This window comes from Colias philodice, chromosome 7 (genome assembly GCF_061535455.1).
Source record: "Colias philodice isolate Cphi_HAF_F1 chromosome 7, ilColPhil1 Martin Lab GWU primary, whole genome shotgun sequence".
NCBI lineage: Eukaryota > Metazoa > Arthropoda > Insecta > Lepidoptera > Pieridae > Colias > Colias philodice.
This window is the reverse complement of record NC_143092.1, coordinates 1,004,733-1,126,702: the sequence shown is the minus strand read 5'-3', so window position 1 is coordinate 1,126,702 and position 121,970 is coordinate 1,004,733. Positions and strand designations below refer to the sequence as shown.

Sequence of the window (121,970 nt, the reverse complement as noted above, 5' to 3'; positions counted from 1 at the left end):
TTAATAAGTTATCGATATTACAAAGCACGTCACTATTTCGACTCTATTCGGTTCATGCAATTATATGACGCACGGCAATTGTATGATAATAGTGATGTCCTTTTTTGAAATTATGGCTATCATACGTCATACTATTCTCTCCCCTAATTAGATTGTAGTCCCTATTACAACGGGATAAGGGTCATTTTTAAGCGACTTTGAACTGCGATATGAATCAAAACTTCAATTGTTTTTTTAATTATCCGCCGCGTGAAAGCATGTACCTACTATGGTTTTGGGCTAAATATAAATGAAACAGATGTCAGTACAAATGTCTATTTATACATATACATATTTATTCTTGATGCAAATTATTTAAAATGGATAAGTAGGTAGTATTATTTTGAAGATGTCCTATCAAGGGAGGTTATACCAGAAGGCTATATCATGAGTCATGACGCGTAATAAAGAATGATAGGATAGATTGAAGGATCAGGAGAAAATAAAGATCTACTAGTCATTTAATTCACATCAAAATCGGTATAAACACACCATTAAATAACCCACACACTTTAAAATAATATTTATTTAAATTAAATAACATTTGATACACCAATCTTACTCATTACAAACATCCATCATTTAAAGTACTTGGTAAATACTGATTTATCTACTTAATTAGATACACATATATTTAAAATATAGGAAAAGATACTGTGAATTCGAAAAATAGTTTCGATTTTTAGCTTTGGTTAGGTTACAGTTAATGGAGTTACAAAATGCATTTTTATAAACAAATAACAGTTATACATACAATTTTTATCATGGAATTATGTACTTCCTTCAAATATATAAATATTTAAGATGTAATACATACAATATATAAGAGCTAGCGCGCACGAGCAACTTTGTCTCCGCAACTATTTTGTCTCTCCCATAAATTGTATGGGGAGTTGCGTCGCTACGTGCGCGCACTTTCATACTAGCCATAGGTGGGAGAGACAAAATAGTTGCGGAGACAAAGTTGCTCGTGCGCGCTAGCTATTATGTGTTTTGTTGAACACATTTACAGGAATAGCTTTTTTAACTACATAATATTATTATATTTTATTTATTACATATAAACTGGCTTTCTAGTGTCACTAAATAAAATGAAAACATAATAATATGTATAAGTAAAAATATTTGACTGAAAAACAGTCATGGCGGCTAATCTTAACAGACTAGACAATACAAAACAATAAGATGAAATTTTCATAAATTATTTAACTTACACATTGACTTTTTATGTATATTTATTTATTTTATAATAATTTATTATATAGGCATGTAAATACAGGGAAAAATGCGCTCTACTTTCATGAACGGTTATAGTACCTAAAGTAACGGGCAGTTAGAAATAAAAAAATTAAAACGCATTTTATTATACATATTATAAACAGTCGTCTTGACTTCTTTCAATTTCTTGTAATAATTCAGTGACTATGAAACTATTTTAAATTTTTAAATAATATACTTAAAAATTCGATCACGAGGCTGGTTTCAAACCCGCGTATTTCGCCAATTCAACCAAATTCCTTTCAACGACGTGACCAATTTTTATGTTTTTTTTGCGGATATTCTTTAGATCAGAGAAGAGTAAAGTACCTATATTTATTAATTTCGCTAAGTATTAACAGAACAACGTTTACCAAGTCAATAACAATGCATTTAAACCTTCTGTAAATTCGAGATTTAACATTCTCCCACAAACATGGCTGAATAAGAAAATACGTTGTAAATCCAGGGAATTCGCAACTGCATTTCTTTATTCACAAAGTCTTGATCTTTCTCTATTTCAACGAACCAAGCTTGTATGATTATTTGCAAAACACACACGAATCAAATTGAAACGTTGTAAATTTTCTTTTATGTAAAATATGTAACGTGTATTTAGACTTGTATATTTTTTATTGTAAATAAAAATATTTAAAACAATATAAATTATTAGATAAGTATGTACTTTTGTGGTCATAAATACATATCAATGTTTTGATAGTTTTGGTTTAAATACATGTTCATATTCCTCCAATAAAAACAGTTCACGGATTATAAAAACGATATTCACCCTTTTGAAAATAAGTTTTGATGTCAATGTCAGTTTTTTTTTATTTCCGATGAAAGTAGATAATTACTGTTTACATTTCAATGCATACATATAATAAATTTAACCACATTTATATTATGTTTAAGTTAACCCAAAACACCGAAGAAAAAGTTGGCAAAAGAAGTCTACAAGAGATCAAATCCAAGTATCTATAACATTCATATATTTACATGTAAGCGTATTTTCATACTAATCAACCGCACATTAACACATTTATTATTAAGAATAGCTATTTTTATAACTCATACTGAACTCATATCAATTTTTAATAGTTATTTTAGTTGTTTTTATTAATTTTAATTTTACACGGAGTAAATTGAAAGTACGAGTAAGTTAAATAAATTGAATAAAAAATGGAAATAAATTATTACAAATAATGCAAATACATTGACACTGATATATTTAATAAAGTTAACATTTATAATTAAAGTAATCGTTAAAATGTATATAATTACACCAGCAGTCCATATTATAATCATATACTTATTTATGTATCATTGAAAATATTTAAACAGTATCACATCAAACATTTTAATACATTACTAATCTACATTAAATAAATACACATTAAACGATTAAAATGCTTTTATAAATAAGTTTTATACTTTAATTTACTTGCTTATTATTAATAAATATTATGTCCCAATTTATTACTTAAAGAAACTAAAACATGATTTTTTATAAAAACAGCTCTATGTGAAATTATGATAGAGAATAGAGGAGAATAAAAGAAAAAAAATCATACAATTTTATAGTTTGAAATGTTCTTCATGAAACAATTGTAACTAATTGGTATAGGAATAATTATATGATGACTAATTAAATAACCTAAATTTTTTTTTTAATTCAAAAAACAGTTTTACACAACAACATCTTTAAGAAAGCGCTTTACATAAATTATTTCATTATTGGACAAATAAGTTACCTATTTTTTAAATAATGGACATATAGGACACCTAACGTTTTATTGAAATAATAAAAATAAAGTTTGGAAAATCCAAAAGTGCACGACTCATAATGCTCATTTAATTATGAAATATAAAAAAAAAAAAACTTATTGTAGTTTTCGTTTTTTATTAATTGCAATTAAACGACACTGAATTAATTAATCATTCGCATTCAGTGACCTACAATCGTCGATAAGAATATTTTATAAAAAAATTTAACTCAAATGATGGATTTTTTCACAAGTTATAGTGTTTTTAGGTTTCACACATGACGGACAGGAAAATTTTTTGACCTATTTCGGTGTTTTTTTCCAATTCTATTGAAGTAAATCAATTTTTAAAAAGTATGGGATTAATCTCCATTAAATTATCTCGACAATAGTATGCAAAATATCTTGATTCCGTGAACTAACAAGGCTATAATAATAAGAATAGCTGCAAAAATGAGGCGAAAAAATTTTTCGATCGTAAAGCACTCTCTGATGCTTCGCATCATGAGTCGTGCAATAATGCTACACTCTAGAACTTTTTCAGGAAAACATCGCGAAAAGCAAAGCATACAATTCCTTACCTACTATAATATATAGATACACACTAACTTTATACAAATTAATTACACATATTAGTCGCGGCACGTAAGTCTAGCCTTCAATGTTTGACGGCAAGTTCGCCTTTATTTCGTTCAAATAAATAAATAAATAAATCAATAAATATTAATTATAGGACATTATTACACAAATCGACCTAGTCCCACAGTAAGCTCAATTAAGGCTTGTGTTGTGGGTACTAGGCGACGATAAATATAATATAATATTTAATAAATACATATATAAATAAATAAATAGATAAATAGATACCCTCCACTTCAAGATGATGCGCTAAACTTACAAGATGAGCGCTAAACTTACGTGCCGATAGCTATACATCGACACCAAGAAACTATAATTATTCAACATTAATATTCATGAATATACAGAGTGTGAAACCAATCTTTATGTACCTATCCTAACTCCTAAGCTAATACTTTTGCTTACCTTTTTGAGTTTTCAGAGCTCCATTGAATAATGTTGAATCAAATTTGCAATACGCAAGCATATCCTTTTTGATCCTGTTCGATTTGGCTATTATTTGAGCAATACATATATTAGTATTTTCATAGTTTATATATAAATATAAGTTAGTATATTTTAGGTACATTTAAAAATACTTGTGACACGATAATTTAACAAATAAAACTTAATATACATAGTGTGACATGACTCCAATGATTCCAACTGCGAACGATATGGCTCCACGAAGAATAGTATAAAAGTCGAAAGCGTACCATAATTTTACAAATACACACTGTTTTCTAAATTGACATCTGTACACGTATTCTAAAAATACGAGATATATTTTTGCCAGTTCACGAGGGTTTAGCTGCGTTCTCGTAGCCATCAACTAGGGTCTGTAAGATGAATTTTATGGTTATTTTGTATATGTTTTCCACGTTTGGTGTGTATCGGTCCCCGAGCGTTGATTCGACGGCCGCTAGGAAGGGCGCCTCGATTTTCTGTAACAATGGTGAATAGATGTGGTCAATAAATGTTACGGATGTTTTATACTGCGCTATGTAGCGCACACTACGCTATTTTGTAGAGCAAAACTGAAATACATTTAATTATCTATAATGTTATTGTATAAGGAGACTAGATAGGTGATAAACATAGTTTATATAAGAATAATAATAGCTTTAATAAGAATAATATTGTAATTATACTATATGGAGATAGTTTAAATGTAAAAAATAAGGATATTGATGTAGGATTTCAAAAAATGTTGGAAATTAGTAGTAAGACTAAATGTAAATTTATGTTGTGTACATTGCCATACCTACCTGGTTTGACACAAGAACAAAATAGATTAATTCATAATATGAATTTAAAATTGTATAATGTAACAAATCATCATCGTGATGCATTTATTTACTTTGACATTAATTTGTGTATTAAATCTTTTACTTTGACAAAGAATACAGTGTATCTGCCATCTAGATATAAGCGAGAACTTGCTATGTTAATAGCATATAATATTAACCAGTCTGGTACATGTTCGGTATCAGACCCTGGATCTACTATAATTTTATGTAGTAGTAATTATATACACCAACCTAGTGTTGACAGAAAATCTAGCCCTAAGCTAGATTTAAACTAGTATATAAGACAACAGCTAAGCAGACCTTTTCTATTGTACATCAAAACATTCAAGGCTTGGCTAGCAAATTATTAGAAATAGAATTGTTTTTAAATCATAATAGTATTAAGGTTTTTTGTGTAACAGAACATTTGCTTAAACAATGTCAGTTGTTAATAAATATTGATAATTATAAATTAAAAAGTATATACTTCAGGACATATGCTATTCATGGAGGTTCTCTTATTTTTGTACATAATAGTGTAAAATGCAAAGAACGAACTGACATTGTTAGTCTTTCTGTAGAACGGACCATTGAACTGTCCTGTGTTGAACTGGAGCATTACATTATTGTTTGCGTTTATAGACCCCCTTCCAGTGACTATAATATGTTTGAGACAGTCATGGAAGAAATATTAAAGCGTTTAAGTAGGAGTAAAAAAAAAGTTATAGTATGTGGTGATTTTAATATTGATATACTTTTACAAACACAAACGGCAACACGAATTGTTAATTTGTTTCAGTCATTTAATCTGTATAAACTTTTTAATGAACCCACACGAATTACACCTACTTCTGCAACCTGTATTGATAATATATACTGCGACTGCATCTGTTTAGAGAAAAATATTCTCAATACACTCACTTCGGATCACTGTGGCCAGAAAGTAGTTTTTGAATGGGATTGCTTACCTGAATTTAAAAGAATTAATTTTAGGCCTATAACTAAAAAAGGCATTAATAAATTTAGAGATAATATTAATAAAAACCTGCCCGTACTGAATGATCAATCCTGTCATAATAATCCTTGTGAAATGTTTAAAAATCTTTTTAATTTAGTTCATAATGAATTTGAAAAAATATTTAAAGTTAAATCTTTAAATATTACCAAGGATTTACCATTTAGTAAATGGGCGACACCTAGCATACATAGGTGTAGGATCGTTCTTTATGAGTTATATGGTATGAAGCAATATAATAAAGACCCATCTTTTCTTAGATATGTTAGAAATTACTCAAAAACTTTTAAAATTGTTTGTTTTACTGCGAAGCGTTTGTATATCAGAGATAAAATACGCGACTCGGATAATAAAGTTAAAACAGTTTGGTCTATTATTAATGGTGAAATGGGTAAAAGCAAATCAAGTAATACCATAAAACTTGTACATAATGGCATGGTTATTGACAAAAATGCTGATGTTGCGCTTGCTTTTGAAATAGAAATAGAAATAGAAAGTGTTTTATTTGCCACCAATTACAAAAATATAAATCTTAATAATCTAACACAAAACAGGAAAAAAAAAATATACATAAATAGCAATGGTGGCAAAAAGGACTCCCCGTCAGCAAAGCAGCAACCATTAATTAAAATGTATCGCTGCACTGATTTTCAGAGGAGACCACGTGACTGTACAGATGCAATGATTCAGTACTAAATGATACATATAATTATGACAGTGTGTTTATGTAGCATAGGTCTCTACCTATATTATATTATATTGTCTCTACAATACAATATAATATGTGCACCTTAATTTTATTTTGCGACCAGTGGGAGAGTGATAGATATTATATAAATAGATACTATATAATTTGATAATATAAATAGATAACACATTATAATTAAATACACGATAAAATACGTTGAAATGATCAATGGCTCAAATATGTGGCGACAGGCCGAACTCCTATCGGCAATTGCTTCTGATGCTGGAGTAACAAAAACCTCAGACGTTTTTTAAAACATGGCACTGAAGAAAGATTTCGTAAAGGGGGAGGTAAATTATTCCAGCACTTTGAAGCAGCATAACGGAAGCTACCACGAAACGACGATGAAAAATGTTGCGACAGCTTAATACTTCTGGAATTAGCGAACCTAGTATTATAATCATTTTTTGCCCAGTCAAGTTTATTATGCAAGTACGCAGGTTTACCGTTCTTAACAACACCGAACAAAAGTACGCTAAAATGTAGTTCTCTCCTGAAAGTCATAAATAGCGAGTTGGATTTGCTAAGAAATGGAGAGATATGCGCTCTTCGAGGGATACAATAGCAGAAACGCGCACAAGCATTATGGACTCTCCTAATTACGCGCTCGGTTCTTGCCAATAATCTTGTCCCATAGAGTGCATCTGCATAATTAAATTTTGACAAGATCAAAGCTTCACAAAGCCTCACACGTAAATCTTCACTTAGATAATCACGTACTTGATACAGAACTTTAAGCCTGTAAAAACAGTTCCTAGCTATTTCGTGAATGTGGTCCTCAAAACGCATACCATCATCCAGTATGACTCCTAAGTTACGCGTCGTCACAACTCTCTCAATCGGTTCAGATTTAATGTGCAAAACTGGGTTATACGATAAAACTTTCTGGATCATCGTTTTCGTTCCCAACACCATAAATTTGGACTTCATTGGATTGAGAACTAGAGAGTTAGAGTCGGCCCAACTAGATATTCTATTTAAGTCATCGTTGATCTTTGCAATTACTAAATCAGTCTGGCTGGGATGAAATGAGATGTATAGCTGTAAGTCATCCGCGTAAATATGATATTTACAGTATTTAATTGAATTAATGATATCTGCGGTGTAGAGTACAAATAAAATTGGTCCCAGGATCGATCCTTGTGGTACGCCTCTAACTATTTCAAGTGGACATGATAATTTTTTCTCACCAGAGGATGCAGTAAGCTCCACAGATTGCGATCGATTAGATAAATAACTTTTAAACCAACTTACGGTCGCGGGACTGAAGCCATAGAAGGATAACTTGGATAAGAGCATGTTTATATTAATAGTTTCAAACGCACGAGAGAAATCAAGTAAAACCAAAATTGAGTTCTGACCTCTATCCTGTTCCGAAATAATGTTATCTACAACGTCAATTAGCGCAGTGGTAGTGCTGTGGGATCTTCTAAAACCAGATTGATATATCGGTAGAATGTCATTCAGTTCCAAATAAGATTGAATCTGCTGGCACACCACCCTTTCCAAAACTTTTGAAAGACTGGGTAAGATGCTGATTGGCCTCAAGTCTTTAACGCTTTCTGGGTTCGTTTTTTTAGGAAGTGGGCGGATTATGGCGTATTTCCAACACTCCGGGAAAGTACAAGTTTCAATAGATTTATTAATTAAATGTGTTATTATTGGTAATGTATTACGAAAGGTGAGTTTTAACATTTTAAGTGAAATTCCGTCGGAGCCTATTGCATTAGAGTGTAGAGAATTTATTATTTTACGAACACACGATTCATCGACTGCAGTTAATTCAAATATTGACGAAGAGAAACAGTTACTTCGGAAATAAGTTACTTTTGAAATATCTACTACGCCGTTGCCTGGAATATCTAAAAAACATTTATTTATAGCATCTGGGTCGGTAAAAATTTTAAGATTTGGCAGATTTAATTCTTTTCTTTCTTTATAAGCTATGGTTTTCTTAACATTTTTCCACAAGGAGCGCGAGTCGTTAAGTTTAGAATTTATATTAAAGTTAAAATAAGCACGCTTTTCATTGTAAATTGATTCATTAGTAAATGCTTTTAATTCTTTATATTTAATTTTATCATCAATCGACCCAGATGTTTTATATTTGTGAAATGCATCATTCCGAAGTTCCATCATTTTTTTTATTGGAAATGTCACCCACGGCAGGCACTTATCCTTCCTCTTGAAAACTCTCCTGACCGGAGCAATCGAGTTAAATATATGAAGAACTGTCTCGTTAAAAATATTCACAGCATCATTGATGTTATCACATGACCTAATATTATCCCACTCTGTTAAATCCAAAATTTCTTCCAACTCCAAAGGTACAATATCATTCAAGGGTCGAAACTCATACCATGACGGTTTATTCTTCAAGGGCTTATTTATTTTAAAATTAAATGTTATAAATGCGTGACTGCTCAAATCGGGAATATGATCAACATTTAGGTTGAGGATGTTAATATTAGTGCACACCAAGTCAATTAAAGACTGACTATGACTCGTGAAATGTGTCGGAGTATTCACGACTTGAGTAAGATTTGAATATTTAAAGAAATTATTGATTTTTTGAGATTGCAAATTGTTTTCAATTAAATTGACATTAAAATCTCCAACCAAGATTATGTTTTCGAACGCAGTAAAACACAGTAATGAGTCTGCCAAACCGTCCAAAAAAGTATCAATTTCCAGCCACGGTGGCTTATACGCAGTACCGATCACCAATTTAATGCCTAAACCCTTGATGCTTATCCACATCTGCTCTACAGATGGGGTCTCCGGGTGAACAAGCTTGCTAACATTTATATTTTTACCCACATAGAATCCTACTCCACCACCCCTCGAACGGATACTGGACGGGCGAGGTATATGCATTAATCGGTAATTCGACAAAACGGGAGCTCGATTATCCTCACCTTTGTGCAGCCATGTCTCGTTTATTGCCATTATGTCCACTCGGTGATGATCCATAGCTAATAAAAACTCATCGTGCTTATTACATAATGAGCCTGGATTAAGGAAGCCAATTTTAAGTAGTTGGTTAATCATTGGTTAATAATAATGAATTTAATACTATAAAAAATAAGTAAATAATATTAAATAATAATAATGATGCGAGAGACATAATATACTTAAAGGATATATAAAAACCATATAGATGTAAATTAATCGAGTGTGAAAAAGTGGCAATGAAGTGTTCTTTTACTGGAACTGTATTTTTGAAAGTATCAATAGAAATTATAATATAGATAAAATATAGTGTTAAAACAGCGCACGTAGTATCTCCGCTTAGAAAAGCCATTTTTGTCCCCACACTATCAGTGGATACAAATTTAAAAAAGATAACGCAGAATACAAAGTATTTAATAACTGAAGATGTGATAAAAGACTTCGCATCTACAATAAAGCAAAAGATTATACAATTCAAATAGAAAGAGATCCAAAAACCAAAGGCAGGTCTTCTTCAGAGCGAATCCGTTTGGAAGTTGAGTCAGGGTTACGGCGAGCATAAATTCTGAAGATTTCTTTAGTAGTGTCCCTGCTAGCATTACTAATAATTTAAACTCGTCTTCAGTACTTGCAGAGACCTTTTTGAGGGACCATGTTGCGGGGTGCAGTACATTATTTCAATTGCGTCACGTAACTGCTAATGATATTGTTACAGCATTTAAGACACTTAATTTAAAAAACACTTGTGATCTTTGGGGAATGTCCGTAAATTTAGTTAATAATATAATAGAAAATATTGCAAACAATTTAGCTTTCATATTTAATAAGTGTTGTGACTATGGTACATTTCCTAATTTACTAAAGCTTAGTAAAGTTATACCTCTATTTAAGAAAGGCGATCAAGAAGACTGTAACAACTATAGACCTATCTCGATTTTACCAACATTAAGTAAGGTATTCGAAAAGTTAATATTAAACCAATTGACTAGTCACTTTGCTTCTAATAATTTGCTGCACACCAAACAGTTTGGTTTCACAAAGGGGCGCTCAACCACAGATGCTGGAGTTGCACTTCTAACACATATATATAAGGCATGGGAAAACTCAAAAAATGCTTTGGGGATATTTTGTGACCTCTCCAAGGCATTTGACTGCGTTGAACATTATACATTATTGCGTAAACTTAATCACTATGGGATTAAAGGACAAGCTCAGAACCTCATAGCCTCATACCTGCATGATAGGATACAAACTGTAGTTGTTAATGGAGAACGTTCTAGCGGTGCGTCAATTAACATTGGTGTTCCACAAGGATCTATTTTAGGACCCTTCTTGTTCTTGGTATATATCAATGATCTACCTTATTATTTACAGGATAGGTGTGAAATAGTTCTGTTTGCAGATGATACCTCATTAATATTCAATGTGGATAGGCATGACCCAAATGTTGACGAAGTGAACAGTACTCTTTTACACATATCCGACTGGTTTACTGCTAATAATTTATTATTAAATGCCAAAAAAACAACTTGTGTTGAATTTTTACTACCTAACGTTAAAAAGTTGAGCAGAAATATTACCTTGAACGGGGAGGTATTACACCCTACAGAATCGACTGTATTTCTTGGGTTAACATTGGACGAGAAACTACAGTGGGGAGCCCATGTCAACACCGCTGCAGGTAAGCTCAGTTCAGCAGCATATGCAGTCCGAAAGGTAAGGCATCTCACCGATGAAGATACAGCTAGATTGGTTTATTTCAGCTACTTTCATAGTATTATGTCCTATGGAATTCTACTATGGGGCAGGGCAGCAGATATAGAAACTATATTTATCTTACAGAAAAGAGCCATTCGCTCTATATATAATTTACGTGCTCGGGACTCACTAAGAGATCTCTTTAAGAATACTGGTATCCTTACTGTACCATCACAGTATATATTTAATAATATTTTGCATGTACACAAAAATGCCGACGTACACACAAGAGTAGGAGATAGACACTGTTATGGCACAAGGAACAGAAATAGAATTGAAATGCCATTTTTCCGATTAGCTAAAGTTAAAAATTCATTTATGGGTCAAGGTATACGCTTTTACAATAGAATTCCTCATAATATTAAAGAGTTTGGTAGTGCTAAATTTAAAACTTATGTAAAAAATATATTAGTTCAGAGAGCCTATTATAGCATTAAGGAATATATGGAAGATGAAAATCCATGGAGGGTTGTCGCGTAAGAACCACAGGACAGTTCTTTGGCATATTATGATATATTATGTAGTTAGATTTAAGTTACAGATTATGTAATATTGACAATATGATTTTAAAAGAGCAACTATGGAGTTTCTTGCCGGTTCTTCTCCATAGATACTGCTTTCCGAATCGGTGGTAAATGTTAAAAATACTTATGTAATGACGATTCGAAAGTGCTACTAAAAGTAGTCTAATTGAATAAATAAATGTTTGAGTTTGAGTTTGAGTTTGAGTTATTGTATATCCCTATAATATGTATATGTACTCAGATAATTAGAAAACACAATTTTCTAAATATGTGTTGTGTCTTGTAAATGGTGTAATAAAGTTACTCATCAATAAGCAATCGGTTAAGAAACAGATAATATTTGAAATAGTCTATTAACATTATTAGTTGAAAAGTAATCTACCTGTTTCCTATATATTTTTATATTTAAAATTTTTACCCTATATGAAATTCTACAAATATTGTTGTAAAAGTGTTGTGTGTTTCATTCTACGCAATAAACCTTCTGTTACTACGTTTCATACATTTTTGATTCAGTTTTATTTACTGCCTGAATGACACGTCACTCGTGAATTGCAAACTTTATATCCGTATAGCTACAGTACATCGTAGCGCTGTAAATTTTATATCTTTTATTTATTGTACAAAAACAATAAACGTAATTTGTGTTTGATGATAAACCTACAGCTTTAATTATTAATTTAAAAATGTAACTACTTAAGGCCAGGATATAAGGGAAACCCGACGAAATAACCGTAAAATATTTTTCATATCAACAACAGTAAATATTTTATACACAATAAACACCGACCACTGCCCAATTAAGTTTTTCCTATCTAGCAATGTTGGAAGTAAATACAGAACCCAACAATTTGCGACAAAAACGTAGGCAAGAAATAAAAGAGACATAATCAGTAAGCGCAATACGTGAAAATATTGCAAACATTGTATTATCCTTTATATAATTTCACGCGTGACTCGTCCTCGATATTATTGAGTCGCTTGTGAAAAGACGCGGAAGATATTTATCAGTCCCTTTTGTTCTTAGATAATGTGGATGGAGATCGTAATATTTTCGGAAGTAAGGTGATTATAAGATTATTCTCATTATATGAGATACTAGATTTCCAACCGCGGCTTCGCCCACGTTTTCAAAGAAAAACCTGCATAGTTCCCGTTACTGTGGGATTTCCGGGATAAAGATAGCCATGTCTGGATTTTCAGCTACCTACATACCAAATTGTTACCGGTTCAGTAGTATTTGCGTGAAAGAGTAACAAACATCCATACATTCATCCTCAAAAACTTTCGCATTTTTAATATTAGTCGAATTCTAAGTGGCAGTGTTTCTTTAAAAGATTACAATGTTATTATAGTCACCACAGCCTGCCTTTGTTTACATTTGCCTTTATTTACATTGTAATAGAGAAAAATTTCAGTTTTCAATTTATAATGATCAGCGTAGAATACCAAATTCGTAATACCAATTCAATAACCATAATTACAAATGTTATTATAGCATTCAATTATACTTTGGAGCAAAATCGGTCCTCATTTTTTGTGAGAAACAAATTATTACATCATCAATGTTATAAATGTAAGACTTTAATTAAAAATCTGAAAACTAACTTTGCAAGCAAGCATGATAAGATTTTCTCAAAAGGCAAAGAGTTATAAAACTTTCTCCCGGAACTTACACTATTATTTTTAATAAGTCTTTACCAAGACTCAAGTCTTATATTTTATACTATACTAGCGGTCCGCCCCGGCTTCGCCCGTGGTACATGTTTACGTTTTCTCTACATAAGAACCATCCTCGTAGATACTTCAAGGAATATAATAAAAAAAGAATTATCGAAATCGGTTCAGCCGTTCTCGAGTTATGCGCTTACCAACACATTTTGCGATTCATTTTTATATATAAGATTTACTTCTCTTCTTAATAGTATTTTTTATATTATACTATAATTAATACTCAAAAATATAAAGAGTACATACCCAAAAATATTCTACTTTAAAGCCAGGTATTTTCCTATGGCTGGCGCCGACTTGGTGTATATATTCGAAGAAGTTGTCCAAATCGTCTAGACCCTTTATCCCTTCATCCAGGGTATTCATGACATTATTGGCGTGTTCCGCTAATTCCATTGAATTGATTTGTTCCTCTTTCGTCCTGTATTGTCGGAATTTCTCGAACATATTCAGGAGATCTTGGTTTTCCTCGAACAGTCTGGAAAAAGATGGTGGGTTTAGATCGTGTTTAATGGCGGGGTGTGAAGACTAATGTCAATAATTTAAGAAAAGGGACATACTATTAATTTTCCATATTATGGAGGAGTATGGAAAAATATATTCTGTAGTATTTACAATATTTTAAAAATTACTTTTCTATTCTTAGTACCTACTGAAGGTACTAGAATTTCTGAAATCTTATATATAAAAATTAATCGCAAAATGTGTTGGTAAGCGCATAACTCGAGAACGGCTGAACCGATTTCGATAATTCTTTTTTTATTATATTCCTTGAAGTACGAGGATGGTTTTTATGTAGAGAAAACTTAAATATGTACCACGGGCGAAGCCGGGGCGGACCGCTAGTGTATAATATTTATGTAATTTCAAACAGGAGGGTTTGACTTTAGCCTTCACACGGGAATATTAGTAAAGCTTATAAAGAACCGTTAGCTCTATGTTGTTTAAAACAACACATAATATAAAATAAATCTATTCAGAATATATTCTGTGATTATTACACTACTATTATCGTAAATAAATTAAATATTAGTATTTTTAGTCGATCACAAAGAAAAAAAAATCCGATTTTATTTCTAAACAACGAGTAAATACCTAGGTTAAGAGTTAAAATAACAATATATCTACAATTAAGATTAAACAGTGCACATAATATTGCTTTGTAAGCATAATTTACGTGAGTTCATATTTTATAAATTGGATTTTTAATTTTATTATAGTTGTAATTCATGTTTTATAGTCGTAGTATTTGCTTTAAAAGCTCAACAACTTCTTAGATTAGTCATTCCTTGATTATTTATTTAATATTAGTTATTTAATATTTAGTATAATTCAATTAGGTATACTGGCGTACCTATATCATTTGGCAGACACTGCATACAAATGAAAATTATAGCCAATGAGCTTATATTAATTTTAGTTATTAATGTGTTATCTATAACTAAAATTAATCAAGGGCTATTATTAATATAGATAAACCCTGCCTTATATTTATTATTCTGAATAAGATTGAAAGGCATTTTGAATGAGAAGGAATTTTTTTATAACTTTAAATTGGTTATTAGTTACTAAGTGTTACTTTCTAAAGTAGTTAAGTTATCTATCTACTTTAAGTTTTAAAACAGATAGACGGATTTAAATTAAAGTTTCGAAACTAAAATGAATGGAAAATAACTTATTTGGAATTTTACTGAATATAAAATATTTGACATAATTTAAATCCGTATTCTTTATTTAACTTTTTTTTTTATATTTAAGGTAAAGGAAACGTTTATAGAAAATTATAAAGTTTGAATTTTTAAATTTTAGTAGATAATTCACACACACAATTCTTTCTACTGAATGCCAATTATAATCGACTTACTTTTTCTATCGACATCGAAGTTTCTTTTCGTTCAGTTTTTTTGTATCTGTTGATTCTTCATAAAACTCTACAAAGCCAATTGGGAGTACATTTTATATAGACGTTTGTTATAATTTTTCTTCAAGAACAAGTAAATTTATATGAACGTAGGAATATATTAAGGTCTTACCATTAACGCAATAAATTCTAAAATTCCACGTGAGGTCTCCTATAATATATAACTTTAACACATATACGTCTGGTAAACTCAAACTCAAACATTTATTTATTCAATTAGACTCCTTCTAGAAGCACTTTTGAAACGTCATTACAAATTTTTAACATTTACCACCGATTCGGAAAGCAGTACCTACGGAGAAGAACCGGCAAGAAACTCCATAGTTGCTCTTTTTAATCATGTCAGTTTTACAATTTAATTTTACAAAATACATATGTAACATCATATTATATTATCGAATCGGTAAAAGTGTATTACTATTTACTATATTTATTCAAATACATACCAAATTTCAGCGAAATTGTATTATAAATGAGAGAAAATCCGTAATTGCAAATGAAGAGATTTACAATATAAAGAGAATTATCAAGTCTCGTACAAAATATCTTCACATTTTGTACACAGAATCACAATATTCCGTAATAAAAAAAATCTGTGAACATTTTCATCCTTATTTTGTTATCTTTTCGTTTGATTTTCTGCTTGCTGTAATAATCCAGAACGCTGAACAAAAAACAAAATGTCCTTACTTTTAGATTCACAATTGTGTAAGCTTTTTAATCATTTACAAAGTCTAAGGATTCTTGAACATTTGCATAAACTTTTATATCCCCTGTGGGAGTTTAAAATATGTTCTAAAACTGCCATTATCCCATAGTTTCCCTATTTCCAAGCTTTACCATATCAACACTCGGTTAAATAGGCCAATGCCTACATAACCTCAATGTTTTCGTTACATCTGTTACAACGCAACGATAGTTTAATGGGCTTCTCGTATATGAAGCTGTATAGCCGTCTCCATAAATAATAACCAAGAATATTAAGCGCGCTGATATTTTCATAAACGTAATATCGTGGTGTTTTTATCAAGAACGTGAACGGAGAGTTTTATTAAATTGATATTGGTCTAGAATATGATATATGAGTTTGTGTTGGATGATTACGAACCAATTTGGTCAGTGGTTTATTAGTAACTATGTCGGATATACATAACTCCGCCGCCTCCTTGGTACAGTGGTTGGCGCTTGAGCGTAGAACCGAGGGGTCCTGGGTTCGATTCCCGGTGGAGACGAAGAAAAAAAAATGTCTCGGTCTGGCAGGACACAGAAGGCTGATCACCTACTTGTCCCTAAAGAAAATCGATCAGTGAAACAGATGTATGAATAATGCATCTGCCCCTTACCCCACTACGGGGACACGGGACTTCACACTTTTTTTTTATGTCGGATATAAATTTATAGTTATGGTACTATTTTTATGGCGTACTAGCTACACGCTCCCAGTTTCGGCCTTATTATCATTTATCTAAAACCTAACAAATAATATTCCTCAAATCTTCCTCCATATACATCATACAAGCAATCGAGAAACCTAGCAAGATATTGTATAATTAAAAATAAATAAATAATAATATGCTGTGATGATGCTAATGTAGATATTAAAATTTAAAAGTAAAATTTCTTTACATCCCTAATTAAAAGTAAAAATTTATTTTATTAACATTGTAATGTTAAATCATTCATTACCCTAAAGCAAAACAGTTTCATACAAAAAACTCAGACATTGTTTGAGGAAAACACAAAGTTAAGTCCCCTTGTGCGTAAAACAATTTTCATATTATCTGTATCACTGATCGATTTCATGGGCAAGTAGGTTATTGATCGCAAAAGGGCTCTTTCGTTAAAGGATCGGTTGTAATTCTGCTCTCACATACATTGAATGAAAAAATCATATTTTATATATTATTATAATATAAATAGATTTCCTTTAGAAACGCTTTTCATCGTAATATGTACCTAAGTAGATTTAAAATTATTAATAATAATAATAGTAAATAAATAAAAACTGTTATGAAATCATCAAGAAACCGAAACCTGTGCCGAAACTTTGTATAATATCAAGTAGGTAAATATACAATATATTTACCAATTTTTGGTAAGCGAACTGTAAAGTCATATCCATAGAAATCTAAATAACAAGACACTAGAAGTCGTAAGCGTGCGTGACCTTGTCGCCACTCAGGTGTTTTGCACATCACCAGTGCATTCGTCACTGTTCAGTTGCTCTGGAGACGTATGAGTGTATACATGGTGTGTTTCAGCAATTCCCATTGCGGAAATTCTTCCACAAGTTGTAATTATACTTATAAAGGAATAATATTTCATCGGAAAATATTTTTTTTTAGAAATAATGCCGTTTTTCCTTAAAATTATAGAATATTTACAAGTATTACGAGTGTAACCATAGTAATCGAAATAACAATGAATGACACAGTCGACCATTCTTATTATCACGTTTGTTCGTATTGGAGCAAAAAGTCTCATATACTTAGGGATGTTATTCTAAAATAAACCGTAAATTCGTGCGTTAGGATACATATTCAAAAGCTTAATTTAATAGTTAAGTTAGTTTTCACTAAAATCAAGCTGTCCAATAAAAGGCATAGTTTACTTGTGTGTACTGTTTAGCTTTCGGTTTGAATGTGTTGATTTTGGCGACAGCGGTTTTCATACGAATTATGACATTATAGCACTTCTATGTGTCATGTTATTTAGATTTCTATGGTCATATCCGATACCTTGATGTTTTCATCCTATATTCCCGCATAAACTCAGTACGTATCTTATATTAAGTACCTATGTAATTTAAAATATTATTTATCGGTAGGTATTATTTGAATTTTTATATCATACTACCTAGCATAAAGGTATTAAAATTATATATTTAAAAATCAATTCATACGTTAAAAAATTGTTTCAAGTTCGGATTGTAAGAGTTGGGAATTTTAAACAAAAGTTATTTTATTATAAAGATAATAAAATTAAATTCACGAAATAAAAATATAGCTCATAAAAACCCTAACAATAATATACAGCGACATTAACGTTTCAATAAAATTACGAATCAAATTAAAAAATGTTAACTTTTAATTGCTCTTTTATTATCCTCCATAAATTAGCATTATCTACTTTAATTTCAGCTACTAATAAACTCAAACACGAAGCTACTAATTAAAACGAGGCGTTAGATGCGGCATTAGGATGAGATTCACCGGTCAAATCTCCGTTTGCTGAAAGGTCAGGTATCAGTTCAAATAGATGACGTTCTAGCGTTTGAGAACCTATATTTCAGCTGTGGAATGAAATCTGAAGTAATATCTATGTAATCCTACTAATAGGTATCTAATATGAATGCGAAAGAAAGATAAACATGTATGTTATTTACTTATTATGCATGTTGTCACGAAAAAACGACGGCACGGATTTGGATGAAGTTTTTCAGTACTATAAACATCAGAATAACAAATGAGCTATAGAAATTCTTTATTTGTCCGTGGGTTCGTCTATGGGTGAATCCGCGCTTTGAATGCAGTAGTAAATTTTAGGAGTGAAAATCTGGAAGTGTATTTAGTACAGTAATTAATATTGTAAACGCCTTGTTGTTTCTACTAATGATTGCAGTCGAAATAAATGAACTAAATTTTTAAACTCGTTTGCAACACGTGAGCCATGTTCACCCGATTAATTAACATAATCGGAAATGTACATGAGAAGAATATAAATATTCTACTCATCCAAAGGAACTTATCATATATAACCTCCTCAGTAGCGTACAAGGGGAAAAGCATATAATTTGTAAGATATTTAATATATAGATAATTCTTGTTTATGAGATAAATAAAGTTCTTTAAGCCGAATATAAGGATTAGGTTTTGTATTATGAATCACGTAATTATTATTCAGGAGATACATTTGGATCAAACAAAAGGAAAACGGGTCAACATCATAATACAGAAAGAACCCTAAGGATAAATTGTCAGGCATTTTGTACAAAACTTTTCTTGTCAGATACAACTTATTTACACAAAGATTAAACACGTGTATCTGTAGGAAAATTAAAATTCATTGCACGTAATATAATATTCAATCTAGATAAAATATTGAATTCGTTATATCCGGGCCGAAATTATAATATTTATTGGGATAATTCACTCACACCTCGCCTCGATTGGAGTGGAAATGGAATATCTGAGAGGGCTTTTTATGTACCGAGTTTCATTATACTGTGGCTATATAAAAGTTAGTTATTTCTTTCTAACGAGTTGATTAAATCTCGGCAAAAGGAACAATGTATGTTTAACGCATATCAATGTGATTGAAGTTCTGAATAGAATTGATTTACTGTGGTTTTCCGTCTTTAGGCGGCTTTTCTTTTCTATTTTGTAGATAGATACTGAGTGCTTTCGGTATGTATTATTGAAAAGTAGGTATTAAAAGGTAAGATGAACCTGTTTTCTTACAAATCTTGCTACTACAACGATCAAACTGTATCCAGTTACCCAGTACATGAACCTAAATTTTCCGAAATAATTCAAATTAATAGAATGTTCCACAAACAAATTTTCTTATCCATAATTTAAAACGAGCAGCAGTAAAACCTCACACGAAATATTTATAAATTTATCTTTTGCTATATATAGAAAGCTTTCTCGGAAGGTCGTTTACCTACTATAACCGCAGACAAACAAGACAGTCAAGTTGATAGTATAACGCTATAGTTCTCTAAAGATATCGAAGATATGGGACATAGGGCGAGGCCACAACACTACGTTGCGGCGGCGTCGCGTCGCAAAAATAACATCGCACAGCAATGCGATGCGATGTCGCAACGCAAAAATTTCATCGGATACGACATCGAACGGAAAGACGCTAACCAACGCGTTTTAGTTTCTAGTGAGACATGGATTTACATAGATTATATATTTACGATAGATTACGATAGATTTTTACGACGCGACGCCGCAAAGCAGTGTTGTGGCCTCGCCCATAGTTTCACAAACTACACGTACAAACATAAGCCAAACTAATCAAATTGCTGTTATAAATTATATTCCGTCAATTAGAGAACGCGCAAGTTTGGATCAAATTTGACTGAATGTAAACTAGTAACTTTGTAACACACGTGAGGTGTGAGGTGTGTAAAGATTGTACACAATATACATGAGCGTTTTGCACGCCTCATAAGCGAAGCGTTGAGGTGGGTACTACTGTCACTTCGCGCAAAACATCTGATTTTTCAAACTTAAAATGTCTTTATGTATCATACATTGCACTTGTAAGATAATACATACACACACATATTAAGAAAAAACACTATTTTTAACGTTCATGATATTTTTGATGTCATTTTTGTAATTTAAACTAGTTAAAAAACAGTTTAAAAAAGTTCTGTCTTGGACGTCCGTGTGTCTGTATGTGCGGATCCTTTTTCTTGTTAACACGATAGCGACCGAAATACTTTACTAATCGAGTCTTTTTTTTTCTCTTACGCTTGAGTATGCTCAGGAATAGAACCCTTTCATTTTTCAGGGTCTGATTCGATGTGGTTTAATTGTTATTAAATAAACAAAAATAATAATTAATAAATATTTATTAAAAAAAATTATGAGGCGTGCACTTTTGGATTTTCCAAATTATTTCATTTTATTATGAAGACTTTGAAAAGTTTACTTTCGTAGATGTAAATATAATAGAACCAGTAATTTTTAGATGCAAACTGTTAGTCTACTGTCTTTTCGTCCTATATTTCATGCATAACATTATAAAAAATGTATTAGGTATTGAAATTATTAATTTAATATGGGTCATTATTTATATTTAAAATATTACTAAGTAGTTGTTATTGTTACTCAGATAATTGTAGTTTAAATGATATTCAGTGTATAGTCCATTGAATAAAAAGTTCTAGAGTGCGTGAGTTAGTAACGTAAGATGTTTCTTCGGAAACATGTCAAGAGTCCCTAGGTAATAAACATACTAAAACCCCGGGCCACTAGGAGGAGCCCCGGAGTGGGGGGAGGGGGGAAATGGGTCCATTTTTTCATTTTTCGCTTAAATCTCAAAAACGGTACATGTTAGAGAAAAACTTTTAAGGAAAAGTTGAAAGGCCATAAAATTATCTACAAGTTGTACCTGAATCATTTTTTCCTATATCCTACCGTTTCTGAGTTATACGCGGTAAAACATGAGTTTGGCTCAAACAATTTCCACATCAATCGATCAAAAAATATTTTTTTCTTCCAAAAAACTCAAATGTGCAACTTGTGACCGGTACTGATAGATTGCTCTTAATTAGGTCTATAATTGGTAAAATAAACACATTCCTCCATAGAAGCCTTTAGGAGGAATCGATATATATATCGATATATAGATAGTATTCCTTTCAAGCAAAAACATTTAAATCGATTTAGAGGAATTTTTCACAAAGTATTCGATAGAGTTAGGCTAGACGCGGACTGAAAAATTGAATTAAGTATTATTTATACAGGAAAATTCCTAACAAATGAAACGCGATCAACACCTCAGGCGATACGTTAGTTACATAATAAATCCAACACTTCAAAGGATTATTTCAGTCCGTGGATAAAAATATGTCAAGTAAATATAAACGAGGTCATCGGGGGAATTTCACGATCGATTTACTACCATACTAATATACGTACGATAAATGATATATTGTAGCAATTATTTATTGCATAAAGTGTGCTAAATAATATGTATAATTACTAGCTGTGGCGTGTGGCTTTGTCTGTGTTATATCATACTAAAATATGTAAACGTTTATTTGTCTGGATTGTGATGATAGTATTATTACAATCTGTCGAAGTATTGAATATACATGCATAAACAATGCAAAGTTGAAGACAATAAATCATTTCTTTCTTTCTTTCTTTAATACTTTCTTTCTTGAATATTAATTTTAATATAAAAATGAACATTAGTCTATCTATCTATACATAGGAGTTCATAAGACAACATTTTCCCCTAGGAATATACCTACTTAGGAGACATCCAGAAAACTTATAATTTATAAATATGTATAATGTAGGGATTGTAAAAAACAATTTACTAATATGCTAGTGGTTTCAATATGTTACCAACAGTTACTTAACGAATAGTTTGGAGTAGTTTTGAAATATTTACTCGCGTCAGCTATTGAATATGCAAAACTTTTTCCTCGTAAATTCCGTGTAACTACTACGAGTACCTATTAGTTGCTTTTGAAGATAGTTTACAAAAACTTTGGCAACGTGTATTTATATTTTTAACGATTTTTAACAAAACATGACTGGCAATTTGGCAATTGGCTTGTATGTTGATTTTTATGTGAAAATTATAAAAAAAAAATCCAAAAAAAAATCAATATAGACCCGAATAAAACCTTTAGTCTACTTGATAAGTTGAAAATGGCGTAAAATAGAGATAAGTCTCTTAAAAATACGTGCGATAGCTCATTTGATTCGGAATGACGTCTAGAAAAATGTATCGGAAATGTGTATTAGCACACAAAAAATTGCAAAAGTTATAAACAAATTAAGTTGCAAAAAAAAGGTATTTCGTTTATTGTTAATAACTCCGAAATTATTAACATTTCAGAAATTTTTAAAAAAGATTCTTAAAGAGGAGGAAATTTCCAATGAAAATCTCCCGACTCCCGGAATTCTATCTCCATTATTTATAATTTTAATTTAACGCTGAAAATAGGCCTCCGCACGGCATTTTTAGTTAGCGCGCGCGGCTTCAAAACCGAGCACGTCACACTAATTATTTTTTTAAGGTATTAAATATTAATTTAAAAATTTAAAAAAATTATGGTGTATTCCGAACACTTCAAAGAATTTGCTCCCGTTGGAAATTTTACTTAAAGTTAATTTTTCAACAAATTAGACATATGTTAACTAACGAAATTTTTTCGAACTTCCGTCCTTATTGCACATTAAAAAAAATGTTTAAATAACTGTCGGTAAAATTTTTCACTTCGTGGAGCCCTTCATATAAATATACTTAACAAGATCGCGCCATAAAAGTTAAAAAAAATTTAATACTTTGTTTATAGATAATAATTTTATCAAGATAGCAAAAAAACTAGAAATTTCTAGTTTTTTGTTTTTGAAAAAATTATTATAAACAAAGTATTAAAATTTTTTAAACTTTTATGTATATATTTCCGATACATTTTTCTAGACGTCATTCCGAATCAAATGAGCTATCGCACGTATTTTTAAGAGACTTATCCAAGACTTATCTCTATTTTACGCCATTTTCAACTTATCACTTAGACTACTTATTTTAAATAGTTTTTATCGACTTGCTTCCGAAATAAAATTCAATTTGAAACATTGATTCTAGTTTTAATAAAAAAATAATTCTATGTTTAAGGAAAAGCGATCTAAAGAAAAATGGGTTTTACGGTATATTAATATATACTATTAGAAACGGAAGGCTTTTGTTGTGAAACAATCTTGAATGAAGCGTACAGGGGTGTAGAAAATTGTAAGGAAAAAAAGGAAGTGATAACCTGAAGAGCTCGCGAACAAAGTTCAAAGTGGAAAGACATGTTTTATAGAATATAGCTATATTAATTTTTACTGTAGAATTAAACTATAATTATTAATTATTATGTACCTATGTAATTTTATTAAAATGTTTTTATTTTTAATATATTCTTTTGTTCTACTTAGACTGCTTTGTCGTTTTCATATAAATTCATATAAACATGACGGAAAAATAGATTTAATATGCAGAAAATCCCCAGTCCTGAAAAAATATTATTTATTATTATTTAATTCCTACTAGGTAAGTGATAAGGTGAAAAGATTATATTTTTGTCCGTTGTACATGCTTTTTGCAGGAACTACTTACTAATCAGTTCTGTTCGAATTGAAGGAGATGAAAATGAAATGAAAAAAATGAAAAATAAATTTATTTCATACACACAATTTTCAAATACAGAAAGTGGATGAGTCCTCCTAGTAAGTTTACAAAAACCTGTGTCAGGAGGACCCGCTCTTCCTTAAAAAGTTAAGGAGATGGTTTGTATTGAAACATAAATTGATCCAAAAGGTTTATACTTTATAGTAGCTTATAAAATTGGTACTATTATCCGTGAGTGTAGATAACTTCTTCGATGTATTATTGATATCAAGTCAGTAAAACAATTTTAGATAGGTACTATACTTAATAAATTCAATTTGTACTGTTTGTATGTACATACAATGTAAACGTTTAGTAACAATCAAGGTGATAAGTGATAACTTCTACAATAAAACAAAAGCAAGAAAATCGAGTTAACTCCACAATTTTGACTTCATCCACGAACACAATTACCAAGTAAGCCGTTCCCGCCTGTACGATATAATATATGCCATATTGAGTTAAGAACTTTAGATTTATGTTGGCTTGATGTTCACACAAGGTCCAAATTCACACTATAAACCAAACTAGTTTGGGACATTAGTTAATTGATTTACTTTATTACAGTAGGGGTTGTTGGAATTAAATATTTGTGATTCTGTTATCGATTTACAGGAAGGCACAACGATGTTTTACTGTGATTGTAGTTGTGATTGTAAACAACGTTATCTGTGTTTTTATAACTCGATTTTTTTTGTTATTATCAGACCTTGAAATATTTTCGTTAATTTACATTTTACACTAAGAATAAAATCGAATCGCTAGCCTTAAATTTAAATTAAGTCGAGTTATTACAGTTTTAGAGGTACTTTACTTACACTGAAATGTTTTCCATAATATTATATAAACAATTAAATTTATTATAAACTAGTACTGCACAATTTTAATTTAAACTCAATTTTAATTATATACGCACCTAATACCTTACAATATAATATTAGAAGTTATAATTATTGTCATCCGATTTCCGTGTTTGTGAGGGTGGACTAATCGGCTTCTGTCAAATAACGACTGCCCGGGGAAAGGGCAGTAATATTGTTTGAAAACGTGACCCTCCCGGGATATTTATGTTTGAAATCGGAGTGCCAAAAGGTACGGTATTGTAATCGAATTAGGATTACGATGGACTATGAGCTTTTCGCTTAGGTAATTCTTTATAGAACCGATACCGAATTTTGTACACAATATGCACGAATAATAAAAAAAAATAACGGTTAGGTTAGGTTAATGGAAAATAGTTGCCTTTGAACTTTCTAGAATATGTGAACTTTCTAGAATATGTTAGCAAACAGACAGTTTTTGTCGAAAATGTAGAGGCGATATTTAATTAAATATTTATTTAATTCACGTTGACAATTTTTCATAATAAAAAGTTACAAATGTAAAATTAAATAATGGTTATAATAAGAAGTGTGTTTACTTAGTGCTTTACCATTACCATAGAACAATAATATTTATCAAACAACTAACAAACATCTCTATCAAAGATTTAGTTATACAAAAATCGCTCAGTGAAATTCAACCGTCCCATCCCAACCCTCCCGGGATTCAGTGCACGTATCACGTAATATATCGATTATTTACGCCAAATACCTGCCGCTCATGCAAGTCTAAATAACCGATTTCTTGTGTGCGAATTGTTGAAAAGTGACAAGCCATTTCTGCTATAGGTATACATACTATCTTGAATAACGTTAGTGTATGCATAATGCAACTCATGGAGCATGTCTGATAGATATCTACGTTTACAGGATAGTTCTATTTCTATTTTAATCTATACTAGTACCTATTATAAAGCTAAAGAGTTTGTTTGTTTGTTTTAATGCGCTAATCTCAGGAACAATGAATGAATGAAGGAAAATTTTTTAAATCGAACCAGTACGATGATTTGAAAAATTCTTTCGGTGTCCCATTTATCGAGGTAGGCTAGGTTAATATTGTATATTATTACGCTAAAACCAACAGGAGCGGAGCCACGCGGGTGGATACCGCGAAACGCAGCTAGTCTATGATATTTCGCTTTAAAAAACTTCATACTTAATCAATTTAGTATTTATGATTTTCCAGTTATCAAAAAATCTGTCTCTCAAACGACGGCTTTGATACTATCACACAGACAACATGAATAGACTCGAAAAACTATTCACAAAGCTGCCAAGCTCTAATTATGTTAGCATTATGGGCTAAGCACACCTCTATTATGAAGTAATTAAATTTTTTAATCTAGATTACAATATGGTTCGTAAACTAATCAAGAGTGGAAACTAATTAAGGCTTAGCGTCACGGGGAAACAATTAAAACTCACCTCGAATCTCGATGGAAGAGGATCTGTTTTGTCACAAATTGAGTCGATTTTATAAGAGACGTGACATATTATGTGTGCGTTTGAAAGATATTTACCGAGTAAGGTTATGGTTTCACGTATATGTAATCACTACATAGTATAAAACAAAGCTCGTTTTTTCTGTCCCTATATCCCTATGTAACTATGTGTTGTTCTTTTTAAAACTTCACAAAGGATTTTGATGCGGCTTTTTTAATAGATATCGTGATTCGCGAGGAAGGTTTTAGAATATAATTTATAAGTTTTAGGGCCGATTTTTCAATGCTTGGATAAAACTTATTCGTCGAATAATGTATAAAACTACCATTTTAAAAACGTATTTTAATTGCCCGTATTTGACAGTTTACTTGACATTTTAATATTATCGTGTAATACTTTATTGGACGGATAAGTTTTATCCAAGCATTGAAAAATCGGCCCTTAGACAAACAGAGCGATGCCGTGGGCGGAAGGCTAGTATTGTATAAACTTATAGATTTTATTTATTTTACTAAGCGTATTACCACAGAATATGTAATAGTACTGGTATTACATAAAGTGGGATAAATGAATTAAAACCCCTAACTTGGGAAAACTTGTTGAGATATTTACGAGAACTCAAACAGCATTTGTATGTTTCTTGATGTTAAATCTTTACTTCAGTATCTTTGATCCGATGTTTATGAAACTTTCTAGAAGCGTACTTTAGGTTCATACGTTTTGTAAATATCAGCGAAAACGGTTCTAAAGAGGGTCTTAAAGGATTACAAATCAAATACCTATGAGAAAATATACTCGTGTATCATAAAATACTACGATGAAAACTCTGTACCTAAATATTGTTTGTAAAATATTGAAATATAAATTGTAAAAAGAAAATAAATAAATATTCCTAGAGAGCTTTAAAAGCCTTAATATTTTATATAAAATCTTTATTTCTTTTTCTAATATTACTTCGAAAAAAGAAAGATTTGATTGTTTGTTACAATTATCTCGAGAACTACTCGACCGATTTAAAAATTTCATTAGAAAGCGCAATCTTTACCCAGAAATAGACTATTATTTTCATTCCAGGTCAAGAAGTAAGTATTGCAACCTTAGATCATTACTTAATGATCTAAGATTGCAACATATATTTAAGACAAAGACAATGTAATAATGTTTATCATATATTCGTTTCGACTTCTATATTATAAGCAGTGTAACACAATCGTAAAAGCTTTTTTAGTTTTTAAACACTACGCTATCTTACCAAAACAACCTATGAAAAAAAAGTTAAATAAATGTTGTTATCTTTACAAAAGCTCTGTAACATAATCATCAAAATTACCTTTAAAATAATCCCAGAACTGTATCTCATTACCTAAATAGAGGCAGGCATGTCGTGTTCATGGCAACTTTATAGCACTCAAGGGACCTCATGTACGTCACATAATTGTATTACCGGCCTTTCGTAAAGATGGCGAGAGCTTGCGGTTGATAATAAGCTTTGTGCTTACGAAATGTATGTACATATTCAACGTTATTACTTATTATGGGGATTGAATTTGCAATAGTAGTATATGTAGACTAGTGCGTAAGATAAACATGCGAGTATTTTATACTAGGCGAGCGTCCTGTCGCTGCCTGTGCGGGCTGTGTCGAAGTTAAAAATTATGGCCATAAGGCCGCTCAGGAATAATGTTGTTTTCTACTAGTGACCTTTTTTTAAATCACCAAGTAGTTTTTAGTCTGAGTATTTATGTAATATGTATTTATCTTCTAAGATTTATCTACTAAAAACATACAAAAAAAAATCAAACATTTTTTAAAACGTTCGAAGCTGTGGTTTGAAGCATAATAACATGAGCATTTCATTTTAACGGTTGAAATCTTGTTGAAATAGGAAGAATAGATGCGGAAACAATAAACATTTATGCTATTTTTAATACATCCGTGATTAACCTCCCAGCAAATAATTCTAAACTTGAATAAAACCGTAAAACACTTATTCATTTATACGTCAAACTTGAATCTTTCGAATAGAAATGGAAATGAATTCAAACAGAATGGCGTACAATGCGCATTGTGTCTAATGCTAAAACGTTGAAATATTTTCTGCCGCGTTTTTGTGAAGGCAATACCAATGACAGGTATTGTATGGAGTATGAAAGCCACGTGACAAGCTGATGTGTATAGACGTATAGACATTGATACAGCAGTGTGTTTTAAAATTGATGTCTACCGTCATAGGATTGAAATGAACAGAGATTTTTTCACTATATCGCACGATAGTATTAATTGATGATACTTATAGCCATTGAAATGTATAAAGTTTATGTTGTTTATGTATAAAGTTCATCTTATAAAAACAAAACACACTTCAAAGCACCGTTCTATGGCCTTTTTTGGTTGGTCTTCTCATCTAATAAGGTCATCTAATAAGAAGTTGATAGTTTAGTTTTAAGGTATAAATAGAAGTTTACTCATGGCCTGAGTTCTACAATAATATTCTTTATTCAAAGCATCAAAATTATATATTCAAACGGTGGTTGTCCAAAATATTTTAAGAGCGATGGAGCAATGAATAATATTGGGTTTATGACGAAAAAGTCGATCATAACGTTAATTTTCTTAGTTAAATCTCTCATACTAAAGAGATGACTTTACACATTTTACGATTACGTTTTAGATTCGAAAATTTTTTATAAATATTTTTGGCGCCCATCGTGTGTCTAGTTATTATCATTTTTTACAATCCCAGCAAAGGAACCAGAGCATGACTATTCATAGCATTAGGAATCCTGCGAAAGCGGCTTTTAAATACAGTATTTGTATACAGTTTATTTATTGACAGTTAAATTTAAATGATTACATCTCGTCTTTATTCACCTCTAGTTTCATTAACTATTCCTTGTACACATTGTGAACGGCTCAAAATTCAAACACAGTCATGTAATTAAGTTGATTCCGAGCTCAATTCTAACTGAATGCTCGATAGGTTAGCCGCAGACTTGTGGTGCCGGCTTTGACAGTTTTGTAAGGGCTCAGATGTACTTGTGCGTGTTTCCTTTGAACTTTGATCTGTGGACACTGGGCTAATATTGACATGGTGTTGGTAATTAGAATATTGAGCTGTATGCAACTTTATTTAATATCGAAGTTAGAATGTTGATTTTAGATAAGGAATCGGTTATATTTTGTACTAGCTGCGCTCCGCGGTTTCACCCGCGTGGCTCCGCTCCTGTTGGTCGTGATAGCCTTCCTCGATGAATGAGCTATCTAACAGCGAAATAATTTTTCAAATCAGACCAGGAGTTCCTGAGATTAGCGCGTTCAAACAAACAAACTCTAAAGCTTTATAATATTAGTATAGATTTATATAATGCACAATTTTTTCAGCATTGGAACAGCTACATGTTATAGAAGATGATTTGTCTTTTCAGTACGCGCATAGTTTTTCCATATTTCAAAATCTATCTACTTATTTCAAACACATTAACAATTATGTTTGAATATTTTCGTTGTTTCGTGTTTCGATATTATTCCATTTCTATCATAATATGAACATGTTATAACTTTGCGACATATTCAATTTATTAAAGTTGAACTTGATATCGGTAACAAGTTGGTCACATCTCTTGGGAAAATACATCATATTATGTAATTGGTTTACAGTTACGGCCAAGTGACGTCTGAGAAAACTTCAAGGGTCCGTGTAACATATTATATGTTTACAAATAATCTTTCTTTATCTTCTTATATATAAAAATGAATCGCAAAATGTGTTGGTAAGCGCATAACTCGAGAACGGCTGAACCGATTTCGATAATTCTTTTTTTATTATGTTCCTTGAAGTACGAGGATGGTTCTTATGTAGAGAAAACGTAAACATGTACCACGGGCGAAGCCGGGGCGGACCGCTAGTCTTATATATAATAAAACCGGCCAAGTGCGAGTCGGGCTCGCGCACAAAGGGTTCCGTAGCAGCAAATATAATAAATTACAGTTAAATCAACCTATCTCAAAAACTATAAGAGATACTTTGATCAAACCAAAAATCGTTGAAAGAGTTAATTAGCATGCATCACCTCTATTTTTTTTAGAATTTTATACCCCGTAGTTATAAAAATAGAGGGGGGGGGACATACTTTTTACGACTTTGAGAGCTGATATCTCAAAAACCGTTCACTTTAAGAAAAATGTTTTTTAGAAAACTTTATATCATTTTAAAAGACCTTTCCATTGATACCCCACACGGGTATGTACATCGAAAAAAAAAATTTCATCCCTCAGTTACATGTATGGGGGGCCCCACCCCCAATTCTTTTTTTTACTATTTAGTGTCATATTTTTGTAGCGGTTCATACAACACATATTCCCATCAAATTTCATCACTGTAGTACTTATAGTTTCCGAGTAAATCGGCTGTGACAGACGGACAGACGGACAGACGGACAGACGGACATGACGAAACTATAAGGGTTCCGTTTTTGCCATTTTGGCTACGGAACCCTAAAAATGAATCGCAAAATGTGTTGGTAAGCGCATAACTCGAGAACGGCTGAACCGATTTCGATAATTCTTTTTTTATTATATTCCTTGAAGTAAAAGGATGGTTTTTATGTAGAAAAAACGTAAATATGTACCACGGGCGAAGCCGGGGCGGACCGCTAGTAATTGATAAAACTAGTTAAAGCATTTTTGAGTACTTACATCGTTTCTACAACTTTTTATTCATCTATCAATTAAAATGCGTCGAAATCTAATTAGCGGCTTAGACATGAACAATTAACGCGCAGTCGTTCAACTTAAAATGAAGGTATACATTGTTATTTAAACACGCAGAGAGACCACTTAAAATATAGGCAAGTATATCTTTACTTGATACAGATATTGATTTTATATAGCGTGGGCTTAATTCACTTTACAAAGAATATCAAAAAGTGAAAGAATAAAAAGTCGTCACCGCATTTACTTAGTGAAATTGACAGTACGGTCTTGTAGAAATTGCTTTATAATTTTCTGGGGACGCAATATTTCTTTCAAGTGATACTTTATTGAGTCTTGCTTTATTGCGTGCAAATTATTTTACCGGAACGCCATTTCTATAGAATTAGGGTTACTTTGATATTCTGTTTCGACGGAGGTAGGGTTGACTGATGATACCAAGCCATGTCTTGTACAAATAATTTCTTGCTCTTTGGAGTAACAGACGTATATGTCTGCTATGTCAGCAAGTAGAACAACTTCACTCGAACACACACACTTATTATATATATGTTACGGCTAAAGGTAGGTGAGAACATAAACTTAAGATTAGCCGGCTAAACTTAGGTTTATTTTCGACGAGGTGTTAATGTTAGTTTGTTCTATCTTTAGCCGGCTAAACTTAAGTGTAACCGCAGGCCCGTGGCTAAAAATGTCGGGGTGGGTAGATTTGGTTACTATAATACATGTAAGGAACAGGGCGAGTGTTTTCTGGCACTTCGCCGGCTGCTGCCGCAGCACGCTCGCTGCGCTCGCTCGGCTCGTGCGGGTCTTAAGAGTTCTAACCTAACCTAACCTAGCCACCAGCTTTCTGCCCTGAGTCGGGGTGGGTAGATTTGGTTACTATAATACATGTAAGGAACAGGGCGAGTGTTTTCTGGCACTGTGCGGGCCCCTCAAGCCCTCCACCGGCCCGGCGCTAACCAAATCTACCCACCCCGACATTTTTAGCCACGGGCCTGCGGTTACACTTAAGTTTAGCCGGCTAAAGATAGAACAAACTAACATTAACACCTCGTCGAAAATAAACCTAAGTTTAGCCGGCTAATCTTAAGTTTATGTTCTCACCTACCTTTAGCCGTGACATATACATATAAGACTCGATATCCATACTTAAGTAAGTATATCGAGTCAATTTTTTTATGTCAGTGATTAGTGTTTCTGCTCATGTTCTCTTGTGCGCTAGACTGATTGCTCAGCTGTACCATGATACTTATAGCAGTATTATTTATAGTGTGGGAAAGTGATGGCGCTATACAATATAAAAGCGATGTCATTTTTACATACTGGATGCTACTGCTAATGCTACTGCTCAAAGATATCATGGTACGGGAGCAGGATACAATCAGTTACCTACGGGTAATAAAACGATTGTAAAAATTTAGCTACGTGTAAAAAACATAAATGGTTTGGCGTAATTTACTGAATAATGAGGTTACAATTTTCTCTTGAAAGGAGAAATATAATACTTGAGTTTGTTCAGGCACGAATAAATACAAAAAGGTTCTCATTAAGTTAATTACGAAATAAAACTTAACCTCACCTAACCATACCTAAGGTATTATTGCGTAGCTTTTTGGTCATTATAATTCACTATTTTGATAGAGAAATCAGGGAACTGTGACGTTTTAAAGGAGCACTAAATCCAGTATGAGAAGGTGATGGTATTAGGTGACCTATATATAGCTCTATCGATTCCACACACTGGAATTAGTACTGCTTTAAGCCGTCACGATTGCCTCTTCTCACCATTTATAATCATAACAAACTAACAAATTTTTTACAACATTCCACAATTTTGTTTACAACGACCACTGACAAAAACATCAATAATATATACGTTTTCGATTATACACACAGTGTAAGGATGTCAACCTTGATTCGGGATCGATACCCGTAACACTGAAGAGGTTTTACAACAAAAGAACGGCCATGAAACCAACTCCTTAACTTTTTTAGATAATCTTTAAACCTGCGATGAATTTTTTTTGGGGCTTCTTTGTTGCATCCTTCTTTTTGAGGAGTTTTCAGTGTTATTGTTTCTTCGTCTTGCAATGTTTTGCTATATTGTATTTTTTAAATTAATGTAGTAAATAATAAATATGTTGATAAAATCAGCCTTTTCATGTACCTATAATTAAGATAGATAATCACAACAAATACAGCAGACATGAATAAAAAAATCACAAACTTTTTGCCTTAGTCGGTTAAAAACATGTATCCATACGAAGCCAATTCGTTTCACAACTGAAATGTCATTTTCATTGTTATGTATCAAATACAAAGCAAAAGGAAATAGTACTTTAACTGTATCATTTTACGGTTCAAAATCGCATGTATAATAATAAATTCATGCTGTTATGAGCATCGGCCTTGAATTTTCACAATGAAAGCTAAAAATAAAAGGTTTAACGTGGTGTACCGTTTTGACCTCAACTGTACCTACCGTTTTAAAGTGGGTACTTGAATAATTTGAGTAAATACGCCTTTGTTTTAATGGTTATTAACGCTACCTTATATATTAGTTTATATTTTTGTTTTCATTATATTCAAATAGGATGAATGATATAATATATTACAACAAGATAAATATAAGAGAAAGATTACAGCTAGGGATGTAACGATACATGATTTTGCCGATACGATACCGATACCGATATTTGTAGTAATGTATCGGCGATACCGATACCGATACCGATATCTTGGCTTGGTAGAAAAATAAATAGTGAATTATGCATAAAAAGTTACCAACATTTAACAGAGACTCAACTGTTAATCGTATTCTTTTAAATAAAAATGCCAAATCAAAAAACAACAAAACCATTTATTTTAGTATTATTATTTTACAAAGTCAGTTAAACTTTAAGTAATACACATACAATCAGTACCTAATAAAAGTTTACTATTGGTAGAGTTTTTTCAGAAAACAAAGTGCGCACGCGCGGGCGGCCTCCCGCATCGTTCATTGGGCGCGGTTTTTTGAATTGTTTGATATCGGTATCGGTTTTTTTATTATCGGCGATACCGATATATCGGCTTGCCGATTATATCGGCCGATATATCGGTATCGGTATCGTTACATCCCTAATTAGTAATTACAGCTGTAGTATTTATGTATGTACCTAGATATTTTTTATGTCGAACTCTTAAAAAGCAGGAGTTTTAACAATATTCGGATTATCTTTATAGGATCACTTTCAACAGCGTAATTCCTTGCAAAGCACGATATTAATTTCTACTTTTCTAGTAGGTATATATTTTAAGGATTATTTGCATTATTTGTATCTTATGAAAGCGGTTATGTTTTCTATTTTTATGTATATTTAAGAGTAGATATTTATTTGAAACCACGAAACGAAACAAACAGTTAATTGATGCTTTACCAGAGATTCTAACGAATAAGTAAAAGCTTTTAGGTTACCTGAGAATTTTCCGCAAACGTCGGTGGTTTACTGTGTAAGTACATTTCGTGCTCGGATCGCTTTTTCAGGGATACAACAATATATTATGTAGAAACTTGTATGTGAAGTTGTTTATAGCGAAATCAACAAGTTTATGATTGAATGGAAACTGCCATTTTAACACAGGTGTGAACGTGGATAACTTTTACAATAATACTTTTTCATAGTCCACAATTATATTAATTTAATAAGTACCTTCTTATTAAACCTGTATTATATCTTTTATATGTGTATTTGTCTATCTTAAACGTATTTTCTTTATTTCTATTATGCTTAACAAATCTACTAAAGTATCATCTTGAAACCCCTTTGTTCCAAGTACCCCATTCTTTTACAAACAAACGTTCGGATCAACCCTTCGTAACAGCTATATAATAAAACGAGGAATTTCCTCCATACGCTACGATGGTACTGCCTTGCTCAACCGATAGATATGCTAAACTAAACGTAAAGGGATAAAAATCTATACTAATATTATAAAGCTGAAGAGTTTGTTTGAACGCGCTAATCTCGGGAACTACTGGTCCGATTTGAAAAATTATTTCGGTGTTAGATACCCCATCGATCGAACGGCTATAGGCTATTATATATCATCACGCTAAGACCTATTAGTCCATGCTAAGACCAACAGGAGCGGAGTAATGCGGGTGAAACCGCGGAGCACAGCTAGTATTGTCATAAATTGTATTTAGTAGCCTTATGGATTCGCTTTATACGTTGTAAAAACAAAGAGGCTTATCGACAACGTCTAGAAAGCAGTAAATCTCCTATTAAAGTGGAACACTTAGCGTGTCCTATAAAAGACTCGTAAAGTTGCATTTTTACATACCTAAACTCTAACGTGCTTTAATGGGTTTAGTCGTTGAAAGAAGCGTGCAAAGCTTGTACAATTTTTTCTTCATTAGTTTTCTGTATAGATGCTAAATGGTTTCCTTTATAATCAATACTTTAGTAATCTTCTAAAAAAACTACCGCCTATGAGCATTCATAGAGGCAGGGGCAGGGCAATGTGTAATCAGCTTTTTTGTAGGCAATAACTTCATAGCTATTTGGACAATTTTGTTTTACGTAGCTTAAAATGACGAGATTTTTTCAATCAATTCATTTTAAAGAAATGATTTGATTATTTGACTTCTAAAATACTGATGTTTTTGTTGTCCATGACATTTCGAAGAGGCTATTATCAGTCAAGTGAAGTGATAAGCATACAAAATACGGAATTGATATCTTCTTTCTATCAACTTGTACTTATTATTGAAAAAATTAAACTATTGTTGTTGTTTTGAACTACCAATGTATCGCAATTCATATTACAAACTTACTATGCAAACAACATTAAATCGATCATTACAAAGTGTCGCGTCGCTTGTCACCTCGTATTAAAACGCAAATTCAAGCCAAAGGTCGTCCCATGAAATAGAAATGATAATCAACGTTCCCCTAACGAGACTATACAAACTGTTCAAAGGATTTCAATAAGCGATGAGATTCCAGGTACAAGCTACAGCGTCGCACGATTGATATTTTTGAACTGCGACATTCGCGAGCGGAGAATTTATTTATTGTGTATTTTATGCTTGTATTGTGTATTTGTATGAGATTTACAGTAAGTAAATCTAAACGTTGATACGGATTGTGTTTTTTTCTTTGTTCAAAGTCTGTTGTGGTTTGGTGGTTATAAGCCATTATAAGCCATAAAGCTGTCATTTGAATATAAATTACAATAAGTTCTTATGCAATTTGTATAGTACCTATTTTTATGTAAATATATATGTTACGGCTAAAGGTAGGTGAGAACATAAACTTAAGATTAGCCGGCTAAACTTAGGTTTATTTTCGACGAGGTGTTAATGTTAGTTTGTTCTATCTTTAGCCGGCTAAACTTAAGTGTAACCGCAGGCCCGTGGCTAAAAATGTCGGGGTGGGTAGATTTGGTTACTATAATACATGCAAGGAACAGGGCGAGTGTTTTCTGGCACTTCGCCGGCTGCTGCCGCAGCACGCTCGCTGCGCTCGCTCGGCTCGTGCGGGTCTTAAGAGTTCTAACCTAACCTAACCTAGCCACCAGCTTTCTGCCCTGAGTCGGGGTGGGTAGATTTGGTTACTATAATACATGTAAGGAACAGGGCGAGTGTTTTCTGGCACTGTGCGGGCCCCTCAAGCCCTCCGGCCCGGCGCTAACCAAATCTACCCACCCCGACATTTTTAGCCACGGGCCTGCGGTTACACTTAAGTTTAGCCGGCTAAAGATAGAACAAACTAACATTAACACCTCGTCGAAAATAAACCTAAGTTTAGCCGGCTAATCTTAAGTTTATGTTCTCACCTACCTTTAGCCGTGACATATACATATAAGTGATGTCACACAACAAATTTTTTCGAATATTTTAAATCGGATCGTTTTATCACAGGTTTTATGGCAGGCAAAAATGTGTGCTCTTGGGTCACTATGCTAAGTGATAAGCAACCCATAAAACCTTTTTCGTGACCTACAGCCAGTTTTCTTTGCTTATATATTTTTCTAGTATGATGATATGTGGCCCGGTCGTAAAATCGCCGCATCAAGCGACCTATAATATGTGAAATATGAAATTCTGGAATACTATAAACATGAACATGTTTTAATACTTACTATAAAAACTTAAAACAAGAAAATTAACGGATTTCGAGGAAAGTATTTAACAGAATTTATAAACTGAATTATGCCATTATTCAATCAATAAAAGTTAAATAACACAGTTATATTTATAATAGTTTGAACCTACAGTTTACAGCAAATTAAGAAACTCCGAGACATCTCCCGAATGGCTGCCAATTCTGATATTTTTTGTATAAACAATAACAAAATCGACCGGAAGGAAGTTAGCGCGGAAAGTTTATTTTTTTTAATTATTAATATCTCAAAAAATTGCTCCTTAAATGCTCCATCAGAATCTGTAATTGCTCCACTTCTATAATTATTAGTTTATTTATAATTAATTTTTAAAAAAATCCAAATACTGAAAACTTGATTTCCCTATAGAATGAAAAATATTCACTTTTCATAAAAAAATTTTTTGCAAAAAAATTGCTCCCGATTTGCTCTATCAATTACAAAAAAAAATTATTTAATTTTGATAATTTTTACAATAGTTGACTGAAAAACTATGTTTACATAGTAAACTACTGCGCTGTGACGTCATCAATTATTGCTGTTGCGACGCATAAGGGCCATATTTACATGTATCAGCACTGCAGCGATATCTGTAGACCTTAATGTTTATGTTTTCTTATTTATATTATTTACTAGATTTCTGCCCGCCGCTTCGCCCGCGTTTTCAAAGGAAAACCCGCATAGTTCCCGCAAACGATAGCAACTTGACACCGAAAGATGAAACAAGCGACTGAAACACAAATTAATTAAAAATTACTTGAAGTTTTAATAATACGAATAAACGTAATATGCGAGTTTAGGGATGGGTAGGGAAATGTTTATAAATATACCTATGATAAGAATGATTTTAAAATATACATAATAATATCTGTTTCTTTCAACTTTTGCTAGATGAAACTCAATAATTAATTTATGTAATAAGTAAAATTTTTATGTAAAACCTATTGTCAAAAATAATTCTTTATATAATTATAAAGAATTATTAATTATACTCTAGTGAAAAATTTTCAGGTGATTATATAAAAGTAGGGCTCAATTTTTTTCGCGAACCCTACTTCTAAATAATTACCACTCTTCAATAATTTAAAACTCCTTGACTGAATCCCTTCACACCCTGAAATAAAAAGTGCATATTAATTTTTCTTATAGTAAACAGAAATTCAAATTCAATTATTAATACCAATTCAATACTTTGATGATGATTGACAGTAGAAATATTTATTAATTGTTCATTATTATTGAATAAAATAGTACTTTACACTTGTTATTCAATTGTTGACTCAATCACTATCCATACTAATATTATAAATGCGATAGTAACTCTGTCTGTCTGTCTGTTACTCAATCACGCCTAAACTACTGAACCAATTTTCATGAAATTTGGTATGGAGATATTTGATACCCGAGGAAGGACATAGGCCATCTCGAGAAAATGACGCAATCCCGGAAATCCCACAGGAACGGGAACTATGAGGGCTTTTCTTTGACTGTGCGGGCGAAGCCGCGGGCGGAAATCTAGTAAATAATATAAATAAGAAAACATAAACATTAAGGTCTTAATAGATATCGCTGCAGTGCTGATACGTGTAAATACCTATGACCCTTATGCGTCGCAACGACAATAATTGATGACGTCACAGCGCAGTAGTTTACTATGCAAACATAGTTTTTCAGTTAATTATTGTAAAAATGATCAAAATTAAATAATTTTTTTTGTAATTGATAGAGCAAATCGGGAGCAATTTTTTTGCAAAAAAATTTTCTATGAAAAGTGAATATTTTTCATTCTATAGGGAAATCAAGTTTTCAGTATTTGGATTTTTTTTTAAATTAATTATAAATAAACTAATAATTATAGAAGTGGAGCAATTACAGATTCTGATGGAGCATTTAAGGAGCAATTTTTTGAGATATTAATAATTAAAAAAAATAAACTTTCCGCGCTAACTTCCTTCCGGTACAAAATCGTCATAATATTTGTGATATATATGTTTAGACTAAACATAATATATGTTTAGTCTAAAACGAAATATTTGTCGGAATAAATCATTTTATGGTTTTGCTTCATACTTTTTGATTATATTTTAAATGTGTCTATTTATCTGCACACCTACTGATTTTAATTTATACATTGCTTGTTACAGTTTTGGCATGTAGGTATAGGTATTGCATTTATGCCAATTTGTATAATTCATTATTCAATGCATATTTTTGTTTTATTTGCCATTCAACCATTCATCAAAAGTGGTAAATCTAGGTACAATTTTTTGAAATAAGAATATAAGTTATTAATCAACTCAGCGAAAAAATAAAAATCGACAAGGCTAAGTACCTAAATAAATCATTCAAAATAACCTCATTTTTAACCGACTTCAAAAAAAGGAGGAGGTTATCAATTCGGCCGGTATGTTTTTTTTTTTTTTTTTTTTTTTTTTTAATGTATGTACACCGATTACTCCGTGGTTTCTGAACCGATTTACGTGATTCTTTTTTTGTTCGATGCGGGATGGTGTCGAATTGGTCCCATAAAAATTTTATTCGGAAAGGCCCAGTAGTTTTTATTTTATGAGCATTTTTGTCTGTATTTGTAAATGTTGCAAGTGCAAGTTTGAAGTCGGTTGTTTTTAACGCAGTTATTGACTTGTGTCGAGTACTCGTACTCCATAGTAATCAGAGAATCTACTCAAGATTGTTTAATGTATATCATGTACCTTAATAATTCCTACGTTAAATAGGCATAGCAAATAGGTTAACGGCTGTATATAGCACTAGCGATCTACCGCGGATCCGCCTGTATTGATGCGAAATAAAATAACGTTATATCTGAGGAAAAGCGCAGAAGTCTAGATAAATGTTTGCGTTTAAACAAACTCACAAATAAATTATTAAAATAAAACCTTTTACCCACTACGGTATTATGTAGTAAATAATTTTCTATCTAAGTAGGTAATGTGCTTCGCTAATTCCAACATCTAATGGGCATAGCAAATGGGTTAATCGCAGTACATAATATGAGAAAATTCGTTCATAACATCTCGCGCAGCTTATCTAGGTCATACGATAGGAGTAGACTCGCTTATAAGTTATACCTAATACTATGTGCCTATTCGACATAATTGGTTGTATTCGAATATCTAATAATTAAACAAAGAGCAATATAAACATGGTGAAAAAATATCTCTTCGAGTTAAGTCCTCCGTCGCTTCAAAATAAAGGACGGACCAGAATGAGATTAATGTTATAACATTTATTTTAATTTGTGTTAATTTTGAAATATAGGTAACAACATAAATGAATGAATTTCTTTGTGGAAATATTATGTACCTAACTATAACCTACCTATAGTTAAATCGAAAACCTGGTTTCATGTATGAAATATTAAAAACAATAAAAATTCTTCCGTCACGCTAAGGTCACGCGGTCTTGTCTAGAAAACCTTTTCGAACTTATGTAGGTATATCAATACCATTAGAATAAATAAATTTGTCAAAAAGTCGTCGATTCCCTTGTTCACTGAATAAAAAAATGATAGCTGCACCATGAAAAATCCTGACGATATAAAACTCAACTTCAATCGCTTGTCTATTCAAATAGGCTTATGTTTTCCAGGTTTTATTCACGTTTGTTTAGCACCAAACTTTAAATAACAATGTCACAAAAGACAATTAACTAGTCTCATATTTGGATGTGCTTATTAGTGAAAAATACCGGGAAACTGTCACATACACACATTACATGTCATAAACATGAAAACCATAGAAAGCTCAAAATGATACCCAAGATGATACCGAAAAAAAAATTGGTTGTCTGTAAAGTCGGTTTACTGACGATAGTTGAACCGATTGTGCTTCTTTGTCGCTCGTTCCGCGCTCTCGCTTGCACTTCAAGCCTTACATGGAACGCCTCAGAGCGAGGTAACGTCGCATGAGTCATGTTTTTTCGTGTGTGCAACCGGCTCTATCGAATTATAAGACGTTGTCACGTCAAAAAAAGTCTCTGCATTTTTCTAGTGACATTTACACAAATCTAAAAATACTGTTTTTTTATCTCTTTCAGACAAATGGTTTGAACTAATTTCTACGTAATATCTGTCGGTCATAATAAAACTGGGATAGAGACGATTTCTTGCTTTATCTGGCATGTAGATAACTAATTCGTTATTTTATGAGCTACCGTCACACAATGTTGCTATAACCTATATACTTAGAAATCCAATTTGTATGTGGGGAGATATAAAACCAATAAATTGACTAGAATTACTCCGATAAAGTACATTTTGTTGAGTTGTTAAATGTTTATTTAACCCGTTAATAAACATAATAATATAATGTTTTGACGGCTTCGTAGTTTAATTTTTATAATTCCCTAAACTATATTTGGTTTGAAATGATCGAGAATTTTCTGCAAAGCGGGATTACCATTTACCGATACATGGAATTGACTTTGCTTTTTTGTAAAACGTTTTGCTTTTCGCATATGAATATTTCCAGAATAATTATGTTTGGTTCAATCGGAACCGGATTTTCCTTTAAATTTTAATATTGATCGCAAAAAGAAGTACATACCTTTCTATTCCTTTTATTGTCTCATTAGTAACGGAAACAAAATTTGGTCTCATTTGCTAGTACCTATACATATAATTATATATCCTTTTTAACCGACGTTCGCAAAAAGGTATATCCTGTTTTTTTGTTGTTATGTTACTCGATAACTCCGTGGGTTTTCCATCGATTGACGTGATCCTTTTTCGATTAAAAAAGGTTAGGTTTTAGGATCGATCTCCAATTAAGGTTAAAAATGTTGGAGCTGTCGGATTACAAAAGGCCTTACCTACAATATAAATGCAATGTTATCAAAGGCCTTTGTATAATATTGAAAATAACTTTATTATCAAATTAAACCTTAACTCAATGAAGCATTATCTACTTTTAAGCAAATAGTTTTCGGTATCTAATAATAACATAATAACTAGCGGTTCGCCCCGGCTTCGCTTGTGGTACAAATTTACGTTTTCTCTACATAAGAACTATCCTCGTACTTAAGGAAAATAATAAAAGAATTATCGAAATCGGTCCACCCGTTCACGCGTGATGCCGTGACCAAGGAAAACGGGTTTCATTTTTATATAATACTAGCAGTCCGCCCCGGCTTCGCCCGTGGTACATATTTACGTTTTCTCTACATGAGAACCATCCTCGTACTTGAAGGAATATAATAAAATAAGAATTATCGAAATCGGTTCAGCCGTTCTCGAGTTATGCGCTTACCAACACATTTTGCAATTCATTTTTATATATAAGAAAGACTAGCAGACAGCAGTCCGCCCCGGCTTCGCCCGTGGTACATATTTACGTTTTCTCTACATAAGAACCATCCTCGTACTTCAAGGAATATAATAAAAAAAGAATTATCGAAATCGGTTCAGCCGTTCTCGAGTTATGCGCTTACCAACACATTTTGCGATTCATTTTTAGGGTTCCGTAGCCAAAATGGCAAAAACGGAACCCTTATAGTTTCGTCATGTCCGTCTGTCCGTCTGTCCGTCTGTCCGTCTGTCACAGCCGATTTACTCGGAAACTATAAGTACTACAGTGATGAAATTTGATGGGAATATGTGTTGTATGAACCGCTACAAAAATATGACACTAAATAGTAAAAAAAAAGAATTGGGGGTGGGGCCCCCCATACATGTAACTGAGGGATGAAATTTTTTTTTTCGATGTACATACCCGTGTGGGGTATCAATGGAAAGGTCTTTTAAAATGATATAAAGTTTTCTAAAAAACATTTTTCTTAAAGTGAACGGTTTTTGAGATATCAGCTCTCAAAGTCGTAAAAAGTATGTCCCCCCCCCTCTATTTTTATAACTACGGGGTATAAAATTCTAAAAAAAATAGAGGTGATGCATGCTAATTAACTCTTTCAACGATTTTTGGTTTGATCAAAGTATCTCTTATAGTTTTTGAGATAGGTTGATTTAACTGTAATTTATTATATTTGCTGCTACGGAACCCTTTGTGCGCGAGCCCGACTCGCACTTGGCCGGTTTTTTATTATATATATAATATATACTACGCACTGTATTTGTTGAATTGAATATCATCTTTTAAGTTATTCGCCATAAACATTTCAATAAAAAATATACATCTCAAGAAAAGCAGGTAACATTTTTTGTTACGAAATTTGTAACAACATAACTCCCTTATTTAATTCCGCTTTCCAAGGATAACAATGAAATAACTCTTAATGTACAAAGGATGGGTTATTTGTACAAAGAACTTTACAAAGGAACTTCATTATGAGGAAAATCACGAATATTATATTTTTGACGGGACAACGTCTTATAATTCGATAGCGCCGGCTGCACGCACGAAAAAACATGACTCTTGCGGCGTTACCTCGCTCTGAGGCGTTCCATGTAAGGCTTGAAGTGCAAGCGAGAGCGCGGAACGAGCGACAAAGAAGCACAATCGGACGTTGTCACGTTAAACTATCGTCAGTAAACCGACTTTACAGACAACCAATTTTTTTTATTTACACATGTCTTTGAGGAAATCTACGGAAAAGACACCGGTATTTATTTGGCAGGTTCGTCGAAAATGCGTTGTGGAAACACGATAAATACATTTATTTCTTGAAACATGAATTCTAGAATAAATTGAGTTTTGTAAACTAAAGACATTGTTTAAGTTCTGCAATTCCCCTTGATAAGGGTTGACAATTCATTCACAACTATTTGTATTTACAAATGATTATTTAACTTTATCTTCCACAAGATCATCTAAAAAAGAAAACTCATTGCAATATGCAATATTCAGTTGAAAACATCCAACTGCATAACGGTATTAGATTTTAAAATTGCATATTTTAAGAACTTAGTTGTTGAGGAAAAAAAGTGTGTGCGTGTAACCTTTACGCGCGATTGAAGTAAAACTTCTTTGGCGTTGACGACATATATCACTGAAATGATTAAATATTAACTTAAATAAATAAATATTATATTATAATTTAATTATATTTATTATTCATGTGCTTTACAAAGATTATTTAAATGTTATATTAATATTATTCATTCGAAACAGGTAATTGAATGTCATCATAATTTCTTACGTACGTAATTATAGGTTTGTGGTAACTATAATGTGAAACATAAATTTTACTCTCTAAATTTGCTACTTTTCTTGAAAATACAGCATCTATCGTTGTACCGAAAGGCGTTGTTGAATGAAGTCGAGAAGTATTCATAGATAAATCAAATTTTTCTTCTAAAAAATCAATTAACGGCTGAGATTCCTGAGAGCGAAAATTAACATTAAAATCTCCAGTTAGAATCATCGGTAATTCATGATAATTACTATTTAAAAGTCGAGAACCTTCAATTGTGAAGTGAAGTAATTGCTGATGAATAAATTTTATGATATTTGTCAGGCTAGTATTTGTAGAAATATAAATAACAACGATAATCACAGGTTGGTCATTCGTATTAACACATCGAACCAAGGCGATGTCACCAATTTGTGAAACCTCATCGGAAATTTGTGATAATATAGTTGGTGAAATATTTTGAATTGGTGTTACATTGTTCAGTGTATCTGTAGATGAATGATATACAGCTACTCCACCAGCAGTTGAGTTGGGTCGTTTGTATTGGGTAACGCAATAAAAATTTTCAATAAGAATTAGTTCGTCATTTTTCATCCAAGTTTCGGAAAATAACAGCAATGTGGACCTTTTTAATACTTTATCATTCAGATCAAAAACATGAGCACGTAAACTTTGGCAGTTGAAGGAAAATAGTGTAATGTTACTCTCATTTACAAGGTTATATAATTCTTCCTGTTGTGTTATTAGGCGAGAATTTGAAAGTCTTTCAAATTCACACTGTAAATCAACTATTCCCCCTGGACGCTTTCTTCCATGATAAAATTTGTTGTCATCGGTGTTTGAGACAATGAACAATCCATTTATATCAGTTACTCGTGATAATGCTACATATAACAGCTGCTGACTGTGACTTTTATTGTATTCATAAACGATTTGATCAAAAGTACCACCTTGAGACTTATGTATTGTAAGCGCACAAGCAGATACTAATGGAAAGTATTTCTCTTTGCAAATATTGTCTTATTTCTATTCATTGGTACAGATGACGATCTTCGTAAAATTGGGACTGCTGTTCTACTAATGTTTAGAGTTTGAATATGATGGGCAGCTTTTTTCCTAATTTTCTCTCCTATCTTACCAGGAAACTCAAGCCATAAGCGTATGATGTTATCACTGTCATCACGTTCAATATACACTAACTTTCCAACACAACCGTTGGCTAAGCCATCAGATACATCAATATTGGTTGTAATAATGTAAAATTTGTTAAGAACTAATATGATTTCATAAGGCGATCCTCCTGTATCAATAACTGACATTTTATGAAATTGTTGGCGTACATAATATGCTTCTTGTTCAACTGAATGACAACCTATATACATATCTGTTGCTATGGATACTACTTTGTCTTCAGCAATATTTAAAATAGATTGATTATAATCCGCAACATGTTTATTTTTATTTTTAATTTACTTATTTTAAAAGTAATAAATAAACAAGTATATTTAGAGATTTTCAAAAAATTTTGCAATTTAAAATAATGTTTTTAAAACTGTTGAATTTTTCATTCACTTTGCTATTCACAATTGATCCGTTTGAAAATTTGAAAATAAATAATCCTAATTGATTATGATATTTGCCACTAGCTGGCGTATAAGTCAAGAAGCGTGTAGTATATGACATATACTTACAACCAATCAGAATTATTATTTTTAAATGGCGGAAACTACGCAGACTATAGTAAGCGTTACTTCCGTCAGAAAAAAAATCTGAGTTACTCCCTAGTCGCGCCTAAAGAAGTTTTACTTCAAAAATGAGAGCACATTATGAGTACCCTTGAATATTCTTGACCTGTTTGCAAATGCATACTAGAAACGCAATTGGAACACGCTTCTGCAACCAATGGGTAATGCTATTTACTGTCGTGTATCTAATATCTCAATTTATAGCACAAACAATGATATTTGGTAACCTTTATACTTTAATATCATTCACACACAACATTCTATCTTCTTAAACGGCACACTTATGCACACATAGAACACACACGTCGAAGTAAGATGGCATGATTCATCCATCGTGAGCAAAAGGGACAACTGAAGTGAACTGTGGCTAATAAGCTACATCTCGACGTGCCACCACAATTTACAAAATAGTTGCTTCGTGCCACTACCAGAGCGCTAATAATAACCTATCTACACCTTGCTACATAAAGTATGATTATTCGTGTATTTAATGTAAAATAATAGTTTAAAAAAAACTAAAAAACACGCTTTTAGGTCGGTTTTCTATAAAAAACGTGTTTTTTATTTTTTTTTAACTATTATTTATTTTATCAAATTAGTGTATTGTCATCGGTCCTCAATAAATCTACAAAGTTTGAACGAAATCTGGCCGTTTAAAGTGGGTAAAAATCGCGCCCAAAGAAGTCGGTTACAAACATACAGGTGAAGCTAATATAAAGCGTGTAAAAATATACCGGCCGAATTGATAACCTCCTCCTTTTTTTGAAGTCGGTTGATAAAATTGTAGTTATAGACATAGGTCGTCACAGGTATGGGGTACGCCACTGCCAGCAGGCAGAAATGATAACTCAGGGGTGGATGTCAGTTCTTTACTAATAAAATACTTATACAAAGGTTGTGGATCAGTGGTCGCCTTTCCACACAAGGTCACAATACACTATATTATGAGAATACACACAAGATCAAGTTAGGGTTTGCGCGGGAAACGTTAAAGTTAGGCGTAGTGTCGCGTTCGCGGTTTATCCTCGACTCAACTAACGGCTGCACGTGCGGGAGACGCGCCGGCCGTTACAGAGGGGCGCGGGAGGTGAGGTGAACCTTTTTGGCAAGCGTCCCTGCTGCACGTGCGGCAGACGCGCTGACCGTTACAGAGGGGCGCGGGAGGTGAGGCGAACCTTATTGGCAGGCGTCCGCGAGAGGCCCTTGTGGGTAAGACACGGGTACCTACAAGACTACGGTTTACTATATACTCCCCCTCTAGTTCAGGTGTACGCCCTCGTTCCTGGACTAGCTGCTCTTTTACCTTCTTCGGTCGTCCGCGTTTCTTGACGGGGTTAACAGGATCCGGCGGAGTATCATCGTTACTAATGAACGGGGTCAAATCTTGAACATGGTATTTCCCTATAATCTCGCGAGGCAGCTCCATACGCGCAATGTTGTACGTCGTAGGGCTTATCTTCTTGGTGATGACGTAAGGACCATCGCGTCTCGGCATAAATTTTGCAGTGAGTGCCTTTGAACCTTTGCTCAAGAGGTGCGATTTTAGTAGCACCTTATCACCCACCTTGTATTCTACCCGCCGACGCGACTGGTCGGCGTATTCTTTCGCCTTGTCCTGTTGCTTCTCGACTCGTTCTCTGATCGCCGACAACGAGCTGAGGAATCGTCGTAAGTAGGGTGTTATTTGTGGAACAAAGTTATCTTTGTCCAGTATGGCACGTTGGTCATGTGTTGCTTCCGAAGGGGACCGCAGCTCTCTTCCGAATGTCAGGTACGCCGGTGTTGTTCCTGTTGTACGGCACACGGCACTATTTAGAGCAAATCTGATCACCGGCAAGTTCTTGGGCCAGGTACTATGGTCTCCTTCAACCAATCGTGCTAACTGTGCCTTAAGGTCGCGGTTTTTCCTTTCTGCTGGGTTGGCTTCTGGGTGGTACAGTGGCACCAAGTTCTGTGTCACACCCAAGACTGACATACATTGACGCATGACTGCCGAAATGAACTGAACTCCGTTGTCGGATATGATCCGACGAGGCAACCCAAACCGCATGAAGAATTCTTCGATGAGGACACGTGCGCAGGCTTCAGCTGTAGCATCCTTAAGTGCGTATAGTTCTACTCATCTTGTGGCCGTGTCTTCAACGAGGAATATCCACCGTTCCCCTTCCTCTCCTTCCGGTAATGGGCCGAATAGATCTATGGCCAACACCTCGTTACGTTGATTCATGACGGGCGTCTGGAGGAGGCCTGGAGGCTTGTTATTGGTGGCCTTGTATCGTTGGCATTGAACGCAGGCTTTCACGTAGTCGGCTATTATCCTGCGCATTCCTGTGAAGAAGTACAGCTGTGATACTTTCCTGTAAGTATTGTCAATACCAGAATGCCCTGCTACTGCAGAGTCATGACATTGCTTCAAGATGTCTTGCTGTTGACCAGCTGGAACTACGAGTTGTGGTGATTCACTGTCCGAGTCGGGGTTATACCGGTACAGCACTCCTTGATCCATCATATATCCCCGCTCTGTCCATCGCTGGGCTGCGACTTCATCGGTGGCTTCGAGCTCCTTGACAATCTTCTCCAGTACTGGATCTGCCAGCTGTTCCTGTCTCAACAGATCCGGTTTCTTCACAGGTACGTCTATTATTACAGAGCAAATGCCGCATTGATCGCGGGTTTCTCCTGTGCAGATCGGCCTACTTAGTGTGTCGGCCACAACATTTGCTTTACCTGGAGTATACTGGAATTGTATATCAAACGACTGGAGTTTGAGAGCCCACCGCACTAGCCGACCGGTTGGTGATTTTAAGGTCAGCAGCCAGCGGAGTGGTTGGTGATCACTTCCAATAATAACGGGTTGCCCATCGAGGTATGATCTAAAACGTTCGACTGCCCATACCACCGCCAGAGCTTCACGCTCGGTGGTAGAGTAGTTTCGTTCCGCTGAGGTAAGGAGTCGACTCGCGTACTCAATTGGTCTTTCCTCTTTTAACTCTCCCTGAAGTAACACAGCTCCTAAAGCGTAATTACTGGCATCCGTTCGTAATATAAAAGGCCGACTAAAATCAGCTTGGATCAAAATTGGGGCTGAAGTCAGCAACCGCTTGAGCTCATTGAAAGCTTGTAATTGAGCTTCACCCCAAGTCCATGGTTGTTTCTTTCGTGTCAAACGCGTTAACGGTTCAGCCACTTGGGAAAAGTTAGGAATGAATTTCCTAAACCACGAGCACGTTTGAAGGAAAGTTCTCATATGCTTGAGATTTGCCGGTTCCTTCATTTCGAGTACAGCGCTAACCTTATCATTGTCGATGGAGACGCCTTCCTGTGTGATTATGTGTCCAAGGTACTTTACTCTCTCCCTTGCAAAAACACATTTCTCTCTATTTACATGGAGGTTATATTCAGTCAAGCGCTCGAAAACTGCCTCGAGGTCTTTGAGGTGCTGTTGGAATCCACCTGAGATTATCAGAAGGTCATCTAAGTAGGCTAACAGGACTACGTCCTTTAATGATGCGCAGGAGCGGAGGCGGTCGATCAGCCGCTGGAATGTGGCCGGCGCGTTCTTGAGGCCGAAAGGCATGCGTTTAAAGCGATATATGCCGAGCGGAGATATGAAGGCTGTCTTATCCCTGTCTTCTACCTGGACGCTCACTTGCCAGTACCCAGATCTTAGGTCCAGCGTGCTCATGAAGCAGTTCCTTTTTGTTGATTGCAGGAGCTCATCAATTAGTGGCATAGGGTACGTGTCCGACTTGGTAACAGCGTTCAGGCGCCTGTAATCTACACAGAACCTGACGCCGCCACGAGCCTTAGGTATCATCAACGCTGGAGCGCACCATGCGGACTCGCACTCTTCAATTATATCTTCCTGCAGCATTTTCTCAATTTCTTTTTTCATCACCTCTTTCTTCGCGGGATTCAAACGGTATGGGGGCACTGCTATCGGTGGGTGTTCACCTGTATCTATACGGTGCTCCGCGAAAGGCGTAGGAGCTCCCCCTAGACGGAAAATGTGCGCGTGCTTAACGAGGATCTGGGCGAGTTCGTCTCGTTCTGCCGACTCCAGCTGAGTACCCTCGTCATCCCGGAGAACATCTGTAGAGGCACAAGTAGTGCCACGCGAAGTTGGTTCAAAAAATAGCGTATGTTTAACGCGATGATCGTTGTCAAAATACCATAATTCCTTGGAGAAATTAATAACGACACCCATAGCCCTAAGGAAATCTATACCAAGTAATGTCTCGTTGTCGCCGGACTCAGGGAAAATAAGAAATGGTATTGTGATGATAACGTGTTCCAACCTCACCTGCAACGTGGTAGTGAGAACGTTCATTTCACGTGCGTGGCCGTCGGCGAGTTTAATTTGCCTCGTCGAGGGCGTGAGCGGGTGGCCTTTGCGTAGAAGGAGAGCATATAGTGTGTAACCGGCAATACAGTGTTTCGCGGCAGTATCAATTAAAGCTGTACCATTTACTCCCAAAATCTCGATTTTGAAAATGGGACGTAAGTCGCGACGTTTGACGGGCCTATCGCCGACGCTACATGCCAACAAGTCGTCATCGTCCTTAACACGCACATAATTATCATCATAACAATATATTAAATTCACATCATCAGTAACGTTACTGTTTCTTTCATCCGTTGATTTTTGCGAAAAATCTGACTTATTACAGGTTTTATATTTTGAAAATTTATTACATATAAAATCCGACTTAATACACTTTTGGTTAATATGTGAACCAATCGGATGAGCATCGTGATCATGATTGTTGTATGTATCGTTCGCGAATAAAATGTCCGATTGACAGAACTCATTTTCATAAGGAATACCGGTCAGCATTTCACTATTAAAATAGTCATTGTTCACTGTATTTAACGAACGATTTTGAAAGTCACGATCGCGCACGGGTAATTCGAGACTATAGAACTTTTCCGATTTATTTACGTAATTTACGGCACTTTCACTCGCGTTATTGTCATGACTGTAAGACTCACCTCTGTCCTCTAACTTACGACACTGTTCACGTCGGTGACCGTAGCGCTTGCAGTAGGTACAGTAGGGACGTGCATGACCCGAGCCGGAGGCCGAGGTCGTCGGAGGAGCCTGAGGTGTCGCGTTCACGTCAGGCGCTCCGCGCGCTTGCGGCTGCGGCGGCGCGGGCGCGTGCAGGGCTGCGGCGGCGCGGTGCGGCGGCGGCGAAACAGAGGCCGCAGGCCACGTGCGCATCGCGGGCGCGCCTCGTGCCTGCGCTTCGCCGCCAGCGGAGGGGGCCGGAGCGGCGCGGAAAGTACTCGCGCCGGCGGACGGCGATGGCCTCGCTGTTGTTGCTCGTCGTACCTCTTCTCCCATGGAGTCTTCAATATTTCTCGCGTGTTTTAGTAATTCGGCGAATGTCGTAAACTCCTCTCTGCGGAGTCGTTTTCTTATACGAATGTTTAACAGGCCGTATATCATATCTAGTTTCACTCTTTCCGTTAAGTCACTCGGTGGCAACCTTGCCAACAAGGCGCGAGCTTTCGCAACGAACACGTCTGTATTTTCTTTCCCTTGTTCGTTTTCGAACAAGTCGCGGTATATTCTGTGGGGCGGCCGTCGGTCGCCGTAAGCGCTTCTTAAGTTAAATACGACCTCGTCCCACGTAGATATTTGACTCTTAATGCCCTGCCACCAGGTGGCCGCATCATACGTCAACAACATAGACATTCCTTTAATTGCGTTGGTATCAGCCACGTTGGCGCACTCTTTGTAGCTTTCCACTGCGTCTATGAATCCTTCTATCGATTCGTTCGGTGCGCCGCTAAATACCGCCTTACACCGCGCAAAATTACCGTTTTCGGCCGTCGGCGCGGGAGTCGAGGTCATTGCGCGGTTTCCCATAACACTATCCAGGATTTCTTTTATCGCATTTGTTTGTGTTCTCTGAAGACCTTCCAGGAGCATGGAAACACTCTCTTGCGAGTATGTTGCGTCAGCGAAGTGAGGGGCGGGGGGGGGTTGGGGAATGCGTGTTGCATCATCCCCCTCGCCGCCATGCTGGTACTCCTGTTGTTGTTGTCTGGTACGCGTCATTATTATTAACTGAAATAACGGATAGTTCGTACGAATTCAACTACACAACACGAATCGTTTAACCACTAATCCACCCACTGTTGGGACGCCAGATATAGACATAGGTCGTCACAGGTATGGGGTACGCCACTGCCAGCAGGCAGAAATGATAACTCAGGGGTGGATGTCAGTTCTTTACTAATAAAATACTTATACAAAGGTTGTGGATCAGTGGTCGCCTTTCCACACAAGGTCACAATACACTATATTATGAGAATACACACAAGATCAAGTTAGGGTTTGCGCGGGAAACGTTAAAGTTAGGCGTAGTGTCGCGTTCGCGGTTTATCCTCGACTCAACTAACGGCTGCACGTGCGGGAGACGCGCCGGCCGTTACAGAGGGGCGCGGGAGGTGAGGTGAACCTTTTTGGCAAGCGTCCCTGCTGCACGTGCGGCAGACGCGCTGACCGTTACAGAGGGGCGCGGGAGGTGAGGCGAACCTTATTGGCAGGCGTCCGCGAGAGGCCCTTGTGGGTAAGACACGGGTACCTACAAGACTACGGTTTACTATATAGTTCAAATACGTCTCTGATTTCAAGTGACAAAGTCAATGTGGCTTGTTATTATTATCACCTCGAGGAATATGGTGTAAGGGCATGTCTCGTCTGTTTTTGTTATGCAAATTTTTGGCACAATTCAGGCAATATTTGTTGCATGGAAATTTTTCGGAGTACCTACAACAGGAATGTTTACAATGTCGAGTTAAGCCATGGCACAATCCAAGGTTACATATTTTATTATTTGAAAATATTATGTCCATATTTTGTTTCAAAAATACTCTCATGCCACAGTGGGAAATTACAAGATTTTACAAACATGAATCTTTGTAGGTAAATTATAATATTTGTATTCTTCTCATTGTTATATTATTTTTGTTTCTTTTTAACTTACAAATTAGGAATAAAAGCAGAATTAGGGCATGTTAATTTTGCAAACCGAACAAACATTTGGTGAACGACATTTTCTCCTCGAAATTTAGATGACTTCTTATCAAATAAACTTTCTTTATCGAGTTATTTTCTTTTATGTCTCGTCTACGTTAACAACTGTAAGACATTTTTCCATTAAGCCTTATAACAAAGCAAAAGTTGTTGAACTAAAATGATCCCTTGAAGAACTCCGTAATGGAATTTTTACCGGACTGATTGAAATGTTATTTATTATGTAGCTTTTCATTTATTACCTGGCCCTTAGGCAATGGTTTGAATCGACATCATTACTGTCCCAACGGTAAAAGATTTCTTAATAGATCATAAATGCCCACAGCGACTGATACTAATAGAAAGCTAATTAAAGAAAACGGGAAAATTCCACAGATTTATTTCTGTATAATTCTTGAATAATATTTGTCTATTACCTTTTTTTATCACTATGGTCAGAGTGGTCATATCCTGTTATTTGCTTCGTAAAATATCAAGTTAATATAAATGAATAAAATATAATCTTTCTGTTTAAAAATCTATTAAAAGTATTTAATTCCCGGAGTATAGTACTCGTTTAAAATCAAACACAAGAAAATGAACATTTTTATTAAAAGATTGTACGTTGATAAACAATTGATTGAGTATGATAAGATCTTTCAATTTATGGACTTGAACATCGGTTGTACAGATAGCGATTAATGTGAAAAAATTATACTAAAATATAGTGAGTGATATAGGTACTAAAGATTCTACTTTAAGTTCCCTTTTATGATGACCACTCTCCTTATTGAGGTTTTAGACTCATGAGTGATAAGCCAGCTAAAGTAGCAGCATTTGACGACACTGTCGTAAAAAGGTAACTTCACAATAACCCTTAAAGTAGTATAAACTTCAAGAATAACTTCAAAACTTAACGAATTGTACTTAGGTATATTGTGTGTGTTAAATTTATAATTTTAAAGCTAGGCAAACTAACTTTTCAAGGTGTAAACTTGGCAGCGGATAAGAAAACTAATTAAGGTTCTATTATTTAAAGAGCTTGGGTTCTATCGACTTAGTTTGTTGGTCTTATTAATTTTATAAACGAAATTTAATAGGCCATAGAATATCGGTCTTTTAATCTCCTATAGTCTAACTATAAAATGGTAAAGAACGAGCAATTTTATTTAAATCCACTCGTCAAAAGCGTTCACTTCAATCAAAAATTGGAGAAAAATAAACAAGTCTGGATTTGGCACATCACACAAACCTATTTACCCGTAAATAAAATCTATCCGTGAGGCAGTTGTGAAATACATCTATCCCACTACAAAGGAAAAATAAATACATATTCTGACGTATATAAAACTGGAATTGACAAATTATGTTGAAGAAAAACAGGATCATAAAGATGTCCTAGATGTTCCAATCAATTTTGTTCTAATCTTAATTATAGCGTAAAGCGATGAAGCAAACTCATTAGTTCTAATGATATAAAGTTTCAAGTAACTCAACTAAGCAACATTGTCTAAAACTAGACCACGCGTTACCTCAGCGACTTCTGAAGTCGAAGAAAGTTCTAGTGGAGTTCTATTTGCTATAGTTGAATCACGTTGTGAATAAGAGGTGTTTGTTGTCCTATTTATTATCAAGTAGTGATAGAGAAACAATAGACTTTATGGTCCCTTATGTATTTAGAACACACAAAATTATTCTTTAGAAAAAAACATCCTGCGATTAAAATATAATCTTTTAATTTGGGGACTCTATTATTAAAGAGTAACATTACGTTTTACAATATACAAACAATTGGTCAACTGTTATCAGAAAAATATGTCTTTTTCATGAGTATGAAAGTCCCTTCATACAATAAGTAGGTAATATTTAATTTGTTACAAATTACAATAAAGTTACCAAGAGGCGAATCTGTAAGGTGCTTACCAACAGGAAAACTTGGATATCAATTTTGATAAAAAAATGTGCGTGCAATTTGCTTTTTTGAGGCAATTCCTACGAAATCCGCTTTTTCCATTTTCCTAGCGTTGGCAAAATATCGTTGTATTATTTAAAGCGCAATATTTCCTTGTCCTTAATTGAAATATTTGAATAATATTACGATTCGATTTGTACACAAATTTCTTTTGGCTTTGTCTCTAGGGTTCGTTTTAATTGTTACTTAATTTTTCCTTGAGTTTATATCTACCTGTAGATGTAAGTAATAGGTACCTAAATAATATCACATTGTCATATAATTTATTGCATTGAATCCTATACTGTAATATTTCCTTAGTTAATTTTGCACAACTAACATTTTGAATATCCTAATGATCATCCTAAATATCACTCCGAGGGTAATATTGCTATGCAAACAAAATTATTTGTACGAGTACTCATATATGAAACGCGAGCGTTCTTAAACAAACGACTAATTAACGAACAAACATTCTCATTACTTACTTAATGAACATGCAAATTCCAGTTTTCTCCATCGCTCGTGATATTCCCTTCCACGAAGCTACCATTGAGTACTTTTGTTTCGCCGTCAACGGTAGCCTCGGGTCCGTTTTCGGTGGAGGGCCATCACCCAGGGCCTCAGTCCCCGCTCGCCGTTCAGAAGCCGCCAATTTTCCCAACTGACAACCCATGTTTACTTTTTCACTTCACTTCACTACACTATCATTATCTTCCTCCTCACTGAATGTTTCATAGCACTCCCATAATTGATTATACCACTCGTACAACGTTTAACATTTTATCAACCTCATTCATGACCTCGTTAACCACTTCACTATCTGTTACGTTGGATTCTTTTTGAACACGCAATTCAGAGATTTTAACACTAGATTTATTTTTAAAATCACGAACTCAACATCTATTATCACCAACTGAAACTTCGTTCGCGTCTACAAGTATCCAATGTAGTGGCGCGTCGCATCCTTATCTAATCTTATCTCGTCCATGCTACCTGAAAAGAGAAAATTGTATTGTAATAATATTTGAGAGGGACTGGAAATTGGATCAGTCGCGTCGCATAGTAAAATCAGAATGTATGGTGAAGTGAACAAATTTCTATACTCTGAATTAGAGAATGTGGATTTGATGATGAAATTATTAGGTATCTGAATAGTATTTGATTGATTGCTTAAATCAAATATTGAATGTAATATATTCGTCCTACGGCTTATATTACTATGAATTAATCTTCAGTCGATCTATTGTCCGGACACTAGAACAAGAGGTATAGCCAAATGTTTAACCCTTCCCGAGTTAATTGAAATAGGTTGGAACCTCGCCAAGATTGCTGGCGAGGCCAATATTAAAACCTTTACTTAAATCTTTTGGAACTATCGCCGCAGATTTTGTGTATTTCTTAACTTTTGCTCCGATTTTTCTTAAGTTGCTTGGGTAAAGTAAAACGTGTTGAAACTGTATTTTAGGTTACAATAAGGAAATATTTAAGAATATATATTCCTATAATCACCTAAATCCTTAAATAATTACATTAATATATTTGATATCGGTTTTTATTAAAATACCTTATATCTTTGTTCATATTCATACCGCATTCACATTTTACATGTACACCACAAATTGTTTTACTCCAGGGTCGTGGACGGTAATGAAATTACCCCAGAAATTACGCTAAAAATCTCGTCCCCGAGGCCGTAAACATGAATAACTTCGTAATGTCCGGAAAACTTTGGAGTTTCGAAATGTAATTATACCTACGTGCGGATGACAGCATTTAGGTGACGAGTGTGTGTGAGAATTAATTACAATACTTGCGTTTATATGCGCAGAAATCTTCATATTTTGGGTTATACTTAGATTTTCATTTTCAACGTAGAAATTTGAGTTTTGATTTATTGTGGGTGTCGTAATGGTTTTGTGTTATAAACATTGTTTCTGTAGAAAACAACAATTAGTCTCGCTGAAAGGTTTGGCGTTTACGCAATTAATTAATTACGTTAATTGTGTGAGTGTTTACCTTTACCATTTATTATCAGAACGCGACTTGACTTTTCTATATTGCCTTGACAAGGCCACGACGCATTGAGAGCGTTTTTATTAGAGTCACAACATGAATTTCGCCCTTTTACTGTGATCACTACGCGTTGTGGGCTACTTTTTCGCTCAATGAGCATTTTCTGCCTTGAGCATGACAAAAGTTACACAGACACAGACAAACTATACCAGGTTTACCTTCATAGAGCTACGAAACGTTAAACAGACTTGTAGTTGTATTTAAACAAGCTAATTCCCAGTTGTACTTAAACAATCAGTCTTTAACAGTTATCGCATTACACATTGCACACGGCCGATTCTCCAGTGAATGAGCATCAAATGAAATGTGTGCAAAAGTTGTTCATGCGAAAATGTTTTATCTTGCCTCACCAGAGCTTCGAACTCCGAGTTTCGGAGCAATTCCCACTAATGACAACATTTAACACACTCCAAATGTCGGGCAATTCATTGCAAAACTTTTTACCATCGTACTTGAGGGACGCTTCACGGGATCTATTGTTTTTATATTCGGTATATATTTTGGTTGGACCTTTGAAAACACGTATTTTTTGGTTGAAAATGTAATAATTTGTAAATATTATGTTTATGTCTGCGGGTCGTTGGGAAGAACATTTTTTACAAGGGAATTAAAATGGAATTAATCTTTACCTACTATTTTATAAAACATAAAACACATTAATTTATTCAAAATATTAGACTAATAGCATTTAGCACTTTGATTTACATTAAACCTGTTTCTCTGTAGTTAACTTGCTTCAGTATAAACCTACTCAAACAAGGTACTGTTTTTGATTTAAAATATTTTAGCCAATCTTCTTAGGCCATGAAAAAATACATGAATAAGCAAGGTTGTAATGAAAAATATCAGTATAAGTACCAGAATTGAAAACATCGGCTTAAATATCAAACGTTGAATATTAATATTAATTGATGAAAGCGGACCTAAAATTCACGAATAATGGATCTCACATAAATTGTTTATTTTTATTGAAACCTCAGTTATATTTTTAATACTGGGATATAATTTCACGTGGTTTTTGTTAACAGTAAGTTTGTGGGCGGGAAAATGTAGGTAGATAATATCTATACTAATATTATAAAGAGGAAAGGTTTGTATGTATGTATGTATGTATGTATGTATGGTTTTCACGCATAAACTACTGGACCGATTTTGATGAAATTTGGCACAGATCTTTAGACCCTGAGAAAGAACATAGGCTACCTTTTATTGCGAAATATGTACCACGGGCGAAGCCGGGGCGGACCGCTAGTACCTAATAAAAATGTTAACCTACTTTATCCGAGTAGCTAAGCCGAGTAGATACAATATATATTATAATAATATTCTATCCGATTGAAAATTCACCTGTACACCCGAATGATGGTGAACTTATAAGAATATAAATCAACTTTTTGGTTGGATTTAATCGAATTTCGTCGAAGAGCAGTCTTATACTTTTTAATGAGAAATGAGTTATACTTTAATCAAAAAATTCATGCTTAAACGGGTAAACAAATCCCAACAGATTAATTATTATTATATCCTAATGATATTATAATATAATTTAAAGTAGGTGTATTGTTGAGGGCTCAACTTTAGAATAAATTAAGATTAGGCGAATTGGATTAATTTCGAGGCATTACGTGTTATCCATTGTTCCTGGGATAAATTCAACTGATGATAATTATTATCAGGATCATTTGTGGGATTCATTTATAAATTTATTAATATTACAAATCCCTTTATAAGTCCTAAATTTAGACAAAATCAAGGAATAGGAACTGTATAATTGGAACCGAACGTTAAAATATATGATTTTAAATACCAAACGACATTAAATTTTCTTCTAAAACCAAAAATTTTAAAAATAGCAGCTTTAACTTCTCTATGTATTCTAACTTTTACAAGAAATGTAAAGAATAATATAGAAAGGCCAAATTAAAAGTTTATTCCGTGGAATGGAATCGCAAGAAAATATTATGAATGATTCAAAAAACAACACTTTATTTTTTCTTTATAAATGTGAATTCACTGTGATTCATGAAATATAAAAGCTTTGCAGTTTGTATTATTTATTATATGTATTATGTATTATATGCAGTATTTCATGAGGAAAAAAACAATAATATATCGCTATTCCCATGGTAAGGCTTATGCCGTATGGGAAAATTTTTTCATCATTCTGGACAACTGCAACAATGTTTGCAGTTATATGGGAGTTAGGGCTTCGTAAGGAATGCTAAATGGTTCTTTTCTTGTAGAATTTAAAGCTCAATTTTATCATAATTACATCATTAAAGATTATTATAATTATCGAATAACTGGCTTATCTGTACATATTACTGTATCTGGTTACTGTGTGTGCTTCAAAGCTAAACAATTTAGTCATTATATTATCGTACCTGAAATGAAACCGTCAGATCTTATAAAGGATGATGAAAAAAAAATGAAACCTGGCGTCAATAGCTGTCATAAATTTTACCGCTTGAACGCGCAAATTTTCGTGAAAACAGCCATACAAATTCTTCAAACCTACCACAAACATTTTTAGCCCTAACTCCATATACAATACAGCCTAATACCCCTTGAACTATTTATTTTATAGCATAAAATGTATGTTAATTTCGTCAAATACGTCTGGTCCGGGAGCCAGCAGCAGATTTTATGACCAAGTTCCTCTCAAGCGGTAATTAGTAAAATGCATCAAAGTATAGTATTATGAAGCCTCGTGAACGTCAGCTGGAGCTCGGTTGGGGGGAAGAGCGGTTGTAGCCTCCCGTATCAGCTGACGGTTTTTCCACCAAGATACAGCCAGCTGACATATATATTTATCCACAGTTACATATAAGCTATCATCAGGTAAATTTTTGTTTGAGAGGAAATAACGGAAAATAAATTTTTCTTTAAATTTAACTTTCATGTTCGAGACACCAGCTGACGTATAATACACCATGTTGTAACCAGCTGACTATTTTTTTTCGTTGAGATATTGGGTTAGCTACAATTTGACAAATTTTTAGCTGAGAGGAAATGAATGAATGAATGTATTTTTTTTCCTATGTGCGTGGGAGGCTACAACCGCTCACCCCCCCAACCGAGCGCCATAATACTATACTCTCATGCGTCTGACGAATTATCTCTTGAGAGGAAATAGTTAACCAAATTTGCACCTGGCTCCCTAACCAGTCGCGTTTTGTCGTGACAAGCGGAATGGTGTTGACAAAATTATGACAGTCGCGTGGTAAAGGGCTTTTAAATTTATTTTGTATGATGAGTAGCCAACATAGAAATCTAAATAACAAGACACTAGAAGTCGTAAGCGCGCGTGACATTGTCGCCGCTCAGGTGGTTACCATTCCACAAGTCTGTTCGTCGCTTGGTGGTCGCTTGTTCAGTTGTTTCTGACACGTGCGTGAGTAAACATGGTGTGTTGCAGCATTTCCCAGTGCGGAAATTCTTCCATAAATTGTAATTATACTAATAAAGGAATAACATTTCACCGGCAAGTATTTTTGTTTATAAATATTGCCGTTTTTCCTTAATATTAAACAATATTTACAAACAATACGAATGACACAGTCAACCGTTCCTCTCATCACGTTTAGCTATACATTGCCTTTTACTATTGTCAACATCTGACAGGTCGGTTGTTATAACTGCCAGATGTTATCAAATGACAATTACAAGAAGCAATGTACTGCATTGTTAACGATAAAGAGTAAATAGTCGCAAGCTAGTGATGTGATGTGTTAAAATTTTTCGATATCGTAATACGATGTTTTTTTGCGTAATATGACGACTGATGGAATAATTGGATTATATTTTAATTTGAATTCTATTTTATTTTTATAACTGATATATAACTTTTTAAACTAAGTACATCGATACAATCATTTTCGGACAATTTTACTGTCGATACAGAATCACATTAATTAAATATACAATAATGCCATAATGTAAAGGACATTCTTCGCTTAGGTTGACAAAACTATTTTATGTTAAATATATTCTTTGTAGATTTCCACAACGCCGTCCTGACATTAAGGACGAATGGATATCCGCGACTGGGAAAAGAAATTTGTTCCCTACAGGCTATAGTAGGATATGTTCAAAACATTTCAAAGAAGATTATTTCAATGTCACAACAAAAAGACGTACATTAAGTAATTGTTATAACTCTTATAATTTTTGGTGGTCTGGCGCGGTTCTGCATCAGGTGTTCGAGATTTTCAAATTTAAACTCTCAGTTTCTAAACCCCCTCCATTTTTTTAAATATATAATGTACAGACACTGTTTTATTATTTGTATATATAGATAAATAAATATTTAAGTACATAACATGTTTTTATTTCTTATACCTATATGTAGGTACAGTCTGCCGTGGGCCCACGACATGAGCCTACCACTGTATTAAAATCAACAACTATATATTTCTTATTTGTTAACTATCACTTAACTATCGATAACAAGGCTGATGAAGTCTTACATCACTAAAGCGTTGAATGAACGTTAATGAAATTTCAACCTTATTTCTATGTGTTGAGGTTAAAAGTTATATCTATCAAAAATTAACGCCCTCTGTTGTCGAGTAGCCGAACTTTTTCGTATTTGAAGTTTCTAAGCAAAAGGAAACAAAACATCTTACGTACCTAGGGATGTTATACTAAAATAAACCGTAAAGTCGTGAGTTAGGGTACATATTAAAATGCGAAATTTATTATTTATGTTAGTTTTCATTAAAATGAAGCTGTCCAATAAAAGGCATAGTTTACTTGTGTGAACTGTCTAGATATCGTTTTAAATGTGTGGATTTTGGCGACAGTGGTTTTCATACTAATTATGACATTATAGCACTTCTATGTGTCTTGTTATTTAGATTTCTATGGTAGCCAATGATTTCGTATAGACGAGTTATTTTGGGACTATGACTGACGTTTATGCGATGCATTTATTATATATCTTACCTACATTTTCTATCATAATAGAATATATTGACAAACATTGAGAATTCCACCAATTAACAATTAACGATACGTCATTATCTCTATAGGATATGACGCCTAGACAGGTATAATTTTCATGAGGCTTTTTATTTAATATTTGATGTGAATGATGAAATAGCACAAATTTTTGTATAAAATAGTACACGAATGATTACACGTGTATGAAACCACTACTAAAGTCAACACCATACGAGTGAGAAGTCAGGATATTAAATAATTGAAATTAAACCTTGTCGAATTTAATATTAATGTATTTAAGCTCAGCAGTAGTCAGAATTTAGAAAATACATAAACCAAACCACATGTAATAATGTATGAGGCAGCCGTTGGCATGTTGGCATCTGTTTCATGGATAAGTTAAGCTTTTATGAGTATCCTGGTTAATTAAATTCATTTTACATACATTAAATTTTATTTGTATTAAAAAAATTATCACAAAAAAGAGATATTTAAATGTTATCTGTTGAATACATTAAAATGTCAATCAGCCTGTGGTTTTGCGGTATGTGAAAAACACGTTATAAAACCACACGAGTGACTATAGTGAAGATGATGTATGTATTTATTTATAATAACTTTCTATCTATCAATTCGCTCACGTAGACTTCATGTTATTATCTCTTATGACATTTCATACATGTTCGCGATAAATTTGTAACACGATACGGATAAAATACAACAAGTATCAAAAAGTATACATACAAGTTTCAGAATTTGAAGAGACAAACTTTTATCTTCTAATGTATTAATATTTAATTAGAAAACCAAATTAATTTTACCGCTTGGGCAAATGTTTGGGCACACATATTTTAAAACAACTCTAACTTTAGTACCGTAGTTGTGATGTTAAAATAAGATTTTTTACGTAATATCTGTAAATGAGTTATCCACTCGACTGTACCGAAATCCGAGCAACAATACGACTCTTTTAGTCCATAAGAAATGTAAAATAGACTTTATGTAAATCGTTAGCCATGAAACCGTGACAAAGCAATTTATATACCTAACACTGCGAGAGAAAACTTGACATTTTCGCTACCCAATATTAATGAATATTGTATAAGTTTACAGTAAAAATTGATTCCGTAATACCATGACCTCTGTAAGGCATGGAGCTATACAAATAAATAAATAAATACAACGAATTATGCCGAAATGTCCGAGGTCCTAAATGCTTTATTTTTTTAATATTTACCAAACTTAAATTGCGTTGTATTTGAGAATCATTTACTCATATTCAGGTTCTAAGATCATTCTATAATTAAATAAGTAAAAAGCGGATTTAATTCTTCATATTAAAGCTGTTCATTTAAGTTCAGTTATTCATCTTTTTCATATTTTTTTCTTCGTTCATTCTATTATATATTTGCGGTTATATCCCATACTTATAATAAACGACCCCTAAAACAATGGCCACCTTAATCTTTTACGTATCAACAATTTTCAATATAACAGGGAAACATTAGGCTTTGTGGTTGGTGACGCGGGTGACGCTTGTCAATGTGTCGCCCCTTGTAATAAATGTTACGTCACGTCCGCTTAATTGCTTTGCCGTTTATTAATGTTTGATACAAAAAATATACATTATTTTATGCATAGGTTATTATTTTTGAGATCAATAAATTATTCATAAAAATGGAACACAATAAATATATGAAACATTCAATATATTATAACACAAAAAAGCATCATGGAATGCAAGTATTTAGAAGCTTTTAATTCATCGTAAAATATTTTTTTACTATAAATTTATATAAACAAGAACGTCGCCGACGGAGCAATTTTCACGGGACATTCAAAAAGCGGCACTGGCTCTTATTTATACTTGAGATTCTAATAGTATTTTTCAATTAATTAATGATATCCTATTTGTCTTCATCCTGCTGACAATGATGGTAAAGATTCGATTTTCAAATGTATAATAATTCTCTATAAGAACATACCGCATAAGATACAGCATAATCCATGACATCCCAGAAACATGAAGACTAACTAATTTTCTACATTGTAGCAATATATTAATTCACTTAAATTAAATTTCACACAACACATTTTTCACACAACTCAATATAAAAATCATTTTCCATAAAAGAATGTCAAAAAAAAAACAAAAGCAAAATGTTTGGCGCGTAAAAGCATAACTCGCCATAGACAACGCAAAAGCATATTGTAGTGAGGCATTGTCTTTCTTCCATACAGCCTAGTTTGGCTTTATGGAAAAATGCAATGTATTTTTGTGCAAAATATTTTTTCAAATATTAATTATTTATGTTTGAATAAAAATAATTTATTAATAAATAGGTTATTGCGTTGCAGTTGTTTACATTTCAGTTAGCTCTATAGGTATTTTTACTTAATCATCATATTGTTTTTACTTTATATGTGTTAATATTGTGTATACTCTATGATATTAATTATTATATTATCTGTGTGTATATAATTACAGTAAATTACCTTGTTTAAACATTGATTGTCTTTGACATCAGGGGATACGGAATTTTATAACGTAAATCTGATTTAATGAGGTCGAGTTTTAATCTATAAGGAGGTAATACCTCTCATATTTTCAGGCTTTACCAGCTTACTGAGATTTTTATTGTATTATAAGCTTAAAGATGATCTCATGTGTAGTTAAAAAATTTATAATTTGTTTGTGTTACTAGCGATAATTTTTTGGAAATCATTTTGTGATTATTTTATTGATATAGTTATTTTATTAATTAATAATTAATTTAACATTCATAAAATATCCCGACGCAACTTAATATTATAGTCTATGGTCATTGGTCAACTTGAATTATTATTTTTTACTTGTAATTTTTAATATTATATTTTTAAAACTAAAATATTTACTAATTTAATTTAATTGTGTACATTTTTATTTTATTATCGTTAAAAATTGCATAAAATATTTAAATACAATACCTATATTATTTTCAACCAACCATAGACTAAACATAAGATAACGTTAATCTGTGGCCAAATATTTTTTTTTTATTAGAAGGCGGTCTGACATCGATAAAAAATGCAACGCGATCTATTCGACATTTAAATTTGAAGGTACTCTGTATTTGTATTCTCTTTGGAAGGTAACTACATAGATAGATAACGTATAAACCACACATCGCCGTCTGCTCTTTTTATTTCATCTCGATTTAAAATAAAGCAAAAATCAGAATACCTACATCTTTTCCGTTGTTAGTTTATTCGTGAAGAAATACCTATGTGTTGCGCAGCAGAAAATATCGGAATCGGAATTAAATATGGTACTTATGAATATTTTTGATTTATTATATTAATTCATAAATGATGACCATATTTTTAAATACTGTCTTCATCATTCATGGTGTTCGTTAAATACTGTAATATCTGTCAACCGCAAACTTTATATACCTACATTTTCACGTGATCATGCATGTCAATCTCGAGTTAAATTTGAAGATAAATGTTATTATATATCTTAACATTTTTATTTTTTTACTATGCACTGATGGCGACGAAGTAAGACCAATTTTTATTTTGTTTGTTTGGAATGTTTTTAATTTTTAATTTCCGATTCCCAGTCATGGAATTGCTTTATATATGCAGCTATTTCTTTTAAATAATATAGCAGGAAACCATTAGCGTTATATTATTATTTATTAATTAATGTTTTCTTTCAGCAAAGTGTGATATCATCAGTATCCATTCCGTAAGGTTATACACTAAAATGGGTTTTATTAATCTATGGCACAGATAATATAAATAATACTATTATTATATTAATAGCTATTAACTTAAAAAAAACTGTAAAAATATGTTCTCCCACTGAAAATCGACCGACGCGCCTACAGCAAACCGTGGAAGTTTCAAGAATTTCACAACATTTATCTCGTTTCTCACGTAGTATTCGATACAAAATTCCAATTAAGTAAAGCTCATAAATTAATATTTAAAATAACTCGAGTTCACACGAGTTGTATAAATATCGCCGTTGTATCAAAATTTTGAGGGCCCAAAGGCCCAAGTTATATATTAAGTCAAACATATTTAATCTGTGCCACGGATTTGAGATTTGTTTTGCGCGGGAATTTCAATCATGTTTTATTCTGTGGTATTGTTGTATGAATTTGTTTGCTATCAGTAAACATATATTATTAACTTTCGTTGAACTCAATAACCGTTTAATTAATGTATATTTCAAATTAAATGAATATTACATGAGTAGCTATGGGAATCGTTTTAAATTATAATAATAATTAATAAGTGTTTGCATACTCTTTTCTATAATTATATTTATTGACGATAAACAAACGAATGAATTCTGAAAACAAAGCAAACTATTTCATAATATTAATATGAAACTTTTAAAAAGGTAAGTTGTATATTATTTCAATTTTCAAGTAATATAAAAATAATAATTCCATGTCTCATTACTTATAGCAAGAGAATAAACATTTTTAATATTATACCGCGAGCGTGTACAAAGTTGAAAACGAAACTTTTTCACTCTCAAAGCAGACTCAAAGTTATGTCATTTTATATAAAAACTTACTATGATAAATAATGGATTCGAACAAATTGTTAAATGAGTCAACTATAGTCTATATTTAAAAAAAGGCGCTTTTTTCGACTAAAATAAACATAACATTAATCATTTTGTAAAAATTTAGACACATCTTTTAAATCTTAAAAGGCGAAGATATTTATCGAAAACCTTTGTATTTAATTACAAGCTTATGAGCAAAAAAATTATATTTACTTAGAAGCCCTGAATCCGAAGAAGTATATCGTAAGTTACATAGAAACCCTGAAAAACGCCCATATGAAATATTTCCAGTTCTGACTTAGTAAGTTGTTTCTTTTCTTTATTACTTTTATTTTTAATACAGTAAGTCATGTTTTCTAAACCGAATGTACCTTTCGATAAAGATCAAACCCAATATACTCTAACCGGAAACCAAACTAATTCTTGTCCGATGAAAGACAAAAACCTTCCTCGAATTATTTTTACACAAACGCAGGCACTCAAATAATCGCTAACATAAATAAATAAAGTACGAGTAGTTTACGGTATGTTTGTTTATGTAAAGTATTTTTATCTTGACCGGCTAGAACGATTTTGTATAAAATGTATGGAAACAAATTACTATCGATTTATAAAATTTAAATTTACGAAATTATTTTCGTATGGTTATATTTCTGTTCATTCACTTATAATAAACTTTCTCCGTGAACTTTTATACCCTACTAGCGGTCCGCCCCGGCTTCGCCCGTGGTACATGTTTACGTTTTCTCTAAGTACATAAGAACCATCCTCGTACTTCAATGAATATAATAAAAAAAGAATTCGGTTCAGCCGTTCTCGAGTTATGCGCTTACCAACACATTTTGCGATTCATTTTTATATATTATATAAGAAGATATAACAACCACGCAAATGTTATTCGCAACAAAAACTAACATACCTACTTCACGTACTTGATACTTCGATATTCCATCAATTTCCATCCAAAAACTTCAACATTTATAGTTTGTATACAAACTGTTTTCCTTAAAAGATAGAGACCAATAGAAGACCAATCAATCATGAACTTATACATTCACACACACAAACACACACACACACACACACAAATACACAGCTTAAAGTTTTGACACATGGACGTATAAAAAAAGACGGACGGTATATCGCCTAAACATTGAGTGAAGCCTAGTAATGGCGGCGAAACATCCATGTGTGTGTGCCATGTTGCCATGGCAACAGCTGTGTTGATGACAATGGCGGCTGTATTTTTTTCTATAAATTTTGCCGTAATAATTTTGTCATTAAAACATAAAAGGAATAACTTGCTTCCCAGTGGAATGTAATCCCTTGTGTTTTGTTATTTAAAATTGTACTGATGCGACACCATTTACCACGCAAGACGGCATTTTAAATATTTTTTGTGAAACAGTGACGCAGTTAATCAGTCGGTAGTTCACGACGTAATGGCGGCCGACTAGCTTACTATGGTGAGAGTGTGTGCGTGTTTATTGTCTTTACACGATCGCTAGCTTACTATGGTGGCTTCACGTTGTTTGTTCGTAATACGGTGTCCGTCTTTTTTTATACGTCCATGTTTTGACATTTTACTTTTTAACGTATGACATAGACATAAGCACAGTTGTAATACTGTGACATAAGTATATTATATTATCTGTGGCATGGCTCTGGATTCTAGAAGGTTCTAGAACAAACGACTATGTTACACCTGCAGACATGCATCATAAATACCTGATGCTATAGCGTTCTCCTTTATACTGAAATGTACTGTAAAAATAGAAACACTTTCAAAGGTGGGCGCGCTCAATTTTATCTAGAATATTCCTTCATTTCTAATGTAAGTGGTTTTATATTGTTGACCTTTTACTAGAAAATACACTAAATAGACTGAATGGAATATTTTTTGATGATAGATAGCTATTATGACAAAATATTTATATAGTGGAATCTTAAAATATATTTACAACATTTTATAATATATTTTTTTACTGAAATAAATAACAAATCTTTCCTTCTGTCCGCCCATTAAAATTCAGAACTTGTCCTAAAAATTCTTAGTAATTTGTGACAATAAATAAAATAACAGTTTATATTATTATGAATGGGTTTCTTTCAAGATTTCCTTTTATCATAAATTATTAAATTTATAGTACCTACTATACGAGATAATATAAGGAGTTGGCAATTAATGTGTTACTATTTTTATTTTACACTTTTTCAGCACCTTGCTCTATTCCACTTTAAGAAAATTTGTTATAATATCATAAATCATGAAATTTAATGTTAACTTATACCTGTGCTCCGCGTTTTTACCCGCACTGCTCCGCTCCTGTTTGTCTTAGCGCGAGCGTGATGATAGAATATAGCCTATAGCCTTCTACGATAAATGGGCTACCTATACACAGAAAAAATTTTCAAATCGGATTCGGAATTTTCGAATTGTTCCCGAGATTAGCGCGTTCAACAAACAAACAAACTCTTCAGCTTTATAATATTAAGTATAGATAATAAATCATAATATAACAATTTTGTTATATTTTTCAATTTTTTCAGCACCTGAATTCTGAAAATGTACCACAATTACTTCGAAGTTCGAAGTATCTTTTTCCTCGATATTGAAAGAGCTCCACTGCAGCCACTAATCTTGGAGATAAAAACAATAAAAGCTCTTTAGTTGTTCACAAAGGAACTGCATGTTTTTCGGTTTAAAAGTTTTCCTCCACTCTTGGGAGGTGTAATGTGTTTCTAATATGGTTTAGGTGGAATTCTTTGTATTGTAATACATATTATGATAATGTAAATCTGTATGTTTGTAGTTTCGTCCTTTAATAGCAGAAATTTCAATTAATTTATAAAAAATATGATGCCTTATAATTCAACAAAGGTATAGATAGTGAAAATGGCTGTTTAGATTTGTAGAATTTGTATCAAAAACAGTGCAAAAGTAATGAATGTCTCTGGTATTTTGTAGATATGAAAATATGGATTTTCCCTAACGACCAAATTATCTTGCAACTAAAATTTCACAAAACCGCTTACATCATTAGCCTATATACATATTTTGCTCCATCAGAATAAAAACTAGGTTAATACTAAGCTGAAAGCCTAGTTGAATTACTATCAATGTGAAATAAACCTTATATTACACGTACAGAGTCGAAATTTGCATGCCTATTTCTATATTGAATCCAGGTAAATGTATTTAATTTTGAACTTTATATAGGTGTAAATAAAACACATTTTCCTCACGGTAACTATTTTAAGTGTATGATTAAAACAGAGCTCCCAAACACTCGTTAACTGATAATAAAATCCAAATAATTTTGTGAGGGTAACTTATCTTCTATCGTAGGATTAATTTCGGTAACAATCCATTATTAATTACTTCCTTTAATATTGAAGTTGAAGCAAACTACATTTATGTTCTAACCTACTTTACTTTATGATAAATATTTAGTAATATATGTGCTTTAAGACGGTAAACAGAAGAAAATTCGATCAAAGTAGAGAGAATGTAGAGTTTGTTTGTTTGCTTAATGGCGTCAATCTCAGGAACCACGGGTCCTATTAGAAAAATTATTTCACTGTTGGATAGTCCAATTATCAAGGAAAGTTATAGGCTATATAACATCACGCTAAGACCCACAGGAACGGAGTAATGCAGGCAAATCCGCGCACAGTTGCTTAATAAAGTAAACTCAAATAATACAGTCTATTTTATTCAAATAAATGACTCACTAACAATGAAATCTCGACGTTACCACTAAGTACATAGAAATAGCATATAAATTATAACAACGATATATTTAAACACGATAAATATATTGATTTACGTCCACTTTGCATTACGTTTATGATAATTTATTTTTCCTTGAAGTACGAAATATCTTTGTCTATTTTACAGTTTATTCTGTGAGGCGATGAGATCGTGAATTCAATGGATGGTTTCACTTTGAAGTGCGAATTTTGTAATCTTATTCATAAAGGTTGAAACTTTGAGCGTAGATGATATTTGATAGCTTTGAAACAAAGTCTGCTGACGTCATATTCAATAAATTAAAGGCTTTGTCAGACAGGACGCGTACTTAGCGCGCGTCAGAGCGTTAAGTTGACGCCGCGATATGACGCTAAGATGTGATCTACTACCATCGTAGAATACCGTCAAACAGAGCGCCGGCGCTAGCAGTACGCAACGCTCTGTCGCGGCGTTAGGACGCTTTAACGTCGGGTGTTGTATTTTTTTACAAATTTTATTTTAGCGTCGGAGTTAATAGGCGTAAAATAATAATAAAATACTGCATAATGACCGAAAATTTGATAGAATTGGTTAGAAAATATCCATGCTTATATAATACGAAGGATAGTTCATATAAACTATAAATATATATCAATGAAGGCAAAATTGTGGGCACAAATCGGAGAAGAAATTAATGAAACTGGTAAGTAAAAAATTCTTCCGACTCCGGAGTTAATATCGCTGTACCTTGTTTTGTTCGTAAGTAATAATTATGTAAACAACATGCAGCTTTAATAATATCAATTACTGTGTCCTAACGCGCGCTAAAGCGTTCTGTTTGACGAAGCCTCGCGCGACGTTAAAACAGGACGCTGCAGCGCTACTACGCAGCGCTAAAATACGCGTCCTATCTGACAAAGCCTTAAGGCTTAAGGCTTTGTCAGATAGGATCTGACAAAGCCTTAAGGCTTAAGGCTTTGCAGCGCTACTACGCAGCGCTAAAATACGCGTCCTATCTGACAAAGCCTTAAGGCTTAAGGCTTTGTCAGATAGGATCTGACAAAGCCTTAAGGCTTAAGGCTTTGTCAGATAGGACGCGTATTTTAGCGCTGCGTAGTAGCGCTGCAGCGTCCTGTTTTAACGTCGCGCGAGGCTTCGTCAAACAGAACGCTTTAGCGCGCGTTAGGACACAGTAATTGATATTATTAAAGCTGCATGTTGTTTACATAATTATTACTTACGAACAAAACAAGGTACAGCGATATTAACTCCGGAGTCGGAAGAATTTTTTACTTACCAGTTTCATTAATTTCTTCTCCGATTTGTGCCCACAATTTTGCCTTTATTGATATATGTATCTTTATAGTTTATATGAACTATCCTTCGTATTATATAAGCATGGATATTTTCTAAGCAATTCTATCAAATTTTCGGTCTATATGCAGTATTTTATTATTATTTTACGCCTATTAACTCCGACGCTAAAATAAAATTTGTAAAAAAGTACAACACCCGACGTTAAAGCGTCCTAACGCCGCGACAGAGCGTTGCGTTCTGCTAGCGCCGGCGCTCTGTTTATTACGGTATTCTACGATGGTAGTAGAACATATCTTAGCGTCATATCGCGGCGTCAACTTAACGCTCTGACGCGCGCTAAGTACGCGTCCTGTCTGACAAAGTCTGTCGGTTGAGGCAGTTTCTTGATGAATTATCAGAAGAGTAGACCGGACTCTCAGTGGAGTTTCGTTTGCAAAAATCGCGGACCTAAATCTGACTTCTGATATATATTGTATAGATCCCAGACATCCTATAAACAGATGTTGCCAACCAGTTTTGTGGTCCCCCTCCCCGCACCCCGGTAATTAAATATGGCATACAAAGAAAAAAATAAAAATTTCCAAAACATGCCGTGTGGGGTATCAAATGAAAGAGCTTATTGAGTAGATCACGAATATATAGCATCCTATATACATTTCTTACACTTTCTCTAAGATTTTTTAGAAAATTTACGAAAATGGTCCATTTTTGAGTTAACTTTAAACCACTATAGATTTAAAACTCATGAATATATTTTTTAAATTATTATTTTAAATAATTAACAATAGTCCATTGTTTACGATTCAATATTTCGTACAGTGAAATAGTTGCATGGGGGAGTGGGGGGAGCATTCAAAGGTGGCGAGTATATTTTCAAGTTCATATAGTATAAAGTTATTTTCATCAAATCCACCACATAGCTCACTTATATTATATTACGAACTATTGAATCATAAACAATGGACTATTGTTAATTATTTAAAATAATAATTTAAAAAATATATTCATGAGTTTTCAATCTATAGTGGTTTAAAGTTAACTCAAAAATGGACCATTTTCGTAAATTTTCTAAAAAATCTTAGAGAAAGTGTAAGAAATGTATATAGTATGCTATATATTCGTGATCTACTCAATAAGCTCTTTCATTTGATACCCCACACGGCATGTTTTGGAAATTTTTATTTTTTTCTTTGTATGCCATATTTAATTACCGGGGTGCGGGCAGGGGGACCACAAAACTGGTTGGCAACATCTGTCTATAGGATGTCTGGGATCTATACAATATATATCAGAAGTCAGATTTAGGTCCGCGATTTTTGCAAACGAACATCTCCTTGGAGCCTGCTCTAGAGTGATATTTTGAAATTTTTCTTCAGCTCTTCAGCTTTCAGCTTTCTAGATCAAAAGAAAACTAATCATTAGTCGTTTATAGATACATGAAAATTATCCATACTAATATTATAAATGCGAAAGTAGCTCTGTCTGTCTGTTACTCAATCACGCCTAAACTACTGAACTAATTTTCATGAAATTTGGTATGGAGATATTTTGATACCCGAGAAAGGACATAGGCTACTTTTTATACCGGGAAAATGACGCAATCCCGGAAATCCCACGGGAACGGGAACTATGCGGGTTTTTCTTTGAATGCGCGGGCGAAGCCGCGGGCGGAAACCTAGTTATAAATATTTAACGGAACCCTAAAATAAAAACATCACATTTCGCCGCAAGCGGTGTTCAGAAGTATTCCTTAAAATGTATTGTCTTAGAACATGACAGTGAAATCAGAATTCAATTACATTTTTTTTTCGTAAAATTCATCTGTCTAATTTGCGGAAAATGGGATGAAAATTACCTTAGCTTATTTTCCGAATTAATGTTCAATGGACGAATAAAACCTTCAACGGTTTCCACGAAAACATTTCATGAGAAAACGTCGCATTTTCATTAAATAATTCTTCAGGTATTTTTGTCTGATGACAGTTAAATTATAATTTATGAGCGGTAGAATTTAGGTCAATCGGTGAGATTAAAAGTTTATTTGCATTCTTTCAAAATATATACAATATTGCACGCCTCATAAGCGAAGCGTTGAGGTGGGTACTACTGTCACTTCGCGCAAAACATCTGATTTTTCAAACTTAAAATGTCTTTATGTATCATACATTGCACTTGTAAGATAATACATACACACACATATTAAGAAAAAACACTATTTTTAACGTTCATGATATTTTTGATGTCATTTTTGTTATTTAAACTAGTTGAAAAACAGTTTAAAAAAGTTCTGTCTTGGACGTCCGTGTGTCTGTATGTGCGGATCCTTTTTCTTGTTAACACGATAGCGACCGAAATACTTTACTAATCGAGTCTTTTTTTTTCTCTTACGCTTGAGTATGCTCAGGAATAGAACCCTTTCATTTTTCAGGGTCTGATTCGATGTGGTTTAATTGTTATTAAATAAACAAAAATAATAATTAATAAATATTTATAAAAAAAAAATTATGAGGCGTGCACTTTTGGATTTTCCAAATTATTTTATTTTATTTTTATTTTTTACATACATAATATATTCCTAGAATAAAAAGTAATATTGATACTTGACCTCGTGAATTTCGGCATCACCTGCCAAATGAGACAATCCAACGCAGGAGATATACTTAACCAAACAAACCTGTTTAATGTCACATTATTTACAAACACCAGTAAGCTACGATATATCCATTATATCCCACAGGGATAAAATATCCACAATTCATTAGATCACTGTCAATAATACCACAGTACAATATCTATATTGTAATACGGTTATAATCCATACTAATATTATAAATGCGAAAGTAACTCTGTCTGTCTGTCTGTTACTCAATCACGCCTTAACTACTGAACCAATTTGCATGATATTTGGTATAGAGATATTTTGATATCCGAGAAAGGACATAGGCTACTTTTTATCACGGGAAATAGGATAGGTTTTATCCCGGAAATCCCACGGGAACGGGAACTATGCGGGTTTTTCTTTGAGTGTGCGGGCGAAGCTGCGGGTGGAAAGCTAGTACCTTATATTACGCCCACACGCTCTAATCCATTCACGCACACATAATACTATAATATGACGATGGTAGGAACTTATGAATATATAATGACGTAGTAAATATTTAGTAATCATGTAGTTAACTAACAATATAAATCCTTGCCTTGTTAGTTTGTATTTAAAACTATCAGCATTCTGCATTAGCAACAATTAATATAATAATATCAGCTACACTAGTTTTATAGTTTTAACTGGACTCCTGAATTAAATTTCTAGCAATCAAATCATGCAAAAAATCCGTGTTATTACACAAACAATGTGTTACAACACAATTCATATATTTTTTGAAGTGAAAACTTCTTTAGTGGCGTTGAGCACTTTTTCTGTAATGGGTATAAAATCTTAAACTCGCGTCAGGACACGTGACCTGATCGAAAAAGCGTAAGACGGATACCATTCCAAAATATCAAACATGCTCAACGTTAATAATCAAGTTTTCACTTCTGCCGACACTCCCGGAGTGCAACCCGTCTTTTTTTTTTGTTAAAACAAAGTAGTATTAAGTATTTGTCACGATGAAACTTGAAAGTTCTAGATCGATTTCGATCGAAACACTATTTTACCAAGCTACATCTGTACCCAACATAGGCTATTTTATCAACCTGTCCCGGGCGAAGGCTAGCTTCATACATATTTTAGTTTACCAAAGTACTATTTAACTACAAAGACGTTCAGCTATCATACACATCGACCCTCGAGGCCACATTCGGGTCAAGACCGCCGTATCGCATCTGTACTGAAAAATTTAAATGCTGCATACAGTAAAGTCTAGTTTTGGTGAACAGTAAAAAAGCAGACGTATGGATGTATGAAATAAAGAAATGTATGAATAATTAGACTATGGTTGACATCATTATGATTTTTATAATTAATTATCACTAGATAGTATAAAACAAAGTAGCTTTCTGTGTGTCTGAATGCTAAGATCTATAAAATTACGCAACAGATTTTGATGCGTTTGTTTTTAAATAGAAAGAGTGATTCAAGAGTACGGTTAAAATATAACGTAGACAAAGAGTTTGAAATAAATTTCTCTGCACCTATTAAAGGTCTCGACACCGATATAAATCGCATTTTATTGTTACCTTTTTTTATGGCAATAACTTTTTCATGTAGATACTATTGCCACGTATGTAGCTCGCTAATTTAATTGTTAAAATGTAATATTCAAATTCGTGTAGTATGTACATTAAATGGTTTTGAAGTTAAGGCTTATACATGCGCTAATAACCTTGACCATACTAGACGGATCTCAAATCTCTCCCGCTGCACCTTCTTTTTTCCTCGCATTTTGTATTTAAAAAGATACTAATCAGTGAAACAAAAAATCCTCGTCAGGGACTGTTGTGTAACTGATAATTTATTAAACATAAAATTTTCAGAGCTCTAAGTCAGCAGGTTACGAAGTTTATAGAGTATTTGCGGAAAAATCCATGACCACGGCACATTTTTTTTCTATAAATCTATTAACTTTGGAAAAAAATCCTCGCGAGCAATTAAAGATCAAAGACCATCCTATTTTATATATTTTTTTCGGTATTGTGCTTTATGTTGTACCAGACTTTATAGAGGTTGAACATAGTCGAAATTGCCGGGTAGCCCCTTAATGTAGCGTTCCTCTAAAAGAGGTACGGTTGAATTACTTTTAACCAGAATTTGAAATTCCATTGCTTAGCCTCCATCATGAACACATAATTGTTCGAAAGAAATGAAAGCAACACGTGCACTTAAATTATCAATTGATCGTGTTATTTTATTCCCTAGGTAACGGTATTGCCACAGTGGCCTTAAAATTTCTCTCAATGCGCCGAAAAAGTTTCTCTTCAAAAATAATATGAATGTATATGAAATAGGCAGTCAGATTGTTGGCGACCAACCTCAATACTGGAAGACTGAAAATTTGTGCCTTTTACCATCCTTTCCTTTGTTTTTCATCACACTACTTTTTATTTTATTATTATGTTTTTAGGTTAAGTAATTTTCTTCTATTCTATTATATTATTAAAATTATTGCAATCGTCATTAAAAAGTACTAACTTAATACCTTTGTTCAGATAATTTCCGTCCAATATAAAAACCATTTGAGGTTTAACTCGAGGAAATCAAACATCGATGTTCGCTGGACTTGGTTACATGCTCGTAATATCAATAGAATAGAAAGTGGAATTAAAAAACTTTTAATACATGTGTTTATGGGTTTATTAATTAATATAGTGTAGTATTCTTTTGTAGTATTCTTTTATGTTCAGCTTCTAACACTTTCGTTATCTATTTACGTATGCTTGAATGAATTTTTCAGGAGAACTGATTTTTATTTAATTTTCTTCTACTGTCTTCTAAATGAAAAATACTCAAATAGTAAGCAATAAAACATCAAATTTATCTAGAAATAGTATGCAATTGATTTCGAAAATATTCATCAAATAAACTATAGGTACTCCTATCGCGTACCTACCCACCTATTATGAAACTAGTATCTCAAATTGTTAGTTATTACTACATATATTTAAGTAATCTTATATATATAAAAATGAATCACAAAATGTGTTGGTAAGCGCATAACTCGAGAACGGCTGAACCGATTTCGATAATTCTTTTTTTATTATATTCCTTGAACTACGAGGATGGTTCTTATGTAGAGAAAACTTAAATATTATGTAAGTACCACGGGCGAAGCCGGGGCGGACCGCTAGTATTTATATAAACGGAGCGCGGATTCAGATCACATGATTTTTGTTTACTTTTCCGTTCTTCCAAACTTTTAAAATACATAATATATGTATGTGGAAATTCTTCAAAAATGGACTTTTTGTTAACTCTGGGGTTAAATTAAAGATTGTAAAATAAGTTTTTTTTATAGCAACCTTTATAACAAAGGCAGTAACAAATCTGGTATGGTTAAATTCCCTCGTACATAATGTCGACAAATGTGTAACAAAGGCCAAGGGTTTTGCGAAAATAAAAAAACGCTACAAATATTTTCATCTAATATCAAATGTAAGGCTGAGTCTCTAATGTAATAAATGTGTTTCTGCTCTTGTATCGAACATTTTCGGAATAATAATGTGTAAGAAAATACATACATGTATACATTTCATATTGAAAGTGATTATATAATGTAAACAGCTTTAAATTATATTAAATCGAAAGTTTTCCCGCCTCCTAATCTGCTTTTTTTTCTGTCCATTACAAATTTCTCGTTTATAAAAGCATTTGAATTGTGAGTGTTTGTTACTCTTTCACGCAAATACTACTGAACCGATTACAATGAAATTAAGCACACATATAGAGGGTAACTTGGATTAATACATAGGATATGTTTTATCCCGGAAATCCCACGGGAACAGGACCTATACCTACGGGTTTTTCAAACGCGGGTGGAGCCGCGGGCGGAAAGCTAGTATTATATAAAAAAAAACGAATTTACCACCCCGGAAAAGAGCTGATGACTTTCAGGCTGCACAGGTTTTATTAAAATACCAGCTTTCCGCCCGCGGCTTCAAAAACCCGTTCCTGTAGGATTTCCGGGATAAAACCTATCCTATGTCCTTTCTCGGTTATCAAAATATCTCTATTTCTACCTTTCACAAATATCAAGACAATAAAATTTAAAGGTGAAGTCTGTTACATTTTTATTAGATCCATTAAATATCTTTGAACGTACCTGCTCTTAGCTTAAATGGAACGGTATAGGAAAAAGCTCTTCCTTTGAGAACGTCAAGGCAATATTTAAGAAACTGTTTAGGTTGAGTGTAACTTTAAACGTATGAGATACGAAACATAGAAAAAAAATTGTGCGTGTACTAGTGTACACACGTAAGAAGTAAAATTACTTCTGTATGACCTTATTTTTCAAAAAATAATTTACTATATGCAACTTTACAGAAATACGTCGAATCACGCGTGGTAGGGATAAGAAAAAGATGGCGCGTAACGGAAAAATGTCACGCGTAACGAAAAAATGTTACACTAAATTTTTTCCAACCCCGATAAAGAAGTTTCACTTTCACTTCAAAAAATTTTAGATCAAGAGCCCACGACGGCCAGACTTTCCTTTCTTTAATAAAGTTGAAAGTTTCTCTGTATATGTCTCCGATACAGATAAGAACGACTAGCGATTATCAAGTCTGGGTTGTGGTTACTTTGGCAGGAAACAGGTAGTAAGGGTGTATAACTGTGTACGTAACTTTCATTATACGTACGTAACGTTCAAAAACTATCGCATTTATAAGAATAATAATAGTAAGTATATCTTTCCTTCTTGGAATTGTGGTTAGGGCGCGAAAAGGTCTCAATCGGTTGGAACCTTTCCTTACATTCAATATTGACGTTAGAGCAAGAATATTGAGCCTCCCACTTTGGGAAATCAATATCACGTGATGAATTATTAAGCTATCGTAAGTATCTACGTGTTAGGTATGATTATGGAAGCAATACACCAATCCTTAATATTAAACTGAAGAGTTTGTTTGTTTGAACGCGCGAATATCAGGAACTACTCGTATGATTTGAAAAATTCTTTCAGTGTTAGATAGCCCATTTATCGAGGAAGGCTATAGGCTATATCATAACGCTAAGACCAACAGGAGCAGAGCAATGTCCAACACTGGACAAAATCCTATTTGTAGACTTCAGAATCGGGCTTCCCCATCACCTAATTACTCTCTACATGATCACTGCCCGACCAAAATTAAGAAAAAATGATGTCTACATGCGGCCAAAGCCTTTCTTAAACAATTTATGTAGAAACTAGCTTCCGCCCACGACTTTGTACGTGCATCCCCGTTTTTCCCCGTTTCCCTAGCACGTTTTGAAGTAGGCTTATCACGTCTGTTTCACAGATCGATTGTCTTTACGGATAATTAAATGATCAGCTTTCTCCTCTGACAAAGCCTTTGTTTATCTATGTTCGTATGTATAATTATAGATAAGAACGCAAAATCCTTTGTTCTACAGCATAGTATTATAATCTCTGGTTCTACGTTTATAAAGCAGCCTCGCGAAGCAACTGCTGCGCGAAGCAGCTCCGTAAGTGTGAACGTGGCTCGGCCAAGGAAAATGCCTTCAAACTCAGACTCAATCTCAATTAGACTTCGTTTAGAAGCGCTTTAGAATGGAAAATAATTTGGAAAATCCAAAAGTGCACGCCTCATAATTTTTTTTAAATAATTATTTATTAATTATTATTTTTGTTTATTTAATAACAATTAAACCACATCGAATCAGACCCTGAAAAATGAAAGGGTTCTATTCCTGAGCATACTCAAGCGTAAGAGAAAAAAAAAGACTCGATTAGTAAAGTATTTCGGTCGCTATCGTGTTAACAAGAAAATCCTCCGCACATACAGACACACGGACGTCCAAGACAGAACTTTTTTAAACTGTTTTTTAACTAATTTAAATAACAAAACCGGCCAAGTGCGAGTCGGGCTCGCGCACAAAGGGTTCCGTAGCAGCAAATATAATAAATTACAGTTAAATCAACCTATCTCAAAAACTATAAGAGATACTTTGATCAAACCAAAAATCGTTGAAAGAGTTAATTAGCATGCATCACCTCTATTTTTTTTAGAATTTTATACCCCGTAGTTATAAAAATAGAGGGGGGGGGACATACTTTTTACGACTTTGAGAGCTGATATCTCAAAAACCGTTCACTTTAAGAAAAATGTTTTTTAGAAAACTTTATATCATTTTAAAAGACCTTTCCATTGATACCCCACACGGGTATGTACATCGAAAAAAAAAATTTCATCCCTCAGTTACATGTATGGGGGGCCCCACCCCCAATTCTTTTTTTTACTATTTAGTGTCATATTTTTGTAGCGGTTCATACAACACATATTCCCATCAAATTTCATCACTGTAGTACTTATAGTTTCCGAGTAAATCGGCTGTGACAGACGGACAGACGGACAGACGGACAGACGGACATGACGAAACTATAAGGGTTCCGTTTTTGCCATTTTGGCTACGGAACCCTAAAAATGACATCAAAAATATCATGAATGTTAAAAATAGTGTTTTTTCTTAATATGTGTGTGTATGTATTATCTTACAAGTGCAATGTATGATACATAAAGACATTTTAAGTTTGAAAAATCAGATGTTTTGCGCGAAGTGACAGTAGTACCCACCTCAACGCTTCGCTTATGAGGCGTGCAAAATACTGGTTAGGGAGCCAGGTGCAAATTTGGTTAACTATTTCCTCTCAAGAGATAATTCGTCAGACGCATGAGAGTATAGTATTATAAAGCCTCGTGAACGTCAGCTGGCGCTCGGTTGGGGGGGTGAGCGGTTGTAGCCTCCCACGCACATAGGAAAAAAAATACATTCATTCATTCATTTCCTCTCAGCTAAAAATTTGTCAAATTGTAGCTAACCCAATATCTCAACGAAAAAAAATAGTCAGCTGGTTACAACATGGTGTATTATACGTCAGCTGGTGTCTCGAACATGAAAGTTAAATTTAAAGAAAAATTTATTTTCCGTTATTTCCTCTCAAACAAAAATTTACCTGATGATAGCTTATATGTAACTGTGGATAAATATATATGTCAGCTGGCTGTATCTTGGTGGAAAAACCGTCAGCTGATACGGGAGGCTACAACCGCTCTTCCCCCCAACCGAGCTCCAGCTGACGTTCACGAGGCTTCATAATACTATACTTTGATGCATTTTACTAATTACCGCTTGAGAGGAACTTGGTCATAAAATCTGCTGCTGGCTCCCGGACCATACAGAAAATAATGATTTACCCACGCGCGGTTGAGTGTGTGTGGCCGTCTATAATTTGCTAACCACTACAGCAACGATGTAATCACCATTTATATAAAAAAAGGTTATATTAACGTAAATATACATATACATACAACGTAAATACACTTACAAATAAAAATAAACTACAAAATGGTGTAGTAATACAAGATAGGAATAAATACATTGAATATCGATAAAAATCAAAAATGCTTTCGCTCTCTTAAATGTAAAGAGTTATAAGTTTGTTTTGATTTTTCATAAAATATTCTGAGAAATAACTATGAAATAATATTTTATGAGTCCGAGTTTATCTATTAGTTATACTTGTTTGATGTTTAATGGTTATTGGTTAGCTAGCTTGTGAATTATTATATCTATAAATATTTATAGTTTTTATGCTTTGGTTTTGCGGTTTTAGTTACGTTCTATTAAAATAGATTTTCAGTCACGGCACTAATATTAAATGTGAAAATTCTTATAATCCTATCCTTCCTACTAATATTATAAATGCGAAAGTTTGTGAGGATGGATGTATGTATGTTTGTTACTCTTTCACGCAAATACTACTGAACCGACACTGAAATTTGGCACACATATAGAGGATAACTTGGATTAACACATAGTATAGGTTTTATCCCGGAAAATCCAAGGGCGAAAACGCGGGAGGAAAGCTACTTCTATAATAAGTTTAAAATGCAATAAAATGGAAAAGCAAACTAAAGCTAAGAAATGAGAGTACGTAATTTCTAGAAGCAAGTCGTGTTATTTCTGAGTTTTCTTCGTTTCATTTATAGAGAAGGTACTTCTCGATAGATCGTTTCGCCATAAAATTGCTTCTTCTCCAGAGGCGGCTCGTGACAAAATTTTATGGGTGTTCACTTGAAATAAAACACTGCAAATATGTACATGGTGTAAAGCAGTACATATTTTATCAAAAAAATTACTTATAAAGGAAATACGTACGTCTTTCTTTTTGGTGTGCAAAAATATCTATAACTTAAGGCTGCAGTCTAGCAAAATTGCGTTTTCAACAAGTTATTTGACAATTTTTTCCCGGCTAATGAAATGATAAACTGAATTTTTTTTTCTTGTTTATCAATTAGTGTTATATAAGCAATGCGCTTGAATTTTTTCACATTTATAAAGTTACTTTATGTTACCTTAATCAGGCCTTCAAGATAAGTCTATTTCCCCCAAAGACATTTCGAGCTAAGTTTGTGCACTCACTACGTTGCAACCGATTACAATTTACACAATCTGATCAGCGCATTATTATCCTTATATAGTCGTTATTAAAAACTGCTGAATACAATTGCCGAAAAACTTATGATTTTCTTAATTAGAACGTTATAAATTCATTAAATTTCCCATTTTTTGCCTTACAAAATCTATTGATAAATACTGCTAAAAGTTATTTTTTCCATTAATTTATTCGAGTTGGTTGAAGACCAATGAGTATTAATCCTTTAAATTTTTTTTTTTTTGAATTTTGATAATTCTTTAAATATTAAAAAAATATTTAAAATAATTAGGAAAAATCCTAGCGAATTTCTTTAGTCGCGCTCCTTGGGCCGGAGCGTTCTGACGTGTGCTCTACGCTCGATTTTCCTTCATACCGAAGTGAAAGTTGCTCTACTTCATTAAATTTAATATTTTTGTTAATTGATTATTTTTATCTTAGTTTTGTGCAAATATTCGTATTTTTAAACATTTGATTTCGATATGGAAGATAAACGAAAAAAATACGCGTGTAACTACTAGAAAAAAAATTATCTTCGAACATAAAGTTAATGAAACCAAATAGATTGCAAAGGTGATTGGCAACAATTTCTTTATTTTACGGGGTGTCAGTAAAGGGATGTATATTTCTTTAAAACTAAAGTAAGCTCATAAATTTTCTTATAATATAATTTTTTTGAAGTTCCAAAAATGTTTATTTTTCGTTTGAGAAATACGAAATATAATATAAACTTGTATTGAGAACTTGAACTTCCCAAGTTCATCCGGGGAAATCCCCATACGGGGAAAATGATTTGTTTACTCCAAAATTGATCCGAGGTGTTTGAATTTTTTCTTCTAGTCATTTTCAACGTAGCGGCATGTTGTTTGATTATTAATTTTGTAACTTAAATACAGGATGTTGGTTTTATATTCTGATCTTACAGACGCGCTGACAAATTTAGTCCGCCATTTCTAGTTTAGTCTACCAACTCTAAGTACCAATATTAAAACGAATGGATTATCATCACATCATCAAAACTCAGATGTAATGGAAGATCACAATAACATAGAAAATTCAGTGGGTGTTGAGAACTAAACAAACAGAAGTAACAGAGACGCGAAGAATAAAAAAAGAGGACGAAAACGATAATTCGTTGATGCTTTCCCTTTTCGACGTATTGTTAGGGTACATCACCAATCTGCAAAAAACAAAACTGATGATTCCCAATTGCTGATTAAAAATGAAAAACAAATAATCGACAACAGTGGTGAAAATTTGCTGATCACAATGAAACATCCTTCAGTGGTAGCAGATTTACTCATTTCAAATGTATCGGTGAACAGCGTAAAGGAGAGGAGGACAGGAAAACATTATGAATGTGGATGGTGGATTGTATACAGGGTGTAATCGATAAGTATGTGCAGGCGATTATGACGTTATTATTGCAGGTATCAAAAAACTTAAAACTGATATCGAAATTACTTTACCTAATGAGCAAAATGACAATAATAACTTTTTAAAAGTATAACGAGAAATATCTAAAAAAATTACTTTATACACTCCCATATCAAAAAGGGAAAATGGGACTAGTAGAAGTTAAATGTCTAATTCCGGCAAAAGACATGAATGCGGAAGATGCGGTTAAAAAAAATTTAATATTTGAAATACAATGCAAAAAATAACACTTTTGTCATAGATAAGAATCTTGACTATTTTTTCTAAATTCAGGGACAACTAAACGTTGCAGAAGCAGAAGTCTGCTTATTTGCTGTTTGGACTGGAGTGAATAATTCGTTAAAAATAGAATATATAAAAAAGTATGTAACGTTTAGGCAAAATAAAATGATGGACCATTATCAAGATTTTACATAAATTGCCTACTGTCAGAATTGATTGATTCGAGACTTCAGCATTCGATGCCCATCAAGGACCCATCCTATATCATTCAAGCGATTGAAAAAAAAAGAGATAAATCCAGCAACCGATAAAGCATCAGAATGCTAGCAAAAGATTTATTAGGTTTATCAATATAAATCTATATATTACACATAATATAATAAATCTGTAGAAGACGCGAAGACTGACATCCGCGCGGACGGAGTCGCGAGCGGAAGGTAGTCAGAAATAAATATCTTTTGTTTTCATTTGCGTATTTTTCTATTTTATAATTTTTTAACACAAACATTACTTCTTCCATTCCTCCTACACTGTCACCGTTATAAACCTATGGAATTCTTTACCCCAAGAAATAAAACGAGCTCAATCGATTTTTATTTTCAAAAAGAAAGTTAAAAACTATTATTTAACTCTGTCACAGGCTAGGTATTAACTCTGTCGATTTATTTATAATATGTGCTTATAAAATATGTATGTATGTATATAATATGTATGTATGTGTGTATGCTTGTATATATTTAAGTATGTATTCTTATATATTATCTAATATGTGTATATATAATATTATTATTTGTGTATGTATATGATAATGTAAGCTGCATATATGTAGGTATAGTATAGTATATATATAATAAAATATTATTCTGGCACTTTTATTTATTTTGCACCACCATGCTCGACTCATCTATTTTCCTCATCTTTTCTGGGTTGCCTGGTAGAGATCGCTGCCAGCGATAAGGCCGCCTACTGTACATTGCTATATTATATTTTTAAGTTTGTAAAATGTATTCTATAAGGTGTACAATAAAGTATTTTTCATTCATTCATTCATTACATTTTTTTTATTATATACAAAATTTGTTTATCCGTTTTATTAGTTAAACTGAACAACTTTCACTAAGAAACTTAGGTCGAAAAAAATGTATAGAGTTATGCATTTTGTATGGAAAGCTTATTTTTTTTTATATTTCGTCCAAATTTCTTTGTAAAAGTTGATCAGTTATATAAACATGAAGTTGAAGATATCAATACAAAGTATTCGCAAATTTTGTGTACTGATAAAAAAAATCACCCGGTGTAATTTTCACGAAAATTGTTTCAAATTGTCATTTTTGGTACTTATTACGAATATTAAATTATGCATACGAATGATTTAATTTTTTAAAATTAAGTGGAGCAACTTTCCCTTAGTACATTTGTATTATTTACATATAGGATGACAGGATGCATTTGTTTGCACTACTAGACCAAGCCCTTAAAGCGACAAGACATTCGTAAATATCTGTTGTTGCTTTCATCACAACCACACAACCACGGTGTTTTCACATATTGTTCAGATTTAAACACACGCGTATATGTTTTCGTTTTTGTCGTACATTTTTGCGTAAGATCAAGTTCAGGCCGTGGCGGTCCCTTAGCTTTACATTCAAGCCGAATTTGTAACGTTTTATCACACTTTTTAATGAACGCCACATTATAATTATTGTTCATTTTAACACTCACAAGTAATACTGTTAACTACAGGCTATTTCAACACGTATTTTATAATTTTAATTAGAAAATTGCATGAATCGCGCGCGTGCATTGAAGTTGACTCGAGAGTCGAGTGTTTGTTTATATTATAGACGTGGCATTTGGCAACTGGCAACGTCGCAATCGCTGTCCTGCCGGGCGGTAAAAACGAACCGGCAACGTTTGCGGGTGCGGCGCTCCGAATTTTGCTACTTTTCCATAGAAAATCTTTTGTTTCACGCGCAGGGCTCTGGCAAAACCCTCTCTTTCACTCCTATTGGATTTCGTATTAGGAAATGTACTAAATCTTTTTTCATTGGAGCGCAATCGTGAGCGCTCCGCTTCGCGCGTTACATAATACAGTAGGTATTATACAGGTGTATGGGATGATGGAATGATGGATATATTCATGGGTATTAACAGTAGTTTTAAAGATTACGATTGATTTTAAATAGTAATAATTAATGTTAATAATTAAATTAAATTAAGGAGTATGATTTTATTATAATTATTTATGGGAGTTCACTGCACCAGCGCTCCTTAGGGCGAGCCGCCTCTGTTCTTCTCTTTTGTAATTTAAAATTGTTGACGAATTGCTTGGAATTGAAATGTATGAAATAATACTATCTTACAGTATATTGTACATAACTGCTAATCTTTAATCAATAAAAATAAATGTAGATATAAATAAAATATGGTTTGTAATGTTCTCTAATGAATATGAGACGACTCTTTGGTCCTAATTTTTGACGTGACAACGTCTTATAATTCCGATAGAGCCGGCTGCACGCACGAAAAAACATGACTCATGCGGCGTTACCTTGCTCTGAGGCGTTCCATGTAAGGCTTGAAGTGCAAGCGAGAGTGCGGAACGATCGACAAAGAAGCACAATCGGACGTTGTCACGTTCAACTATCGTCAGTAAACCGACTTTACAGACAACCAATTTTTTAATAGGTTTAAGAAACAAACTGGGTAGGTTTTTCCATGGTTTTTCCTAATTAACAAATTTTCCTGAGTAATTTACAACATTTGCCCAACGATGTCGCTTTCCTATTAGTTGATCTGTGTAATAAAGCCTCTAAACTTGGATAAACGTATGAGACCCTGAGATCAGTTCCTTCAATCTAACAAACTTCAGTTTTATAAGATCAGTATTAGTAATTTGATTTTATCGGAACTCAAACAAACAATACTTCATTATGAATTTCCACGGAATCTATAGAGAATCAACTGAACTATATTCACTTCAAGCTTCTACCGAGAAAATAGCTTTACTCTGACATGCAATATTTTCAAAGAAATCGCATAATACATTTATCTATATATGTATACTTATATTATAAGGCCGAAGAGTTTGTTTGTTTATATGCGCTAATCTCAGGAACTACTGGTCCGATTTGAAATATTATTTCAGTGTTAGATAGCCCATTTATCGAGGAAGGCTATGGCTATACAGGGTGTAATCGTTAAGTGTGCACAGGCGATTATTCCGTAACTATTGCAGATATCAAAAAACTTTAAACTGATATTGAAAGTACTTTACCCAATGAGTAAAATGGCCATAATAAATTTTTAAAAATAAAACGAGAAATATCTAAAAAATTCACTTGAAACCCTCCCATACATTTAGTATGAGATATGACTATCCCATGTACATGAGTTGATCCAAAAGTAATTATAATCAATATTAAACCAGGTCATTACAGTTAAAATATTTCGCTAGATAGTCTTCTAACTAGATAATATACTTCGATATTTTTTTTCCAAAACTTAGAAAAAAATACTTTGACTTCATCCGTAAAAACCCCTCAACGCGGCCATCTCTTCGCTATCGTCTTAAAATTTTTTGCTAAGACGGTGTTTTTTGTGCCGAGGAAAGAGATAGAAATAACTAGGAGCTAGATCTAATAAACAGGGTGGGTGTTCAAGCATTTGGAATGCCGATTTTTGAATGGCAGCCATTGCAACTGACGCTTTGTGATCTGGTGCGTGGTCTTGGTGAAACAACATTCAAGCCCGCAGTTTGCCATGTCTCTTTTCCTTACTAACCTACCGCAATCTTTTAATATGGTCTGTGCAGTAAGAGCCTAACATAGTGACTACCTTCTTAAAATATTCCACCAAAATTATTCCTTCGGCGCCCCAAAAAACTGCCGCTTTAATCTATCCCACTAATTTTCACTTTGAAAATCTTCACCGTCACTTTGGAAGCTCGCATCCAGGCCATTGATTGTTTCTTGGTTTCAGCATAAACATGGTGAACCCAGGTAACGCCCATGGTCACAAATCGTGACAAAAAATTATCCTGATCTTATTAAAAATTTAGAAATTCACTCTCTAAATGTCGAATCGTTGTTTCTTCTTTTCGTCGGGAAACATTCTGGCTCGCACTGTTCACATTAAAATTAATGTTAATACTTGGAAACGTGGCCTGTTGATATGATTTTTTTGTGATAACTTAGTGATTACATGAGCAAGCATAAAACAGTTATTTTATATTTTTATGTACACAGGAAATACCCAATTATCATTACTTTTGGATCAACCTAGTACATTTAATATGAAAGATTTTAGCTTTTTCTTTCTTTTTTGGTTTTCTGCTTAAATTACTTCGCAAATTTGAAGGGAAGTTCATTTCGAAACTGCAAATAGAGCTCCTCATTGTACTGCACAATGAGGACGTCACTTCGATAATCTGCTATGAATACAAAATGTATGGGAAATAAAATGTATGGGAGCGTTTAATGTAACATTTTTGGATATTTCTCGTTTTATTTTCAAAAATTTATTATGGCCATTTTACTCATTAGGTTAAGTACTTTCGATATCAGTTTAAAGTTTTTTGATATCTGCAATAGTTACGGAATAATCGCCTGTGCACACTTAACGATTACACCCTGTATACATATCATCACGCTAAGACCAACAGGAACGGAGTACTGCGAGTAAAACCGCGGGTACATCTAGTAACTCAATATTAAGATTAGTCCTGGGATATCAGCAGTATTATTTCCAGTGTGGGAAAGAGATGGCGCTACATCACTACATAGTATAAAACAAAGTCGCTTTCTCTGTCCCTATTTCCCTATGTCCCTTTGTAATTTGTATGCTTAAATCTTTAAAACTACGCAACGGATTTTGATGCGTTTTTTTTAAATAGATAGAGTGATTCAAGAGGAAGGTTTTAGTATATAATTTATTAGGTTATAGACAAAGCAGGCGAAGCCGCGGGCGGTAAGCTAGTAACCTATATAGCGCTGTCATTTTTCCACACTGGAAATAATACTGCTTTGAGATTATAGTGCGGGAGCTGGACGTGTAATCCAGTTAGTAACTCTGAAAGGAATACTAATTGAATTAAAATCCAAGCTTGCATCTCTATAATGGTTTTATCCACGAGGAATATTAAATTGATTAATTATTTAGAAGGATTTAGCTGATACGTGGAAGGATTAGATTGCATAGAGTAAGCCGTATATGCAATATACTTGAGTTTAATTAATTTACTAGCGAGAATAAAACCTATTCTTGTTACTTTTAAATTATAAGTTTAAATGTACCTACATTTAGGTACTATAACAATGGCAAAAATAAATTTAACATTATAAAAAAGACATAAGATTAAGATTAATACATTAATATTCATTTTATGATATTATATATAGAGTTTTTTATAGGAAGAAAGGAATAATAACTGGCGTTATTCCAATATATTTTGTGGCTATAATTATATCGTTACTATAGTCACGCAAATCATTGATAACGGTGAAAATTATTATTTCATTATTTCAGTTCATAATACTTACGTCATTTTCAATTAGGTAATATATTTGAATATTTTTTTTTTGCGATTTATAAGAGGGTATAAGAGCAGTATTTTTATGATAACATTACCTTTGTATTTCGGCAAATATCCGAACATTTATTAAAATCATGGTCGACCTTTAGGCGTTTTTCGGACAATGAATGAGCCTTTGTTCTGTTGGGAATGAAAAATATATTTAAAAAAGTATAATTGTTACTGACAAATGACAATAAAGGTTTTTGATGATTACTCATAAAAAAAGACAAAAAATTATTGTACCACTAGCTTTCCGCCCGCGGCTACGCCCGCGTTTTCAAAGAAAAACACGTTCCCGTAGGATTTCCGGGATAAAACCTATCCTATGTCCTTTCTCGGGTATCAAAATATCTCTATACCAAATTTCATGCAAATTGGTTCAGTAGTTAAGGCGTGATTGAGTAACAGACAGACAGACAGAGTTACTTTCGCATTTATAATATTAGTATGGATTGTAGCCCCTAACAACATATAGTATACAATTAAAATAAACTAATATTACTATTATATATGCAAAAAAACTGTTTATCTTTATTTATTACTAGCTCTACACGCGGCTTCGTCCACTTTGTAGAAAACATAACAAATTATAATATACTAAAACCTTTCCTAACGATCTAAGCATACATAGGTACGAACAGACAGCGACATCTACTTTGTTTTAAACTATCTATATATAAAAAAATTATTTATTAAATAGTATATACTTAATACTATGTATGTATATTTGATGTGTATGAATAAACCAGGTTTATCGCTCGGAACTGAAACAAATAAATTATATCTAATAACGGCATACGTTGTTATGTCTTACCCTTATCACTTAGGGGAATAAAAAATACTTTACGACTAATTCTCAGAACAACATTTCATAGAAATCGATAGAGCCATTTCGGAGAAGTTGGGGTAAAAAAATGAATTATGTATGTACCTTTGTATTCATCATTTTGACATACCCAAAATTTATATATTGATTTCATACAGCTAACCAGAATTACCAGACAACTTATTATGTTTAGAAATTAATGAAAAATAGTTTGGAAAATCCAAAAGTGCACGCCTCATAATTTTTTTTTAATAATTATTTATTAATTATTATTTTTGTTTATTTAATAACAATTAAACCACATCGAATCAGACCCTGAAAAATGAAAGGGTTCTATTCCTGAGCATACTCAAGCGTAAGAGAAAAAAAAAGACTCGATTAGTAAAGTATTTCGGTCGCTATCGTGTTAACAAGAAAATCCTCCGCACATACAGACACACGGACGTCCAAGACAGAACTTTTTTAAACTGTTTTTTAACTAGTTTAAATAACAAAAATGACATCAAAAATATCATGAATGTTAAAAATAGTGTTTTTTCTTAATATGTGTGTGTATGTATTATCTTACAAGTGCAATGTATGATACATAAAGACATTTTAAGTTTGAAAAATCAGATGTTTTGCGCGAAGTGACAGTAGTACCCACCTCAACGCTTCGCTTATGAGGCGTGCAATACATTATTTGAAAACAGCAATAACTGCAGACATGATTGTCGACTCTTCACTGTGTCCTGTAAAGTGTCTAGATGCTAATATTATAAAGCTGAAGAGTTTTTTGTTTGTTTGTTTGAACGCGCTAATCTCAGGAATCGTCCGATTTGAAAAATTCTTTCAGTGTTAGATAGCCCATTTATCGAGGAAGGCTAGCTACCTACATATCATCACGCCAAGACCAACAGGAGCGGAGCAATGCGGGAGAAACCGCGGGGAACAGCTAGTGTAAGTATAAAATCATGTTTTGACGACTCAAGCACCTTCTAAAATTTACAAGTAAATGTTTTTCTTAATTATTTCACAAGTAAATGTTTAGGTTTGACTTGATAAACAGTTTCACTTTTCACAAAAAACATGACTTTCCTAATAGGGTAATAAATAAACAATAAATCCAACCAATTGCGAGAGACACCTCTATATCCCTTAACATGTCGCTACTGAATCTTAACATATAGATTTTACGAGCACAATTTATTGGTTGTGGATCAATTTATTTTTCATTTCATTGTACAACGGCTAGACTTAATCGATATTAACATTTGGCGTTAATTAAATATTCAGATCATTTTTATTGACGATAAAATGAAATTGAATGTAATCCATACTAATATTATAAATGCGAAAGTAACTCTGTCTGTCTGTCTGTTACTCAATCACGCCTGAACTACTGAACCAATTTGCATGAAATTTGGTATAGATATATTTTGATACCCGAGAAAGGACATAGGATAGGTTTTATCCCGGAAATCCTACGGGAACGGGTTTTTCTCTGAAAACGCGGGCGAAGCCGCGGGCGGAAAGCTAGTTTTCTATAAAAGGTTAACGAGCAAAACCACAGACAGAAGGTACTATTGTTGTGTATATGTTACGCCCAAAGAGCGAAAAAATAGCTCACAACGCGTTGTAGCCACAGTAAAAGACCACAAAATTCGCGTTATGGCTCTACAAAAACGCTTACAATGTGGTATGGCAGAAAGAAAAGCCATGTGACGCGATCTGAACATTATTTTTAACTTTAACTATTTTATAAATCTGTTGTATGTAGTGTGTGTATGTGTGTAGTAAATATATATCACACGATCTCCATACCACATTAATCAAGAAACATAATCAAATATGAATTGGGAACATGCTCTATATCAAGCCTTTAAACCCACATCTACAATATGAAATAAACAACCCCTATATAAATCAAATCGAATCCACATCAATATCAAATATTACCTATTTGAAATTCAAGATACATATTTACTTCTAAAATAATTATTTGAAAACCAAACAATGTTATTCACTTAAACAGATATAGAATATTGCGTGTATTTTATATTTACGCTATCACAAAATTCGATTACTCAGCCACAGGACAAAGAACATCGAATAAAGGAAAAATTTAATAAATTATTTACATACAATAATGTATATTTTATGTTATAACGAAACGCAGAAGTCACGAAGCTTCAGTTCCCAGGGGATGTTGCCACATACACGTTCTGTTTCTTCAGATTTGTATTATATTTCTTTTACAAGTCATGTTTGTTGGGGTCAAAATATGTAAGAATTTAAATTTGTTATGGAAATTGAAAATAGCTTTTGCGTTTGAAATATGCCGTAAATTATGATTCTATTCATATTTCGAGATAATATCTCCAGGTCCTCTTATGAATTGAGTGTTATTGCGAACGAATTTAAATACTGTTTACTGTGAACAAAAATTTAAATTAAAAAAAACTGATATTTACGAATATAGGTTCACATACAATAGAGTACAATGTAAACAAATGTAATTTTACTAAAGTAAAATTTTCCTATGCGAAAAATCAATATAAGTATTAAGATTGTTGCTCTCTTTACTTATTGTTAGATTTTTCATACTAAACATTTCTTGTTTATTAGTTAAATTAGCCCGTTTTCATTGTCTTATCGCATACACTTAAAAGTGTAGAGTTATTCAATATTTGGACACTTTATAATACCACAGAATAGATTACAAACTTACAGCCTTGACATTACTTCGACACAATACACAAATAAAACAATAAATACTTCGAGAATTTTCCACACGTAAACTGTCATAACCAATTGCTACTTTACAAGAGCCTTGAATTTACAGACAGTGAAAAAATCCAACAAAAACATTACACTAATTGTTTAAACCCTCTTTCATTGCAGTAAAAACAAATACTTTTAAATACTATTGCTCTTGCTAGTAAAGGAAAAACTAAAAACCATTTAAGGTTGGCTTCTTCTTCTACTGACCACCTCCTCGGTACAGTGGTTGACGCGTGAGCGTAGAACCGAGGGGTCCTGGGTTCGATTCCCGGTGGAGACGAAAAAAAAAATGTCTCGGTCTGGCAGGACACAGAAGGCTGATCACCTACTTGTCCCTAAAGAAAAATCGATCAGTGAAACAGATGTATGAATAATGCCTCTGCCCCCTACCCCACTACGGGGACACGGGACTTCACTTTTTTCTTCTTCTACTGTTTAAGTATTATACTACTATTACTATTAGGTATATAGTACTATTTAGGATTATGCATCCCTAATTGAAAGAATAGAACATAGAATGAGTTATTAAGTAAATTGGTAATATCTGTTGATCTATTCTGATTTTATAAAGCTGAAGAGTTTGTTTGTTTGCTTCAATGCGCTTATCTCAAGAAATAAGTATGGGATGTGAAAAATTATGTCCCTGTTAGATGGTCCATTTATCGAGGAAGACCGTATATCGTCACGCTTAGACGAATAAGAGTGGGGCAAAGCAGCTGTAAAACCGCAGTGCACATCTAGTAAGTCAAATGAATTTACTTTTGCATATCTCTCATAGCTACTTTAGCTACTAATTTAATTTATTTAATATTTAATTGCCAACTAGGCAATGCAATTAAGTATTAAATAGATAAATAAGTACATATTTTATAAAGAAGCCAACGACGGATGTATCCTTATTAAAATTTTCATGAAAGACGACTATGACGACACTATACTTGGTATTTTGTGTACTATAGTAACTAAATTGTCCTCTAACTATTTCAATGTGGAAACAGCAAAACTAAACATTTTACTTTGACCTTACAACCGATAATTGATTTTGAATTATCTTTTTCTAAGTCTCTATTTTCCGAAGAAATCCATTTATAGAGGAAAAGAAAACACAGTAAAATCTAATCGGTCGAACGACTTTGGAGTTTTTGCGTAGTACTTTAATGATTTCTATATTATTATCTAGTTTTGTTTGTAGATAAGGAATAGAAATAGATGAATGACTGGTTGAATGTATGGAAGTATTTCCAAAATCAGTAACAAGGTGGAGGTAGAGACATGAGTTCAAATAGTAGAGTTTTACATAAAATAACAATTGAATAAAATCTACATTTCCACTAGTATTACTACTAGAATCTTTAAAGAAAAATGCAAACAAAAATACAAAATAACGAGAGAACCGACCCAGGTACTCCGTTTTAAACCAATTATAACCATTGAATCTCAAGGACGATTACCCAGCCAATTAAACTAAAGCCCCAACCTCACTATTTAAATTAAAAATGTTTGTGAAGCTTGTACGCAGCAAACAAACACGCATGTTTCATCAAAACAAATGGACTCACCCCTACTACGACACACACTTCACTTGTTACTATCGAGTTAGCATCGAGTTCGTATCGAGTTATAGCGCACGATCGCGATGGCTGACGGGTCGGCCCTCACTGGCCTGGAGACGAGGAGCTACAAAGATAATGCGACTGAAACTGAAATTACAGACGCGGTAGTTCAATCGTTTATCTTTTCAGTAAGAGCGAATCATTCAGCTAAATTATAAGAAAACCCTTAATACGTAGAGCGTCTCTTTTACATGATATATGTCAAATTGAAGTAGAGAATTTCATGATTGAGAATTTGAATTTTATACGTGTAATTTTAAAAATAGATTACCATAATTTCACTATTATGCACGGAAGCAATTTAAAATACTATGAAGTGTAAAATAGGACAGAAATGAAGAATTCTCTTAATCTACGTAAAACATTTATAATTTATGATTGATACCCCGAATTTATTATAAATATTATCACAATCAGAACCGCTTCAGTCAGAAATACTCCCAACACTATAATTAACCCATTTCAAAATAAATTAAGACAAGATCGTAATAATTTTAAGGCCACGTGTGAAAGCGTAATCCATTATGATTTTGTGTAAATAAACATACCACGAGATGTATGACGTACGTTATAAAATATTATGAACGTTGAAAATAAACAAAATCTTTCAATGAAGATGGTCGCGGATGCGTGGAGTCTGTGTGGGCATACCTAAAGTTTTCAAAATAGATAAAGAGAGTAGTACCTACTTCAGTACAATGACACTATGTATATGATTTATGAGTAGCCTTTAGTTTCATTTACAAAGAAAACTTGTATTACGTTAATGTACGTAAATATCGAAAATGTTAAAATAAAAAAATGATCAAAAATTCCGTCATGAATGTCGTTTCATCGTCGTGGTTTAAGAAAAAATAAAAAATTATTTAGCCTTAAAACTATTATTTATAATAAATAGTTAATACATATCCAAACTTACTCTAAAGCCACACACAATACACTTAATATTATATGTACCTGTATATATTAATACTACTTGGCGCGTCTGTTTTTCAGCCCCACCGTATAATCTTTGACCACGTTTCCATCCCGTTTTCCCAGCACATTTTCCGCACCTATCTCTTTCGCGATTAATGATGACGTATACGGAAAGCTCAATCAAAGTTCTTGTTTTAAATGTCAAGTCAGCTATTTCCCAGGTTTTCTTACTATAATGTAATAAGAAGTTTACCTTTTTATGCCAAAAATACGACCTTGATAAAGTTTCTAATTTTTTGTAACCTAATTGTAGGGTAAATATGTTTCACGTCTATTTCATTGATCGATTTTGTTCTATAAAATATAGGTAAGTATCCGGAAGCTTTAAGTATCCTGGTGAACCGAAACAGTTTTCCTCTGTGTATCGAATCTAGTACCACCTAGTTCTACTGATTCGCCGTTAAACACTGGAAATAGGCTCGAACTCTAATATTTCTGAAATAAAAAAAATATTACTTCCTCTCCAATGTTGTTACAGGTTCATTTTGCATGACAAATTCATCGATGAAATATGAAAACAGGTATACAACAACAATACAACAATTTATTTAATATTTTACTAATTTGATCAGAATTAAATCTATAGTTAAGTTCCCTTGAGTGAACTCAAACAGAAATACGTCTCTTAATTTTTTAACCGAATTGTTCTTAACGAATTGTTCATTTTCTTCTAACTTTTCCTATATCCTAAGGTTGCCTGGAAGATATCGCTTTTTAGCGATAAGGCCGCCTATTTGTACCGCTCCAGTGTATATTATTATTGTTTGATTTTGTTATGTTTTGTGTGTGCAAATAAAGTGTTTTTTATTTTTATTTTTATTACGTCTCTATGACCCACTCGGGTATTCGAGTTAGTTTTAATCAAAATGTATTCTGATTGAAACAATATTGAGTACAATGCAAGTGATTTAAGCAATCCTATCATTTCATATCTACACATTGCTATGTTAACGCACGCATTCAGGTGATTTAGTGATGATTATAATCTTTACTAATATTATATACCTAGATGAAGAGTTTGTTTGTTTGTTTGAACGCACTAATCTCAGGAACTACTGGTCCAATTTGATAAATTATTTCAGTGTTGTTTAGTCCATTTATCGAGAAAGGCTAATATATCATCACGCTAAGACCAACAGGAGCGGAGCAATACGGGTAAAACCGCGGGGCATAGCTAGTTCTTCTTAATATAATTATTACTCTATTACCATGGATATTGGTCGAATATACGAACATATAAGTATTTCGTAGGTAATGAGCTAAAGCTCGCTACAATGAGAAGATCGAATTTCAGCCGAGCCTAATAATCACTAATTTATTATCATTATTAAAAATGTAAATAGAAACAAAATGGCTTCAATTAAATAACAGTATCAAGGTTTTCCATAAAAAATATGAACTGAATATCCGTGAATATAATTAAAATTGATTGATACGTGGTTCGAATCAAAATCCTAAAGCATCTTTACTCTGCTTCAGCACCGTCTTAATTTAATTCAAACGGAGGTCCCTTGAGTGTGCTCAAACCTTTAAGGGTCACTTGCAACGAGGATACAAAGTATTTATTTATTTATAGAAATGGTGTTGAAAAGATGTCGAATAATATAAATTCTGGATGAAGTGTGAAATCTTTATAGGTGTATGGTTAAAAATGTCATTGTATTTTTGTTTTAACCAATTTTTATTTACGTATTTATATCAAAATTGTTTATATTTAAGTGCCTATCATAATATAGGGTGTAGAGCTTTCTCTGCATTATTTATGAACATATGCCTTTATAATAAGTATAGATAATAATTAAAAAGTCAACGAAAAATCAACAAAAAGCACCATCTGTACTTGTTAAATAATACACGGTAATCACTCAAACATTTTTTATTATAAAATTATTCCCGAAAAAGTTGAGTTATTCATCACGGTTGTTAAAAAACAAAAGGGTTCCGTAACTTGTCAAGGATTACACGAAGTTTGTAAAGTATCGCCGAACGTAATCCTATCAAAAGATTCGTTTTAACAAGCTGCTACAATTCGGTGCTTCAAGCCGATCATTCGGAACAAATTGGGTCACACCAGTATTGTATTATAGATAAAACACATTCACATGTATGTTTTTTTTTTTTCATTGAATGACAGCATGAAGGCTTCATACGTCCCCTCTGTAATAATAACTGCATATTCTACTAATATTATAAATGCGAAAGTTTGTGAGGATGTATGTGTGTGTGTTTGTTACTCTTTCACGCAAATACTACGGGGACCGAATCCAGAAATTCCGTAAACTAAAAACCTCACGCTGCCCACTCCGACGGGCATGGAGGTGTGGCTTGAAGGCATGCTATATATGCAATAGCTTTACCGCGGCAGTCCCCGAGTGCCACACGTCTTTTTTTTCTATAAGGGGTGTACAGATATCGATTACCAACATTCGTGTTGCCTATATTAAAAACGAATTTGTTATCACACCATAATGTTCACTATAGTCATTTGTATACAGTATAATTTCATATCCCAGCAAGCACATAAATTGTATATTAACCAAAAATATATACAGAATTATGACTTGAAGTTATATTAATTATTTAAATCGTCACTATCCAAATATAAGTACTTTATAAAGGCATTTGCTTCATCAAATAATGCTAACTGTTATATTATGGTTACCAAAAAATTGTTACAATGTCAAAAATCTTAAATAAACGTAGGATAATTCTAAATTACAGCTTCTAAAACAGCTTTCAAACTTATAGTAATACTATTATCTTATATTGGTAATTTTAATAACGTTACGCTCTAAATAAGCATAAATAAATTATTTTATAGTGCCTTTGAACGTATGTTGGTTTTTTAAAGAATAAAAGCTTTATAATAGTCCATTATTGTGTTAATTTAATACTAATCCTATATTAACATTGAATTTATAACAATTATTGCTTTTGCTCCGTTTTCTTTCAAATCTATTCATCTCTACAGTATATAGCTATATATTGATCGAAATAAAAGTATTGTTAGAACTATGAGTAATAATAACATCGTAATTTGAATTTGGTTAATGGATAAAAAGGCTTTCAAGTTTCAATAAAACTACAAAACAGGCGGATTCAAATGAAAACTTAAAAAGGAGTATACTGATTTTATTAATAATTGTAGTAAACAAAAAAAGATTCTTCATCGGCATCTTCATATTATGTTGGGAAACGCTTTACTTTGCAGGGCATGTTGGTTCTGAAAAGAACAAGCAAGTTTGTTTTTTAAATGGCTTAATTAAAAATCTTGGCTTATTTATTTTATACCAAGTTAATTACGGTCCCCTGATAAGCTCGATAAAAATCAGTCACTAATACGTATAATGAGTTTAAGCATCATAACATATTTCCGAAGTGCTGTTATATGGCTGAACATAATAAGTGTCTTGTATTACACTATATACGAGCTCTAATTTTTGTGACAAACCATATTAAAATTAACAGCACTATTATGCTATCGTGAAACGCCTAAAGCTTTAATTTCATTTGTCGCCATTTGCTTTCCTTTTCCTATCTTACAAAAATAATACAAGTTACTAAGATCTGACTAGAAAGGGAATGAAATCATTTGTATTTTGTACCAATATCTTTATAAGGTACTTTAATTGTTAAAACTATTACTATAATCAAAATTTTGTGATATTTGTTAAAAATAGGTTATGTTTTATAAAAAAAAAATATACTAATAAAGTATATTAGCGAGGGCGCGTGTATTCTTTCTCAATAACATGTATATTTCACCCGACAAACTGATGCGCGCAGCTAATTTCACTCAAAACATTCAGAAATACAGGCGGTACTTACCCATCATTCAATATTAATTTTCACATTTAAATATGTCAAGTCCACATAACGTTGCACGATCAAAAACAGATCAATATATTTTTAAAATCAATAAGATTTTCTTTTTTACAAAGGATTTACAACAGTTAGCATTGTTATGAAATTTTAATAACAGATTGTAATTTTAAAAGCTATATAATGACTGTAATGAAGTCGCAAAAAATGTCATTTGTTTATTCATGTGCTCATAACTGACTTAATTAATGATTTAATACGATAATTATAATGCTATTAAATTGCCTTTATATAGCTCAACGCTGTCTAAAGGGGGGGCCCAAATTTTACTTATAAGAGTCGTATAAAAGAAATACAGCCGATATACGATTTGGTTATAATGCTTTGTACATGAACTCGTGCTATCATAAGTTTGTTATAATGGTGTTTTGTGCTTGCTGGGATAACAATATTTAGGAAACAGGAAGCATTTCTAAACCAACGTAGTTCGTAGTAATCCATGTTATGTTTTTTGGTAATTGGTTGTACATTTAAAGCTCTATATTGTTGAATATTTGATACAAATGAGAATAAATAATAACGTCATAATCAGTTTTATTGGGTTAGTAGGTTAGCAGGGGTGAGAATATAGGAAGGCAAGGCTGAACTGAAATTGGTACTGTTGTGCAGATAATTATATTCCAATGATAAAACAACAATAACAAAAGTAACAAATATGAAAGTTATACATAGTCAGTCATTCAGTCAGTTAGGACAACATAAATACGTGGTTATCATTTTTGTAACACGCTTTTATAAGCTCCAACTGTATGTTTGTATGTTCTATGAAGCCGAATGCTTTTGTACGTATCCGAATGTTTTGGACTCGATTGTGAGCCTCAGAAGGACAAAAGAGGTGAACGTGAACTTCAAAAGGACAGATTTAATTCAAACTTTGTACACTTATCAAGGATGAAAATACAATAATTTCATGGCTCTACCTTATTAAAGCGTTCTTTCAACTCTATCTTCTTCTTATATATAAAAATGAATCGCAAAATGTGTTGGTAAGCGCATAACTCGAGAACGGCTGAACCGATTTCGATAATTCTTTTTTTATTATATTCCTTGAAGTCCGAAGATGGTTTTTATGTAGAGAAAACGTAAATATGTTCCACGGGCGAAGCCGGGGCGGACCGCTAGTTTATGATAATTTTCTATAATTTTCACAATTGGCTAGTGTATAGCTAGCCTTAAATGTAAATTAAATTGACTGTAGGTCTCTCCGGGTTGAATTAAGGGTATTTTCATTGGTATATTTAGGAAGGAGTTAATTTTGGTTTATTAAGATTGTCTTTGATAATTCTGTAAATTTATAGTTCTATTTTAGAGGTTTGCTACAGAATAATACTCCAATATTATTTTGTAAAAAAATATTTGTCTATATTACTGAAAAAATTCATAAAGATTAATAAATAAATAAATTTCAGGACAATTTTTACACACGGCACAAGGGGATCCCATACTAGCTTTCGCTTGTGATATGTAAACCAGTTGGCTGACTAACATGCATGTATATTTATTTTATCTATATATATACAGGGTGTCCCACTATTGGTATACTAAGCGCGAAGGAACTTGTAGTTTTGCATACACTGATCACGTAAAAAATACTTTAAAAAAAAATTACGTCCAAAATTTTTTGCTAAATTTTTCCTGAAAATCCATGTTTTCTTCTCTAGCTTCGCGCAGCCGGCATATACTGCTTCTCTTATATGAGCATTTTATCTATGAAAACATAATCTTAAACGATAGCTCACGTGCTGGTGGCAAAGTTGGGCGGCTCGCTTGTTATGGGTGTACACATAGAGTTTTAAGGACGCTGTCACAAATCTGCGTTACTCAAATTTAGGTATCTAACGACGTAAATTTGTTCGCGGCAATATCACGCTCACGTAAACATAGCGCATTCCATTTTATAGACCATCTTCATACTTGATATTATTTTTAATTTTTGATATTATGTATTTTTATTGAAATTGATTCCAGAAGATTACTAGGAACTTTAAAAATTCATTTTGTTACTTTTATTAGTAGGTACGATCCTAATAAGTATATTCAAACAACTTAAAAAAGTGTGACTATTTTACATCATTATTTCATTGAATAATAATCTATGAATTGTATACAATATCAAAGCTTTTTAAGAAATGTAGAATTATTATCATAAATATGATGTTACCGGCACTGTATTAAATCCGGCATTGTATACAATTCTTAGTAAATGTATGTTATTCCGAAAAATAGTCGGAATGAAATAAATTATAGGTATTCGTCACATAACACATTACCTAGGATACTCTTAAATCTGAACTTTTCCTACGTAGCAAACACATTTGCAAGTGTGGGTGGTTTTTGGAGTAGCTCTTAACAAATATGAGGTCAAAACTAAAATCCAAGATGGCGCCGACGAAAATTTGACTTTTTTCGTGATGGGTGTCATTTTCATGGTTTTTGGGGTAGCTATTAACGAATATGAGGTTAAAACCAAAATCCAAGATGGCGCCGACGAAAATTTGACTTTTTTCGTGATGGGTGTCATTTTCATGGTTTTTGGGGTAGCTATTAACGAATATGAGGTTAAAACCAAAATCCAAGATGGCGCCGACGAAAATTTGACATCTTTTCGTCATAGGTGTAATTTTCTTAATAATAAAGAAGTAAACTAAAATAAAATAACAAAGATGTTAACGTTTTTGTTATTCTATTTAAGCACGCTGTTTCTTTTTCCGTACAAAAAAACTAAGAGATATTGCAAAAAAATTGATCATCCATCCAATTTATGACCGCGCCAACCGATGCTTAACCTCGATATTTTTATTTGTTGCTATTGGTAGCGGTAAAGGAAATAACCTCATCTCTCAAAATTTTAACTGTTTACCTATCACGTTTCATGAGATACCTGGTGACAGATAAAAACACGAAATCTTAGTAATGAGGTCCTGTCATTTTACATTTACAAATTTATATTTATTCTATGCTAATACTAATATTATGAAGCTGAAGTATCTATTTTAAAAAAATAATTTTCAGTTTGTATTAGTAAGTAGGTACAATAAAACAAACAAAACATTTTCTAATTATGTAATTTCCGATATTATTAATAATTACAATAAATCTTGGCTCCACAGTGAGCTATGAGAATATGGGGTGGGTTCAGTATTTTAGATGAAAGTAAGTAAAATAAAAATTAAATCATAAAAATCTCTATATATCATTTTTATATAAGAAATGATGCAAAAATACACCAACAGTTATACTGCTATTGAACTTTTGCTTAATTTTTGACCTCATATTGGTTAATAGCTACCCCAAAAACCATGAAAATGACACCCATGACGAAAAGATGTAAAATTGTCGTCGGCGCCATCTTGGATTTTAGTTTTGACCTCATATTAGTTAATAGCTACCCCAAAAACCATGAAAATGACACCCATGACGAAAAGATGTAAAATTTTCGTCGGCGCCATCTTGGATTTTATTTTTGACCTCATATTGGTTAATAGCTACCCCAAAAACCATGAAAATGACACCCATGACGAAAAGATGTAAAATTTTCGTCGGCGCCATCTTGGATTTTAGTTTTGACCTCATATAAGTTAATAGCTACCCCAAAAACCATGAAAATGACACCCATGACGAAAAGATGTAAAATTTTCGTCGGCGCCATCTTGGATTTTTAGTTTTGACCTCATATTGGTTAATAGCTACCCCAAAAACCATGAAAATGACACCCATGACGAAAAGATGTAAAATTGTCGTCGGCGCCATCTTGGATTTTAGTTTTGACCTCATATTAGTTAATAGCTACCCCAAAAACCATGAAAATGACACCCATGACGAAAAGATGTAAAATTGTCGTCGGCGCCATCTTGGATTTTAGTTTTGACCTCATATTAGTTAATAGCTACCCCAAAAACCATGAAAATGACACCCATGACGAAAAGATGTAAAATTGTCCTCGGCGCCATCTTGGATTTCAGTTCTGACCTCATATTGCGTAATATCCACCCCAAAAACCATGAAAATGACACCCATCACGGAAATATGTAAAATTTTCGTCGGCGCCATCTTGGATTTTATTTTTGACCTCATATTGGTTAATAGCTACCCCAAAAACCATGAAAATGACACCCATGACGAAAAGATGTAAAATTGTCGTCGGCGCCATCTTGGATTTTAGTTTTGACCTCATATTAGTTAATAGCTACCCCAAAAACCATGAAAATGACACCCATGACGAAAAGATGTAAAATTGTCGTCGGCGCCATCTTGGATTTTAGTTTTGACCTCATATTAGTTAATAGCTACCCCAAAAACCATGAAAATGACACCCATGACGAAAAGATGTAAAATTTTCGTCGGCGCCATCTTGGATTTTTAGTTTTGACCTCATATTGGTTAATATCCACCCCAAAAACCATGAAAATGACACCCATCACGGAAAGATGTAAAATTTTCGTCGGCGCCATTTTGGATTTAAGTTTTGTCAAATTGCTTTACCCCACCAATCCGTTCAACAACCCATAAAAAAAGAGGATCTCAGTCAACATAATTTTTAAAACATAATTTTAAATTACAAATAACTGGAATATGAAACTTATACAGTTTACTCTTATAAAGTATCAAATATTTCAAATCACGAAAACGACAGTATACGCACAATAATCTTTTTCTAATTCGTTTTTATTTTTGGGCCGAGGAGCGATACACCCGTCCTTCCAAGAGCGCTTCTGAGCGCGGTCTGACGACCCGCGAGAGCAAAATGTATGAAGAAATCGACAAGTATTTTTAATTTAGCTTATAATTGAAATAAAATTTTGATTTAGATACAAAAAAATTATCACAATCTATAAAGGACTATATATCCCTCAATAATTTATAGGTAAGAAGATAGATTAGGCTTTTAATTTTCTTAAAAGTGTACCGGTTTAGACCCCATTTTTTTGCATTTTATGCCATCATTGTGCTGGGAAAATCGTATTTCAGCGACAATTTTGTATGACGTCGTACAATTTTTATAAGATGATCGTAGAACTGAATATATTATCTTTAAATTAAGATATTACTTTGTTCTCACGTGTAAGTGCTTTGAGTTAAAATTGTACCGTAAAATAGCGGTTTTTGTTAAAAATCTGTTATAGCACCCTTAAGAATTCATCTATGTGAAAAAAAAATGAATCTGGAATTTTTTAATTATTTTTTACGTACTCAGCGTATGCAAAACTATAACCTCCTTTGAGCTTAGTATACCAACAGTGGGACACCCTGTATAATAAATAGATAATAATTAACATCCAGGAACAGAGCAAACATCTTTGTTCATCATAAAAATATTTGCTCTGGGTGGGAATCGAACCCACGACCACTGGCTTTGAAGGCAGGGTCACTACCAACCAAGCCAGGTCAGCCTGTTGGCATGTCTTAATTGTTACAGTTTGTGTGTTAAAAGATGAAAACAGCATATTAATAGTAATTATTGGTAAGTAGTCAGACTTTGTTTGAAAAGATTTATCTACTTCTTAAAACGGCTAGATATAAACATCTGGCGTTTGTTTTGACTATGCTGACAGATAGACAGACGAAGTAAATATCCGCGATAACTAACACTGCCCAATCGATATCTTATTTATATAGAAATAGAAAATTGCATAATCTGTTTCATTTTTAAATAGCTCAAAAACTTGCGCAAAAGACAAAAATATTTCAAGAAGAAATCTGACTAGATAATTTTTTACCCGACTGCAAAAGAAGGAGGGTTATGTTTTCGAGTGTATGTATAATTCTTTGTCACGCCGTAGCAGCCAAAACTGCTTGACCGATTCTAATAATATTTCTTGTAATTATGTACCTATTAAAAGATTTTCACAATCCCTCTCATCATCATCGATTTAAGTGCACTAAACATCCAACAAACGTACATACATACAAGTTCTAACAATTTAGTAAAAGCAACACAACACAACCGAAATTTAAATTCATATTTGCGAATAAAACAAGCTCAAATTATTGGTTAGTTGTATTCGATGATTGTCGAACACAAACAACATTCATTGGATCTAGCAACACATTTGAGAATTGCGAAACTACATTCTGCATAATGTGAACATATTATATTGTTATCCGAGTTATCTGTCCCATTATCTATATCTATGCTTATCTATACTAATATTATTGAAGAGTTTGTTCGTTTGCACGCGTTATAGAGCCGATTTCAAAAATTATTTGACTGTTAGATAATATGTTCGTGATCCCTGAGTGCATAGGCTATGCTTATCTATACAGGGTGTAATCGTTAAGTGTGCACAAGCGATTATTCCCTAACTATTGCAGATATCAAAAAAAACCCTTTTCCCCCCTCCTCCCACACTTTCGCACACGCAAATGAATTATTCGATAGTTTAAATAAAACGTTACCTAGAAAGCCGCTCGTATCCGAAAACTATAAAGGTCCAATTACTTTCCCCGGTGGGAAAACTCAATGCTGTAAAATTTACATACAATAGCTTTAACATGGAATGTAACATGTACAGATAATCATGCCTATTTTTCTCATACTTTATACATACGAATAAATTCTAAGGTGTATCTATAATATTTTGCAAAAAAAAAGTTAAACTCAAAAATCTTTAATTTTAATTAATCAAAGTCCCTCACTTTATAATTCGGGTATCTACATATGTATACTAATATTTGCTGGATTTTTTTTTATTTAGTTAAACATGTTAATCACAGGAACTACTCTGGTTCGAATGGAAAAATTTGTGTCGATGCTCAAGCGAGAGGAAAGCTAGCAAAATTTCGCCAAGATTTAATATGAGTGAAAATTGTTGCAAAATTGGAATAAAAATATTCTTTTTAAGAGCAGATGAATATGATTTCTTTAGTCTTAATAAAATACATATTACCTTTTTCAAACATTAAATATCTCATCGAATCACAAAAAAAAACGCTCACGGAAAAATGCCATTCATACCCTTGTCTTACTGCTACTCCAACGTCTTCATAAACTTTTAAGTTTTATTCCAGCTATAATCCATTAAATGTCAGTAATAAAAAAATTTCTAGAGTATTTAATATCAGGGAGTAATGTAACTTTTTCAAATTTATACGAGCCTGCCAAGTTAATTTATTGCTGACCCAAAGTTTGGAGATAAGGATGCCCTTTTGAAATGTTACCCTAATTTTAGAGACATTGCGTTCTTCCTAATACCATGTGATTTGCGTATCTGTAACAACTGTTTAAGATTACGCCTATTAACGGGAATTTTGATGATTATCCTACTACTGCAAATACATACTGTAGATGCCGTAGATGGTTGGAATATGATTTCTTAATGAAGTATTTGGAAACAGATTGCTACAAGAGACCTTGAATAAAAGGCTATTTTTTATTCGTCTACTATTTAACCATCTATTTAATTGAGTTAACTATTAATTGAAAGATAATACAATTTGCATTGATATACTAATTTTTTACAACGTAGAGAAGACTTGTGTCTATTGTTTCAGAAAGATTAAAATGTTTTTATATCTATATAAATACTTAAATAAAATCCTGTAAAACGGCCTAACCAATTCATAGAACTTTCATTGTGTGTTTGACAACCTTATATGAAAAGTTGAAGCCGCTATTTATACATATCAATGCAATTTCGTTTCTCAGTTATGCAGCCCTATATCTGACGCACTATGTGAATAAAATGTTAGCAATTTCAATAAGAAGTGCTAGATATATCGGCCTTCGCACGTGCATCTCTGTTTACCTCAACTCAGGCACATATTTATAGAAATCTAGAATTACCGAGGCGTCTGTTTATTGAACTTCTTATTTATCCTAATCAATGCGTCATGAGCGTAAATAATCTGAAGAGCATTAGGGTGCTTTTCCACCAATAATGTACGATGTGTAGCGAGGACTATGTTTTAAAGAACCAATCATATCGCTTTATTTAGTCTGAAGTTTGAAGCGTTTAGGTTTAAAGTGATACTATTGGTTATTTACAAACATATTCCTCACTACACATCCTCGCACATTACTGGTAGAAAAGCACCCTTAGTCAGCAGGTTTGGTATTCATTAATCACTACTTCGATATTGGCACTTGTCACAGAAATACAGATTGTTCCGGGTCTTTTCCTCGTTTAATATAAATGAAAAATAATATATATAAATCTGAAGGAAGTATTACTTATTCTATGTGATCATTTGTCGCCACATTAAAAATTGGTAGATTTGTATCGCATATATTTCTCTTATCGATTTATTCACGAAAGCGCAGGTTAACCTTCAAATGTTAATCATCGATTATAACCTTTTACTAAAGGTTTTCCCTGATACACCAGGGTCTCCCCTTCTACTAACTTGTCACTTAGCAAAGGCGGAGTTTAATGAAAAACATCAAATGTGCTGATTATTTTAATTTAATATATCTATTCATTCTATGAATTAAAATATTTGAATAATTTATACATACATATACAAAAGCTTATCCAAGGAGAAATTTAAAAATATTTATAGAGTTGTAGAGTCGCTTGCTGTACCTACGAACATTACCGTCATGGTTTGAATTATTTCTTAACTTTTATAAGAGTACATTAATCCATATACTAATCACTACATAGTATAAAGTAAAGTCACTTTCTCTGTTCCTATGTCCCTATGTATGCTTAAAACTACGCAACGGATTTTGATGCGGTTTTTTTTAATAGATAGAGTGATTCAAGAGGAAGGTTTTAGTATATATTTTTTATGTTTTAGACAAAGCGGGCGAAGCCGCGGGCGGAAAGCTAGTTATAAATAATTAGTAATCGTTCTTGACTAGGTTGTTTCTATAATTTATTTCAATATTATCACAACTTACACCTAGATTACTCAGAAATTCGTAAGTTCCTAAAGGCCAAAGATACAGGCCTCCACCATTAATTTTAATTTAGCAACAAACTTCCACTCTACATTAACGAAGCAAAATTAACGTTTTACTGAACCCATAAAAGTTACTTTATAATCGTTTTTCTCAATGGAAAAGATAATATAATTTTACCAAACGCGCAGTAAATGGTTTTATGAGCAATCGTTACATTTTTACAATTGTTTATCGTTTTGTTAATGCCTGAATTATCTCGTTACTTTTTGTACGCAGGTTGATGACCTTTGTCATTGGTTATGTAATTCAGGAAAAACATGCCGAATGTATTTGTATTTTTTGAATAATATGGCTGGTTTGAGGACAGGATTTAAACATGCCGAAATAGAAGGAATTCACTTTGAATCTACATTAATTATTATTTTTAAATCCCTTCCCGATATGACATTGCTTTAAAATGTAAAATATGGGAATTATATAGGTGCCTGTACCCGGCTTCGTCTGCAACCATGTGGTCTAAAAAATCGAATGGAAATGTTTCCCCGCTAAAACGACTCTATCTCTAGACACAGAAATGATACCATAGAATTTCTTTCTATTATCAAACACTTCTGCATTTACAATATTAGTGAGGATTATAAGGAATTTAAAGTAAGTTCGATTTATTATTTTTTTATGTCTGAATAATGAATTAATATCTATTATTTATTTACAAATATACTCGTTGCAACTATGTATCACTTTCGGGTTATGAAAAATCGAACCGCAAAACGGCCATAAATATCGCCTTGTAATAAACATAAGGCTATAAAGTACTAAAATAGCTTTAACTATCAATAAACAAAACAATATTTTTGCTCGTTACATTTCAAGTGGTTCACTTGAAAATATTCAAGGGTATATATGCCAATAAATATTATAAATTGGAAACTGTGAATAGACAGGAATTCACGTAAAAGTATGTAGACTATTTCGTTGGAATTTTTATGTACTTTACTGTATATACAGGGTGTCCCACTATTGGTATACTAAGCGCGAAAGAACTTGTAGTTTTGTATACACTGATCACGAAAAAAATACTTAAACAACAAAATTACGTCAAAAATTTTTTCTAAATTTTTCCTGCAAATCCATGTTTTCTTCTCTAGCTTCGCGCAGCCGACATATACCGCTTCGTTAATATGAGCATTTTGTCTATGAAAACATAATCTTAAACGATAGCTCACGTGCTGGTGGCAAGCTTATGTCTTATGTCTGTGAATATAAAAATACATACATACTGAAAATATTATATAATAAAAACCGGCCAAGTGCGAGTCGGGCTCGCGCACAAAGGGTTCCGTAGCAGCAAATATAATAAATTACAGTTAAATCAACCTATCTCAAAAACTATAAGAGATACTTTGATCAAACCAAAAATCGTTGAAAGAGTTAATTAGCATGCATCACCTCTATTTTTTTTAGAATTTTATACCCCGTAGTTATAAAAATAGAGGGGGGGGGACATACTTTTTACGACTTTGAGAGCTGATATCTCAAAAACCGTTCACTTTAAGAAAAATGTTTTTTAGAAAACTTTATATCATTTTAAAAGACCTTTCCATTGATACCCCACACGGGTATGTACATCGAAAAAAAAAATTTCATCCCTCAGTTACATGTATGGGGGGCCCCACCCCCAATTCTTTTTTTTACTATTTAGTGTCATATTTTTGTAGCGGTTCATACAACACATATTCCCATCAAATTTCATCACTGTAGTACTTATAGTTTCCGAGTAAATCGGCTGTGACAGACGGACAGACGGACAGACGGACAGACGGACAGACGGACATGACGAAACTATAAGGGTTCCGTTTTTGCCATTTTGGCTACGGAACCCTAAAAACGAAAATTACAATATTTTTCTAAATGTAAAATAAAAATATATGGAAAAAATAAACTGCTTTTACATGCGTATATACCTATGTTTTGGGTTAAATCTAGAGCTGAAAATAAATGACTAGTACTCATATAAAACTAAAGATAACCTACAAAGCTTATCCCAACCAGCCTCCAAGGAGAGCTGATCTATTAATCTTCTTGTGACTGAGATCGAATGTCCCAGGTTGTATAACATATATCTAGACCTCTTATCTTACAAATATAAAGCTTAAGTTTGTATGAATGTATGTAAAACAATAGTAAAAAAGTTATGAATCAAAGCTTATTTATCTATACTAATATAATAAAGCTGAAGAGTTTGTTTGTTTTTTTTGTTTGAACGCGCTAATCTCAGGAACTACTGGTCCGATTTAAAAAATTCTTTGGGTGTTAGATAGCCCATTTATCGAGGAAGGCTATAGGCTATATTATAATATCATCACGATAATACCAACAGGAGCGGAGCCACGTGGGTGAAACCGCGGAGTGCAGCTAGTTCGATACTCATTCCTTAAATATGGGTTCAAGCTCATACTTACAACTTTTTTAATTATGTTCTTAAAATTACACATTCATAAATCTTTAAGGCGGGAATTTTTATAATTTAAACATTTTACTAACTGGAATTATAAAAACCAAAATCTATAGATTTCTTTTAATTATATTTTAGCGCTCATTATTTATTTACGTTTAAAAATACTATTGCATATTCCTTATTCTCTTCCCACTCCGCTACACGAAGATGTCTTCTGAAATTCTATCGAAAATCATATTAACTCCGTCTCCATTAACGCCTCGTAAAAGCCTTCGCGTCAAAGAAAAACACAAATTAGATGAAAGCAATCCAATTATACGTAATGTTGAGATATAGTTGAGTAATTACAAAAGTATGATAACGATCTGATTTAGGACCACTATAAGTTTAATGTGTACGTCCTTGGTACAGTAAAGCGTCAGCATACAACCGAGGGATCCTGGGTTCGATTACCGATGGGGACTAAAAATATCTTGGTCTGATACAGAAGGCTGATAACCTACTTGTGATTACAAATCGATCAGTAAAACAGAATCATAATGCATCTGTTCCATACCTTACGTGGGGACACGGGAATTTACGTTATAAGTTTAATATTGCCCGCTCTAAGATAAAAAATAACTAAAAAAATCTACAGGTTTTCTTACCGGTTCTTCTCCATCTGTAGAAACTGTTTTCCAAGCCGGTAAAGAATTTCTTTCTCTACTAATCTAAACATTTTTTAAAGAGGAAGTGTTTAATTCTTTACGTTTGTTTGTTTGTAACGGATAAACTAGAAAACTGCTTTATCAATATTGAAAATTCTGTCTTCAGCAGAACGTTTAATAATCCTGAATGTGATAATTTTTTTAAAGTTAATCAGATAAATTCCTTTAAAAACAATAAGGCAAGAGTACAAATAATGTCCGCTTAATGAAGCGATAAAGCCCCATCAAGTTAGTACAACAGCATTATATTATATTCGATAAAAATAAATAAAATAATTCGGTATCATTGTCAATATAGAGCCTCATCATTAACTCTACATTTTAAAAGTAATAGGATACAAATATCAACCAATACTTTTAAACAATAAAATTTAATTATCATATCTATAACCAAAATACAAATCAAAGACACTTACAACAACATTAAAGTGGATCCAATACAAATATCACAAAACGTCCACACACATAAAGGCTTCGCCACACGTGCGGCGACCGCTCGACCGCCTCACTCACTGAAAGTGAGTTTCAGACGAACTAAGGGTGGTGGTACAGTGGGTTATTAAATGTACCTATATATGTGTGGTTAAGGAAAATCGTGATTAAGCCGGCATGTAAAAGAATAAAATGTTTTACGACATGTGACATCCGCCAACCCGCACTTAGCCAGCGTGGTGGATTACGGCGTGACCCCTTAGGGGATGCCCGTGTCCCAACAGTGTGATTATAATGTGCTCATGATGATGTTGATGTATCATAACTATTATTTGTTGAACATCGATATAAAAAAGTTGTTGAGTTTGAGTTTGCTGTGACATAACTTATGTTATGTGTTTGTGATATTTGACTGAATAAATCCTCAAAAATACAACACAAGAAAACCATACTTTATTAACTTACATAATCGCATTGGTACAAGTTATTTAAAATAATCTTAATATATATAAATCTCGTGTCACAATGTTTGTCCTCAATGGACTCCTAAACCACTTAACCGATTATAATGAATTTCGCACACCATGTGCAGTTCGAGCCAAATTGAGAGATAGGATAGTTTAAACATGTAGGTACCACGGGCGAAGCCGGGGCGGACCACTAGTAGTTTATAATTTACTCTATCTCATAAGCTCTTTCAAGTACCACGCGGTTTGAAACTATTATAATGTATAACTCTAAAATAAACAGAATAAATGCTTACCCACTGTGTTAACAGCCTAATCATATGCATAATGTGAGGTGTGAGAATGAAGGCTCATTGAATACGGTCTAATACCACATGTAAATATTTAGACTTGTTATATAAAAACGTCTTAATTTCACTTTTTATGATATCACGTGTTTAATTACGTAATTTATCCATTTTACTTTTTTTCAAAAAATATTATCATCAACAGAATTAATATTTTTGTTCCTTGTGGATAAGGAAATTAAATTTTAGTTTTATAGGTAAAAGGAATCGTAAAATAATTTATGTATGTATGTTAGATGACTGTTTCATTAAAAATAGTAGACAGCAATTACAAATAATGTGTTGTTTGTTAATCTTTATGTTTTGACTCATAGCTGAAACGCCTTCATCAAATAACCTGTTAGAGCTCCACACATTCGTCAAAAGTTGATGTAACGAAAATTAAACAATCACTACATAGTATAAAACAAAGTCGCTTTCTCTATCCCTATTTCCCTATGTCCCTTTGTATGCTTAAATCTTTAAAACTACGCAACGGATTTTATACAATACAATACAAAAAGATTTATTGCAACCAAACAACACAATGATAAGCTTATACATTCTAAGACACCATCAAAAAATTTTCATACGGTTTTTTAATAGATAGAGTAATTCAAGAGGAAGGTTTTAGTATATAATTTATTAGGTTTTAGACAAAGCGGGTGAAGCCGCGGGCGGTAAGCTAGTAACTTATAATTAAGATAATTTAACAAATTTTATGCTCAAAACTACTTTTTATGGACTAATATTTACGCAAATGATGCAACCTACATTGAATTAATGTTATTTTTCACTTCTTAATACGAATAAATAAACTTGTTGTAGAAACTATAGTAAAACTTAAATAACATATATCGTTTGTCAAGATTCTTGTACTTTATGATAGAGATTTGGCAAGGTTTGGGATATGTACGGTACAAATTAGTAGAGCAATTGCCGAAATGTACTCTATTTATTATTTTAAAAAATTACTATTGTGGTTCATATGAGAGAGGAAAAATCTAAATCTTAATCACCAATTCAGGTTCATAAAGGAAAGGAAACCGGTCGCAGTTTATTGTAATAAAAATCGAAATAAAGTGGAACTAGTACTAGTGTTTTTCTTTTCTATAAAATGCTGTTCAATCAAGAGGTAGCAATACAAAGTATCAATTAAATTCAGGTTCAGTTTATCCGAACTGAAACCACTTTGAAATTGTATATTCGTGAATGATATTTCTCTATGTAATAGCTTATTTTACGCTCCGTAAAATGTGGTAGAGCCGCAAGCAATTGATAAATATATAAACCAATAAAATAATTGTATTTGGAAGCTACTAGACAACTTGACAAACCAGCTAAAATTACAACTAACATAACCTCAACCTCAAACTAACATAAAGCAAACATACGCTTGTAAAAGTGATACCTACACTCAAACATTATTTAATACATACATACAACTATTTCTTTCTAACCCAGCAATTTATATAATCTCTCCACACACTCCCACGGTCTCAAGAAACATTACCTTCATTACCTCAAAGTAATTAAAGTCCTAAGATAACTCCGTTCTCATATAATGGCTATTGTGTCGAATCTTACGTCTAGATCTCTGCAAATATCTTGATTTGATTATTTTACTTTCTTTTGCTTTAGTGTTAGAAACATCAATATGTAATTAACTTCTTCTACTTCATAATGATTAAGGGTAATTTAATATTTTTATTAACAAAGCTTTTAAATGTACAAAAAAATCGTAAAACAGCGCTCAATTCTTTGTAATAATCTATTGTTTTTATAATATTTTTTTTAATATTCAAAAGTGTAGATAGCATTAGTAAAAATATTTTGTTATTTCAAATTAATTCTTTAAAAATTATTTGCAATATCTCTTCGTATTCTAACAATACAGTATTGTGTACGTTTAAATTTTGAATTATTCTGTTTAAGATGTTCTTACGAACTTGATATATGGCGTGGAGCGTCCCTAAAGACATTTAACAAGAAAGAATAGAATAAATTCGATTACAAAATATAAATATATTCTTTCAAATTACAACCTTCCTTTATGTAATAGAATTATATTCTCTGAAGGATTGCTATCAAGATATTTTGAATTTCACAAAAAAAAACAAAGATTTTTCAAGATATATAAGCCAGCACTGATCAACTGCTATCTTCACTGAAAACTATAAACATAACAATTTGAAAGGAATAAAAACAATTCTTTTCGCAACATTCGAAAAGAAATGAAACTAACTAATATTGAAACTATATTAAAATTTTCAGTATCTTTGCCCTTTAGCCTGGCCTCCACGGTCCCTCGACCTAAACCCTATTGATTTTTTTCCGTGGGGATACTACAAAGACGAGAGACTGCCACAATTTGGACGAAATAACCCGGAAATTCATAGTAGCAGAAGAAACCATTAAAAATGATAAAAGGGTATTCAGACATTTAAAAGACAACTTTTTACGGTGATGTCGCACTTGCATTGAGCAACAGCGGGGTTATTTTAAAAATTTCTGGTAATTAAACACCTATTTATTGGTTTTAATGATCATCATGTTAATTCAATTTTTGCACTTACCACATTTAGATTTAAATTTTTCGATTGAAGCCTTCTCAATAATTAAATGAAATTTTTAGGGTAGCTATCTGATAGATAGAGCAAGTTTTTAAAAGTCAAACGGAATACTTTTTTTATGTGATTTTATTTTTTTACGGGCCCTTGAAGTGGTGAACATACTGGGTAATTTTATCTTTCTTGCCATTTAATTCTTTTTTTTATTCCATTCAAAGATCTAACGATAGTAAATGTTACCATATTAAATTGGCCTATCTTTCAGCTTAGCACACAAAAAAAAATCAAGCATCTTCCGCAATCATTGACGTCAGCATGAGTGAAAATATCATCGAACTCGGCGATAGGTGAAAAATTGAAAAAAACGTAATAACTCCGAAAATACGAAAAATCGCATAACATACATGGGGGTGATTCGGATAGCCCTCTAGGTCCTCTACCTCTCAGCTTCCGTTCATCACTACTTTTTGGTACACCCTGTATAACATTATATATTTAGCATTTTTATTTGAAAGGAAATTTTCGACAAGCTTTCCGCGTAGTCAAAGAAAAACCCCTAGTACCCGTTCCAGTGGGATGTCCAGAATAAAACCTATCCTATTTCTTCAGGTCTCAAGCTATCTCTGTACCAAATTCCATCCCAATCGGTAGTAAGCTCTCACTATCAGCATAATTTACTATATCCATATAAAAAAACCGCCTCCTTGGTACAGTAGTTGATGCGTGAGCGAAGGATAGGGGGATCCTGGGTTCGATTCCCGGTGGAGACGATAAAAAAAAATGTCTCGGTCTGGTAGGAGTTAGGACACAGAAGGCTAATCACCAACTTGTCCCTAAAGAAAATTGATCAGTGAAACAGATGTATGCATAATGCATCTGCCCCTTACCCCACTAGGGGACACGGGTTTCACTTTTTATATCCACAACAATGCATCAAATAAGTCCTTGAATGTTACCATGCATCAATTTTCAGTGCACGAACTCAAATTGATTAGCAATTTCAATCCAGCCGAGTTTGTATGATCAGAACAATTTGCTACGTCGCATGATCGAGAATAGTAAAGAGCTGATTAGGTAATGGACCGAGTACGGGATTTATCGGCCATTTTGTAATAAATATAAATTGAAACTATACTAGTTTGATACTTAACTGATGAGCGTGGATGCAATTGATTTGCTAATGCAAAATATATCTTGTTTGTTGTCCAAATTCTGTTTTAAATTTTGACAAAATTTTGTTGATTGAACAATTCTTTTCTTCTTCTTTTTCCTGAAATCTGTCGTAATGATGCAATGAGATGCTAATTATTGTTGCAAAAATTTTGCGAATTTCCCTAAAAAAACAGGATAGGCAGTTGTTGGTTACGTAATTTTATTGTCTCGTCTGAAGTAAGCACAAAGAAGTCAATTCTTTATAATTTTACTTTCTTTATAATATATTCTCTGGTGGAATTCAAAAACCTCGTTTCAATAGTTTTTGCATGGCTGAACATAAGCTACCTGGGGATATTTGTTCCACAAATACGAAATATTCAAATTCATTCTTTTCTACATTGATAATACTGGTAAGAGAAGGTTCGAACGAGTTTTATGAACAAAAAATCCTTTATCTATTGACGATTATGTCAAAGTATAGTAGAAAATTTAGAAATAAGAATTTAACTTAAAAAACATTACTTAAAAATAAATCAACTAGTATAAACATCATGAATCCAAATGACGTAGTGTTTTTACTTACCGTAACTTTAAATGACTTTTAGCTAACAAAGTCTTATTTAACCTTTAAATATAACAGCTGAATTGATCTTCGTGGAAGCCCAAAACATCGACAATATTGCTCCAAACACGTTCAGCCAAAACCGTCGAAATTGTGTAAAAACAAAGTGAAATAAAGTGGCGAAAGTCATTCAATTTTTCCCGTAAACCCAAATACTGAGTGTTGGTTTAGGACACTATTTGACCATCGTGAGGAAAACACTGTTTCGTTTAACTTCGGATTATAGAAATAGACTTTTTATTTTTAGACTTTCGTGGTAAAGTTATCAAGATGTAAAATGAAGAGCACGAATTAATGGTTATCTAATAAATAAACGAAAGAATGTAGAGAGAAGTAGTTATAATGTTTCTATATTTAGTTATTTTTATCGTCACGTTTCGGCATGTATCATCATTTATTATATTAGACATGCATGTTCAAATTAAATTATAAGTATGTCTAGCTGATTCCCGCGGTTTCAGCCGCGTAATTGAGGTTTTCCTATTTATCCTTATGTTCCTGTGGGAATTAAAAAATTTAGCCTGAGTTAGTCCTTATAAAATCAGCTATATGTCAGTGAAAGTCTCGTCAAAATAGGTCCAGCAGTTGCAGAGATTAGCCGGAACAAACAGATAGACAATAATTAAAAAAACTACTATTTTGATATGTACCTTGTTTACATCCATACGCATTATAACGGTTATTTTAATATTTAAAACAGACACTCCAATTTTATTATTGGTATATAGATTTTGAGTAGGTACATTACGTAGTGAATGTACACATTTTATATAATAACATGATGAGGTTGATCGTTTAGATAATTAATGATAATTTTATTTATTTATTTATATCACGAAAATATATCATGAAAATCATCATGAAAAATTTACTTATTATTAAAATGCGTATTCATTCTACTAGGTATATGAAAATATTCAATTTTTCTCTGTACTAACGGTTGTCTGGAAGAAATCGCTATTTAGCGATAAGGCCGCCGCTTGTTAAAATATATCCTAGGTTAAGTCTCAATTTGTAATTTATCTATTGAGCAATAAACCATCAATAATAAATAAATAAATAAATAAATTTTCCAACATTTCCCCAGACACCATTAATAACACATTTTAAATGAAAACGGTGACGAAGTATTACCAATAATTTGTAACAAACAACCAACCTGTTAACTTCCATTGTTCTTTCATACGAAGCCTATTTGATAGCATTTCTATCGAATTGAATAAATGAATTATTTAAAGATACCGCTATGAATCAAAGCGAGACGTCATAATTGTCTATTCAACAGATTCCAAGGTTCCATTTTATAGAAATTTCTTTCCTTTCATTTTACACAAGTTAAAGGAAATAAAGAAATTATATCAATACATACTATCTTTCCGCTTGCGGCTTCGCACGCGTTTCCAAAGAAAAAACCGCATAGTTCCTGTTCCCGTGGAATTTCCGGGATAAAACCTATCCTATGTGTTAATCCAAGTTACGCTCTATATGTGTGCTAAATTTTATTGTTTCAATTACAAACAAACATACATACACATACACAATACACATACAAACTTCCATCCTCACAAACTTTCGCATTTATAATATTAGTATAGGATAGGATAGGATAGGATTTTAAATTATTGTTTTTATTTTTAAACGAGTGCATTTACATACGACTTTTTCAATTAGGTACCTATTAAATAAGGTATACAATCTTCGTGTTTTAATTTTATGTTGGCAGCACAAGTGTATAAAATAAACATAGAAGTAATTTATCATGTCATATTAATTTAAAATTAACATCTCAATACTACGAAACTTTTACAGAAACAGAATTGATTTTTAAAACTGAAACTTTCAAGCATTTCAACTACGTCTGTAAGAGCTTTTGAATCGTCACGTTACATAGCAATTACGTTCAGAAAGCAGTTTCCACAAAGAAACTTGGCTGTTGCTCTTTTCACGTCGTTATACTTAGAAGTACTTATTCACACTTTTATCCATAGTAATAACTTACATGCAAAATTAGATCTTTCAGTCAACAGTCACGTAAAGATAGATAGAATCTATAAAAGGAGCCTGGGTCATTAAATGTATTTAACAAATAATGGAGGAAAATAAAAAAAAACTTGAAGAAGGATATCAGCTGAAAGGAACTGTATCAATTGTAAGAGTATTATAATATACTAGCGGTCCGCCCCGGCTTCGCCCGTGGTACATATTTCGCAATAAAAGGTAGCCTATGTTCTTTCTCAGGGTCTAAAGATTATATGTGCCAAATTTCATCAAAATCGGTCCAGTAGTTTATGCGTGAAAACCATACATACATACATACATACATACAAACCTTTCCTCTTTATAATATTATTAGTATTAGTATAGATTTCGATAGTTACAATATATACTTTTAGAATATCCACACTAATGTGAAAATTCTAAAGTCTATCAGTTTGTCTACCGGCTTTCTTGGCTAAACCGCTACACCGAGATGGAAGTAATTTGGTTCCAAAATACAGCAACTTTTTTTTATAAAAATCAACTTTTCAATACTTACTTGAAGTAGATGACGGTAGGTTTTGACGTGAAGCCACAGTTCGTAGCTAGTCAGATAATATTATAGGTTTATTATACTAAATTAGTATTAGTATAATATTAGCTAATATATTTCCAATAACCGATAATGTAATCCGTGTAAGCGGCTGATCGTGTAAATGTTTTATTCAAAGGAAATATTGAGTAAAGCGCGTCACACACGGTGAAGATACTATAATATTCAGTATCAGTATTCAATATCAGGTATCAGCGTTCTGACCATCATTTTTCTTTTTGTCATTGCGTACTAAGACCCCTGTAGAACCGCCATCCTGTTACAATTGACCCGAAACACTGACACAAAATTTCTAAAATATAACAGTATCTTAAGATAAAATATTATAGTATCTTCACCGTGTGTGACGCGCTTTATGCTTATTTAATCTGATTGAAGTATAATGAAGAGAGAATATTATTATATTGATTGATTTATTAATAAAATAACGTAAGTACTATATTATATTAATTATAGTGATGTGTATTAAGATATGGAAATTATTTATATTGTTTTGTTTGAAACAAATATGTTCACAAACTACTAAATCGATTTTGAATTTCAAGCAAAAAATAAAAAGCTTCAATTTTAAAGTTGTTTCAACTCGGACGGATTCGAACTAAGCTTTCGCATGAAAGCTCGATAATCTGGATCAAATCTTAAATATTCTAACTAATCCAGATCTCATCATTACTCAAAATTCCTAAAATAGTAAAACCTTTAAAACAGTATTTTTTTTACTTTCTAGAATTTATGAGTGACCATTACCTTGTTATGTAGATTGTAAGTATATAAAAATGGGTACATTGTCATAATTTCTTGTCTATAAACCCGAAACAACTTTTACAATATAAGCACATTGTTTATAGGATTGATTTATCTTATTTTAAAATCGAAAATATATACTGAAGATTAACAAAACAGTACCCACGTTAGCTTCCACAGCACAAAAGTTAATTAAACATCTACCTTTCGACTTATTCGCTTTTTATATCTTTCCCCTTCTTGTCATACCATTTACCACTGATTCTTTAATCAGTTTCTAAAAAGAAGAGTTACTCTTTAAAACAATTCCAAGCAAAAACATTCTCATATCCTATTTCAGATTATTGACAAGAATTATTTCATGGAATTAAAAAAAAATATTGCTCTATCACGTAGATTGATATAGCGTATAGTACAGGTAGATTATCATGTAGTAACATAGAGCATATATTTTTATAGAGCAATGGTGAAATGGCTTTT

The 121,970-nt window shown here is 33.0% G+C and overlaps 1 protein-coding gene across 2 annotated transcripts; it reads right to left on the bottom strand.

Annotated features, from left to right (window-relative positions):
- Positions 1–3,965: 3,965 nt before the first annotated feature.
- Positions 3,966–113,090, bottom strand: LOC149486903 (neuroglobin-like). Of its 2 annotated transcripts, none has more exons than XM_089697066.1 (4): positions 113,001–113,090; positions 56,034–56,541; positions 13,944–14,175; positions 3,966–4,624 (listed from the first exon to the last, which is right to left on the bottom strand). In XM_089697066.1, the coding sequence occupies exons 2-4, from the start codon at positions 56,219–56,221 to the stop codon at positions 4,478–4,480; spliced, it is 567 nt and encodes a 188-aa protein (XP_089553192.1). In that variant the 5' UTR covers positions 56,222–56,541; positions 113,001–113,090; the 3' UTR covers positions 3,966–4,477. The 2 variants fall into 2 exon arrangements, with proteins under 2 accessions (XP_089553192.1, XP_089553191.1); XM_089697065.1 differs by lacking the exon at positions 113,001–113,090 and adding an exon at positions 95,661–95,755.
- Between the last annotated feature and the right edge of the window lie 8,880 nt (positions 113,091–121,970).

Coding starts and splice junctions, on each gene's coding strand:
- LOC149486903 (XM_089697066.1), bottom strand. CDS start 56,221: ATGGGTTGTCAGTTGGGAAAATTGGCGGCTTCTGAACGGCGAGCGGGG. Junction 14,176..56,033: donor GGAATTTGCATGTTCATTAA/GTAAGTAATGAG, acceptor ATCTTTTTCCAG/ACTGTTCGAGGAAAACCAAG. Junction 4,625..13,943: donor TTAAAGTAGAATATTTTTGG/GTATGTACTCTT, acceptor CCATTGTTACAG/AAAATCGAGGCGCCCTTCCT.